This window comes from Eretmochelys imbricata, chromosome 4 (genome assembly GCF_965152235.1).
Source record: "Eretmochelys imbricata isolate rEreImb1 chromosome 4, rEreImb1.hap1, whole genome shotgun sequence".
Classification (NCBI taxonomy): Eukaryota; Metazoa; Chordata; order Testudines; family Cheloniidae; genus Eretmochelys; species Eretmochelys imbricata.
Genome location: NC_135575.1, coordinates 130,056,242 through 130,200,420, shown reverse-complemented (window position 1 = coordinate 130,200,420; position 144,179 = coordinate 130,056,242). Strand labels below are relative to the sequence as shown.

The 144,179-nt window shown below is 41.0% G+C and overlaps 1 protein-coding gene across 13 annotated transcripts; it reads right to left on the bottom strand.

Annotated features, from left to right (window-relative positions):
• Positions 1 to 49,671: 49,671 nt before the first annotated feature.
• On the bottom strand, positions 49,672 to 137,325 carry CTBP1 (C-terminal binding protein 1). Of its 13 annotated transcripts, none has more exons than XM_077815968.1 (12): positions 137,122 to 137,325; positions 135,756 to 135,841; positions 116,985 to 117,152; positions 105,508 to 105,598; positions 99,264 to 99,418; positions 85,259 to 85,403; positions 78,015 to 78,221; positions 70,472 to 70,686; positions 62,540 to 62,670; positions 60,135 to 60,262; positions 57,057 to 57,174; positions 49,672 to 50,737 (listed from the first exon to the last, which is right to left on the bottom strand). In XM_077815968.1, exons 4-12 carry the CDS (start codon positions 105,539 to 105,541, stop codon positions 50,551 to 50,553), a joined length of 1,320 nt encoding a protein of 439 aa, XP_077672094.1. In that variant the 5' UTR covers positions 105,542 to 105,598; positions 116,985 to 117,152; positions 135,756 to 135,841; positions 137,122 to 137,325; the 3' UTR covers positions 49,672 to 50,550. The 13 variants fall into 13 exon arrangements, with proteins under 13 accessions (XP_077672094.1, XP_077672098.1, XP_077672095.1 ...); XM_077815972.1 differs by lacking the exon at positions 116,985 to 117,152 and adding an exon at positions 103,771 to 103,987 and having other exon boundaries at positions 137,122 to 137,171; XM_077815969.1 differs by lacking the exon at positions 137,122 to 137,325 and adding an exon at positions 118,881 to 119,006 and having other exon boundaries at positions 135,756 to 135,829.
• Positions 137,326 to 144,179: the final 6,854 nt, after the last annotated feature.

The following is a 144,179-nucleotide window of genomic DNA, read 5'->3' as shown; positions in this document are numbered from 1 at the left end:
TATAGCAGTTTATGCTTCAAGCTCTGGAAGTCCCTGGTTCAATGTCCAGTGTGTGGGCTGTGAGTGCAGCTCTCCTGCTTTGATGCCTAGCATCCCTCTGGGTTTGGTCTGTGCTGAGCAACAAGTGATATATTTAGAGATGGGCCCAAACTGCAAAATTCAGAGCTAGATCTTAAACTAGCAAATCGGGGGGAATTTGGTCTTGGGTATTGATGGAGCCCTCTCTCGAAATACATTTATTATAACAGATAAAGCAGGATCTTGTTTGAATAGACAGGAAATTAAGAGTTAAGGTTGAAGCTCTAGTCCCTGATTGCCATTAAAAGAAAACAGGTTGCATGGTGAAAGAAAGAGAATTTCAGCCTCCATGTAGCAATGTCCTTCAAAAGCTTCTTTATACAATTATTTCTGTGCAGAATTTTGGCATTAATTTAAAGCAAAAATCATTCACAAATTGTTATAAAATAGCCATATTATGGGAACAGACAGATTGTAATGACTCATTCAGAACACACTGTTATAACCATACATTCAGACATTCAATGCCTGAGACAAATTGTGGCTTGGGGGTTTACAGAGGCATCCTGACAGCGATGGCAGCAGATTACAAAATTCATCCTTTAGACATCAAATGCCCAATTTCCAACATCATCATCATCATCATCAGGCATGCTTTGAACAACAAAGGAGGAGTTGCTGTACATCATTTTTCATTGCTTGATAGATGGAGAATGATATGGTAAGGCATATTGCAACTGAACGCATTGATCTCTAAAGTCATTCGTAAACAAAACATCATGTTAAACAACCAGGGTGGCAGTTATTGCGTGAGAGCAGGGAGCTCGCTAAATCTTTGCATCCATGCACATTATTGGTCTTTGCATGGATGTGTGCATATGTTTCAGTGAAGACATGGATACACAGGGTATGTGCATAAGTGTGTGCTTATGCAACAGGAGTGCATGTAATATCTCCATGATAAAGCCATGGAAGTGTTGAAGGAATTGCTGACACCAGCGTGTTGAAATTAACCAGATCCTACAGTCCTAGCTCTGTCTTGACTCAGGTAATTGAGTATTTTAGAAAACGTAACACAGGGGTCGGCAACCTTTGGCATGCGGCCCATCAGGATAATGCACTGGCAGGCCACGAGACATTTTGTTTACATTGATCATCCACAGGCATGGCCCTGCCCAGCTCCTAGTGGCCGCGGTTCACCGTTCCCAGCCAATGACAGCTGCGGGAAGTGGCGTGGGTCGCAGGGATGTGCTGGCCACCACTTTCCACAGCTCCCATTGGCCAGGAATGGTGAACTGCAGCCACTGGGAGCTGCAGGGGGCCATGCCTGCAGATGGTCAACGTAAACAAAATGTCTCGTGGCCGCCAGCAGATTACTCTGACAGGCTGTGTGCTGAAGGTTGCCGACCCCTGAGGCAACATATTGAGTAAAGCAAACTAGAATAGTAATTTAAAATGAGACAGAGTTAAAAGGTTCATTGGGGAGAGGAGATTTAACAACAAAATAAACGAAAATGAAGACAATAACCAACATTGTCAAGTTGTCTGAGGCAGGGAACATTTTTTTGTTCTATGTTTATAAAGTGCCTAGCACAATGGGATCCAGGGCCATTCCTGATCAGCTCCTAGGCGCTTCGGTAACACAAATAATAAAGGGCTAAACTGTAGCTGTGACACAAGTATTGAGCAAGGAGCAGTGTCTAGCAGCACTGTCCCAGGAGCAGATTTACAGAGTGGGGAGTAATAGCTCAGCAGAAGCTGCTGCTCTCCCTCTCTCCCTGCCACCTATGATACGCATAGCCAGCCCAAAGCAGTGAAGGGGCGCCAGGCACCACCTTTAATTTCCTGGACAGGTGCATTGGCGGAGCCTAAATCTGCTCCAACATGGAAGACGTTTATAACAGATTCGAAATAATTCACACACAAAAGGAAGAAAATGAAACATAAAAGCAGCAAACACAGTGTCCGTACAAGACAGACCCAAACATGCATGAATGGATTAAATGAACAAGAAGGTAACAATTTAAGGAATTAAAATCATCTACTTCGAAGAACTCCCAAAGCATAAGAATGTTCATAACTGAAAACTCTAAATAATGTTAATGAGCTCTACCTCCCTGAAAGATATTACATTTTGTAATTTGAATTGAAAAAATACATTTACACTTATTTTAGAAACTAACTGGTGACAAAACAGGGCAGACAGTTAAATAGAAGCAATACTTGAACGTAAAGGTGGGTTCCCCTGTCCTGCATGTGTTTAATTTATTGCAATGGAACAAAACTGCTTCATTTTAAACAGAGCTGGTGAGATCTGCGCAGACTTGATACTGACTATTAAGGCCCTGAGTCTGTAATTGGATTGTCTGTTTGAACCCTCACACCAGTACGAAGCCCCAGTGACTCCAATGGGATTCTATACAGATAGGAGGCTTTGCCAACACTGATCTGATAGCAAGGTTAAGAGCTAAAATGTTTGAGAAAAGAAGACTTTTAATGGTTCATGAATTAATTATTTAAAAAGTTCCAACTTCATAACAAGAAAAGGGGTACTTGTGGCACCTTAGAGACTAACAAATTTATTTGAGTATAAGCTTTCATGAGCTACAGCTCACTTCATCGGATGCATCTGATGAAGTGAGCTGTAGCTCACGAAAGGTTATACTCAAATAAATTTGTTAGTCTCTAAGGTGCCACAAGTACCCCTTTTCTTTTTGCAAATACAGACCAACACGGCTGCTACTCTGAAACTTCATAACAGAAAACCAAAAAATGACACATGCTTTCACTGTGAATGCACAATTAATGGTTCCAAGAGCACTTTGGTTAGCAGCAAACAAGCAGCTGACTCACAATAAAGTGGATGTGTAAGGTGGCAAATATACTAGAATGCCCGACAGAGGACAGAGCACTTAACAGCATTGCCCTAGTTCCCATTATTTAGTCCAAACTTTGCTAACTGCTGCTGAAAATAAATCTGAAGTACTGTAGTTACAAAGGCAGCTGAAAGCTCCTTACACTTCCTTCTGGGTATCTCTATAGACAGTTATACGTAATCCAAACTAAGCGTTCATACTCCATCTCTACATAACTGCAAGGGTCAGCAAAGATACAAACTATTTTTCAGCAGATGCTGCCTCCCTTCAACTGAGAAACACCTTATTCCCACCAAAACATGGCAGAATCCGGCCCTTATAGATTACAGAATGCCTGTAAATTACTCAAGACAGAAATGACATGGAAACCATAAGTGAGACTGGAATGATTTGCTTCATCTGAATAACGGTTAAAACAATATTACAGGTTTATCTCATTAGCAGGTAGATGCTAATTCTCTGACACTTCTACATGACAGTTGAGATGTTTCTGAGAGGTATAGGCCCAGTTTTCCCAGGTGATTAGTGATTTTGGATGGCCCATTGACATAACTTTAAAATGGTGGGATTTCTAAGATGGTGAGTGCTCGGCATTTTCTGAAATTCAAATCCCTTTAAAGTATGTCAACAGGGGCACCCAAAATCACGAGTCACTTTTAAAAGCCATTGCTAGTAACTTTTATGGCTGCATAGGAGCTAGAGTTAAAGAAACAGATATGTAGGTCACAAAAATTCAAACATGGCAGTGACCGCTCTGCAGCACGAACAATGCTCAGTGTGTATTTCGGTATGTGCAGGGAAAACGGCGTGCTAACCAAAGAAGTGCAAACAGAGGTCACATTCTTAACACAGGCATTTGGATTTTTGAATAATTGCAAAGGGCAGCCAGGTAAGTTTCAACTGAGAAAGTCTGAACCCTCTACACAACTGTGGGCGTGAAAGTTCCAGATGAAACTGGACTTTTCTGAACTTCCATCTGAATTCTCCGGGGGGAGAGGGCAGCGGGGGAAATGACAAGAAGATTATTGTGATTGTGGCTTCCTGATGCTGCTCTGCTTGGCCTCACTACAAATTAAGGTTGCTAAGGGCAACTTTAACTTATACCACTAGCATAATATACCACTAGTCTGCAGAAGAGAAGAATGAGGGGGGATTTGATAGCTGCTTTCAACTACCTGAGAGGTAGTTCCAGAGAGGATGGTTCTAGACTATTCTCAGTGGTGGAAGAGGACAGGACAAGGAGTAATGGTCTCAAGTTGCAGTGGGGGAGGTTCAGGTTGGATATTAGGAAAAACTTTTTCACTAGGAGGGTGGGGAAACACTGGAATGCGTTACCTAGGGAGGTGGTAGAATCTCCTTCCTTAGAAGTTTTTAAGGTCAGGCTTGACAAAGCCCTGGCTGGGATGATTTAATTGAGTATGGGTCCTGCTTTGAGCAGGGGGTTGGACTAGATGACCTCCTGAGGTCCCTTCCAACCATGATATTCTATGATTCTATGATTCATAAATGTTCCTGGGTGTTACACGAGGTAAGACCTAAGCATTGTGAAGCAACTCGTTCACCACATACCCTCCCTTTAACATGCACCACCGACATCTCCTTTGATCCACCTACTGTCTCTCCTTATGCTGGGCAGTGCAGCCCCAGTGGAAAAGGCAGGCAGGTGATGACACAGGCATAGAAGCATAGCCACTTTCTTGTGCTTTACGGCAGGTGGAGATTCCCCCTACACAGGGGAAATTCTCCGGGGGGTTCTCTGCTGGTTTGAATTCTTTTTGCCCTGGTTATGCAGTGCCAGGGGAACTGAGCGGACCCAAGAATACAGCCCTTTGTGTTGTATACATGCCTGACTCTTTCAGAATGGCTGGAGGTGTCAAGGGGGAACTGACAGCGTGAAAAGTGAGCCACCAGATCTACTACCCCTCATACTGGTTATCCAGAAAACATTTACCTGTTCACACCCATAGTTCAACAAGAATACCCCATCCCTGTGTCGGGCAGGTATATGTATTGCCTGAGGGAAGGAACAGGATGAAGTCATTGATTATGTGACTGATGTGAACGCTACAATTGCTGTACATACTTATCTACTTCAACACCGCAAAAACAGAGAGCTTAGCAGAAAGTAGCCTTGTTGGCAGACACTTTTGATGCACCAGCAGTTACAGATTTCCCACACAGGCAAGTAATTAGGGTGAGGAAGACAGCATCACAGGAAAGTGGTTTTATATGCTACAGATTAAGACTCTGACTGAAAGGTTTAGTTGATAGGAATATGTCTGTGTGGGGCGGGGGGAAAGGAACGCAGGTGACAGCACTGAGAAAGTTCTCTCAGTTTCAAAGTATAACCCAAAAGCAGTGTTCGATCACAGCCTACCTGTGCTGGCTGCCCCTGTCAGCCATGGTGTAGATATACCCTCACTTTGTACAGATGACAGACCAGGAGTAAAATTTTCAAGAGAACCTAAGTCATTTATGAACCTAAGCCCCATTCTCCAAAGCGGTAACTACAGCCCTTTGTGTTTTATACATGCCTGAGTAGTTATCAGTGGTTCATAGTCATGCTGGAAGGGCCTCAGTTCTGGGTCCAGTTCTGTTCAATATCTTCATCAATGATTTAGATAATGGCATAGAGAGAACACTTATAAGGTTGGCAGATGATACCAAGCTGGGCGGGGTTGCAAGTGCTTTGGAGGATAGGATTAAAATTTGAAACGATCTGGACAAACTGGAGAAATGGTCTGAAGTAAATAGGATGAAATTTAATAAGGACAAATGCAAAGTACTCCACTTAGGAAGGAACAATCAGTTGCACACATAGAAGATGGGAAATGACTGCCTAGGAAGGAGTACTGCAGAAAGGGATCTGGGGATCATAGTGGACCACAAGCTAAATATGAGTCAACAGTGTAACACTGTTGCAAAAAAAACCAAACATCATTCTGAGATGTATTAGGAGGAATGTTGTAAGCAAGACAAGAAGTAATTCTACTCCATGCTGATTAGGCCTCAACTGGAGTATTGTGTCCTGTTCTGGGCACCACATTTCAGGAAAGATGTGGACAAATTGGAGAACGTCCAGAGAAAATCAACAAAAATGATTAAATGTCTAGAAAACATGACCTATAAGGGAAGATTGAAAAAATTAGGTTTGTTTAGTCTGGGAAAGAGAAGATTGAGAGGGGACATGGTAACAGTTTTCAAGTACGTAAAAAGTTGTTACAAGAAGGAGGGAGAAGAATTGCTCTTCTTAACCTCTGAGGATAGGGCAAGAAGCAATGGGCTTATTGCAGCGAGGCAGGTTTAGGTTGGACATTAGGAAAAAATTCCTATCAGAGTGGTGAAGCACTGGAATAAATTGCCTACAGAGGTTGTGGAATCTCCATCACTGGAGATTTTTAAGAGCAGGTTAGACAAATACAGTACCTGTCATGAATGGTCTAGATAATACTTAGTCCTGCCATGAGTGCAGGGGACTGGACTAGATGACCTCTCAAGGTCTCTTTCAGTAGAACCTGGGAATGAGCGACAGGGAAAGGATCACTTGATGATTACCTGTTCTGTTCATTCCCTCTGGGGCACCTGGCATTGACCACTGTCGGAAGACAGGATACTGAGCTGGAAGGACCTTTGGTCTGACCCAGTATGGCTGTTCTTATGACTCAGGAACTTTGGAACCTGAATCACACAATCTCCTAAGGACCTCAGTAACTTATGAAAAAAGCACTTAGGCTCCTTAGCGGCATGGGGTGGGGTGTGTATAAACTGTGATAACAGGATCCAAAGGAAGAAATATCAGGATGCACAGCAGGACTGGTTCTGACAGGCTCTGAAACATGTGGGAATGAGGGCCATGGGAGTCCCTCCTTCGACTTCTGTGATGCTGAGTCAGGAAGCTGAGCAGTACATGACCTGAGGGAGACGGAAGAGACCTCCACCATGACTGCTCCACTGCCACCAAGCCAGTCAAGACTTTTTAGAGCTGTTTAGGGGCTTATAAATGTGCTGGGACTCCCAGTATGATACTTGATGTTGGATTGGGAGGGCAGAGTCATTTCCTCTCTTGCTTTCTGTGCGGCTACACTAAACATGGCACCTCCAGGGCCTTTCAGCAACCATTGCCTGGATGCTGCTGCGGCTGCGGCCCTCTTTATTTTTCCCTGATGGATTACACCGATTGTACCTAATAATGCAGCTTAGAATTCAGTTAATTGGCCAGCCCAGTTTGAAACTGTTCCAAATGTTTACACAGCTCTATTTTACATTTTCTGTTCATGTGTGGAAGTTTTTCAGCTGCAGTGTTCTTTTGTGCTGGGAAATCTCAAGATGTTTTCCGCTGTATCAGTTTCTCTCTCAGACCACTTGGAAACTACCCATTTGCATGATGGCATAATGTGTGTGTTAGAACATCTGGCCAATCTTTAGCTTGGCAGACTAAGAAGGTTACCAGAGATCACTCACAAACCAGGTCACTGCTACAGCACACCTGCTAGCCAGCTGCAGCTTCTCTTTCTGAGCTGTCGCACACAGAACATATCTCCTGAGTGCAAAGGGAAATCTCTCCCGCACTCAGTACAACCACAAAATCAATATATATATAAAAAAAAATCTCAAACACATACTGAATTCCACTCCCACATATCCCTGAAATTCATTTATTTTGACTCATTATTTTAATCTTATGCTTGAAGAGTAAATGGCAGGATGTTGAGGTGGAAATTAAAGCCAGAGACGCCTGTAGCACGAAGCATTTTCCAGTGCTTTCTCCGCAGACAGCACCTTTTGCCTGAACCCAGAGCTATGGTGTACCAATATTTCATTGTTTCTGTAGCCCACTCCTCAGTGTATTATGCTGTGCCTGATCCAGGAGGCTATGCCTCTGCTGTGGCTCCCAGATAAGGGATTTAGTTTTGGCTCTAGAGTAGTGGTCTCCAAACTTTTTACGCCCAAGATCACTTTTTTAATCTAAGGGCAACCCAGGATCTACCCCGCCCCTTCCCTGAGGCCCCGCCCCTTCCCCAAAGCCCCACCCCGCTCACTCCATCCTCGCCTCTCCCCCACCCTCACTTTCACCAGGCTGGGACAGGGGTTTGGGGTTTGGGAGGGAATGCGGGCTCTGGGGTGGGGCCGAAGGGTTCACAGTGGGGGTGGGGGCTCTGGTCTGAGCCTGGGGCAGAGGGTTGGGGTGCAGGAGGGGGTACAGGGTGCTGGCTCTGGGCTGGGGAAGGGGGTTGGGGTGCTTGCTCTGGGAGGGGGGTCAGGGCTGGGGGTTGGGGTGCAGGCTCCCACCAGGCAGCACTTACCTCTGGTGGCTCCCGGTCAGCGGCGGACACAGCGAGGCTAAGGCAGGCTCCCTGCCTACTCCAGCCCCACACCACTCCCAGAAGGAGCCAATGAGCCCCTGCGGCCCCTGAGGGGGAACGGGGGGCACGTGGATGTGTGCACTGCCTCTTTCTGCAAGCACCACCCCCCGCTGCTCTCCCAGCCAATGGGAGCTGCAGGGGCGGTGCTTGCAGGCAGGACCAGCGCATGGAGGGAGACCCCTGACCTCCCTTCCCCAGGAGTGGCATAGGGCCAGGGTTAGCAGGGAGTCTGCCTTAGCGGCAGCCACACTACACTACACACTGCACTACCGGTTGATGACCACTGCTCTAGAGGCTCAAGCTTTCGCTGTGAAGTTTCCCAGGTTCAATCCTCAGGGATGGCCAGCACAGCAGCTGTTACACTTCCAGTGCAGACACATGAGTATTCAAAAGAAAACCAAACTTATTTTTTAAAATTACAAAATAATATTCTAAACATCCATGCAGTACCAATCAGCAAACTAAAACACTGACCCATCAGATGGATCTGCAGAAGAAACAGTCCTGAAATGGTCCATCTAAGCTTCTTCTTAAGGAAAAGAGCAGGTACAGGGCCTAGGTTCAAAGCAAAAAGCACAAAACAGAACAAATACCGACTGAATAGGTTGCATTCTTTGTAGTATGTCCACACAGGGATTAAAAAACGCAGCTGGCCTGGGTCAGCTGACTTGGGCTTGCAGGGCTTGGGCTTCAAGACTGAAACATTGCTGTGTAGACATTCAGGCTTGGTCTGGACCCTCTCAGGTTCCCCAAACATTTACACAGTGATTCTTCAACTCTGGAGCCCGAGCCCTGCGAGCCAGTCAGCTGAACCAGACAAGCCATGGCCATGCTGCAGGTCTTTTGTCCCTGTTTAGACGTACCTTAAGGCTCTAGTATCAGAATACCCTGATGTAGGCCTGCAGCAATGTGTCTACCATCACCACTAAAATATCCTTCTAACTCCTGGGGCCAAACAGAGATCTTGGTATAAGCAGATGCTTGTACAGAAAGAGAAGGGATGGTACGGTAATTAGGATGCTAGCCTAGGAGTTGGGAAAACAAGTTCATTTCCATGCTGTGTGACAGATTTCCAATGTGACCTTGGGCAAGTCACTTCGTCTCTCTAGATCTCATTCACCATCTGTAAAATGAGGTGTAACCAAGCCTGTGTGAGTCACAATGGAGAATACCAAATTCAGGACAAACTGCTGAGAAATAGGGCAGCTAAACCCCAAAAACTGGAGGTTATTCTCCCATGAGATATACCAAACTAGCAACAAAAGTAAACTCCTGTTTCACCACACTGGCTAACAAGAAGTCATACAAGTGCTTTCCTGTGGCATTCCAGTCCTTATATTATCACCGAAAACACTAGACTTAGAGATGTGTGGTTCTTTAAAACCAATCTCTTCAAATAAAAGGTTCTTCTGATCCCAAAAGACCAGCCACACCCAGGTCAATATATAACTCAGATCTTACCCAAAAATCATGCTGATGCCAATCCTTTAGTATCTAAAATATAAAGGTTTATTTATAGAAAGAAAGAAAGAAAGAAAGAAAGAAAGAAAGAAAGAAAGAAAGAAAGAAAGAAAGAAAGAAAGAAAGAAAGAAAGAAAGAAAGAAAGAAAGAAAGAAGTTAAAACTGGTTAAAAGAATCAAATACATACAATAAATGCAAAATTCTTGGTTCAGGCTTGTAGCAATGATGGAATAAACTGCTGGCTTATGTCAAGTCTCTGACTGCTTCTAAATCATTGGAAGGACCTCAGTACCTTTGGTTAGAATGCTCCCATTATTATAATCCATAGTCCAGAGGTCTGAACAGGAAAGAGGCTGGGGCAGAAAGGAGGCAAAATGGAGGTGTTTCCAGGGCCTTTTATACTTCTGCCACGTGGCGGGAATCCCGTTGTTCTTACAGTGGAAGAGATGGTGGTTGGAGTCACATGGACAAGTCATATGTCCATGCATGATTTCACCTAGTCACAGCAGGAAATTCCATTAGGTGGACATAGGCATCTCCCATGGTCCATTGTCAGTTAAATGTTCTTTTGATGGGCCACTCAATTTGAATAGTCCCTCCAAGATGTGCTGGCTAGCTGCCTTGTGGGCATTACCCCAGGAGCAAACATTTGAAATCCAGGTATAGAGCCAATACTCATAACTTCAAATACAAAAATGATACCTGTGTACAAATAGCAAAATCATATTCAGCAAATCATAACCTTTCCACAGACACCTTACTTGACAATCTTTGTTCAAGATTTGATGCAAATATATAACAGTGGTTTCAACAATGATCTATATGGTCATATTTTAATCAGATAATGTCACATGGGGATAATAGCATTTCCTTATCTCACAGTGGTGCTGTGAAGTTAAATATATTAAAAGATTGTGAGGTGCTCAGATGCTATAGAGGGCATATAAGTACCTAAGGGAGGATAGACACAGGGTTTCCTCCCATTTAACTGTGATAAATTTTATTTTTCTGTGTTTTATATATAGAAATTCTAGACTTATTTCTATTAGGGAAGCTCAGAAGTCCTAGCATTTGGGAATCAGGAAATTCTGGTTTCCAAACTAGTGACATTTGGGGAATTTTTAAATTCAAGTTTGGAAAAAGGCAGGGCATTGAACACAATGAAATGCAGATAACACTTACTTTACATTCAACATTCTGTATGAACATTAACTAATCAATCATATGATTAATCAGTCATGCAAATACAATGCAAAGCTGTGTATAATTTGAGGAACCTCTAGTGAGCTGGAGAGTAAGAAAAATGACACAGTCACAGTCAGGTACTTCAGGCTACTTACACCTTGATCCTGAAATTGGTCCTACAGGCTCCACATGAGCCCTTGGGTTTGCACAGATCCAGTTAAGAGAATGAAGGCTATTACTTCACTGCCTTGCAGACTGTTTTTGTTTTAATACCCGTATTAAAGGGCGTCAGCAGGGTCCGTTGGACAGAGCATCAGCCCGAGTCCAAAAACCTGGGTGTGATTCCTGGTGTTGCTCTTGACTTCTTGTGTGACATTAGGCAAATCATTTAGCATCTGTGTCATCTGTGAAATGCATAAAGGTAATTAGCCCACTCTTCATAAAGCACTTTGAGATCTGCAGATGAAGTGTGCCGTACATACTAAACGTTATTGTCAAGGTTCCTCCCCCACTCTGAACTCTAGGATACAGATGTGGGGACCTGCATGAAAACCTCCTAAGCTTACTTTTACCAGCTTAGGTTAAAACTTCCCCAAGGTACAAATTAATTTTATCTTTTGTCCTTGGAATAACCACTGCCACCACCAAACTCTAACTGGGTTTACTGGGAAACGTAGTTTGGACACGACTTTCCCCCCAAAATCCTCCCAACCCTTGCACCCCACTTCCTGGGAAAGGTTTGGTAAAAATCCTCACCAATTTGCATAGGTGACCACAGACCCAAACCCTTGGATCTGAGAACAATGAAAAAGCATTCAGTTTTCTTACAAGAAGACTTTTAATAGAAATAGAAGTAAATAGGAGTAAAGGAATCACCCCTGTAAAATCAGGATGGTAGGTACCTTACAGGGTAATTAGATTCAAAACATAGAGAATCCCTCTAGGCAAAACCTTAAGTTACAAAAAAGACACACAGACAGAAATAGTCATTCTATTCAGCACAATTCTTTTCTCAGCCATTTAAAGAAATCATAATCTAACGCATACCTAGCTAGATTACTTACTAAAAGTTCTAAAACTCCATTCCTGATCTATCCCCGGCAAAGCAGCACACCGACAGAGAGACACAGACCCTTTGTTTCTCTCCCTCCTCCCAGCTTTTGAAAGTATCTTGTCTCCTCATTGGTCATTTTGGTCAGGTGCCAGCGTGGTTACCTTTAGCTTCTTAACCCTTTACAGGTGAGAGGATTTTTCCTCTGGCCAGGAGGGATTTTAAAGGGGTTTACCCTTCCCTTTATATTTATGACAGTTATATCTGGAAATCCTGTTTGAGTAAAAATTCTGAGTAACTGCAAAAAGGGAGAAACTCTAGGACTCCAAGCAAACAGAGGACAATTGGAACTTACCTCTTGAGAAGGTTTCCAGCAAATGCAGAGGATCAATTCTGCAACCTTTCTTCAGCCAGCGTTGGTTGCCCCACAGGTGTGTTGGTATGTGGACTCCAAAGGGAAACACAAGAGCTGGACTGAGCAGGATCAGTGTTTAATTGCACTTGACTTGGTAATTCCATGAAAAATCTAGACAAAAAGCCAAAGTTGACTGATTTCAAAATATTTTAAGCAGCAAAACTCCTTAGTTCTAGACAGCTTAGAAATTCATTGGGGCATTATTTGAGCAAAACAAGATATCAGTGCAGTTTGAAAGCTGGGACAACTTAATTGACAGGTGATAATATTGCTTTTTGGAAAAAGCAAGAGAATATAGAAAATGTTGTGAAATTCTGTAACCATACTGGGTGACAAGAAATCATATAAAGACACTGACAGTTATGGGAATTTGAGAGAACAGTTTACTTTTTTGTAAGGCCTTTTAACTGTGGCTGGGGGAAAACAAAACATCCCTAAAACGGATTTGGTAGCTATAGGTGCTACAAGCCAGACACAGCTCTGGTATTATCAACTCTAAGCCATAGCAGAAGAACGTCATGAAGATCAATGGACTTAAAGATACGTTACTCAGGCTGAGTTACTAGTATCAGCATAAAGAAAAGGAGTACTTGTGGCACCTTAGAGACTAACCAGCAAGACTTCTTTTCTTTTTGCGAATACAGACTAACACGGCTGTTACTCTGAAATAGTATCAGCATGTTGTTTTCATAAATTACATTGCACAAACAACTCATCCCAACATTAAGTTTTAGCTTTGAGCTGCTAATTTAAAAAAAAAAAAAAATTTCCATCCCACTCCATTGGTGAATTCCAATGTTTCAAAATTTATTTTCATCATCAGGATGGAAAGTTCCAAATTTTTTTGTCTTGGTAATGTTGAAATTGTGGGGTTTTTTTTTTGCTTGATTCAGCATTTATCTGTATCTCCCTGAGGTGCCATGGTAAGCCCTCTGTGATCAAGTGCCTGGGATAGACCACACAGATAATGCCACATTCAGGGCAGATTGCAAGAAACAGGGCAGACAATCCCCAGAGCTGGTGGTTTACTTTATACTTAGATTCACCATCAGTAACAAAAGAGCCTGTGCAGTACCACACTAGTTAACCGGAAGCCAAACACAGTCCCCTTTAGTCATTTCAGCCCTTGGCTCCATCCAGCCAATCCAATCTAGTGTAGTGAGAGGTTATTGAAAACCTATTTCATCTAATGTGAGGTTCTTTCTAATACCAAAGGATCAGACAGATATCCTCAGGTCAATATGAATCTCAGGTCTTACTCAAATATCACTCTGTCAGCCAATCTGTAGTAAATAACTAAACACTTATTATTAAAAGAAAAGAAGAGAGTTATAAATGGTTAATAGATCATATGCATACAAATGATTGCAAGTCCTTATGTCAGGTTTGTAGCAGTGATGGGATAGACTGCTGGCTTGTAAAGTCTCTTTGGTAACTCCCCAAAGATTGGAAGGTCCTCGGTCCATAGTTCAAGATGCTCCTTTTAGCTTTAAATCCACAGTCCAGAGAATTAGAGTAGGAAAGAGGCAACAAGGAATGTTTCAGGTGTCTCTTTATACCCTCTGCCATGTGCATGGAAATTTACTATCCCAAACAAAGCTCAAGTTACTGACCCAAGATGGAGTCTAGGGTCACATGAGCATATCACATGCCCTTACATGTTTTGCTGAATCATAGGGGGTGACCATTGGCTCCTGGCTGTCTGAGGCAGCCTCAGGAAGAGCTATCTGGACCGGATGAGTTTCTTCAATGGCCCATTGTGTGAGTGGAGTGCCCTTGAGAGGCCATCAACACGTAGCTGTCTAGCCTTAATGTAAATTTTATCGGAGGGGATGTCACCCAGGAACAAACATGTTGAAGATACAAGTACCTAGCCAATATTCATAACTTCACATACAAAGATGATATGTTGATTTAACCAGGATAATCTTACTTGGTTGATTGTAACCTTTCCATCCACACCTTACCGTGATACACTTTGTACAAGATTTATGGTAATTGTATAATGGTGACAATGATATAAATGGTTATCTTTACTCATACAGCATCACACCCTCATTCTCCTATAAGGGCCTGGCTCCCTAGTTGGACTACATCTCTTTTATATCATGGTGGTTCAACTAGAAGGGAGATTGTGGTGCATCCTGGGAGATGTAGTCCATGCAGGGAACTTGCCCATAAAGGAGGAAACAGAATGAGGCACCCAAACTGTGTCTCCCTTTAAGCAGCTCAACTGTTCAGGAAGACACAGATTATGGCTAAACTGATCCAAAACAAAATGTTGTAATTCAGGTCAGCCCAACTGAAATGAAATATTTTGTTTTGATTTTACTGATGGAAAATTTATGTTTTTATTTTTGCAAAAATCTCAATTTTTCAGTAGAAATTATTGATTTTATAGAAACTGCATTTTCCAACAAAATGCATTTCAGCAGTAAATTCCTGACAAATTCTGCTGCTTTTTTTTTTTATGTTATTCCTGTATGTATCAGCCTTGGTTTCAGGATATAGGCCATATATTCTCTTGGGCCCAGACCAACATACAGAAAACATAAAATCCAATTTTTCTCCAACTTCACTAATATTTCTATTGAATTCTGAGCTTACAGGCCTGCCAGTACTGAACTGATCCAGGGCCTCTGCTAATGTGCCCATAAGAATAGAGTTAGGTATCAGATGAACAAGTTACTGCATATTTGTAAGCCAAGAATGACTATGTCATCTGTAAACATTATATGCCCCAGTTAAATTAAACCAGCTAAGTATTTATAACTTTTAAAAAGATAAATATTTAGTTTAGTATTTTATCTGTTTTGGTGGCTGTTCATGTGGCAGGGAATGGGAATGTTTCAAACTAGAATGTAGAAGAGCATTAAGGTCCTCTGCTGTTTGCTCTTTGAGACTGTTGGATTAAGAGCATTAAAAAAAAAAAACCCACCTGAATACCATATTTCTTCCAATTATTTTGTAACAGAGGCCTTTAATCCCTTGTTTGCACCTTTCTACGTAGATTTAAATATACAAATATATAGAAAAATCAATGCCTATTTAGTGTGTTGTGTTTTACTCTTATAGTTGTATTTCATTGTTAGAATTAGAATAAAATAGATAGTGAAATTGTAAATGGATCTACTATAACTCACAGGACATATCTGTATGAAGGATTTCTGTTTCCACACAATAGAGTATTGATTAGAAGTTGCATTTACATGACAAAACCTTGTGCAGATGTCAGCTCATAACACTGAGGCCATTCAGCCTCCTCTAGCTCTAACCGGGCACTGACAGCAGTGCCGTCAGCATGCCTATGACCCAACAGGCAGAGTTATCCTCACCACTTGCCTTGACTCACTGAGACCTATGCTCAGTTTCTCTGAAAACACTAGCCAGTAACTAAGCTCAGATACCAAACGCCAGGTTCTCAGTCCAATCTCAGTGAAAATAAAGAAGTGACTATTGCCAATTTTGTAGAAATAAAGTGTACAGTCAGGTAGTTAAACACCCCCTTTAGGGTCTTGAGAATACCACTGCAGAAAGCATCACTACGTGCTGGTGATTCATTAGCAAGATGTAAGGCAGCGGGCAAACAGAGCTGAAGGAAACAGAACTTGATTCAACATGCTGAGACTCTAGTGTTTGTACAGTGATGGCCTGGCCCCAGGTTACGTCCCTCAGCCTGTGGAGCCGTACCAAACTCGGGCCTTCCCTGAAACCTGACCCTCTTTCTCCATTTCCACGCGTCATATTACAGCTAACAGCTTGAAGTTACAGACTGATACAAGGTTACTTAGATGTACAAACTGGCGGAGCTTCGGCTGGTTTCTCTGCCTCCAGTCAGAGCAGGGTGACCAGTCCCTTTCAAACAACTAGTGCAGTCCCCACTCTTTGCTTATGTAACCCTTCTGCCAGGTGGAGCCGGGAGCAACCAGGGCCAAGTCCAATATCTAGGGGTTCCTTTCCAACAATACAACACAGAACCGGCTTGAGCCCCCACCCAGTAGCCTGGGAAATTTACACACACTCCTGGGTGCCTCTGAGAGGCAATACTTCCCCACTCACAAGCACAGGGTCTGAGTGTAGAAAAGAAACTTTTAAGGAAAGGAGGAATATCACAAAACATTACTTAGGAAAAATGTCACAAGCAGGATTCATAATCATAAAACTATGAACAGGGCACCCACCCCAGTGTGTGTGGGGCAGTGCCTTCTGCCTCATGTTCCTGAGTTCCACAAACAGCTCCTTTTCTGTGTCCTTCTCTGCTTCCTCATCATACAGCGGTTGTCCTTGGTTTGTTAGGACCCAGGGTTCAGAGTTGCATCTGTGTGAGATCACCTCCCACCCGGGGAAGGAGGCTTGCTCTGCTATCTGCACACTTGCTCTGGCTGGCTGCCCTGCCAGCCGTGGTTCCTCTCCACTGGCTGCCCCGCCAGCCGCTCGTTCTGCTCACCACCTCACCAGCTGCTCGTTTGCCGGACTGTCAGTCATGTTCTCCTGCCACCTGCCTCTCTGCGGTGGACTCTGCACATCAGTCTCTTAGTGAATTTCAGCTTTTTGCAGACTCAGTAGAAACACTGCCCCAACACAAATAGTTTCAGTTCTCATTTGAGCACTTTAACATAGTAAACGGCTCCCAATGAAGCCTATTTAGCTCTGTCTTTGAACAGTGTGGAGGAACAGACCAGGGACCACTAGGGAGAGACCACACCTCCTGGCTGGGACACCTGTCCCCATCCCTCTTACTTTTACAGGGGTCTGGCATTCAAGCCCCTGACTTAGTGAGTTCCTTTCAGCTGAGGGTGACCCCCTCAACTGGGACAAGCTCAGCACAGTTCTGCTGACCTTTAGTCATAAAATGAAGATAACATTTCACTACCCCTGTGTTCAATATTAAAAAAATTATATAATGCACAGGTTTAAGAAAAGAGAGTGTCTGTACATCTGGGTATAGTCCTTAGATTATCCACAAATACAAAGTTTGTCTTTAAAGTCATAAGATACATATAGTGCATAATCAGCAATAATTAAAGTGATTTGTAACCCAACACCAGCCAAAGCTGATCACTTGGAGCTACCCAACTCCTGTCTGCTTGATACCTACGCAGAGTAGGTATGTTCATGTAAATACAGTTTGCTCCTAAAGCCTCTCCCCCTCCTGAGCTAGCTGTCAGGGGATAGTTCATTCAGACCCTCCTTATAGTTATAAACCACTTCTCCCATTTATGAACAGATGTCTGCCTTTACACAGGGTGGCTACTGCCTTGGTGTAATTCCCTATTCAATTTCTGACACTTCTTTGTATTGTTTATGAATCAAAACAGCACCCTGAGTCAGGCTGTGCTTAGCCTGTTAACCAGGCAGTTCCGGGTGGGTGCTACCTTGCTTACAAACACCAACAGTTCATTACTTAGTCCAGAGAATATGCCAGGAGCATTCACATGTGCACCAGCTGTATGGGCACTGCACGGTCCTCGTGCCATTGAACACTGTGCCTCGTGTGTCCATCACGTGTCTTCGTAAAACACGTCCGTGTTCTGCCATGGGAGACTGTCAATTAATATGAACACTGTGATACCCCTGCTGCCTGCACTCATGAACGCAGCTTTGGTGCTCACTGGGGTCTCACGTGGGACTTCGACAGGACGTGTCCGGCACAATCACTGTGCTGCTCAGGTGACAGAATGGCACTGGTACCATTCACTGCTCTCTGCAGAGGATTTTTTGTTTAATACCAATAAATATGTGCTACTGCCAATCAGCCAGAAATCTCAGTCACTGTGCACTCCTACAACCAGGCTGAGCACCCAGAAGGCCCCTGGTCTCTTCCCAGAACTACTGGCATGTACCAGGCCCTTTCCAGCACTATGTATGGAGGGGAAACAACTCTCTTCACCCAGGACAGGTGCTAAGACAGTTACCCCAGAGTCCTTCAAAGTGAGAATTCAGGTTTCTTCTTGTCAAAGTCCTCCAGAGTAGGTAAACCCAACTAAACAATGCCCAAATGCAAGGCCAAGCTTAGACCTTTGCATCTCGGGACATTCCCCTCAAAACTGTAGAATGTTCTCTGACTTTCTCTGTCCTGAGCTGATTGGCTGTTTGCTCCAACCCTCCCCCCCGTCCTTCAGTCTCTTAACCCCAACTTCCCTCCACACCTGCCCATCTGACCATCTTCTCTGCTGCCGTGACCTCCTCAGCCCCTTCCCTCCACTTTTCATTTAGTGATCCCCTCTTATGCAACACCCCCCCCCCCCGCAAGAAGTTGTGGAACTAAAGTGATGTTTGCTGCTAGCCCATTGTTCATTCTGCTTGCATGTTCTGTCCCTACCCCTATGCTGTCTTCATCTTTTATACTGTCTCATTGTTTCCTTGTCTCCTCCATCTGTCTATATCTATCTGTTGTTTCTTGTCTTAGATTGTAAGCTTCTGGGGCCGGAGACTGTGTGTTTTGTGTTGTACAGCACCTACCACCACAGGGTCCTGGTCCATGACTGCTGGGCGCTATGATACCACAAAGAATAATAATAAAACTCCATTTATCTTAACTAAAATTAGAGTTCTGGCATGTGACATAAAAGAAAAATCACAACACAAGTGATAAATATATCTGATCACTTACTATTACCAAAATGCACTAGATAGGCACAAAACATAGGTTACAAAGTACAGCTATATCACTTATAGCATAACTAAACTATAGCTGAACAAAGCTAGAATTGCTCAGTCTAAAGGTGGACAGACATCTTAGATTTTCAGAATCTCTGAAAGTCTAGAGCAAGAGAAACCTTGGTAAATGAAAATAGTTTTCCTTCGATGTGGTAATAAAAAGGTCAGTCATATTTCATTATGGTATGACATCATTGTTCTCAATTATCAGTAATACAAAGCTTTTCTTCTTGTTGCACCACTACATTTAACTTTCCATGTAACACAGGCCCCAATCCTGCAATGCTTTACACACACTTAATTTTACTCATGTCAGGAGTCCTACTGACTTCAGCAGGGCTTCTCAAGTGTGGGAAGACATGCACATGCATTACCCATGGCAGCATCTGGGCCATATGATTTTTGGCTGGCTTATTACTTCTCTTCCTGTTGCCATTTTTTCAATAATATTGATTTGCATTTAATACAAATATTTTCCCCACACCCACCAAAGAATCCCAGTAAAGGAAAGCCACCAGTTCACATAACATCATACAAGAGAGACGAGGTGGATGAGAGAATATCTTTTGTTGGACCAACTGTTGGTGAGAGAGAGACAAACTGCAGGTCTGAAGAACTCTGTGTAAGCTCAAAAGCCTGTCTCTCTCACCAACAGAAGTTGGTGCAATGAAAGATATTACCTCACCCACCATGTGTCTCTAATATCCTTGGACCAACACTGCTACAACACTACATACACAAAATTACTCTAACTTTTCACATTCTCCCAAAACCCTTTTTTGAGGTAACATTCCTTTACCATAACAAATGGCAGTACTATTATTCTTTTGTGGGCTGTTATACACCATAATTTAAAGACTATTCTATAAACCCACGGAGATTTCTATGCCAGGTCAAATTCACCTATCCCAGGATGCACAGTGAACTTCCCTCACTATCTATCAGGGGTGATATAGTATGAGAACAACAATATGAATGTAACTGGGGATTAAAAAAAAATTAATTCTACTGGACATTGAACATTTGGATAAACAAGGGCTGGGAATCTGGAGAGTTTATGCAAAGGAAATCTCTCTCCTGAAGAGTCTGTAAACTCTGCAGACATAAATTATGATGAACTTCAGTGCATTTAACATTTTTTTCCATAGATAACTTGAGACACTCAAGTTAAACTCTAGGGACCAGATTGAACCTTCATCAAACCAAGAGTTTTGATTAACTAGGGTCTGGATAAACATAGTTCTCTTGCAGTGGCATGGTTGTTGCCTACATGAATTAGGGTAGCTTTCTATCTTCCTACCCATGCCTGATTTACACTACAAATGAAGATTATTCTTGAAAATATCCCCAGGAATTACTTTTGTGAGAGTCAAACAGCTCCATGTTAGAACACTTGATTCAAATCCAAAACATCTGCACAAAATTGGAGGATTCCGTTTCAGCCCTGGATGTCTCAGATTTGGGTTTACACTCACCTCAAATTTTAAACAACAACAAAATCTTCAAGCATCTCTAGGTAACCACAAGTTATTGGGTACAATGCAGGAGCTGCAGTGTGAAATTTTGTGTCCTGCGTTATGCAGGAAGTCATAATTGTCCTTCTGGCCTTAAAAATCTATGAATCCCTGGCACCAAGGAGATGCAGCCTGAAAGGGCAGCAGCAAGTTAAACCTCCATCAGACCATGCCCTATAATATTTTCATGAATGTTGCTGTTCAAACAAGCCAAAATGGAAAATGAAGTATAGAAGCACTACTGTATAAATGAGACACCATTAGACAATGCTGAAAATAAAACAAAACATCAAACCTGTGAGCTCCTTAGCTAAGGGAGTAAGTACGTGGAATGCAAGAGACCTAAGGTTGTGCCTAGACTTCTTTTTAAACAGGCTGGAAATCCCACAATGCAAGTTCCAAATAAATGAGTGGGTTTATCATATTTGGATCTGAAAAAGTACCGTTCACTCGTGACTCCTCACTTCCAGACTATTTTAGGTACGCGGTGTGGAACCAAATGCATATGCAGATTGCTAGGTGCTGTGCCATTTTAAGCATTTTGTCAAACAGTAGTGTTGCGTAGGCTAAGCTGTTAAAGAAAGCCATCCAATATATACTGTGGTGGAGTAAGAAAAACAACTTGGTGTAGTAGGTGTTTTAAATTAGGTTCTCAATGTCTATTCAGTAGATGTGTCCCCAAAATATAAAACTTTCCAAAATCATATCACTCTGGGACATTAAATTATATTTACGAAAGGTCAATATGACCCCAGGCCAGATAGACTCTATCTTAGACTTTTGATGGTGGTGACAGAGTACATAGGTAGGGGAACCTTTAACAATCCTCTCGCAAACTAGGATTCCAGAGCTTCAACATCCTCCCGCACATAACAAAGGAAACCACCAGAGGCAGGTTATATTTAGATGTAGACTAATACAAACATTGCCTACATCTATGAGTGCATTTATGTTCTAAAATAATAATTAATCACACTTTAATATCATATGGTCAACAACAGGAAGCATTAATGGATAAGGCTGCATGTTAGTCATGGGTCTTTTTAGTAAAAGTCACAGACAGGTCACAGGCAGTAAACAAAAATTCATGGCCCGTATCCTGTCCAGGACTTTTACTATATACCCCTAATTAAAACTTGGGTGGGAGGGCCGTGTGTGCTCTTGGGGGGTGCTCTGGGGGTGCTGTGGGTGCTGGCAGTGGGGAGGGCAGCGGCATGTGGCCCGGGATCCCTGCTGGTGCTGGGGGAGAGGGGCTGGTAGGGCTGGCAAGTGCTCTCTACCTGGCTCCGCATGTCCCTTCAGCTCCTAGGCAGTGAAGGGGCCAGGGGGCTCCACGCGCTGTTCCCACCACAAGAGCTGGCTGTGGTGGCAGGGCCTGCGGGCAGTGCACGGAGCCTCCTGGCCCCTCCGCCTAGGCTAGGAGCTGTAGGGCCATGCCAGTGGGAACCAGGGAGCCCCCCACCCTGAGATAAGTGCCCCCCCCGCACCTCGCAACCCCCTGTCTCTAGCCCTGAGCCAGCACAGGGCGCTGCAGAAGTCACAGAGGGCACAGAAAGTCACGGAATCCGTGACTTCTGTGACAGACTCACAGCCTTATTAATGGATGATACACAAATTTAATAACTGCCATGTGCCACAATACAGAGCTCAGACTCAAAAGCTAATCCTCAAGCAATTACCCACTCAACACACAAAACCATAAAACCCTTCACAGCCAACCTATCCTATGTACAGAGATCTGAACAAAGAAATGGGTCTTAAATCCTGCCTTAAAGTCAGCAACCTCAGGCATAGGCTGAATGACAAGGAAAGTGAGTTCAAGTCAAGGAGACTTTACCAGGAATGTCCTCTCTCATTCCACCTGCAGAGGTCAAATTTAGGGACTATTAACAGAAGCTATCTGAACTGTTGGGTGCACACATTGGGAGAGACTGTCTCTCAAGGTATGTCTTCATGGAAGAATTAACTTGAGTGACCAGTATCCAGGTTAGCCTTTTTGGTTTTGCAGTGTGGTTACTCACAACCGGACCTCGAGTTACTGTGTCCTCACTGATGCTCATGTGTTGCTGGAACTCCATACCCTATGGTTCTTTATACTGTAGTAAGAGGAGAGATTCTATTATTCTTTTCCATTGATTTGGGGAAGAATTTGCCCATCCTTCTGAGCACACAGAGAGAGAACTGTGGGAAAACATTGGAGACTTATCAGCACTGGAGTGATTTAACCTGTATCCTCTCTGAAACATAAGCAGTTCACCAGCCCAACTGAAAGTGACACCTGGACTGTAACCCCTACCCCAAAGGGGAGAGGGGTGTGTGTTTGTGTGTGCGTGCACGCATGCGCACCAGCCAAGACCCACACTGTATAAGATGCATTTCAAAGCAAATGAGAAGCCAGTTTAACATTCCGAAAACGTGTATGGTTTTCTCACCTGAGTTAGAGAAAAATGAAGTACCTGGTTCTCTGCTAGCTGATGTTCCACGGCAGACTTCAAATGGAGCCTCAAGTGGAACTCATTGCAGTGGCCCAATTGTGATCTTCATCTGTCAGCGAACCTCAGCAAAAGGTGAGACTCAGAGGCTGAGATGATGCACTTATAAGAAAGGCAGCTCCATTATTACTCACGGACACAACTCAGTCCCCAATCTGACTGCACATGCTCTGAAAGGGTTTCCTTAGAAGGATCCTTGAGAACAAGTGGGCATAGAGAACAAAGGTGAGGTCTACATCTGAGTGTAATGATCATAACCCACCGGCCAGAGGTGGATGGAAGAGGAAGTATCAGGCAACCGGGAAGAGAATGGTTTAGCTTAGTGGCCAGAGCAGGCACCAGGAACCACGTGTTGGAATCAGGGACCAGAGCCATGGGTCAAGAACTAGAGCAAGCAGGGCAGCAGGCAATGAGGGGTTCAAGGCAGGGGCAGGACAGAGGCAAGGATGGGTGACAGGGAGGAGCAGCAGGACCAAGGTAACGCAGGAACAGTCATAGGGGTGGGCATGAGCACTGAGCAGCCAGTGAGCTGCTGTTGGCCTAAATGGCTGGCCTCCTGGCCCCTCCAGTCAATCAGGTGGGATGACCAACCAGGCAGCCTGCTGCAGGCCAGCTGTACTGATGAGGCTGCCTGGAGGCTAGGCCCTTATTCCTGACAGAAAGCTCTTGGCTACCACTACTTCATAATCTTCTGGGCATAGGTCCAAAATAAGCTATGGATTGCAAACCTCTGTGACAAAGGACTAGCACAAACCTCCAGTCATTGCAAACTCCTCAGAGTCTTCTCCCTACCCACCATCATCTCCTGGGTCAGTTAGCTTCAGCTACTTCCCCATACCCAGCTCCCATCTCATTCCATTCTTGACAGACAAGTATTTCAATATAAACACTATCATGGGACCATCGCCAACACCACACAATTAAATCAAACCCCGTAGGCTGTTGTACTGGGATTCATTCTAACAATCAACTGCACTCTGTTGCCAACCATGCAGACAAGGAAAAGCTGGATGGCTCCACAAATAGGACACCTAATACATCCATTGGGGCAGCAGCCTTGTCTTCCTATGTGTGAACTATCCAGTGCTCCCTTGCGTCCAGCTACTTAAGTGTGTAGAGGGTTAATTCCATTGAATAACACTGACTTCCTTAAAAAGAAACTGCCTTCCTGTAGGCCAGGCAAACTCTTTAGTTGCTTGGATTGTGAACAATACATAGTGGCTCTAGTAGTCCTAAAAAATGACCTATTGCCCATGAGACTGGAACACATAGTAATGGCCAATCTTGACAAATATGCATGCCATGTTCCACGTCATGATATGGTGGTAAAGACCTCACAGTCTTGTCTTCACTGATGTTCCCAGTGGTGCAGCTGAACCAGCGTTAACACTAGAAGGAATTTGACATTAAAGTTTCCTTGTATAGACAAGGCCTTGGAGTGTTGCTATTGACTTCAAAAGAAGAAGGATTTAGTCCACCAGTTGGATCATATTAATGTTCTGGTACTGCAAAGGAATGCATCCAGCTACTTCATCTGCTAATGGCTGATGCCCTTTGTAGGCTAGGAGCCTAGGCAGCGTAGTTCCATTTTGCATGACAAATTGGTTTGTTTCTACAGAACTATATTTATAAACTATCAGAACCAGCGCCTTCTTCGGTTATATCATGTCTGACTTTAAATCCTCTAGCAATTCCTAAGAGATTTGCTTTGCCATGGTAGCTATTGGACAGGGGACTGAAATTCCTATTGCACTGACTCTGCTCTGGGCACCGCTGCAAAGCAAATTCATTTAAGCAGGCCTAGTGGTAATTCAAGGTTGAAAGAGAAATCAGTCACCTGTAAACATCTCACGCTGCTACTTCTCTGAATTTTGGGTTGTGGGTATGTGTGTACATGCGCACACAACTGTCTTGTTAAACTCTTAGGTAACTACAGTATACTGTATATATCTTTATATGTCAACACACAACCATATTTTCTTCTTTCAAAATTCTTTGCCTTTGAAATACACTTTCTTGTGATATTTGGAACAGCATCTGATGCCAGCAAAAAGGCTACAGTGTGAAATTTCTATGGACTTGCCAAATGCGAACTAACTTCCTGCCAGGAAAAGTTCTAGGAAAGTAAATTTTTGACAATGTGATCAGCTGCTGTTAATGCTCAGTTCTAATTTCTAATATTTCTGTCAAGTGCAACAGGTTTATGTTAATTTTACTATGTCATGTCAGATATACATACCTTGCCTATGACATTCCTCCTTTGAAGAATCCTGCATGATACTGATTTATTTTAACCTCTGTTCTGTGATATATTTTTATTTCAATATTTGGCATGTTTGTATGGAGAAAGAATTGCCTATCGGTTTATGAGCATGGAACACCCACTAAAATATTAATTTGAAAAGTTACAATGTGTATTTTATTGGTCTGTTTAGTTAAGTGTCAAATACCATTGTTTTCCTCTTTGTAGGCATATAATTTTTTGCCTAGTTTAATAAAACCATTTATATTCATCTTTAGCGATTCCACTGTCATTTTTCCTTCCTCAGCAAAGTGTATAATACAAACACTTTCATTGTCGGTTTGATCTATACTATTTACCCGGATCTATTTATCATTATGATGCATCACTATATTATAAAGCATTCAGGCACATTTATCAACACGACTAAGCTTCTGCCATGTAAGTTTGCTCAAGGGAAATAAAGCAACAACAAATATTTTAATGCAGCTCACTTAACAGTGCAAATAATTATAATTACAAAATCCTTAAGTGTGCTTCCTCCATAAGTGGCACTTTTTGCTTAAAATTGCTTTCACAAATGTTGTCAAATTAATACTTCCAATTAATGCAGCCTCCTTGTCTTAATAGAAAAAAACTAAGTTCTCCTATTTCTTAATGTTTTCACCTGGATAATCTCGAGAACATTAGGGCCTTATTTGTGAACTCATTGCTATACTATTGCTAATAACACACTCTATAAAAAGGACTTGTTTATAAATAGCTTATATAGGGTTATCATCATCATCATCATAACATTAATTCAAGTCCTGTGGCGATGGGCATGGCGAAGCGACAGGTGGAGATGATCACTGGCAGTCATAGCCACAATCTTGCATGTAGGCGGCCTTGGGACTAGTAGCCATTCAGCTCCATCCCGGGGCAGCGGAGAAGTTCGGCAGCATCCTAGGCAACCGAGCAGCCCTTTTTAGGGTAGCACTGCTCACCCTTTTTAATGGAAGGGGCTAGAATAGGTGCCCTAAACATTGCCTGCCCCATACTATCTGGCCCGACTACCACAACTGGCAGATCGTCCTTCAGCGGTCAAAAAATAATAATGAAGAAAAGACTCACCCTAGGAGCATGGAACGTCCGCACCTTTATGGACAGAGGTGATGCACAAAGGGCTGAGAGAAGAACAGCTTTTGTCTCCAGAGAACTTGCCTGCTATAACATTGATATTGCAGCAGTGAGTGAGACTAGGTTGGCAAGAGAAGTTTCCATCAGTGAGCTAGAAGGAAATTACACTTACTTTTGGAAAGGAAAAGCAGCGGATGAAGACAGGATCCATTGAGTTGGATTTGCCATAAGAACATCACTCCTGAAACTACTTCCTGACCTCCCTGTTGGCCTGAATGAAGGCCTCATGAAACTTTGATTTCCCCTGAATCCTTTACGGCATGTGTCAAGGTTCCTTCCCCACTCTCAACTCTAGAGTACAGATGTGGGGACTTGCATGAAAGACCCCCTAAGCTTATTCTTACCAGCTTAGGTTAAAAACCTCCCCAAAGTACAAACCTTGCCTTGTCCTTGAACAGTATGCTGCCACCACCAAGAGTTTTAAACAAAGAACAGGGAAAGAGCCCACTTGGAGATGTCTTCCCCCAAAATATCCTCCCCAAGCCCTTTACCCCCTTTCCTGGGGAAAGCTTGATAATAATCCTCACCAATTGGTACAGGTGAACACAGACGCAAACCCTTGTATCTTAAGAACAATGAAAAATCAATCAGGTTCTTAAAAGAAGAATTTTAATTAAAGAAAAGGTAAAAGAATCACCTCTGTAAAATCAGGATGGTAAATACCTTACAGGGTAATCAGATTCAAAACACAGAGACTCCCTCTAGGCAAAACCTTAATTTACAAAAAGACACAAAAACAGGAATATACATTCCCTCCAGCACAGCTTATTTTACAAGCCATTAAACAAAAGAAAATCTAACACATTTTCTAGCTAGATTACTTACTAACTGTACAGGAGTTGTAAAGCTTGCATTCTTGATCTGTTCCCGGCAAAAGCAGCACGCAGACAGCCCAAACCCTTTGTTCCCCGACCCCCTCCAGATTTGAAAGTATCTTGTCCCCTCATTGGTCATTTTGGGTCAGGTGCCAGCAAGGTTACCTTAGCTTCTTAACCCTTTACAGGTGAAAGGGTTTTGCCTCTGGCCAGGAGGGATTTTATAACACTGAATACAGAAAGGTGGTTACCCTTCCCTTTATATTTATGACAGCATGTCACTCTCATCTATGCCTAAGCACCTACACTGACCAGCACAGAGGAAAACAAGGAGCAGTTCTACTCTGACCTGGACTCCATCATCAGATCAACCCCTGCATATGACAAACTCATCCTGCTGGAAGACTTTAACACTAGAGTTGGTAGAGACAGCAGTGACTGGAGGGGTGTGATAGGATGACATGGAGTGAGAAAGATGAACAGTAATGGACTCCTCTTGGGTAAATGTACAGAACACAGTCTGTTCATCACGAACACTATCTTTAGGCAAAATGATAAATATTAACCAACATGGATGCACCCATGGTGCAGACAATGGCCCTGATAGACTATGTTATTACCCGCCAATGAGACATCTGCGATGTCAGAATTACCAGAGCCATACGTGGTGCAGAATGCTGGACAGACTACAGATTGGTAAGAGCAATGCTGAACCTACATATAATCCCTTCACAGTGCAAGCGTCCAAAATTTAATAGAACAGCCTTCAACATAGCTAAGCTCAAGCATGCCAACTATCAGGTGCAGTTTCAGCAGTCACTTGATGACATGCTTTTTTCCTGCCCACCAACCACTGGCAACCACCAAAAAAAAAGGGAACGAGTTTAAACATGTGATTATTGACACAGCTAAATCAGTGCTGGGGACAAAGAAAAGGGTACACCAGGATTGGTTCGATGAGAACAATGAGGACATCTCCAAACTCTTAAGTGACAAGCAGAAAGCATTTGTTGAATGGCAGAATGAATTCACTTCCATCTCAAAGAAAGATGGGTTTAAGTATCTACAGAGTAAGGCCCAGTCTGAACTAAGGAGAATGCAGGATGAGTGGTGGGAGAGGAAAGCTGCAGAAGTCCAGCATTACGCAGATACAAACAATGCAAAGATGTTCTTTGACTCTCTCAAAGCAGTCTACAGACCATCTAAATCGGGCACAGCTCCCTTGAAGTCGGCGATGGCACAACCCTCATCGAAAACAAGGAGGGAATTGTACAGAAATGGGCTGAACACTTCAGTCGTCTACGCAATAGACCATCCACAGTCAATCAGCATGTCCTTGACCATTTACCTGAGAAACCCATCAAAGAGGATCTCAATCTCTCTCCATCGGTTGAGGAAGTTATAAAAGCCATCAAACAACTCTGGAAAAGCATCTGGAAAGGATGGTATCCCAGCAGAATTGTATAAAGGAGCAGGCCCAAGGGCTATCGAGGTGTTTCATGCCATTCTGAGTAGCATTTAGGAGAAAGAAGAAATGCCACAAGACTTCAAAGATGCTATTATTGTATCACTGTTCAAAAACAAAGACGGTAAAGCTGACTGTGGAAACTACAGAGGCATTGCTTTCCTCTGTACAGCAGGCAAAAATACTAGCTCGCATTCTTCTGAACAGACTCATTGCAAACATAGCTGAGGAAAATCTGCCAGAAGTGCAGTGTGGTTTCAGACCAGGTCGTAGCACTATGGACATGATCTTTGCTGTAAGACAGGTCCAGGAAAAATGTTTAGAGCAGAACATAGACCTGTATGCAGTTTTCATCGATTTGACCAAAGCTTTTGATATGATCAACAGAGCGGGTCTATGGGCTATTCTACATAAACTGGGCTGCCCAAGAAGGTTCATACAAATCATCTGTCTGTTCCATGACCACATGACAGTGCAAGTACTCTCCAGTGGTGACTTTTCTGATGCATTTGAAATCTCGAGTGAAGTGAAGCAAGGCTGCGTATTTGCTCCAGTGCTGTTCAACTTGTTCTTTGCTTGTGTCCTCAGCCATGCAACAAGGTACTTGGATCAGGCGATATACATCCGCTACCAACTCAATGGCTTCCTCTTTGATCTTCGAAGACTCAATGCTAAGACCAAAACACTGGAGAGACTTCTCATCAAGGCACTTTTTGCAGATGACTGTGCCTTGATGGCTCATAGACAAGGCAACCTTCAGGTCATCATAGACCGATTTTCTGAAGCATCCCAGTTCTTTGGCCTCACCATCGTCTTGGGAAGGCAGAGGTCTTGTTCCAGCCAGCACCTCATTCCAATGCCGCAGTGCCAGCCATCTTCATTCAAGGCATACAGTTGAAAAATGTGGATCAGTTCAAGTATTTGGGCAGTACCATCTGAAGTGACTGTTCCCTTGATAAGGAAATCTCCTCCAGAATTAGTAAAGCCAGCCAGACCCTTGGCCAACTTCGAACAAAAGTTCTTAACCAACACAACATCATTCTCTCCACCAAATTGAAGATCTACAATGCAGTGGTTCTAACATCTCTCCTGTATGGGTCTGAGATGTGGACTCTTTATAGACATCACATTAAACAGCTTGAGCAATTTCACATGCGCTCCCTCCGCTCAATAATGAGCATTCGCTGGCAGGACAGTGTGACCAGTATTAAGGTCCTTGAGAGAGCAAACACAACCAGCATTGAGGAAATGTTATTGAGAGCACAACTTAGGTGGACTGGGTATGTCATCAGAATGGAAGACCACTGTCTCCCAAAACAGATCTTGTATGGGGAGCTGAGTCAGAGCAAAAAGAAAAAAGGGTCATCTGTATAAACTCTTCAAGATAATTGAAGAGTGGTCTCCAGTGGGCTGGCATCAATCCCAAAGAACTTGAGCAAATGGCTCAGAACAGGACTCACTGGTGGTCTCTGACAAGATCAGCATGTGACAAGTTTGAGCAGGATTGATTAAATTATCTCCAGGCTGCACATGAAAGGTGCCACAGAGCTGCATCATCAAACAACATAGATACAGACTTTCCCATGCCCTCAGTGCAGCTGATTCTGTGCATCAGGATTTGGACTGTGGCGTCATATGCGTAGCCGTATATAAGAACTGCAACAATACTGTCATCGTCAGCGATGGACTACCAACATATAGGGTTAATAGACCATTAATAGTGGTTATAAGCATGTTAAGGTATAAGTAGTAGACCAGATGGCTATAAGCACATCAGAAGAAAGTGTTAGAGATGGTTATAGATAACCTATTGGACTCAGGAACAACTTACAATTGATTCATCTGTTATGAATGTATAAACTTTACACCTTTATACTGTGCCCTTCATATAAAGGGTGACCACTAGTTCATGATGGTACAATACTATTTACATTCCCATAGCCTACTGATCTTTGAAAGAAAGACAAATAAGATGTTCTAGTGTAATTTCTGCACTAGCCTCCTTAATATGTTTTTAAATCCTTGGACAATCCGTTACTGCCTCAATGGTAACTTGCATTTCTATTGTTTCCCCAAGATCCAGCCGTAAGAGTTGGGACTGGGACCTTGGCTAACTTGTAACATGTGCGGATGCAAGATGTGATCCAGAAAGATATTCTTTGAGATGAGACTGGGAGTCCTTTCATCCAATCTGCCACCACCACGAATAGTCGGTTCAACTTCCTGAATGGTTTTGTGTGCTCGATGTAGAATGCTAGTACTCTCCGAACATCCAGTGAGTGCAGCCTCTGCTCTTGGGTACTGGTGTGAGGCTTAGGACAGAAGACAGGTAGAAAAATGTCTTGACCAGTGTGGAATTGTGACACTACTTTGGGAAGGAAGGATGGGTGAGGCCTGAGCTACACCTTGTCCATGTGAAAGACTGTGTAGCGGGGGCCAGAGGTCAGAGACTTTAATTCAGACACCCGCCTGGCTGATGTGATTGCTACCAGGAAGGACATCTTCCACGACAAATAGAACGGGGAGCAAGTCACCAGCAGTTCAAAAAGAGGCCCCATGAGCCTGGAGAGGACCAGGTTGAGGTCCCATGTGGGAACCGGTTGCCTAATCTGTGGATATAGGCATTCCAAGCCCTTGAGGAAATGTCCTACCATGCAGTTAGTGAATACAGAGCATGCAGACATTCCTGGGTGGAAGGCTGAGACAGCAGCAAGGTGCACTGTAATGGATGCTGCAGTTGGCCCTGCTGTTTCAGATGCAGAAGCTACTCTGGGATGAGTGGTATAGACACCTGGAGTGGAGGTGTGTGTTGCTGGGCACACCAGCAAGTGAATCTCTTCCACTTGGCGAGATAAGTAGCCCTGGTGGATGGTTTCCTGCTGCTGAGTAGAACCTCCCTTACCAGCTCCAAACATAGGAGCTCCATAGGGTTTAACCATGAAGCTTTCAAGCCATGAGGTGGAGTGACTGGAGGTCTGGGTGATGGAGGCGATCGTCGTCCTGAGTGATCAGATTGGGGCAGAGTGGTAGCATGATCGGAGCGTCAACTGACAGCTCCAAAAGTGTGGTGTACCAGTGTTGACGGGGCTACACTTGGGCCAGCAGAATCACGTCCGCTTTGTCCCTCCAGATCGTGAGCAGCACCTTGTATATGAGTGGGCCGAGTGGGAAAGTATACATGAGACCGTCTCCCCAAGGTAGCAGAAACTCATCTGTGATTGAACCCGGACTGTGTTTCTGGAAGGAGCAGAACGCTGGGCACTTCTTGTTGCTCCCGGTGGTGAACAGGTTGACCTGGGGAAATCCCCACCTTTGGAAGATGGGATGAAGAACATCAGGGCGGACAGACCATTCGCAGTTGCAGAACGATCTGCTGAGGTGATCCACTAACTCGTTCTGCACTCTTGGGAGATAGGACGCCTCCAGGTGAATGGAGTGGGCTATGCAGAACTCCCATAGTTGGAGGGCTTCTCAACATGGGGGGGAAAAATGAGCTCCACCCTGTGTGTTGATGTAGAATACAGCAGTGGTGCGTCCATCATCACTGCCACGCTTTGGCTTTGTAGTCAGGACTGGAAAGTTTGGCATGCCAGTCTCACTGCTCTGAGCTCCCTGATATTGATGCGAAGGGAGAGCTCGTCCTGCAACCACAGGCCCTGTGTTCGGAGATCTCCCAGATGTGATCCCCAACCCAGATGATGTGTCCATTATTAGGGACAAAGAGGGCATAGGCTGTTGAAGGCGACACCTGCGCATACCATTTGAGGGTTGAGCCACCACTGTAGGGTCTCGAATATGTGCCCTTGCACCGTCACTACCAAGTCTAGCCTGTCCCGCCCCGGTCGGTATATCTGGGTGAGTCACCCTTGAAGGGGTCTGAGCCTCATTCTGGCATGCCTGACGACATACGTGCAGGCCGCCATGTGCCCCAGGAGACTCAGGCATCCCCTTGCAGTAGTGGTCAGGTACTGCCTGAGGCTTTGAATTATGTCTGTCATGGCCTGGAAATGGGTCTCTGGCAGGAACGCCCTTGCCTGTACCAAGTCCAGCTCCACTCTGATGAATTTTATTCTTTGGATCGGTGATAAGGTTGAATTGTTGAGGAGGAGTCCCAATCTCTGGAAAGTGGACCTGACCAATCATTCATGAGACTCTACCTGCTCCTTGGGACAGCCCCTGAGCAGCCAGTCGTCTATGTTTGGGTATACCTGCACCTGCCTCCTCTGGAGGAAGGCTGCTACGACTGACATGCACTTGGTGAATACTTCGGGGACTGTTGACAGACCAAATGGGAGGACCATGAACTGATAATGTTTGTGGTTGAGCGCAAACCGGAGAAAATGTCTGTGCACAGGTAGAATGGCTATGTGAAGGTACACATCTTTCATGTCAAGGGCAGCATACCAGTCTCCTGGATCCAAGGAAGGGATAATAGTGCCCAAGGAGACCATGAAGAACTTCAACTTCACCATGAACTGGTTGAGTCCTCACAGGTCTAAAATGGGTCTGAGACCCCCTTTTGCCTTAGGAATTAGGAAGTAATGGAAGTAGAAACCCTTGCCCCTTAGCTCCTGAGGCACCTCCTCCACTGCTCCTATGGTGTGGAGCAATTGCACCTTCTGGATAAGATGTTGCTCATGAGAAGGGTCCTGAAGAGGGACGGGGAAGGGAGGTGGGAGGGAGGGGAGGAGCAGAATTGGAGAGAGTATGCCACTTCTACCGTGCAAAGAACCCAGTGGTCTGATGTTATTTGGGCCCCATGGTAGAAGTGGGATAAACGATTCAGAAAACATGGCTAAGGATCCGGTGGTGTGACAGGTGCGCCGTCCTCAGGCGCATCTTCAAAAGGCCAGTTTAGAGCCTGAAGAAAGCTTAGACTGGCCATGACCTTGCTCCGAAGGGGGATTGGAAGGTTCCGTCTGCCGTTCCTGCCCCTTCGTCTATAAAAATCCTGCCTCCGCCGATTGTGGTTGGGGCTTAAAGTACTTGCATTGGGTTGCTGGCGTATGCATTCCCAATGACTTCATGGTCGCCCCGCAGTTTTTCAAGCTGTGCAGCTTGGAGTTTGTCTCCTCCAAGAAGAGCCCCATGCCCTCGAAGGGAAGATCCTGCAGGGTTTGCTGCACTTCTGGGGTTGCCCGGATGCTTGAAGCCATGATGTTCTCCTCATAGCTATGTCTGAGGAGAGACTACCAGCGGCCGAATCCACCGAATCTAGGGATGCCTGTAGAGAGACTGCGCTACCTCCTTCCCTTCCTCTATGATGGTGGAGAATTCAGCCCTAGAGTCTGCAGGTATCAGATCTTTGAACTTCAACATGGAGGACCATGAATTGAAGTTATACCTACTGAGGATAGCTTGCTGGTTAGCTATCCTCAGTTGCAGGCCCCCCCGCCCCCAGAGGCACAGACCTTTCTACTGAATAGGTCCATCCCTTTTGCATCCTTAGGTTTGGGGGCTGGTCCTTGCTGTCCCTGACACACTTTCTTGTTAACCGCCAACATGACCAGAGAGCATGGCTGCAAGTGTGAGAATAAATATTCATACCCCTTGGAAGGGACAAAGTATTTGCACTCCACACCCCTGGCCGTCAGCGGAATTGAGACTGGGGTCTGCCATAGGGTCTTTATATTGTTTTGAACTGTTTTGATCAAAGGCTGAGCTATCCATGATGGACCTTCGGGAGAGAGAATATCCACCATGGGGTCCTTGGCCTCGACCACATCCTCCGCTTGCAACCCCATGTTGCGGGCAATCTGCCTAAGGAGGTCCTGATGTGCCCTACGGTCAATCAGAGGAGGGCCCAAAGCTGACGCCCTTGTCACAGCTTCATCAGGGAGGAGAACAAGGTGGACAGAGGGGGTACCAGGCCCTCCTGCTTGACCTCCTCTTGGTCAGTGCACGCTCCTGTGGCGGTTACAGCCTCGGGGGCTGTAGCCTGACTCTGCAGCTGGTCCCGTGTCGGGGTCGCCTCTACCGTGACTGGAGCCTGAAGGGGAGGTTGGGACAGAGTGGCCTCGGATCCCTGAGGCGTAGGCCTGTCCCTAGGACAGTGGCATGGCTGGTGTTCTGAGGCTACCAATCTCAACATCCTTGAAAAGGTACCAAGGGCCTGATGTGTCCAAAAGGGGGTCCAAAAGGGCCACTGCACCAGGGCCTGCCACTGTCACCTCTTGGACCTAGGTCGACTGTGCCTAGAGTAGGACGAGTCAGCATCAGACTCCGAGGAAGTGGATCCCAATTGCGAGGACCACGGTGGCAACAAGGGCCCATGCACCGACAACCGTACTGTGATGAGGCGGGAGACCGGTGCCTGGACGATCTCACTGGGGACCAGTGCCTGGGATCCAGCGATGGGGACCGGTAGTGGGTGGTCGGTGGTGGCAATCGAGGATGAAGACCTGTGCCATGGGTCGATGCCAGTCTTCTGACGTCACCACGGGTTGGTGCCCGTCCTCTGTTGGCGCAGGGGATCGGTGCCGGTCTGGCCTCAGTGTCAGGGATGGGGAGCGTCACATCACTGGAGGTGCTCTCGTGGGGCTTGGTGCTAGGGAGCGGTGCTGCGACAAAGGCAACCGAGACCTGTGCCAGGTATGGTGCCGAGCCAAGGACTGCAAGCGACGCATCATAGTGGCCTTGCCCCTAGATGGTACCGGGTGTTATCAGAACCTGAGGCTTGTCCCTGAGAACCGGGGACTTGCAGCCGTCATCTTGATGAGGTCTCTGGCGCCTTCAAAAGTGTCCGCAGTGGAGGGTGCTCTAACACCTCCACCTGGCACTGCCCTGCCAGACTTGACGGTCCCCTGTGGGGCACGAATGTCAATGGCACCAACTTGTATAGACTTGGCACTGGGTCCTTTCTGGGGTGCACCCATGAATCCCCTGATGGTCCAGCAGATATCAGGGCCAGCAAATGCCCTCTTTCAGCCTTCTTGTGTCTCTTGTGTGGCATTGGGGAAGTCGAGCAGTGCCGGGCTGCTATCCCTGGGTGTGATGCTGGGGAGTGCAGAGAGTCTCTTGCAGGAGAGTCCTTCCTTGGCACCATGTCGTGTATGGATGCCGGAGCACTCTGTACAGATGTGTCTGGTGCCGGGTTCTGGTGGTCCGCAGCTGGCTGTGGGCAGAGAGTGGAGTCCATTAAAAGTTGTTTTAGTTGGAAATCACGCTCCTTTTTGGTTCTTGGCTGAAAAGCCCTGCAGATTTTGCACCTTTCCGTTTGGTGTGCTCCCCCCAGACAGTTTAAACAAGAAATGTGGGGGGTCACTGATGGGCATAGGTTTATTACAAGCACTGCAAGGCTTAAAGCCTTTGGCTCACAGCATGCCCTGGAGCCCGAGGGGCGTTAGGGATTGGGGGGAGACCCCGCACGCAACCTACTATCTAACTAACTATAACACTTACTGGAAACTGTAATGACTAACCGAAGAATGCTAAGGGAGCACTTGCTGAGCAAGTGAGCATTGTTCCAACGACCATCATGGACAGGAAGAAGGAACTGAAGGGGGGGGTCAGGTCGGCAGGGTCATATATTGAGTGCCATGAAGGCGTCACTCCAGGGGGCTCCACAGCTGACCCGACGGGAGCTGCTAAGAGAAAACTTTCCAATGACCGTGCACGCACACCTGATGGGAATCAACGTTAATAAGCACTCAAAGAAGAACCACTCCCTTCCCAAGAGAAACCCCAGCGATGGAAGAAGTATTGAATGTGTTATTGAAAGCCACTCTGGATACTGTCCCGAGGGTCTGAGTTTCATGTTTCAGAGCTTGGTGAAAGAGAGGGAGAGGTGTGTGTCTGAGAAAAGTGCAGCAGTTGGATGTGAGCCACCTGGCCTAGGGCCTTTAGCAGGATATCACATGCAGTGCAGCCCCAATCTTTCTCTGTTGTTCTCCTTATGATGCCTGAGGTCAGCAAAGCCTCACCTAGTTCACAGGAGAGCAGAGGAAGGCCATGAGCAGAGGGAGTGGATAGGTGAGAATGAGGAGAGGGGGCAGGCTAGGCCATACTCACTGAAGCAAAGGCAGTTCAGTAAGGGAGAGCCAATCAACAGGTCTGCCGCTGCTGCCACCGCTGAGAGGCGAGGAGGAGGAAAATTAGAAATTTCAGTTGAGGTCCCCTTGAAGCTTTTAGAAAAGAGAAATGTTTCTCCGCCTGCTATTATGGACATACGGGGTAATATTATTTAACTCTGAGGACACAGCACGTGTTTTCTACATGTTGTATTCTCTGGTTGCACTGATGAATATTCACCACCGCAGCAATGTAGTATTTTAAACAGTTTTGAATCAGTGAGGACAGCTTCCACTAAACCTTTTATGGATCATCCATTTCCATAGCCGTGGTTCCTCAAACAGACAGAGTCATCCGTTCAAATACCTTTTTCTTTCTGCAGCTTTGCAGAAGGCTGAACCCCAACCTACTGGGTATGGATTTGGCCACGGTGATCCATGCATTTGCGAGCAGTGGGATATAGTCAATATTGCAGTGCACTGGACTTAGAAAAACATATAATGATTGGCCCAAGCCACCTGAGGGCCCGCTTGACTCTCCAAACACTCTTGACCTCCCTCTCTGTTACATTCCTCTCGAACTACAGAATGGTGGCAAGGCTTCCTCTGCAACTGGCCCAGGATTGTAGAACTAACCGCTGAGACAGATCAGACCGGCCATGGATCACAGCACGTTCAAAATGGAATGTGACACTTACCTCTTTGGCTTCATGCCACAATCTTTTATAAAGAAAAGGACTCCTCCAGATGCATGGAAGAGAAGGAAACAGTGATCTGTACATGTAGAACTGGTACAATTTTTTAAGCATTCAAGACAAGGGATCTCTCTCATTTCATTTGGTTTTTAATTTGGTTTTGCAGACAGGACACCGGACTGGCACTCAGGAGACCAAAATTCTGTTTGGGCTCTGCACTGACCTTCTCTCTGACACTGGGCTGGTCATTTCACCTCTCTGTGCCTCAGTTTACCTCAGACCATTTATCTGTCTTGTTGTCTTAAACTGTAATATGTTCAGAGCAGAGCCTGTCTCTCATTATTTGTTTGTATAGCACCTAGCACAATCTTGGTTGGGGGCCAGTAAACACTACTATAATACAAGTAAACAACAATAAAAGATCATTTTTGGAAAGAGCAAGCAAGTAAACTTTGTGATTGGGCTGATAAGTTTTAATGACAATCTCACAAGGCTCCCCTAATAAATCTTTTCTCTCTCTAACTTCTATCTATCCCTTTATACAAAGAAGCTGAATTCCCACAATGAAATAATCTTAACAAGATTTTAACTCCCAGATATCTGAATGGCTGATATGTAATTAGAAATGAGAACATTCAGAGATATTCTAACTCCATATACTTTGTTGGCAGTACCTAAATATGCCATGGCATCTTGTAAAACTACTCTTTATGGGGTAGCATAAACAGAGTTATAGACCCATTACTGTTAATTGATTGTCACTAGTTATAGTTATAGTTTTACACAAAGTGTCTGTTTTGCCACCTAGTGGTTGCTATTGAGAAATTAATTTTGTTTGTACCTCCATCATTCCACTTCTGGACACAGACAAACACAGATAACCTGCTAAATCTGTAAGATTTTGGAGATAAGTAAAACATGAAACAGAAGTACACTCAATGAGCAGCAATTAGAGAAAAAATTACAGTTAAAACTAACTATAAAATTTAACATACGCTGCACTTAAACACAGCACAGAAGTCCCTATAAGAAGCATTTGCATCCTTACCAGTGTTAGCAGATCAGAGCCTGAATACAGCCACAGGTTAAAACAGTCGCTAATCTCAAAGGTGGGAATTTTAGAAAGCAAGGATTCAGCATTCTGAATTTGTACCTGTTCTAACTAGCAAAGAGCTGCCTGAAAAAGAGTTTAGATCATGCCTCATAGTGAAGCCAAAGTTTTGGGGCTGCATTCAGCTCTGGTTTGGGAGATTCAGATTTCAGAGTCTGGTTTCAATGAACACGAGCATGCATAGCTTGATGCACCAAGAGTAAGAAACCAAGCGTAAGCTTTCTCCGGTTTGTTACTTTTTAGCATATTTAGGGTGTCAGACTTACAACAACATTGACTGACATCTCCTGCCATAGAAGTGCAATGGAAACACAAGCTTTCTTTCCTACTACTGACCTCAGCATTGAGAGATGGGTGCCCAATTGTGGTGATGTGGACACCTGTCTACTAAGAGATGGGCAGAAAATAGTTTCCCATAAACAAGTTGTTCAGAGATGTTGCATGAGGACTTCAGGGTTTCTCAATGGCAAGGCTCTAAAATACTGTCCCTTTAAACCTCTACACATCCAGCTGAGAAGCAGCTAGTCCAAACCCCTGCCAGAGCAACAAAATGTTCAGGTATAGTCCAAAATCCCAAAGAATCAACCTATTCTCTGGGCTCAACCCTTTCGTGGGGTTCCACACTACTTTTCTCCATCTCTAGTATCAAGCACTCTCCTGCCAACCAGTCTGCCTGAGCTCTAGTCTTTGGTGCTTTAGCCCTTCACAGGAGCCAGCCTACCAATCTGTTCCCTGTAGCTTCTTCACCAGCCTAAACACTCTAGTTATAAGGCTCAGGTGTCTGTTGAGTTATCACCTGTATTTTGTTTTTAATGTAGTCCCACCCCCTCTGACCACCCAAGTGAAGAAAAAGTCCCCCCCACCGCCATTACCCCATCACATGAGAGTAATTATTTATCCTAGGTGGCTGTTCTCTAGCATTTGGAATTTTTGGTAATAGATATTGGGGTATTTTCAAATGTGCTAGGTGATTTAGGCATCTAAGTCCCATTTTCATAAGTGCCGGAGTCATTTAGCAGTCTTTGTCCCATTGATTTCCAATGAGTCTTAGGCCCTTAGTGCCAAATTTTTAAAGGCATCTATAAGGCAGATAGGTGCCAAGCAGGATTTTCAAAAGCACCTATAACAGGGTAGGTGCCTAATTTCCATTGGTTTCATTGAATGTCCCACTGAAATGGGAACTTAGGCTCCTAAGATCAGTAATGGCTGAAAGTTACCCTCAAACGGCTATTCAGTGAACTATGTGAAGAAAGATATTGGTGTCAGTCTAGACCTTAATTTACAGCTGTTGACATCTCAAACACATAACAAATAGTTGTTAACAACCGGTACCTTTGCTGACCGTTGATCGAATCCCTCCGGGTCAGGAATGAAACCTGGTTGGGATCAGAGCAGCGTAGGAAATCTTGCACCACTGCCACCAGAGCTGGACATAATATACGGAGATAGTTCTTCAGTCTCTAATGATGGTTAAATACAGCTCCTGAACACAAGTGAAGTCTTCATTTAAAAGAGAATGACTGTATTGGCATTATAAACACATTTTATTTCAGGTAGCCTGTAAAAACTCAGTGTGGGGGATGCATGCAGCAATCCAGAGTGGACACAACAGGTCTCCCTTACAGAGGTTCTTATTTTTTCTGTGGGGCTGGACCCCTGTCTACCACATTAGTTACTTGTTACAAAGGTGTGCCTCTATATATTGGATTTACAGGTGGTGAATTAGTCTAAAAGCCAAAGTGTGTGGAGCAATGTCTTTTTTCTTTTTATATCCCTGTACTCCCTCACCCTGTGCCTCCTACAGCCTGGATGGGATTCAGTGACCAAAATGATTGGTCTGTAGAAAAAAGGCAACTCCCCAAACCTTGAATGCTGGTTCTCTATTTTTTTAGGTTACCTTTAAATCTATGCTCCCATAGATACATTTAAAAATATATAATTTTTGCAGTTTTCCTGCCTTGGTTTCTCGAGCTGAGGTTTGTCCGGTTAGTATTTTCCAACCACCTTTTGTCCTTTTCAGATTGAATTTGAAAGACTAGGACAGATAAGTAGTTACAAACGTTTTGTAAGTACCATAAATTTTCAAGGGCTTGGCCTACTCAAAGAATAATCTACATTGTCCTGGAAGTGTTTCAGTGGATTGCCTTGCATTATCTAAACCATATTTTACTTTGTATAGTATCCTTGATGTGCGGTGTCACAAATCGCTTTACAGAGAGAGCATCAGCAGAAACCTAAAGGCAAAGTTTCAGAGTAGCAGCCATGTTAGTCTGTATCAGCAAAAAGAAAAGCAGGACTTGTGGCACCTTAAAGACTAACAAATTTCTTTGAGCATAAGCTTCCGTGAGCTACAGCTCACTTCATCGGATGAATGCATCTGATGAAGTGAGCTGTAGCTCATGAAAGCTTATGCTCAAATAAATTTGTTAGTCTCGAAGGTGCCACAAGTCCTGCTTTTCTTTCTAAAAGCAAAGAAAGTTTCAGAGATTAAAGAGACAAAGTTCTACAAGGAGGGTTTGGGGGAGAAAGTTCCACAGTGATATGGGTGATTCCAAACTCACAAGAGGCTGGATGTGTGATCAGCGTGTTAGAGTGCAGAGAGCTCAGGGGGAGTTGTAAACCGGATCAATACTGAATTGGATTTAGAGATTGACACTCAACAATGAACATGATCTGTATGAATACTTTTCAATGAAAGTGAGTATTCTGATTGTAGCATTCCAGGTCTCCGGAAAATCAGGGAGAAATTATTTCAGAATAGTATGAGAGAGAGAATTGTAATAGCTGAGGCACAAAGTGATTGAAGAGAGGTGCGGTAGGGTTAAGATAAGGATGAATTCTTTTAAGAGTGCAGGGGTAGTGATAGGCAGATGCATAATCAAGGAAGATATGAGTAAGAAAAAGACTGAGGTCTAGGATAAAGCCACTACTTCTGGTACTTAAGCACATGCTGAAGTGCTTAACAGGATCAGGGCCAAAGTGATAATGGAGCCAGTCATAAGATTAAAGAGGGCTTTTTACCAAGTTTTTGAAGCTTGCATGACTTTGCAGGAAGTTCTGGTTAGCTGAGGAAATAACAGTCAATACAGTCTTGTAGGTAGGAGATATAGATAACAACAAAAGAATCAGGAGAGATAAATTATATGATTTTGTTTGCATGTGAATAACCACAGTTAAAGCTAGATTCCAGATGAGAAGAAGGCCAAAACAAAAAAAATATAAAGCGGAAAGAACACAGTGCATTTGGGAAAGAAACAAAAAAGGAAAACAAGATGGAGTGTTGCCTTGATTACAGTGTGTAAGTACATTCACTGTGAGAAAATATTCAAGACTGACGGCCTTTTGGAGAGGCAGATTTTAGTCATAGACAAGTTATTGGGCTCAATACAATCGTAAATGGGTGAAATGCAATGGCTTATGATATGCAGGTCAGACCAGATGATCTGATAGTCCCTTCTGGCCTTAACATTATATGAAAAATACCCTGTGCTAGAAGGCTTTTCAAATTAGCAGAGAAAGGCCAAACAAGAACCTATAGCTGAAAGCTGAAGCTAGACAAATTTAAAATTGGATGGAGGGCATATATTTTTAAGTCAGGGCAAGTACCACTGGAATAAACTACAACGGGAAGTGGTGGATTCTTCATCTCTTGAGGTCATCAAATCAAGAGAGGATGCCTTTCTGGGAGATATGCTTCAGTCAAATACAAGTTATTAGGTTCAGTGGAGGAGTAATTGGGTGAAATTCAATGGCCTATGTTATACAGGAGGTCAGGCTTCATTATTTAATAATTAGCTCCCTTCTGACTTTAAAATCTGTGACTGAATCTATGAATCAGCAAGAGAGGTAGGAGTTGGCTGAATAGAAGAGATGACTGGCAGTGCCATCTTTTAACTCAAGAAAAAGAGAGTGAGAGTACTGAAATATCTATCATTAAACATGAGAAGATCGTTGCCAGAGGTAAGAAATAAGCTGTTAAGCTCTCAGAGCTGGGGCGTCCCCGAGGTGTGAAAAGCACGCTTGATTCATTCAAGGTGGGAATGCTGGATCAGAAATTAACAGAAGAACACTTCCTCCAAAACTTTGTTGAGGAAATGAAGCCCTGAAGTTGGTTATTATAGCCAGCCCTCATTTTTACACAGCAGGGTGTTTAGACTGTTTGCTCTGTAGCTACTGATGTTTGTAAAATAAATTTGTATTTTGTATTCTGTAAAGAACAGGAAATAACTAATTCAAAGATTTAAAAAAGCTAAAACTTAGGACGCTTGAGGGCCTCTAGCTCACAGATAATTTACAATTCAACAAGCTAAAGTAATACATATTCGTATAAAAGAACTGAGCATTTAAAGAATGGAAAAGGAAAGTCTTACACACTGCATGCATCAGTGGATTTGCTTAGGCTCTGATCCTGAAAACGCCTTCTGCACAAGTTCAATTTTAAACGTAGAATCACAGAACTGGAAGGGACCTCGAGAGAACATCTAGACCAGTCCCCTGCACTCATGGCAGGACTAAGTATTATCTAGACCATCCCGGACAGGTCTGTCTAACCTGCTCTTAAAAATCTCCAATGATGCAGATTCCACAACCTCCCTAGGCAATTTATTCCAGAGCTTAACCACTCTGACAGTTAGGAAGTTTTTCCTAATGTCCAACTTAAACCACCCTTGCTGCAATTTAAGCCCATTGTTTCTTGTCCTAGCCTCAGAGGCTAAAAAGAACAATTCTTTCCCTCCTCCTTGTAACAACCTTTTATGTACTTGAAAACCATTATCACGTCCCGCCTCAGTCTTCTCTTCTCCAAACTAAACAAATCCAATTTTCTCAATCTTTCCTCATAGGTCATGTTTTCTAGACCTTTAATCATTTTTGTTGATCTTCTCTGGACTTTCTCCAATTTGTCCACATCTTTCCTGAAATGGGACACCCAGAACTGGACACAAAACTCGAGTTGAGGCCTAATCAGCGCTGAGTAGAGCAGAAGAATTACTTCTCATGTCCTGCCTACAAACACTCCTGCGAATACATCCAGAATGATGTTTGCTTTTTTTGCAACAGTGTTACACTGTTGAATCATATTTAGCTTGTGATCCACTATGACCCTTCAGCAGTATTTCTTCCTAGGAAGTCATTTCTCATTTTGTATGCGTGCAACTGATTGTTCCTTCCTAAGTGGAATACTTTGCATTCGTCCTTATTGAATTTCATCTGATTTACTTCAGACCATTTCTCCACATCATTTTGAATTTTAAACCTGTCCTCTAAAGCACTTGCAACCCCTCCCAGCTTGGTACTGTCCGCAAACTTTATAAGTATACTCTCTATACCATTAACTAAATCACTGAGTATTTCCATTAAAGTCAATGGATAACATACATACTTGCTGTCAAGCACATGAATATTTGCAAATCTGGGACTTAATTTCTCCCTGCCGTGGATTAACTGTGTGCTCTAAACAAACTCTTTCCCCTGCTCTATATATTGTTGCCTTCATTTCCCTTTTGTTGGTCTATTTACTGATTCATGGGGGAAAAAAAATAACATTACTGGTCTAAAGCCGCATCCGAACGCATGGCCAATGGAGGTGTAAGATAGGCAGGGGCGCCTCTACCAATTTTGCCGCCCAAGCAGCTGCCGCTGAATTGCCACCCTGGGACACGGTCTGCCACCCCATTCTGAAAGCCGCCCCAAGCACCTGCTTGGAAAGCTGGTGCCTGGAGCTGGCCCTGAAGATAGGGGCAAGTCTTGATATCCCAAGGCCATCACCCTGACTGGGCCTGTCTGTGATTTAGTGCCCCCAAAAGTTATATATTTACTTTACTTTCATATATGTCAAAGCAACACTTGGAGATTTACAAAGGTTATTCCTGAGCATAAACTACTGGATTCTAAAACCAAAATCCTACTCACATCATAAGGCCCTGTGTGATTTTCTGCAAGTTCCTGGCCAAGAGATGAGTTGGAATTGTCTGTACCGCAGTAGCTTGCAGTATTACCTCTGTGCTTTCTTGTTATTGCCACGGTAAACAGTCTCAGTGAAATCCTGGCCCCACTGAATTCAAAAACTCCCATTGACTTCAATGGGACCAGGATTTCACTTTCTGACTTTTGATTTTCTCTAATCAACATTCTGGATAGTTCTCTGAAAACATCCACTCAATGTGCAGCAGCAGCCAAAAAAGTGAACAGAATGTTGGGAATCATTAAGAAAGGGATAGATAATAAGACAGAAAATATCATATTGCCTCTATATAAATCCATGGTATGCCCACATCTTGAAAACTGTTTGCAGATGTGGTTGCCCACCTCAAAAAAGACATATTGGAATTGGAAAAGGTTCAGAAAAGGGCAACAAAAATGATTAGGGGTATGGAACAGCTGCCATGAGGAGAGATGAACAAGACTGGGACTTTTCAGCTTGGAAAGGAGATGACTAAAGGGAGATATGATAGAGGTCTACAAAATCTTGACTGATGTAGAGAAAGTGGATAAGGAAGTGTTATTTACTCCCTCTCATAACACAAGAATTAGGGGTCATCAAATGAAATTAATAGGCAGCAGGTTTAAGAGAAACAAAGGGAAGTATTTTTTCCACACAACGCACAGTCAACCTGTGGAACTCCTTGCCAGAGGATGTTGTGAAGGCCAAGACTATAAAAAGGCTCATATAAGAACTAGGTAAGTTCACGGAGGATAGGTGCATCAATGGTTATTAGCCAGGATGGGCAGAGATAGTGTCAGAAGCTGGGAATGGGCAACAGGGGCGGGATCACTTGATGATTACCTGTTCTGTTCATTCCCTCTGCGGCACCTGGCATTGGCCACGGTTGGAAGACAGGATGCTGAGCTAGATAGACCTCTGGTCTGACCCAGAATGGCCGTTCTTATGTTGTTACACGTTTGCGGAGAATAAGGCTCCATGAATAAAATAGATATGGCTTAGAAAAATTACTTTTAAGATTTGCTTCCCACTATTCTGAGTTTGCTTCTTGCAGTAGCTAAAAATAAAACCATACAAGATAAGATGCCGATTGGAAGGCATGAGATGCACTGTCCTAGGGATGGGGGTTCCACAACCACCACTCCGAAGAGGTGGAGGCGGGTGGTGGTTGTCGGGGACTCTCTCCTCAGGGGGACTGAGTCATCTATCTGCTGCCCCGACGGGGAAAACCAAGAAGTCTGCTGCTTTCCAGAAGCTAGGATTCATGATGTGACGGAGAGACTGCCGAGACTCATCAAGCCCTTGGATCGCTACCCCTTCCTGCTTCTCCACGTGTGCACCAATGATACTGCCAAGAATGACCTTGAGCGGATCACTGCGGACTATGTGGCTTTGGGAAGAAGGATAAAAGAGTTTGAGGCGCAAGTGGTGTTTTCGTCTATCCTCCCCATGGAAGGAAAAGGCCTGGGTAGAGACCGTCGAATCGTGGAAGTCAACAAATGGCTATGCGGGTGGTGTCGGAGAGAAGGCTTTGGATTCTTTGACCATGGGATGGTGTTCCAAGAAGGAGAAGTGCGAGGCAGAGACGGGCTCCACCTAACGAAAAGAGGGAAGAGCATTTTCGCAAGCAGGCTGGCTAACCTAGTGAGGAGGGCTTTAAACTAGGTTCCCGGGGGAAGGAGACGAAAGCGCTGAGGTAAGGGGGGGAAGTGGGATGCCGGGAGGAAGCACGAGCAGGTGCGCGTGAGAGGGGAGGGCTCCTGCCTCATACTGAGAAAGAGGGACAATCAGCGAGTTATCTCAAGTCCCTATACACAAATGCAAGAAGCCTGGGAAACAAGCAGGGAGAACTGGAAGTCCTAGCACAGTCAAGGAATTATGATGTGATTGGAATAACAGAGACTTGGTGGGATAACTCACATGACTGGAGTACTGTCATGGATGGATATAAACTGTTCAGGAAGGACAGGCAGGGCAGAAAAGGTGGGGGAGTTGCATTGTATGTAAGAGAGCAGTATGACTGCTCAGAGCTCCGGTATGAAACTGCAGAAAAACCTGAGTGTCTCTGGATTAAGTTTAGAAGTGTGAGCAACAAGGAGTCTGCTACAGATCAGCGGACCAGGGGGATGAGGTGGACGAGGCTTTCTTCCGGCAATTAACGGAAGTTACTAGATTGCAGGCCCTGGTTCTCATGGGAGACTTCAATCACCCTGATATCTGCTGGGAGAGCAATACAGCAGTGCACAGACAATCCAGGAAGTTTTTGGAAAGTGTAGGTGACAATTTCCTGGTGCAAGTGCTGGAGGAACCAACTAGGGGCAGAGCTCTTCTTGACCTGCTGCTCACAAACCGGGAAGAATTAGCAGGGGAAGCAAAAGTGGATGGGAACCTGGGAGGCAGTGATCATGAGATGGTCGAGTTCAGGATCCTGACACAGGGAAGAAAGGAGAGCAGCAGAATACAGACCCTGGACTTCAGAAAAGCAGACTTTGACAACCTCAGGGAACTGATGGGCAAGATCCCCTGGGAGAATAACATGAGGGGGAAAGGAGTCCAGGAGAGCTGGCTGTATTTTAAAGAATCCTTATTGAGGTTACAGGGACAAACCATCCCAATGCGTAGAAAGAAGAGTAAATATGGCAGGCGACCAGCTTGGCTTAACAGTGAAATCCTTGCTGATCTTAAACACAAAAAAGAAGCTTACAAGAAGTGGAAGATTGGACAAATGACCAGGGAAGACTATAAAAATATTGCTCGGGCATGCAGGAGTGAAATCAGGAAGGCCAAATCACACCTGGAAGTGTAGCTAGCAAGAGATGTTAAGAGTAACAAGAAGGGTTTCTTCAGGTATGTTAGCAACAAGAAGAAAATCAAGGAAAGTGTGGGCCCCTTACTGAATGAGGGAGGCAACCTAGTGACAGAGGATGTGGAAAAAGCTAATGTACTCAATGCTTTTTTCGCTTGTCTTCACGAACAAGGTCAGCTCCCAGACTACTGCACTGGGCAGCACAGCATGGGGAGGAGGTGACCAGCCCTCTGTGAAGAAGTGGTTCGGGACTATTTAGAAAAGCTGGACGAGCACAAGTCCATGGGGCTGGATGCGCTGCATCCGAGAGTACTAAAAGAGTTGGCGGATGTGATTGCAGAGCCATTCGCCATTTTCTTTGAAAACTCATGGTGATCGGGGGAGGTCCCGGACAACTGGAAAAAGGCTATGTAGTGCCCATCTTTAAAAAAGGGAAGGAAGAGGATCCAGGGAAGTACAGGCTAGTCAGCCTCACCTCAGTCCCTGGAAAAATCATGGAGCAGGTCCTCAAGGAATCAATTCTAAAGCACTTAGAGGAGAGGAAAGTGATCAGGAACAGTTAGCATGGATTCACCAAGTGCAAGTCATGCCTGACGAATCTAATTGCCTTCTATGATGAGATAACTGGCTCTGTGGATGAGGGGAAAGCAGTGGATGTGTTGTTCCTTGACTTCAGCACAGCTTTTGACTCGGTCTCCCACAGTATTCTTGCCAGCAAGTTAAAGAAGTATGGGCTGGATGAATGGACAATAAGGTGGATAGAAAGCTGGCTAGATTGTCGGGCTCAACGGGTAGTGATCAATGGCTCCATGTCTAGTTGGCACCCGGTATCAAGTGGAGTCGGTCCTGGGGCGGTTTTGTTCAATATCTTCATAAATGATCTGGAGGATGGTGTGGACTGCACCCTCAGCAAGTTTGCAGATGACACTAAACCGGGAGGAGAGATAGATATGCTGGTGGGTAGGGATAGGACACAGAGGGACCTAGACAAATTGGAGGATTGGGCCAAAAGAAATCTGATGAGGTTCAACAAGGACAAGTGCAGAGTCCTGCACTTAGGACGGAAGAATCCCATGCACCGCTACAGACTAGGGGCCGAATGGCTAGGCAACCGTTCTGCAGAAAAGGACCTAAGGGTTACAGTGGATGAGAAGCTGGATATGAGTCAACGGTGTGCAATTGTTGCCAAGAAGACCAATGGCATTTTAGGATGTATAAGTAGGGGCATTACCAGCAGATCGAGGGACGTGATCGTTCCCCTCTATTCGACATTGGTGAGGCCTCATCTGGAGTACTGTGTCCAGTTTTGGGCCCCACACTACAAGAATGATGTGGAAAAATTGGAAAACGTCCAGCGGAGCACAACAAAAATGATTAGGGGACTGGAACACATGACTTATGAGGAGAGGCTGAAGGAACTGGGATTGTTTAGTCTGCGGAAGAGAAGAACGAGGGGGGGATTTGATAGCTGCTTTCAACTACCTGAAAGTGGGTTCCAAAGAGGATGGCTCTAGACTGTTCTCAGTGGTAGCGGATGACAGAACGAGGAGTAATGGTCTCAAGTTGCAATGGGGGAGGTTTAGGTTGGATATTAGGAAAAACTTTTTCACTAGGAGGGTGGTGAAACACTGGAATGCGTTACCTAGGGAGGTGGTGGAATCTCCTTCCTTAGATATTTTTAAGGTCAGGCTTGAGAAAGCCCTGGCTGGGATGATTTAATTGGGGATGGGTCCTGCTTTGAGCAGGGGGTTGGACTAGATGACCTCCTGAGGCCCCTTCCAGCCCTGATATTCTATTCTATGATTCTAAGAGGACACCTGAAAACAATATTGAAATAAATGCCAAGTGGCTCCACCCGAAATCCAACATACTTTAAAACGGTTCTGCAGTTTTGAAGGAAGTATCGTCAGGGTTTTCAATATAATTTTGCCACGCCACACCTCTCCGTGATCATAAAGTAAAATAAACCAAACAACACACCGTGTTTATGTAGAACTTCCACAAAAGAAGTTTATTATTTTGTTACTGTTGTGCCCCCTCTGCTGTCTCCACAGCATAATAAATATTGTTACCATACTGTAGCTGATGATGCTGGTGCACAAAATGAGGAAGTAAATCAAAAGCTATCTTAATTTCAAACTTCATTAGAAACACAGGATAAAGATCAACATTTATGAAATGGAAAAGGGAAAAATGGTATGGAAAGAGTTTTTATTTTTCAAGCTTCCAAGAGCGTTTTACAAACAACGGAGAGCAAAGTAAAGCTAGAAATGAAATACTTGACAGCATCCTTTTAAAAATTACATCTAAGAAAGCTAATAAAAGTTGAATAAACAAACAGATACTAGAAATAAAAATTTTTACACATATGATATTTGTCTGGGATTTTTATTTCTTTAAAATAATTCATACAAATGGTTACAGTCACAAACATGATTTTAACCAAAAATATTGCTAGCCTACCACATTACCGGGAAGGAATCAATGTAGGCAATGAAATGCTGCTACTTTTCAGTAGTCTAGTGCCTTTTTCGCAAACCACCAATAATATATACTTTAACTGGTGACAAAAAGCACAATGCTTGTTTATACAAAACCTTTTTTTTTTCCTCAAAATCTCTTTGCAATGTTGACTTCATTTTGAAATAAGGGAATTCATGCCAAAATAAGGAAAAACTGTTTTTTCTTTTGTTTACTAAATCATTCTAAAAAATAAGACAAGCAGGTAGAAAAAACAATGCACTGTGTGGCGTAGAAAGAAAAATGGGAAAAATTCATTGTCCTGAGAAGTTTGCCAACTGCCTCATTTTTGGGCATGTTTTAACATATAAAAGAAAGGATTTTAATCTCAAAATTGGTTTGTTGAATGTCTCCCTTATGTGTTTTTTCCTTGTTGACAGCTAAGCAAAACAAACCCTTTTTAATGTTCTAAAAACTGTACACAGACAAGTACATTCATGATATAATTAACTACTAACTTCTTTTGCTTAACAAAGAACCCATAGGACACAGAAACAGTGAATCAGTCCACTGGACAGGGACAAACTACAATTTATATGGAGGAAAAAACGTTTCCGAATCTTCTTTTCGTCTCCCACCTTTTCCTTTTATACTGTATATTGGACCAGTTTCTAAAACAATTATTGTCTCCTCCTGTAAGTTCATGGTTTTGCCTTTATTCAAAATCCAGATTTTTTCCACACACTTTCTGAAGTTGAAATCTCCAATGTTGGGAATGCTGTTTTCTTAGGCTACAATTGGTCACTTGGGTGGTCTCTATCAGCTTCTGGTTTGACTGTTTGGCCGGGGGAAGGAGCATGTGGTGGATGGGCTACAGCAGGAAGGCCGTGTGATAAAGACATGGGGTTAGGAACTATTCCTTCTACTGCCGTAGGTATGCCAGCTGGAGCCACGCTTACAACACCTGGGGGATACCTGCTAAGAGAGGAAAATGAGAACAATTAAAACTCAGAGATGGCTGACGGCAAAGCCCACCTGGCCCAGGAATTGTGCCATCTTCAAGGAGAATGGCAAAGATTTTTGTTTTGTGTATGTAAAGCTCAAGATGACTGCACCATATACAGGTGTTGTTAATTAAGGTAATCAACACTTTACTTTAACCAGATTAGAAATGGAAATTTGATAATTCCTTCATATTCCTGGCTTGCTGGTTCATCTGACAGCATGAGTGACAACATATATATCAAAAACATGAACTGAAAGAGCCATTCCACTCTAAAATTATGATCCTGATCCTTCACAGTCACTGGGAGTCTTACAATTGACTTCACTGGGTGCAATGTTGGACCCTATCTCCTTATTTTCCTTTCCTCTTGGCTTTTCTGAATTTCTCCTGTGGGACTGAAGCATACCAAAGGATTCTTTGTAAAGTTTTGAAATCAGTTGAATGGGTTTCAAGATCATGTGAATCTGAAACAATGTCTTTTCTTTTAAAACAAACATACAAACTTAGTCAACTAGGACTGTGTCATAAAACACAGTGGAGTATCTTAGTCCATGAGTAGTCTCATTTAAACCAATGGGACTACTCATGGAGTAAGGTTCTATTCAGTCTAAGGGTGGCAAAATTGAGCCCTAAAAACTTGATTTGGTTTTTGAACTTCAAACTTGCTATAGACCTTCAGCATGTGGGAAGGAATGGGGAGGTCACAAACAAAGAACTGTGTTTGTGTTTTGTTACTTTTCCTGGGCAAGCATCATGGTTAAATATTGTAGGGGTTTACAAGAGAATAACATTTTCAATCTGGTTTTATAGTGGCCGTGATATTATCAGGGCACCAAAAATGGCAAATCGGCAGCTCATGGTCTCTAGATTCTGTGCAGCTGACATTTCAACAACAGCTATGTGTGTCTATCCTCTTTTGTGAGGTTACCAATTTTTTTTTAATCTTCAGCCAAATGCCTCCAATTCACCTTCAGGGGTTCTCATACCAGCCACTTATTGTATCCTATAATTCTCTCTCCCACTCCAATCATAAAAACATGCAATTGTCTTTTGTTGTCCTCAACTGGCATTGTGTTTACCCAAGGGCCTTAATGAGGGTGTTTATTTTAAAAGTAGCAGTGTAATCTGCTGGCCTATTACTCATTTAGACTAAATGGCAGGAATTACAGTTGAAGCCTATTGAAACTTTTCTAAATATCAGGGTGGAATTTGGCTGGAATGGCCAGCAAACTCAGAGGAGAGGAAGCAGTATGGAAGCAGCTTTTCTACTTCATCACCTAAATCCCACGGAAGATTCACATCACAAACACCATACAACTAGAGCTCTGAATGGCTTTTGGGGAAGACATGGCAGGCCAGGAAGTTATCTGTTGGCCTGCTCACTTTGGTGGAGGCTCCCATAGATGTTAATGCTGTTCCTGCTGTTTGGATATCTGTTGATTTAGAGGATCATACCATCTGTAGGCCAACAAATTTAATTCCTCATCCCCCACCCACACGCAACAGAGTACCTACCATGGAACTCTGCAAGTGTTAATTTATAGAGTGCTTCTCTGCCCCTCCAGAGAGTTTATTCCAGACTGAATTGGCAACTGAAAGTAGTTAGTTCCTACTTTCAGTACTTCAATTTGAATCTTATCAAATTTACTTCAATGCCTATGAATACCTTACAACAGGGCACTGTTTTATTTATTCATATTTAATTTTGAAAAGGGTTTATTCAATAGTGTTTTGTACAAAAATTAAAATACATATCATGAGAGGACAATAATTCTCAAATTAAAAGACACTCCCAACATAGCAGCCCTTGCAACAAAGATTCTCCAGCTTCCAACATCAACCCCTCACCATCTGCCCATTCCTGAAATACTCATGGAAATACACTGTGCTGTCCATGTGCCCACACGGTCAACAAATTTGGGCTCTGACAAATCAGGAAGGGAGCAAATTCCAAAATTGTGTTCTCTTCATAGAGAATTTCCTTCCAGACAGCATCTCCCATTTAAACCATACAGGTTCTAGGTCAGGAGTCTCTACTAATCACAGCTTTGTTATGAACTGGGTCTGTTTCAAACTCTGTGGAGAAAATCATGCATTGCCTGCAGAATGATATCAGTGTTTGCACAGTAATCCCAATTAATACGAGTAATGAACTATCTTGTGATCCAAATTCTGACCTTCAACCCCTCTTAGCAGAAAAATGTTTCCTATAAATCTAACATCCAAGAGTCATACAATTACTCTTTTGTCCTGAATCTAAACTGGGCGTTATATCAACCAGAATACTGATAACATGTCTCTTTGCTGATGCCGCACTAATACTGCTCCTGTACTCCCAATTTATTTTGCCATGAACTTTTGGAAAATTCTGTCTCGTTATTTTCCCTAATTCAACTATAACAGTGTTATTCCAACCTTTTAATCAATCTTACCTTTAAACACATGTCATGTAAATTCAGCAATCATTTTATATATGCACCTGGCATTTGCAGCCCCGTTGCTTCACTGTTTCATTCTCTCTTACACTGTTAATAAGCTGATGAATTCTATCCAGAGTCTTACAGTCCCTCTCTCCCAACACTTCATCTCTGGCATCAATAATCCAAAAAACAAGCCAGGTAATTGTGTCATAAACTAATCTAATTGCCCCAGCAGAACCAAGACATAGCTGATCTCATCTTTGTCAAGCTGCTCCTCTCCCCTCCGCCCCCATAGAACTTTATAACAAAATCTCTAACCTTCTGACCTGGGATTAACAATCAACTGTTTACCCATTTTCAATTTAATCCACTTTATTATTATTATTTACATTGTAGTAGTGCCCAGAGGCCCCAGCCCCACTGGGCTAGGTGCTGTACAAACACATGACAAGAGAATGTCTCCATCCCAAAGTGTTTATAATTTAAGTAAAGATTTACTCTTCCAGGCAGAGTGTGTGAATCACTCTTTAAATACTCTTTAACATGCTATTCATTGTATAATTTATTCCAGTACAGGTAACAACAATAATATCTAAAGTATGGTTATGCTATTCTTGTCTGTATCTGTTTGAAGGCAGAAGACATTTCAATATCTGTAAACTGCATAATCTCTGTGTCTACTGTGGGTCACGTCAATGTATCTGGCTGTATCTTGCACTTTGTGTCACAGTAAACAGAGGTGTATTATTTAATAAGTAGTCCAATAATGAATATACAACAATAATACACCGCAGTGCATGCCTCTACTTCACCTAAGAATTAAGACTATTACATATAGGTTGGTTGCTTTCCATTTCTCTTACATAATTCATCAAACTTCTCAGGTACATCATTAATCTTTGCTTCTGGAACAGTAACTACAGTCCTCTTTGCCTGACCTTCTTAACAGACCAGCTATCCATGTTTAGCATACAATAAATGAGAGATTTCTTTTCTGCAGGATATTATGATTTTCAAAAGGCATTTGATCTGGATTATGTTCAGCTGGTAATTGCTGAACGTTCTTCTTTGCTTGTAACAACAACGTATTTGATTCACTTAGGAGTTCTATCCCTTATCACTATTCAAATAACGATATTTCCAGGATTAAATGTTCTTGTTAGTTTTAGTCTACCAAAAGGCATTTTATACATATTTGCATTTTATACATATAGATGATCATCCACATTCTTATCCATATGGTTTTTAGCACATCTGAAAAATCATACTCCTAGTGAGAGAGACTGCACAACTCAACTGACTGAATGAAAGTCTCATACTGGAAACAGAAGATAAGACAGAAATACTTGTTTCAAACCATCAATTTAACTTTTGTGCTAAAAGCAGAATGGAATTTAACACTAGCAAGTACTGTTATTTAAATTAATTCTTTCATAAAGCCTCAGCTTCAAATCCATATGTTTTTGTATCACCACAACCAATATGGCAATTGTTCCCATTGGCATTTCTTAAAGACTACCCTACATTGGTTTGTACAGATACAATTTATCAAGTTATTTCAGAAATCTTCCTCCAAATTAAGAAATTGTACAGTACATTCTTTTCAGTCACTCAGTAGTATTGCCCTCCCTACTGAATTTAGAAAATCTTAACTAAATGCAAAAGCTGTTTGTATTTATGGAAATATTACAAATTTTCATAGATTCATAGATACTAAGGTCAGAAGGGACCATTATGATCATCTAGTCTGACCACCTGCACAACACAGGCCATAGAATCTCACCCACCCACTCCTGTGAAAAACCTCTCACCTATGTCTGAGCTACTGAAGTCCTCAAATCGTGGTTTAAAGACTTCAAGGAGCAGAGAATCCTCCAGCAAGTGACCCGTGCCCCGTGCTACAGAGGAAGGCGAAAAACCTCTAGGGCCTCTTCCAATCTGCCCTGGAGGAAAATTCCTTCCTGACCCCAAATATGGCGATCAGCTAAACCCTGAGCATATGGGCAAGATTCACCAGCCAGATACTACAGAAAGTTCTTTCCTGGGTAACTCAGATCCCACTCCATCTAACATCCCATCACAGGCCATTAGGCCTTTTTACCATGAATATTTAAAGATCAATTAATTACCAAAATCATGTTATCCCATGTTTTCCTTTGAAACTGGCAAATGAAGTTGTGAAATGTTTTAAACTTTTACTATGCTTTTGAAAAAAAATGAATGCATGAACTCGCTATTTTCCTATTCCTAAAAATATTCTTGATACAGTTGGTTTTGGTTACACTTCTGTACTTATATTACTCCAATTAAATACATATTAAAGCTCTGGTCCTGTAAAGTCTTATGCATGTGTTTAACTATCCTCTAAACAGAATTATTCTGTGCATAACTTTCCTATGCTTAACCTTCTGTTGCGGCCAGTAAAAATAGCTTTATTCTTTGATATGTTTTGTTGTTTTACTTAGAGCAATAGATAGGCACATTTAACAAAAATAAATAAATTACAAATTGTTCTGATTTGTATGTATATATCACGATTTTGATCAAGACAAAGTTAATATTTTCCTTGAAGCACAGAATACTTGCCAATATATAGATGATGACATTGGACCCTGAGGCCTGGATCCTGAAAGGTATTTAGGCACCTAGCTCCCATGGATTTCAAATACCTATATATCTTTCAGGACATGGGCCTGTCAGCCCAAAGCTACATTCTGATTGGCCACTTGGATCTTTCTGATAATGTTACAACTGTGCTTCACCCAGTGCACAACTAGGGCTTCAACACTGACACACACAGAGACATACACATACAACGTCCCTTCACTCATTATGAGTGAGGGGAAATGCTGATAGGAAGGGCAAAGAAAATAAACAGCCCTTGGAGCATGTGGGAGGAAAGGAACCTGGGGAAGATAAGGAAAAAAGTGAAGGACTGAAGAAGAATTATGACAGTTTTGAACTGTCCCCTCCCTCAAGATATTGCTTTTCAGCAGCAGTTTTGTGGCCTTGTAAACCACTTTAACTCAATTCATAGTGTAAAATCTCAGCTGGGAGCTGCAAGACTGGGCATCTGCTTTTTATAAGAGTAAATGGCTTGAAATTGGCTTGGAGCCATGAACAGCCACTGTTAAGGCATCAGCAGATAAAGAGATGGGAAAAAAGCAGTCAAAACAGTCCCAGGAACTTACAGAAGAGATAAAATAAGCAAAAAATAGAGAAATTCAAAATAGTAGTGAAATAATATTTATAAACTTCTGCCTATTTTATCTTATCAATGTACTATGAACTACTATTTACAGTGGGAGGATAAAATGACTAGTTCCAAAAATGCTTTGTAAAGAACATTTAAAAAAGAAATGAAATGTACAATTAAGACGATACTTTCTCCATATACATTTATAACAGCAAAGAGCTACTCCAGAAAGTGCATTGGTGTGCTTTTTGTACATATCTTAGGGGGTTAAAAGCAACTAAGATGTGTACCAATAGCTTACTAATGTAACCCCGCTGTGGCTTCCAGCCATATTATTACCTTCGGCAAAATGAACATTAGCTTCCACTGAACTGATTGCAGCCAGTCAGGACTGCTTCCCTTGCACATACAATCTGCACTGTTCCAAACACTGGCATTGGTGCCTTCCGAAGAGGTAATGAATAGAAGCATACTGACTTATTACATCACTGATTTCAGTCAATCATAATCATGTATGTCGCAATTATATAGTAATAAAACTCTATATATACAGGCCAAATCCAACAATAATTTCACAAATTCCTTTTATTAAATGGTGGCTCTTTCTTTCCTTTAAGCTGGAATAGTTGTCTCTGAGATAAAGAGCTATTTCTTTTTCTACTTAAGTATCCTTACCTGTACGCAGCACCATTAAGCTCTGGATGAACTACTCCTGGATCCATGCTGGCCCAGTGTGTAGCTGCAGTCAAATGATCTTTGTTAACACAGTTTTTCAGGCTGTCTGGAATACGACCTAGAGAGTGGATATGAAATACAACATGGAATAAAACATGGATATATCATGTATACTAAATAATAAAGTTTAAGTATACTATATTGTATAAATAATAACATATATTATAAATCTCTGTCTCATTTTTGTTTACTCTCTCCCACATCCAGCCTCTTCCTAAATCCTGTCACTGATTTACCTGTGTCATCTCTAAAGTCCATCTTCCCAAATTGCAAAAACCTGTATCCATACTCTGGCTGTCCTTCAGCTCCAACACTGCAGTCTTCTCCTCTCAGTCTCTGACCTTTTCTTCCTGCATTCTGTTTCAGTAACAGCAAACACACACTTCTGAAAAACTGGGATGAAATCATACTTCCACTGCAGTCAATGGGAATTTTGCCATGGACTTGAATGGAACCAGAATTTCACCCCAGACTCTTATTTGCCCTCTTCCTTACTCAAATTCCTCCTTAAATATCCACTGCACATTTTCACCTCAGTCGCCAAGTATTTCCTACATTTCTAAAGGTAAATTTAAATACATCTGATGATTGCTCTCTCTCTAACCATTTCCTTCAGTATATTTGCTTAGATTTCATGCAGCCTTCAAGTTACAGCTCTTCAGCTTTTTACAGCCAGATGCAACATGAACCGAAGAAAATGGAAAGACTCTCAAATGATTTCAATGGGTGCTGAATCAGTCTTGAATGTCAGTTTTTGGGATGATCTTGGTTCCCTACTGTAAAATAGATTATAATAATCCCACTCCCATTGAAGTAAATGATTGTATTTCCATTGACTTTAATGGGATCTGGACTGGATCCTGTGTCTATTTTTGGCACCTATCCTGCAAGCATCTTCCTTCTTGGGAAATCTGAGACAAAGGGTTCATTTAATTTCATATATTGATCTTTTCAAATCACTATATTAGCCTTGCTGCCATTTAGACACCCCACCAGTCCCCCTTGCTAACATTTATTTTGCACTTTTGTTTATTTTAAATGTATTTTGCAATCTTCTTTCAACTTGTGACTTTTACTTTTCTGTGTCACACTCCCTTTTTTCAGAGTGGATCTATATTCATGTTCTGTAGGCTTTAGGTTTTTCCTTACCTGTGCTTCTTCCTTTGTACTTTTTTCTACAGCACAACCACACTGGTATTTTTATTTATTTTTAAAATTTGAATGTGTTTCTCTTCCAATGGCATGCGTATTACTGAGACATGCAGTCATTTATTATGTGTCTTTTTCCAACTATTCTCTTTCTCTCTGTTCCTCCCAGGGCTTTCATCTACTCAATTTCACTCCACACTTTCTATATCTTTTCTACACTTGTTCTGCTGAAATCCAATGTCTTCTCAATACCCTAATGTTGACTTCACTTTAATCTTGCTACAAATCACGTGCAAAAGGTTAAAGTGACAACAGCTTCAATATAAATCAATGCTTTCTAACTTTGATATCACAACCGTCCTGTTCCAGAGCCTTTCCTGTGCACATTTGTGTGTGGGCTATTGCAGAACTTTTAATATGTGGACCACCTGTTCCTCTGTAGAGCTAACTGATTCATATCCCATACCCCTGACCTAAGAACGACTCCCACCACCAATGCTGCCTCACTGATTGGCCATCCTAGAAATGCAAGGTGGTTTGCACATCCTATCCCAGAGATCAAGAATGTAACTCTTGTGCAAAAAATCCAACCTCCATTAATTTATGGCGCTAGAATCCCTGCCAGCAGAGTTTCCTGAATTGTACAGCAATGTGTAGCACTCAACCACAGTGCAAGTGAAATAGATAGGTCTTAAGTCTGCAGAGCACTCAATCCGAACTGCACAGAGAAAAAAATGACCAAATTCTAAAGAACTGACAATAGCGATTAGTGAAACATTTTCCAGCACACAGAATGCCACCTTTCATTTTGGACTCTATGGGATTCAAATCGAAACCAAGTTGCCCAAACTTCTCCTTATTTTATTAAAAACAACAAGGAGTCTGGCGGCACCTCAAAGACTAACAGATTTATTTGGGCATAAGCTTTCGTGGTTAAAAAACCACTTCTTCAGATGCATGGAGTGAAAATTACAGAGCAGGTCTAATTTTCACTCCATGCATCTGAAGAAGTGGTTTTTTAACCACGAAAGCTTATGCCCAAATAAATCTGTTAGTCTTTGAGGTGCCACCAGACTCCTTGTTGTTTTTATGGATACATACTAACACGGCTACCCCTTGATACTTATTGTATTAATATTTTGTATTGAAGACTTCACAGATTTTTCCTATATAAACAGTTAACCTTTATATGGTTTGCTGTGACACTGGAGTTATTAGAAACTCAGAGTTGAAGTGATTTTTTATCCTTGAAAATTACCCCTTCAGATGTTGAAATGCAAGATGCATTTAAATACAAACTTGGATGAATTTTGGAAGGTAGAGAGAAGCCAAGAGAGAACAGAACAAAAGAAACAGCACCAATGATGATGAGTGTCAGGGGACATGTAAGAAAGTCTACAAAAGGGTGGCTTCAGACCTAAAGCAAAAGCCATGGAAAAGGTCAGTAGACACACCTCCAGCAAGAAAAAGAGGGTGAGATTTTGGTCACAGGGGTACACTCTAAATCATTTGGAAAAATAATTAGTACTGTCAATTAACGGCAGTTAACTCAACCGATTAACTCAAAACAAATTAATTCAATTAAAAAATTAATCGCAACAATTTTTTTAATTGACCACCCTGAAAATAATTACGTCCTGTCTCATTACTTTTGTTTATCACTGCAAAGTACCAAAATAATTAGTAGCGGTGGGTACAGAGTTGGTGGGTATCGGCTGGTCTATTTACCTCTTCAAGCTGGAAGTTGGGGGGTTAAGAAAACCCAGTTTGGCCCATCTCAACTTCTAATACTCCAACAAAGAGAAGAATCGATATATTTGTTCAATCAAGAAAACGTTCAGTGAAGGAACAAGTACGAAAAGTTAGTACCTGTGATAGCCCTACGGATCTCTCGTGCTGCTTCTTCCCGCATCTCAATTGAAGCTTGTTCACTGTACCAGGCAGCATGTGGGGTGCAGATCAGGTTTGGTGCATCCTTCAGTGGACCCTGACTAAAGCTAAATGAAATTTTAAAACAAGATCAAATGACAAAAAAAAAGAATACGTTGGGGGGGGGGGGAGGGGGAATGAGGGGATTTTTGCATATCTTTAGAATTAACAGCTACAACCACAGGATGAACTGTACCAATATTTTTGGGTGGATTTGTTTTTAAATTTCACAGTTAATTTGATGTATTTCTAGTTGTGTAAATAAGTAACAATTATTCTCCTTGGACTCAAGGGGTGGAATAAAAGAGAAAGCAGCACTAGATTCTGACCAGTGCACCTATTTCTAATCACTGCCACTCACAATCAGATCGAGAAAAAGATACGGTGAGCCCAATCCCAACATCTGTTCAAGAAACGACTCCATTTGGATCCATTATGACAAAATTTATCATCATTTTTACACCCCTAACAAAGCTTTGTTTCTTTAAAGAGACACTGTTAGCTTGAAATCTAGTCAATTAAAAAAAAAAAGAGTTAAAATTAGTTCCAGGTAATACACTTGCCTGCATCCCCCTGACAATTTTTCCTATTGCACATTTTCCTGTTTTTAATTGGTTTCTCTTTCCTGTTGCAGTGTGAAAAACCCACCTAACAATACTAGAGATGGACTAACTGACCGACTGACTATCCAGGGGAAGCAATGAAACCAACTATATACAAAGTGCTGTCAAATGTACAAACTAAAACTGAGAAAATAGTGACACTTTCCCCCTCCAATTTCTTTCAGTTATAATAATCTTGAAGTGTTACTTGCAAGAAGAGGAGAGAAAATATTTTTAGACAGAAGTCTGCTCTCAGAGTTGGCAGCAATTCTTAAAGCGACAGACTTCATCTCTAGTTTTAAATACCTGCCAAAACTTTCTCCAATACAATATTTGCACAACAACGGTTAGTCTCTATGGACTAAATGCTGTCCTCAGACAACACACACTGAAGCCCAAGGAAACTATGACCCTGATCTTGCACTTAAATCTATGTTGATGGACCCTTGACCTACAGGGACTCCCCACTCTAGTCAATGGGACTTCTTGTGGGTGCAAGGATTTGCTTGTGCAGATCTGATGGCAGGAGTGGGGATATCTGAAAGCAGAATTTTGCCCCCTGGATATTAGACTGTGGTTTTGCTCACAGTATTGCTCTGTTGTAATGGTTACACTTAGAAGTAAACAAATGCAGGGCCAGAATAAGGATTTTTTTTTTTGATGTGGCATCCTGTATACTACAGATGCAAAAACTCTACAGGGAAGGACCCTTTTTATCACTATTTTTAAAAGGGTTATCTCAGATGATCTCTCAGACATCCGATGAGCGGAAAATCACAAAACAGATGTCTCTATAACCGATCCTCAATTCCTGAATCTGTTCCTCTTCAAGTTATGAGGATTGTAGCAGTTTAAACCATCTAATAAGAAATGCAGGCTTCTTCCTGCCCGCACCCAGCAACTGCATGATTGTCAGTTCCTAGGTTTAATCCATTGCAAACCACTCCCAAACTCAGAGGTCAGGCTCAGGACTCATGGAAAGACTGTAATGGTGTTTTCTGTGTTTAAATCATACCACCAAAGCTATTAACTGGAGACACTGGTACATTTGTGGCTGCAACTGTGGACTACCTCATGGTATTCAGCAAACTAAACATAGTGTCACCAGCTCTGCTAATGGCATCAAAAATATCTGGACTCTGGTCATCTTTCTCAATTCCACAAACTTGCCTGCTTATAATTCTCAGGTACCCAGTAGAGAGAATCTGGGTGATGGATACAGAATCTATGCAATGAGGTGGGAGGGTCACACCCATACAGCTTCATAAAAGGATAGTTTTTCCCAAAAAATCTCAACTCCCCCCACCTTACTGAAAAGTACTTATACCACCACTAACTTTCCTCTGGCAGGGAGAGCTGGCCAGGGCTTCACCCTATCAATGACAGGAGAGGAGTGTGTTCTTTTCCAGGCCATGAGGCACAAAGCCATGCCCAGCATTTGAACTTGGGTTCTTGGGGCAGGGCAGTGCACTTCACTACTGAATTACCCCCATGACATTTTTTTAAATCTTGTATTTAACTTTTTTTTCTGCTCCCTCCTGACTGTGTACAAAAGCTCCATCTGCATTTGCATTAATCCAGAGCTGCACAGATGCATATTGCTTTACTAAGGAGGATTCAACTGCTAGGTGGAAGGAACGCTTCTTTGCTTCATTGTTGTTGGATGCATCATGCACTAATACTTAAAAATAAGAAAGCGAACAAAATATAAAAAAAGAAAAAAGAAAAAAAAAGGAAAAGCACCTGAATGGTTCTGACTCATGTACATCTAAGGCTGCCCCTCGTATCCTTCCTTCCTTCAGGGCCTGTGCAAGTGCTTTTTCGTCTACTAACCCACCTCGAGCTGTGTTGACCAGGAAAGCCCCTTGTCTCATCTAGGGAAAGTTAAAAACAAGGATGATGAAATAAAAATAAATGAAATAAAATCGTTGTGGCATTATTATTTACTCAAAGGAAGCATCCATTACAACAAAGGCTATTCAACTGGATTAACCTATCACCAGTTGTCTTCCCTTTTGGAAAGTACCACAAAATTTGATGCTTCAAATGTAAAACAATATTTCACAGCACTTATAACGTTTTGTTTCTTATAAGTAGGGTGTCTTGTAACAGAACCAATGCTTTACACACTGTGCAGTACACGATCAGAAGAGGTAAACATGCATATGAAGCTGACAGATTATTATTATTTTTTTTATTTCACTGTGAAATTGTATGAGACGGAAGCTATTGCACATTGCTAACCAAAATCACATGTTGTGGTTTTTAAACTTTAATGCAAATGAAACGCTAAATGGATCTTTTAGAAAACTCAATGATTTTGTATCTTCCAAGACCTTTTGCTTTAGTTAACAAGATGTAGAAGATTTATACTTTATTTACTGCTGATACTTAAACTCACTTCCCCCTCCTCATGAGACTTTTCAAATCAAGACCCAGGAAATTCTCGTTTTATTCAATTAGAAGGCATTGGAATGGTATTGGCTGGGAATATTGTGAGCTTTGGCAAGAGTCTGTGCACTGCGTTGCTCAGATTAGCCTTATGGTCCTCCACACTCAGCTTCAGCTACAAGACTTCATGCCATAATGTAATCGCAACATGAACACAAAATGGAGATTTAAATTAGAAAGATGATAGTCTAGAATGAAGGTGGAAATAAAGACTTCAGGGTCTCACGTCAATCAGCACCAGTATTTAAGCATCCATAGCATGTTTCCCATACGTAGGCCCCGACCCTGCAAACATTACTCCTGGGGGAATTCTGTGCCAAAATGTTAAAAATTCTGCACCAAAACATTTAAAATTCTGCGCACAATATTTTAAATTCTGTAAAATGCTGCATGTTTTATTTGTCAAAATATACAATATAATCATGCTGGTTTCAATTATTTTGGTAATTTCTTTAAACTATAATACAATGGATGGAGAATGGGAGTGGGGAGCATTAGAGGAAATCTCCAAATCCCTTCTGACAGTAATGTAGCTAGGTTTGACCCTTTATTTCTAGTTATTAGTCAACAAATATATGCAGCCATATGCTCAATGTTACATCATAGGCAACTGAAGAGCAAGTGAGGGCTGAGGAATCAAACTAACAATTTATATTGGGTACTGACCATCTCCAAAAACGTCAGCAGCAAACAGTTCATGAAGCACTTTTTGATCAGAAATTTTTTCAGTCCAAAAATTTAGACCAGTTCTAATCACTAAAGCACCATAAGCATTTATGAGGCCATACTGTCCTTTACACCACTCTGGCAATGTAAAGGAGCCTTAAAACATTTACACCTGTTTTATATTCCTGGGGGGAATTCACTAAGAACAGTGGGAACAATTCACTAAGCATTCTGCTCTGCCTGAGGGGGACAGAGCTTGCACCACAACTGCCTCCTCAGAACCCCCCCAAAATCCTGCCCTTCCACACCAAGCATGCTACAATAGCAAGCGAGAGGGACAGAGTGTCTCTTTCCATCTCACATGCATGACTGCCCAGCCCCGCCAGGCTTCCCACCCCGGCGGTGATTTATGTCTCTACCGGCTGCTCCAGGTGCCAGAACTGACCTGCCTGCACTGACCGAGAGCGGCGTATGACCGCTTTGTTTCCCCATCAGAAGTCATTTTTCTGTGGGAAGCAAAGAAATCTGCATGGCACACGAATTCTGCACGTGCGAAGTGACACAGAATTCCCTCCAGGAGTAATACATTCCCATGCATCAAACTGAGCATCTGTAGAAGTGTTTGCAGGATAGGGGTCATAAATAAAGATGGGTGCCCAAGTCCCCATCTTGATCTGATCCCATCATCTCAAAAACAACAACACAATTTTTGAATAGTGAATGAACTCTAACAACTTATTCTAAATGGGAAAAGGATTTTTACAGGATCATCAGTCGCTCTTTTGCAACTAACGCCTTGGCTAGAAATGCCAAACTGATGCACACTAGGAGTATTTAAAGGAAAAAGTGCAAGGAAAGGAATCTCCTCAAAGTCGTTTGGTAGGATGGTGGGAAACAAAACTAAGATTTACACATATCTGATAAGATCATAACAGAATTCATGTACTATATTGGCCAACCCACTCGCTCTAACCATGGTCTGACCCCTCTCACCTGCAGATTTTTAGCCCTGCCGGGGGACATCTATGGATTCCAGGGAAGCATACGTGTGCACTGCCCAATTCAGCACTCACATAAGTGACAGGACGTATTGGCCTTAAGTATCGTGTAGAACATTTATATATCCTCTGAAGAGCTTGGAAATTTTAATCATAGTGGATACTGCTCAAATCCATTTTCCATCCACAAAAACCTGCCTTGACTTTTCATCTCCAGTGCTATTTATACAGCTGTAAAGCTAGTAGTAGGATAAATCAAAACCAAACAGAATGTGGATGTATAACTGTATTCTAGAGGGAGTGAGCTACGTGAGTCACAGTCAACTGCAACGGTAGTTGCATATTAGGAATGACTCTTTTTTACTACTCTAAATTAATCCTGTGTAACTGCTATTATTATACAAGAGATATTGCCATAAATAAAATGTCTCCTTTACGAATTTGTAATGTGATGAACAGGTAAAGATGATTTCTGCTTCAGAAAAAGAGCAATGAGCACTCATTGCCCTGGACTCAGTTTACTTGAGCTACATAGGAGATGGAAGGCCAAATGTGCTGGCTGGGCAATACATCAAATAATTTAGAGGATAAGTCAGCCTAACAAGGAAAGAGAGGCTCCTTCCTAAACTTTTCAAAGAGGTTCAAGGACATTCAGTTTAAAAGATCCATTAACAAGCAGTTCAGGTTGTGACCTTCCCCTTTGTGTATATATAAATGAGACCTTTTCATTACATTAACACATAACACTGGATAATGTGGCATATTTTATCATTGAAGACATATAGACCAACTATGGCATATGTAGGTATAAAAATGATGGCTAATTTGATAATTTATATACATAAAAATTAAGTCAATTAGATAATGATGGAATATACCATTAGACTATAAACCATTAGAAGACACTGAAGGGTTAACCCTTTTTCATAAATTAAGCAAAGAATTTATATTTTGCAATTTATTTGAGCATAAGCTTTCGTGAGCTACAGCTCACTTCATCGGATGCATTCAGTGGAAAATACAGTGAGGAGATTTATATACACACAGAACATGAAAAAATGGGTGTTATCATACACATCGTAAGGAGAGTGATCACTTAAGATGAGCTATTACCAGCAGGAGAGTTGGGGAGGAAGGCGGGGGGAGAAAACCTTTTGTAGTGATAATCAAGGTGGGCCATTTCCAGCAGGTAACAGGAACGTCCAGCTATCTTCGAGACACCACTGACTTCCTGAGGAAACTACAATCCATCGGTGATCTTCCTGAAAACACCATCCTGGCCACTATGGATGTAGAAGCCCTCTACACCAACATTCCACACAAAGATGGACTACAAGCCATAAGGAACAGTATCCCCGATAATGTCATGGCAAACTTGGTGGCTGAACTTTGTGACTTTGTCCTCACCCATAACTATTTCACATTTGGGGACAATGTATACTTCAAATCATCGGCACTGCTATGGGTACCCGCATGGCCCCACAATATGCCAACATTTTTATGGCTGACTTAGAACAATGCTTCCTCAGCTCTCGTCCCCTAACGCCCCTACTCTACTTGCGCTATATTGATGACATCTTCATCATCTGGACCCATGAAAAAGAAGCCCTTGAGGAATTCCACCATGATTTCAACAATTTCCATCCCACCATCAACCTCAGCCTGGACCAGTCCACGCAAGAGATCCACTTCCTGGACACTACGGTGCTAATAAGCGATGGTCACATAAACACCACCCTATACCGGAAACCTACTGACTGCTATTCCTACCTACATGCCTCCAGCTTTCACCCAGACCACACCACACGATCCATCGTCTACAGCCAAGCTCTACGATACAACCGCATTTGCTCCAACCCCTCAGACAGAGACAAACACCTACAAGATCTCTATCAAGCATTCTTACAATACCCACCTGCTGAGGTGAACAAACAAATTCACAGAGCCAGAAGAGTACCCAGAAGTCACCTACCACAGGACAGGCCCAGCAAAGAAAATAACAGAACGTCACTAGCCATCACCTTCAGCCCCCAACTAAAACCTCTCCAATGCATCGTCAAGGATCTATAACCTATCCTGAAGGACGACCCATCGCTCTCACAAATCTTGGGAGACAGGCCAGTCCTTGCCTACAGAGAGCCCCCCAACCTGAAGCAAATACTCTCCAGCAACCACACACCACATAACAGAACCACTAACCCAGGAACCTATCTCTGCAACAAAGCCCGTTGCCAACTGTGTCCACATATCTATTCAGGGGACACCATCCTAGGACCTAATCACATCAGCCACACTATCAGAGGCTCGTTCACCTGCACATCTACCAATGTGATATATGCCATCATGTGCCAGCAATGCTCCTCTGCCATGTACATTGGTCAAACTCGACAGTCTCTACGTAAAAGAATAAACAGACACAAATCAGATGTCAAGAATTGTAACATTCATAAACCAGTCGGAGAACACTTCAATCTCTCTGGTCACTCGATTACAGACCTAAAGGTCGCAATATTACAACAAAAAGACTTCAAAAACAGACTCCAACGAGAGACTATTGAATTGGAATTAATTTGCAAATTGGATACAATTAACTTAGGCTTGAATAGAGACTGGGAGTGGATGTGTCATTACACAAAGTAAAAGTATTTCCCCATGTTTATTTCTCCCCCACTGTTCCTCAGACGTTCCTGTTAACTGCTGGAAATGGCCCACCTTGATTATCACTACAAAAAGGTCCCCCCCCCACGCTCTCCTGCTCGTAATAGCTCATCTTAAGTGATCACTCTCCTTATACTCTCCTTACAGTGTGTATGATAACACCCATTTTTTCATGTTCTGTGCGTATATAAATCTCCTCACTGTATTTTCCACTGAATGCATCCAATGAAGTGAGCTGTAGCTCACGAAAGCTTATGCTCAAATAAATTGGTTAGTCTCTAAGATGCCACTAGTACTCCTTTTCTTTTTACAAATACAGACGAACACGGCTGCTACTCTGAAATTTATATTTTGTCACAATAAAGCCAGCTAGTAGCATTGTAACTATGCCCTGGTCTACGCTGGGGGGAGGGGGAGGTGAAATCGATCTAAGTTACGCAACTTCAGCTACATGAATAACGTAGCTGAAGTCGAAATACTTAGACCTACTCACTGCGGTGTCTTCCCTATGGTGAGTCAACTGCTGCCATTCCCCCGTTGACTCTGCCTGTGCCTCTCGCGGCGGTGGAGTACAGAAGTCGCTGGGAGAGCGTTCGGGGGTTGACTAAGTTAGACTAGACACGATAAATCAATCCCCCCTGAATCGATTGCTGCCCGCCGATCTGGCGGGTAGTATAGACATACCCTATGTAAATATTAATAGTATCTCCAAATAATTATACTAATGACAACATTATTTTAAACAGTCATCAAATGTTAATGAAAATATAATAAAAATGGATGAACAACATGTTGTAGCCATGTTAGTGGATATTAGGAAAGACAAAGTGGGTGAGGTAATATCTTTTATTGGACCAACTTCTGTTGGAGAGAGACAAGCTTTCGAGCTCACACAAAGCTCTTATTCAGGTCTAAGAAAAGCTCATCATGAGAGTGTGGGATGGGCGTCCAGTGCAGGTACTCTACAAGCTCAAAAGCCTGTCTGTCTCTCACCAACCGAAGTTGGTCCAATAAAAAAAGATATTCCCTCACTCACCTTGCCGCTGAAGAACATATTGTCTAAAATATGATAGGGACTGGAGTTCCTGTGAATTTGCTATATGAATAACAGCTATATTTAATATAAATATTATATAAAGTGAATTTTATATGTTATTACGAATATTTTGTTTTTCAATTTACCTAATACTTTTATGAATTTATACCATATCAGCTGTTAAAGCAAAGACTGTATAACATAATGTATTCATACTCTTTATCCAAACTTCCATTTTATTTGAAGTAACGCATATCTAATATTTTATTACAATTTCTATTTTCTCAATAGAGAGTAATAAATAACAATATAAATGCATTTGATAAAATGCCATTTAAATGACATACTTTCTTATTTAATTTTAATGTGTAGATATCATTCAGCTTTAATTTTTGCTTATGTCTTTTGTTTCTGTACACAACAGACCAGGCAGGTTTTCAAAGTACATACAACTTCTATATCTCAACACTAATAAGTCCTATTTACAAAATACGTATGTTGGACCCAATCTCACAATTCACTGGAACGCTGGAGCACTGCTGAGCCTATGTGAAGTCCAAGTGATTTCAGTGGAGCTCCATGTGGGTGCAGATCACTTGCCTCCACAATGCTTCTTAACACACTGAGACTTTTCTGCTCAGTATTATATGATAACGTAATGAAAGAGTAATCATAATGTACATGAGTGTAGTAGAAGAACCTATACTGAACAGAACAAAAGTCTAGAACAAAGACGTGACAGAGGACAGCTTTCTTTGCTCCCTTCACACTGCATTTCCTAGCTTTTGAGAGAGTTTTAAACTCAGATGATCTTGTACTTGGATTTTTCTACATACAGCCAATTGTCCAATTAAAGTATCCATTATTACATCTCATTAACATGAAGGCATGATCGATCCTATGAGATGTCGAGCATCCTCAACTCATATTGAAATCCCAGTGAAGTCCATGGGCATAGCAGGTATTGGGTATTTCTCAGAAGCTGACCAATCATCATCTTAATTCAGTAGAGATATCTTCCATAGAACTTTTGTGTGGTATCAAATAAATTAATACAATAAATGTATATAGAGCATCAACAATGCAAAATGAACATACATGATTTCTTAGTTCAATTTACCATTTTTACTTATATAATTGCCACACTCATACATTTAAAAAAGCTACACCTTTTAATATACATTATATATACATACCAAGGTTTGAGGCAGCAAATAAATACTGAATGCAAAAACCAAAATGTTTACCTTCTGAATTTCTCCAAAAAGGAACAATTGCTTCAGTTCTACACTTGAATATGTTTTAAGTATTTAGTAATTTTAGAATGCTTCATCTCAAGACCAAATCCATTTTATATATTATTTTCCCCAAATAACCTACTACTGTAGTGTAAGCAATTATCAGGGAAACATTCTGCAACCATTAGGAATTAACACAAGAGGTCGCCAGTTAGTCATGATCCTTAAGTTAGGGATACAGAAACTCAAACTGTAATTGAAGTATAAAAGTGAAGTGCAACTTTTGTTACCAATATAAAGAGGATGTATGTACCTGAAGATACAACAGAAGTGCTTTTAAGTAAATGTCAATGAACCAAGCAACTACATCTGATCAGTGTTCAGCATAACACACTATTTCAACAAAAGAGAAATTAGCAAGTAAAATGAATAAAAAATAACACTGTATAAGATATCATCTATTTCTTAACTAGTTATTAACCTGCTTAACAAATAGTGAAATAGCAGATGGAAGAGAAAATTAATACAGATCTGAATTTGCATGTTTACACAGAGAAACTCTACAGTTTGCAGAAAGTCAGTAATTATAAAACTACACCCAGCCTGTAGGGTACATTTGGATGGTTACCTGTTTAATGGTGAAGTCATTAATAAGATGATGATTGTGTTCATTCAAGTTGCAGTGCAGGGTTACACAGTCACTGTGAAATAGCAGGTCCTGTAAAGTGCTCACCCGCTGCAGTCCAAGAGCACGTTCAATGCCATCTGAGAGGTATGGGTCATAAAAAAGAACACTAAAGCCAAAGGCCTTTGCACGTAGTGCGACTGCTTGCCCAACCCGTCCTAGAATGACACAGACATACAACAAGAGAGAATGTTTCTGGTAGAAAGTGGCATATTTGTGTAATTATTGTTACAAAACATGTACGTGGTGCTGAAAACTTACATGCGATTTTACAGAACATAGGAAAGAGACATCCCATGTCCCATTAGAAATTCTCATTACATAGCTTTATATTTAAGGGTTGGTTTATGCCATCCCTGACCAAAACAAAGCAACAAGACTGCTCCATAAAATATAAACAAAATGGCAAGCTGTAATGCCAAAAGGTGGATTGTATGAGACCTATGGTAACCTGGGTCTGCTCAACAGGTGGCACTATTTGCTGGACGTGCTGACGACAAATCACTGATGTTCCGGACTGTTCCCTGCGGTGTAGTTGTTGCCACGCCAGTCCCAGGTATATGAGAGAGACAAGGTGGGTGAGGTAATACCTGAAGAAGAGCTCTATGTAGCTCAAAACCTTCTCTCTCTCACCAACGGAAGATGGTCCAATAAAAGATATTACCTCACTCACCTTATCCCTGCGAAGTACTCGTTTTTCTCCATGTCTGCACAGTCAGCTCGAATAAAAGGTTGTTAAGTGAATGTTTGCAATTTCAGTTAATACGAAATAATTTCTTTAAAGTTCCCTCTCTGCCTGAATTTATGACACACTACACAGCAAGCTGTGAGAACATGATTATTTCAAAAACAGGTCAATATTCAAAACATTCAAATTCTTGCAATTGCTATTAGCAGATGAGTCTACCCTCCCAACTTGTTTTCAGTTTATGCAGTCTTTAAAATGCTTTCAGCTCACCTGCCCTGCCCCCGCCCCCATCCCCATGTGCACTTTCTGAGATGGTACTTTCCACTTTTACATCCTTCTTGATGATGGACTCATTCTGTAATGCCTACAAGAAACCTGCCATAGGTCTTCTGTTTGTTCATTGTCCATATAGCTAAACCATAAACAAAGGGGCTCCATCATAACATGCACTACTCCTGTTGAGTAGCTGCAGTGATAATCTTGTACTGCGTAGTGTCTAGAGGCAACACTGTGGTAGGCACTGTACACCCATCTATAATGAAAAGACAGTCCCTAGCCTAAAATAAACTCATAATCTAAGTAGTACAATCTACCTTATTGCCTTAGTTCTTCCTCATTTACCCTTTCTTACTCTTATTACTTCCTTAAGTCATGTTTTAAATTGGTTTAAGGAAAGGATCCCACCTTGCATGTGTACTGGGAGGTCCTTATCTCACTTATTATAACACACAGATAAGTAATACTAAATCAAGGTCACGGGACTGGCATGTTCTGTGTGAAGAGAGTTTGGGAATACAAATGTTTTGAAGAAATACAACTATTTGTACGGTACTGTACTTTACATTCAGCTATCATGTTGAGAATTTGAGACATAAGGATATTTCAGAAGTATCAGAATCACTAGACTCACCAGGAAAGCAAATGCTCAGTCTTAAAAATATCAACGGAAAGTTTTGTTTTGTAACATCTGTGTCTATTCAAAATGCAACAGAAGAAGATGGAAAGACATGGGATTTTCCTAACCGTGTTTTAAGGGATTTCCCAATGTTCTTCAGTTGCTTTTTGAATAAACACAAGAAGCCACAAAAAGAGGTTTCTTCTTGACCATCTAACCTGAACACAGTAATTCTGGAGTGTCTGGTGATGGATACACTTAGAATATTGAGCAGTCAGTCAATATAACTGGTACTGTTTGCTATTCCCTTGGGACTTCTATTAAGACACAGTCTTCAAAACATATTGAAATAAAAGACTGTGTATACTAGTTGTTTACTTTTGAGGATCTGTTTATAATGCTTAATATGCAGCAAGGGAGATTTAGGTTGGATATTAGGAAAAACTTTCTAACTATAAGGGCAATTCACCTCTGGAATAGGTTTCCAAGGGAGGTTGTGAAATCACAATCACTGGAGGCTTTTCAGAACAGGTTGGACAAACACCAGTCAGCAATGATCTAGGTTTACTTGTTCCTGCCACAGCACAAGGAGCTTGGCTTGATGACTTCTTGAGGTCCCTTCCAGCCCTACATTTCTAGGATTCTATGAAAATCAGAAATATAGCAAACTTCTAGTGTAATTAAAATATTTTTCAAGATTTGGGACCTATATAGCTCAGTGTACATAATTTGTGAACAATAATTTCACAAAGAATAAAGTGTATTACATGTGCGATCTTCCTGTACCTCTCACCTTCGGAATACATTATGGGTGGGTCTATTAGAATGGACTGACCAGTTTAAAACTGAAACCTTGGTTGTAATCAACAGAATGTTGGTGTGTAGACTAATATATTAGAGCCTTCAAATGCATGTGTGGAACCTCCCACTGAAATCACCGGGAGCCACGTGTATGTGTTTGAGGGAAGAAACTGGCCAATGATGATTTAACGGGAGAAAAGTTTGCTGTAACTGATGGTCCAGATTTAACCATAATCTCTGTACATGGAACAGACTGCATCATGAATCGGCCACGAGTTTAAGAACGTAAGAGCAGCCATACTGGGTCAGACCAATGATCCATCTAGCCCAGTATTCTGTCTTCTGACAATGTCCACTGCCAAATGCTTCAGAGGAAAGTAATAGAACAGGGTAATTATCAAGTGATCCATCCCATCCGATCCATCCCTAACTTCTGGCAGCCAGAGGTTTAGAGACACCCAGAGCATGGGGTTGTGTCCCGACCATCTTGACTAATAGTGATTGATAGACCTATACTCCATGATCTTATCAAATTCTTTTTCTGAACCCAGTTACAATTTTGGCCTTCAAAACATTCCATGACAAAGAGTTCCACAAGTTGACTGTGCGTTGTGTGAAGAAGTACTTCCTTTTTTTTTTTTTAAACCTGTTGCCTATTAATTTCCTTGGCTTTACTTTTGAAATTACTGTCAAACAACACAGCACAACTCTACAGCCTGTGACAGCTTTCCTTTCTATCCTGAAAATGTTTCTAATAAATAAATCTAATTTAAGGAAATTACCACAAGGATTAGTTACTAACGAAATGTTGATGTACATTTTGAACAAAACGATAAGTGCAGACAGCATGGGCAACATTCTGTTCCCCCGGCCCTTGTTCACCTCTCTTAAGTATAAGGGGCTAGCAAGAGTGTTATTGAGGGGTATGGTATTTGCAGTATGCAGATAATACTAACTGTATATTGCCACCTTGTCTGACATGGGCAATGCAACTCAGAACCTCAGACAACATCTAGCTGAGACTGGGGCACTGGTGAAAGCAAGCTGTCTGAAGCTGAATCCAGACAAGACCAAGAGGATGATGGAAAGCAGGAAACAGCCACTGGTAATATCATCCCCTTTGACTGAGGGAGTGCATCTGCTGCTGGTCACCAGGGTTTGCAACTAAGGGGTGATTTCCCAGTTACTGTTAAATGATAATTGTAGCAGTAACCAGATTGGCTTTCTATTAATCCAAGTACTTCTATGCTCATCTTCAGGAATACCTAAACACTTTTACCATCTGCAGCTGGCCAGGAAGTTGTGGCCTATTCTTTCAGATACAAGCCTGGCTACTATTATCCATGCCTTTGTCACCTCAAGATTAGACTATTTTAACATATTCTATATGGGACTACATCTTAAAACCATTCAGAGACTGAAGCTGATGCAGAATGTAACAGCTCACTTGGGATATCGCATGCGCACACACACAATAATATAGTGTATATTATATGACACTATATATGACTTTACTCTAGAATCTGTAATGATTGCCAGTTGGTCTCTGGGTAAAGAAATAAGGTAACACAGAAAGCTTGGAATAATATGGTATTATTTATGTAGCATTCAAAAGATGCTACACACTTTCTAATGATACAGAGAAACAAAAATCCAGGCCTGAGAAAATTACAGTCTGAACAAACAAGCAGATGAGAGATGGGATGCAAGAGAAGCAAGTGATTGAGCAAAACAGTTTCAGAGTAGCAGCCGTGTTAGTCTGTATTCACAAACAGAAAAGGAGTACTCGTGGCACCTTAGAGACTAACCAATTTATCTGAGCATAAGCTTTCGTGAGCTACAGCTCACTTCATCCGGATGCATTCAGTGGAAAATACAGTGGGGAGATTTATATACATAGAGAACATGAAACAATGGGTGTTACCCTACACACTGTAACCAGAGTGATCATTTAAGGTGAGCTATTACCAGCAGGAGAGTGGGGAAGGGGAGAAGGGGAGGGAGAATGGACACAAATCAGACGTCAAGAATTATAACGTTCAAAAACCAGTCGGAGAACACTTCAATCTCTCTGGTCACTCGATTACAGACCAAAAAGTGGCAATACTTCAACAAAAAAACTTCAAAAACAGACTCCAACGAGAGACTGCTGAATTGGAATTAATTTAAACTGGATACAGTTAACTTAGGCTTGAATAGAGACTGGGAGTGGATGGGTCATTACACAAAGTAAAACTATTTCCCCATGTTTATTCCCCCCCCCACCCACTATTCCTCAGACTTCTTGTCAACTGCTGGAAATGGCCCACCTTGATCATCACTACAAAAGGTTTTTTCCCCGCCCCCGCTCTCCTGCTGGTAATAGCTCACCTTAAGTGATCACTCTGGTTACAGTGTGTATGGTTACACCCATTGTTTCATGTTCTCTATGTATATAAATCTCCCCACTGTATTTTTCACTGAATGCATCCAATGAAGTGAGCTGTAGCTCACAAAAGCTTATGCTCAAATAAATTGGTTAGTCTCTAAGGTGCCACAAGTACTCCTTTTCTTTGAGCAAAACAGTGTTGATCAGTGAACTTTTTGCTTGTTTTACTTCTCTCATTCTCATTATTACTACAAGCTGAGGAAGGGTGGAGACTGGTTATTAGGCCTTGGGGAAGAAGCGACTTTAAAAGAGGGACATGAAGAATGAGCAGCAGGAGGCTCAGCAAACCAAGTGAGAGTGGAGGTGTCAGAAGTAGGGAATTTGTATGAAAGAAGGCATAGAGAAAAGAGAGTGGGTGAAGGAAATGAAAAGGCCAGTGAGTGATGCAGCTTGGCTAGACCAAAGGGTGTGGAAGTGATTAGTTAGGGCTTTGGAAGGACTGACTATGTGGAGAGCCAAAAGAAGGAGCTAGTCTTAAGAGTTCTTTGGAAGTGAGAATAAGGGGGGGCATTTCTTGTGAAGAAGGCAAGAAGAAGTCAGTGAAAGGATGTTAAGAGACCCCAGACATGGTTAATGTGGCAGACACATTGTATTATCCATAAAGGACAACTTTAGAATGACTGAAGGTTGAGCTAAGATGATGATAGTGGAAATATATTGCAGTGGTTGAGGTCAGGGATGAATATGGACAAAAGTGGCAAAGACTTTTGGAGGTGTAGAGAGAAACTTCAGCAGGATTTAGCAATGGCATCAAGGTGACATGGAAGTAGGAGAAGTTGGGACTACTTTATTTTACATGCACAGCATTTTCTATAGCAGCCTTTCATGATTCAGCAGTTGTGATGTCAACACATTTCAGTAATAAACTGAAACAAAACCAAAGATGAGACAAAATCAACTAGGACTGGAACTGACAGCTATGAAAAGTGGCATCTTCTGCAGAACACAGGCTACCCTAAGGCCAATATGCTGGTGAACAAGATTGCAAATATATTTTAATCTAAAATTAGAGACAGATCACTCTTTCATAGAAATGTAGGGCTGGAAGGAACCTTGGCAGGTCATCAAATCCAGACTCTGCGTTGAGGTAGGACCAAGTAAACTTAGACCATCCCTTGCAGGTGTTTGTCCAACTTGTTTTTTTTAACCCCAATTATGAGGATTCCACAACCTCCTTTGGAAGCCTATTCAAGAACTTAACTATCCTTATAGTTAGAAAGATTTTCTTAATATTTAACCTAAATCTACTTTGCAGCAGATTAAGTCACTTACTTCTTGTCCTACCGTCAGTGGACATGGAGAACATAATCAGCGTTCTCTTTATAAAAGCCTGCAACATATTTGAAGACTTATCAGGTCCCGCCTCAATTTTCTTTTCTCAAGACTAAACACACCCTGTTTTTTTAAATCTTTCCTCACAAGTCAGGTTTCCTAAACCTTTTATCATTTTGTTGCTCTCCTCTCCGCAGTTTGTCCACATCCTTCCTAAAGTGTGGTACCCAGAACGGGACACAGTACTCCACCTGGGGCCTCACCAGTGCCAAGCGGAGCAGGATAATTCCTCCCATGTCTTACATACGATGTTTCTGTTAATACCCCTGAATGATATTAGCCTTTGTCGCAACTGCATCACATTGTTGACTCAAATTCAATTTGTGATCTACTAGAACCCCCAGATCCCTTTTCAGCAGTATTACACCTAGCCAGTTATTCCCCATTTTGTAGCTGCATATTTAATTTTTCCTTCCTCGGTGTAGTACTCTGCACTTGTCTTCGATGAATTTCACCTTGTTGATTTCAGACCAATTTTCTAATTTGTCAAGGTCACTTTGAATCCTAATCCTGTCCTCCAAAGACCTTGCAACCCCTCCGAACTTTGTGTCATTTGCTCATTGTGTCATTTTTATACGCATACTCTGCACTCCATTATCCAATTCACTAATGAAAATATTTTATGAATCTTGAGGGACCCTTTCTGGTACGTTAAAAACAACAGTAGGAGGGAGAAACATGGGAAAAGCAGAAATGATGAAATAAGCATTGAACAGCAAGTTAAATAGGATTATGCAATGTAAAACAGCACCAAATAAGGCTAATCTGATATTGGACTAATTAGTCAAGGGCCTCTATGATGGAACAGGGAAGTGATACTCCCTCTTTATATGATTCTGCAGCACCTGTGTGTCTGATTCTCAGAAACACACAGGTAGAGAAATTCAGGGTAGAACAACAACAAAATTAGATAAGTTGTTGGATGGACTGACTGGGTAGAAATATTAAGCGATGATTTAGGAAGGGGAACAAAGTAACTACCTATAAATATTTGAGAGTTATAAACACCAAGGATGGAGAAGTACTATTCACCATGATACAATGGAGTGTAATTAGAAGTAATGGGATGAAATTAAGAAGAGAAAGATTAAAACTATCAGGAGAAAACTATTAGATTTTGAAGTAGTCTTCTAAGGTAAATAGAGAAAGCCCCATCAGTTGGGGACATTTGTATTTAGCATGGGTATTGCTTATTCAGCATACAAGCTTGGACAAAGCAAATATGATCTAAGCACGGCAGGGGATGGCTTCCATGACTCTTCTTTTCCATTTTCAATTTCCATAATTCTATCACAGTGGGTAAAAAAACTGAAAACCAATTGTCTACTCAGAGTCAACATACCTAATCCAATAATGCCCAAGGTCTCCCCTCTAATCCTGGCAGCTCCAGAAGCAACTTCCCGAATCTGCTCAACACTCTGTACTCTTGTGCCTTCTCGCAAGGCCTGGTGAAGCCAGGTGGTTCGCCTGTAAAGGTTCAGGATGTGGCACATTGTAGAATCTGCTGTCTCTTCTACTGATGCAGCTGGCACATTACATACTGCGATTCCTGAAAGAAAAAGAAGATTATACATTTACTGAATATGTCACACACTCTTTTTTCCCCTCACTCAAAAGTCACCCTAGAAGTTAACGAGTAAATTATTCTAGAGTCAAGGATATTGTAGATTTAATTTTACAATCCACAGATATTTTCACATGCTGTTTGTATAAACATCAGAGTTCATGGCTTGAATGACAGTGGCAGGACTTCAATATGTTTTAAACTTCACAGGAGTAATGCACGAAAAAAATTCCAAAAGGAAAGTTACAGAAGAGATATTGTCTGGTAGTTCAGGCCCCAAAACCACTATTAATAGAAACATATTTATGACATTTCAAAAGTTTTCACAAAAACAAAAATTCTTTGAATGTAAACATCTCTGTGCAAACAGTGGAGCATCTGGCTAATGCATGCCAGAACGCAAGTGCAGCTTTGTAATCTATTTCCATTATCAAAGCTATTTGTTAAATGTATGATTTTTAATATTTTTTTTTAAGGAGGCTAGTTAAATGGAAATTAAAAGGAACAGTTCCAAAAGTGAAATGCTTGCAAGCTGCAGGGAAACTTTGTAAAAACACCATAATAGAAGCTCAACTAAATGAACACCCCAAATTAAAAGATTGCAAGGGGACTAAAAAAACTGCCACCATGGATAAACAACAGAGTAAATGAAGTGATCAGAGGCAAAAAGACATCCTTTAAAATGGGAACTGAAATTCTACTGAGGAAAATAGAAGGAAGCATAAACCTCTGGCAAGTCAAGTGTAGAAGTATAATTAGGCAGGGCAAAAAACAATTTGAAGAGCAACTATCCAAAGACTCAAAAACTAACAGCAATTTTTTTTTAAAGCACAACAGAAGCAGGAATCTTGCCAATGAATCAATGGGACCACTGGATGATCAAGGTGTTAAAGGAGCACTCAAAGTAAATATGGCCGTTGCGGAGAAGCTAAATGAATTCTTTGCATTAGTCTTCACTGCAGAGGATGTGAGGAAGATTTCCACACCTGAGCCATTCATTTTAGGTGACAAATCTGAGGAACTGTCCCAGACTGAGGTGTCATTAGAGGTGGTTTTGGAACAAATTGATAAATTAAACAGCAATAAGTCACCAGGACCAGACGATATTCACCCAAGAGTTTTGAAGGAACTCAAATACGAAACTATTAACTAACTAACTGTGGTATGTAAATCAGCTTCTGTACCAGATGACTGGAGGATATCTAATGTGACACCAATTTTTTTAAAAAGGCTCCAGAAGCAATCCTGGCAATTACAGGCTGGTAAGTCTAACTTCAGTACCTTGCAAATTGGTTGACTCTATATTGTAAACAACAGAATTATCGGACAAATAGATGAGCACGATTTCCTGGGGAAAAGTCAACATGGCTTTTGTAACGGGAAATCACATCTCACCGATTTATAAAAATTCTTTGAGGGTATCAACAAACATGTGGACAAAGGTGATCCAGTTGATATAGTGTACTTGGACTTTCAGAAAGCTTTTGACATGGTCCCTCATCAAAGGCTTTTAAGCAAAGTAAGCTGTCATGGGATAAGAGGGAAGATCTTCTCAAGGGTCAGTAACTGGTTAAAAAAAAAAAGGTAGGAAAAAAGGGAGAAATACATGTTCAGTTTTCGGAATGGAGAGAGAGGTAAATAGTGGTGTCCCCCAGGGATCTGTACTGAGACCAGTGATGTTCAATATATTCATCAATGAGCTGGAAAAAGGGGTAAACAGTGAGGTAGCAAAATTTGCAGACAATAAAAACTACTCAAGCAAGTTAAGTCCAAAGCAGACTGCAAAGAGTTACAAATGGATCTCACAAAACTGGGTGACTGGTAACAAAATGGCAGAAGAAATTCAGTGTTGATAAATGCAAAATAATGCATATTGGAAAACATAATCCCAACTATACATAGAAAATGATAGGGTCTAATTTAGCTGACCCTAAAAAAAAAAAAAAAAAAAAAAGATTTTTGAGTCATTGTGGATAGTTTTCTGAAAACGTCCTCTCAATAGGTGGTGGCAGTCCAAAAAAGCTAACAGAATGTTAGGAACCATTAGGAAAAGGATAGATAAAACAGAAAATATCACAATACCACTATATAAATCCATGGTATGCCCAAACTTGGAATACTTCATGCAGTTTTATGAGGAGAGATTAAAAAGACTGGGACTTTTCAACTTGGACAAGAGACAACTAAGATGGGCTATGATAGAGGCCTATAAAGTTGTGAACGGTGAGGAGAAAGCAAATAAGGAAATGCTATTTATTCCTTCACATAACAAAAATGAGGGGTCAACCCATGAAATTAGTAGGCAGCAGGTTTAAAACAAACAAAAGGAAGTACTTCTTCACACAACGCACAATCAACCTGTGAACTCATTGCTAGTGGATGTTGTGAACGCCAAAACTATAATGGGGTTCAAAAAAGAATTAGATACATTCATGGAGGATAAGTGCATTAACAGCTATTTGCCACGTTGGTCACAGATGCAACCCCATGCTCTGGGCGTCCCTAGCCTCTCATTGCCAGAAGCTGGGAATGGGTGACAGGGGATGGATCATCTGATGATTACCTGTTCTGTTCATTCCCTCTGGGGCACCTCGTAGTGCCCACTGTTGGAAGACAGGATATTGGGCTAGGTGGACCATTGGTCTGACCCATTATGACCATTCTTATGTTCTTTTCATACTGAGAAATCCATACTAAGGCCTGATATTACAAATAGTTATGCCCATGAGTAGTCTCATTAAGCTCAATGGGACTAATTCACGTATTAGTGTATGGAAAACCAGGACAATATGTTTATTTATGGCTTCTCAATATATTTTTGCTGGAGATATTTTATTAGCTATATAATGTGCTCTGTGTTTATATTAGCCAAGGCAAAGTCAAGACTTGTGCCTTGCACTGGCAACAAAAGAAGTGAGGTTTGTGCTGGTTCTTAGAGTTAAACCGCATTAGTTAGAATCATAGAAGGTTAGGGTTGGAAGAGACCTCAGGTGGTCATCTAGTCCAACCCCCTGCTCAAAGCAGGACCAACCCCTACTAAATCATCCCAGCCAGGGCTTTGTCAAGCCCTTTTATACAAGAAAGCTCTGTTTATATAAACTAATGATGATCTCAAACTGTTTTCGAAATATTAGTGAACGCTCGCCAGGCCCCCCTGGGGCAGGTATGATTATATCCACTTCATACATGGGTAAAGTAAGAGAGAGCTTAAAAATGGCTTGCTCAAGATTGCACAACTAGTCAGTAGAATTGCTGTGAACAGAAACAGAAGCCCTGACCCGCAGCCCCCAAGCTAACCAGTAAAGACACACCCTACCTAAATCTTCATATTGAGGTGTTGAGTCTGCTCCTACAAGGTGTTTGAAGATAATAGGAGTTTATGGTGCTAAGCACCTGACAATAGCTGGTCTGTAGTGAGCAAGGCATGGAGGCAAGAAGGTGAGAGAAAGTAATAGAGAAAATCGTGCTGACTTCAACAGAAGTTGGATTGGGCACCAGAGATTGAATCCAAAATCTTTGTAGTGAATGGCAGTTATTCCCAAAAATGGAATAGACCCCAGGTGAGTTGGCTTTGCCACTATGGACACGTTTGCCACCTTGCAGTAGTTTTCTGAACAATAATTTCCTTGCAGTACTCAATATATGCTTCACTGTTAAGAAAACCCTTTTTACTGAAATAACCCTAGCGAATGTTGTTGTTGTTTACTTTAAAAAGCTTTTGTCCTGCTTAAATGTTGCCTCTTCTCAGTTCCATGTACTGTCTGCTCCCTCTCTATTTACCAGCTCTGACTCCTGACAAAGTTTGTGTTCAGACTGCTGATGATTCCTGTCATACCTTTTAATGGAGATGAATATGTACTTTTTTCTTCATCAACTAGTAGGGCATTTTTCACTGTGGATATTTGTACATAAATAAAAATTAAATAAGCTGCTTCAGCTAACAAAGGAGGCAGCTGACCATTCACTTTGGCCTGAGAGAATAACGACAACCTAGCTTTAATATTATGAACTTCACATCTTATGAAGCAAGAGAGACAGAACAGTATTCTCTTCAATAATAGGAACAATGTCAGTAATTTGATAAATTATCATCTCAAACCTATTTATCTACAGTGTGAATCCAAATTTCTTTATTCTGCTGGCTTGCACCTTTATTGACTTTTGAGATCAATAAAAAAATCGATATAGGGAGGCTGCATAACTATTTTTCTTTGCTGTGCGGAATCATCTGCTGAGTCACTGCTCTTAGATTTACTAAGATAAAACAGCTTCCTTTGCTGGCATATCATTCTTGGCATCCTATTAGCATGAACTGTAGTATGAATCCCAACATTGTAAAAGAAAAAAGAAAGAGGCAAAATGAGTATCCTTGTTTAACTGGAGGGTAAAATTATGTTAAACCTATCATATTAAATGGCTGTATTTGGTTATACAAGAAAAAAGTGCCATTTTCATAGAACAAAAATACAAATTGCATGGGACAATATTAAAAGTCATAAACACATATTTTAATTCCCAGCATCTACCAAACGCTGCTTTCTACAGAGTTAGAAATGTTTCATTACATGTCTGGAGAAAGAAACAAGGAATTTCCACTCACCTTGCAGCTTGCTGGAGCTTTTCTTGCTCATCGTATAGTTGTCCCTAGAAGACTGTAGGGAGAAGGGTCACGTAACCTTTCACCTACGTTCTAGAGCTTCTTTATCCCTTCTCCCACCTCTAAATAGTTTACTACATATAGGCAGCTGAAATAAGGAGCTTGCCCTGCGGGGTTATCCACTTGCAGCAGCAGCAGGAGGACAAGAACAAGGAGAAAGTGGACAAGCACAAGACTTACCATAGAGGGAAAAGGGTATGGCCTTCCCACTTACTGAGAAAACAGCACTATATTATTAGGGAGGGAGGGGGGCAGAATAGCTTCTGTGATTTCTTCCACACACCTTTTCCCCCCCACTGATCTCAGTGGTCTGGTCTACACACACACACACACCCTTAGAGAGCCCAAGAATAGTTGGCTTCACCCAAAGCCCCAGCCCTATTTGCCTTCTATAGGCTCATTCCTACCTCCCTGATTACATCCTCATCTCTCAGGTTTTTCTCAGCACATAAGCAGCAACTCACAAGTTTGTGGAAAAAGTCAGATTTTCAGGTTTTTGCATGGGAAATTCCTGGTTCCACATTTTTTGTGAAATACACATCAACCAAAAATGACAGCATGAAAAGAATGCAGCTGTAACCATATCTACAAAAATATTTTCTTCTAAAGTGAAAAAATTCTCATGTGATTTTCACTAAGTAGGCTTCTGATAAAATACCTGGCTTCTTCTGAATATTGTTGCTACTACCACAAAACCTACTTCCACAGCACATTTCATCAGCAGATGAAAGTGTTTTACAAACAATAATTAACTCTCACATCACCTCTATCTATGAGGTATGTATTATTTATACCAGTTCTGCAGAGGGGAAACTGAGTGACAGGTAGGTTAAGTGATTTTGCAAGTAATGGTAAGTCAGTGGTTGAATCCCAGTCACTAGCTCTAGCCAGATGGAGCTTAAAAATAAAATCAGACTTTCAACTTTCATCCAGATTTTACTAACTAAAAAGCAAAACTGACAGTTATTTCATTGGGAGGGGACAATTTTATTCATTAAAGATAGGCAAGGATCAATACTTTGGATCCTAATTGTCCAGCTTAAATGAGTCTAATCAAAGCCTCAGACTTGAACGCTCAGAAATGTTGCCATTTACCATTTAGATCTGAATCAAAACGTTCCCAAAGTCTGGGATGTTCAAGTTTGGACAGCTATGAGGTAGGTTTGAGTTGTGAACTTGTAACCCAGCAAGGATACCTGCCTGTATGTACAGATCATATTCTTGCCTGGAGTCCCATTTGCTTCAGTAGGATTTTGCACAAGTGGAACCTTCTGCAGGACTGGGTCTTAATTCTGAGACCAGAGTTAGGGTTTGGACCTGGTATTTTGCTTCAGGCCCACCTCTATGATGTAAGTTTACAAATGAACATGTCTGCGTTCATCACAATGAATGTGTCTAACCTTATTAACGTAAACTGGAGTTCAAGGTATGCACCAAAGGGAGAACAGCCCCCTAAACATCTTCAGATCTAACCTGCTCCTGAGGCATTTGTCACACTAGAAAAAAATCTATTTTAACTAACGTGTAAAAAATAGAAGCTAAGGAAACTGGTGTTGGGTGACTCACCCTTATTTACTAATAAACAACTCAGTACTACAACCACTCACTACTTCAGTGGGACGGACACTGCAATAAGTACTACACTAGGTAGTAAATGTTTGCAGGACTTAGTCAAAAGTGACAGGAAGAAAATCTTCAGGTAATTTGTTCCCAGTTTATTCAGAAAAACTGAAGAAATAAACTGGAACCTTGTACTTTGAGAATACAGCTTTGTTTTTGACTGTTGTGAAGCAAACAACAGTTCAAACCAGATTGCAGCTTTTGAATAATAGGAGAGTGAAGATCCTCTCCCCAAAATTCTCCAGCGGTTTAGTTTATTTTTCATGTAATTACAATTGATTCTTTGATAAAACTGATATGCCTGATTTGTCTACCAGGAAAAGCTTCTGAACTAGATCTTACAGTCCAAACACAGGTGCTAGGTCTATTTGTTTATTTTCAAAACAAAATAGTATGCCATAATACTGACAGAATTATACACTGTAACTGGATTACAGTCTGTAGCAATTTAAATAAACAGACAGAAAGTCTCCTGTTTACTGTTTTAAAAAAAGTCTGCTCTTAGTCTTGAAATGTTTCTTGAATGGACAGACTGCCATACTGTCACAAATCCATTATCAGTTAATTAACTAATGTTAATATCACCATAATGATTTTTGAACACTCTGATGAGAAAATGATACAGTTTATATATTATGTTAGCACAAATTATACAGCAAATGTTGATGCAAAGACTTAGATGCTATCACATTTCTGGAGGCAACTATAACATGTTCAAATAAAACAGCGTCTTTAATAATCATACCTAAATCCCCAGCAGATTTGATGTCAATGTTATCAAAACCACTGCCAATTCGGACAATTATTCGAAGTGCTTTGAATTTCTCCAGGTCTTCTCGTGTTAAAGTGATAGTGTGATACATCAGTGCACCCACTGCTTCATTTAGTACCTAGAATTTAAAAAAAAATAAAAAAAAAGAACAAACCTTGCTTTATGTAATCTGATTTTTTCCCCTTTTCATTGCATTTGGGTTTCATCATGTATTAAAATTTTGCAGGTCTGAAGGACTCTGTAATAATTACAAAAAATCATTTTTAAAAACTTTTCTCCAAATATTTTCAAGCATCTTGGTAAGCCATGTCTTTTTTCACTATAAAATTCAGAGAACAAAACACAGGCCTGATCCTGCAAAAGGATATGCTCATTAGGAGTCCTTGTGATTTTGATGGTACAAATACTTTCAGGATCGCAAATCAATACATGCGCACAGTTTAAAGCCTCGAAGGCACAGGTTGGACACCACTGCATTATATCTGGGCCAGTTCAGGCTACTGAATGGCACTTGGAAGAGATTGGCTGGGGGGCTGGGAAACAGTTTGAGACATTTTTTATGGAACATGTGGCCCTTTGTTTAAAACAGTGGTCTCTGTGTGTGTGTGCACATATTTATTTATCAGCCACATGGTAGTAGCATCAATGAAACAAATAGGTGTGCAAGTGACTAATCTTTTTATATTTTATTTTTTAAAGTTCAGGACTCTCCTAGAGCTACGGACGACTTGGCAGGATGGTGCTCTCCAGTTACTGTATATTATTTCACACTAACTTACTTTCTTGATGATGTTAGAACTCTATGCACCTAGTATACCATATGATTAAAATAAACCATTAAAAATCATGGTTAAGGAGGAAAATATTGAGCTCTCAAAAAGCAAACTGGAGAACTCCATATTTAGACAAAGAACTCCTGTGCTAATGTAAGTTATTAAAACTATTCCTGGTTGTTGGATTTCACCTGAATAAAGCTCATATGAAGTGCATTACAAACCGTATTGTTATTAATGGAAAAAGACTACTTACTAAGGAAGGCTCTTATGCTTTGAAAATACATGTAGAAAATACATTTAATGAAGGAGCTCACACATTACTGAAGTTACTTACATTCATATAAAGAAGGCTAAAAGGTTGCAAATTGCACTAAAAATGAAGACATGGTTTTTCTACTTTTATATATAAAATATGCAAAAGATGAAATTATAATACAAAATAAATACAGAAGGCTTTAACAAAAAAACAAAAACAACATTTAGAAAAATCAAACATGCTGCATACAGCTGACTAACTTAACTAGAGCATGTCTGCTAACATATCTGTAAAGTACCATTGGGACTATGGTGATTAGTGCCTTAGAAATAGATTAGTATAGCACAGCATACTATAGTATAAAGTATGTTCTGACTGTTTTTCAGCATTTCCTGTAAAGAGGTTTGTGTATGCTGTAATGTTCAGCTAAAGACAATGAAGCTTATTCTAGGTACCGTAACATGCAGCACTAATAGTCAAAGACAAGCTGATGTAATTTTATTACAAAACCATCAGCTAGTGTCAATTTCAGTAAGATATATAAGATAGAAAACTGGAATTTCACATCAGCTCAAATGTGGCAGTATTTTCTCACTCTTGCTCTCTAACATGGGCTTTTTTTTTTTTTACTCCGTAAACTAGAAATGTATAAAAATAGCACAGTTCCAGAAATGAAAGTGAATAAAAAAAAATGAAATGGCTCAAATGGTACCAATTAAGTATATGTCCATCTGCAGTCATTCTTGCGTCCACCAGATATTTTATCCTGCCACTGTGCTTTTTCTAATAAAAGGTCAGCATAGGACCTTCTGTTACCTGGCCTCTATTATAAGTCAGTATCTATTTATTTATTTCCCTTTCGTGGCTGACAAACCAATTTACGTCCATTAGATGCTGTAGCAAACTGCCTGCTTCAAAGTCATTGGGACATTCCTCTTTGCTCTGGCTCATACAGTTTGCTATCGGAACTGGGCAGCCAGGTCTTTCAGCTCCTCCTACTTTTCCCCACAATGACTGCACCAGTTTCAAAATGTGTTAAGTCCTCACAGGCCTTAACAGATTCTGTGCCACAGATGTGGTGGACATTTATGTTTTACAGAGCTTTTCAAATATTAACTTGAGTGCTGACTACGTAAGGCTACAATTCCTCTTAGTTTTCCTAATTATTTGTAGTTATATTTTAGCATTGAACTATCACAGCCATTCTGGGTATCATCAGCTGTTCACCACCATAAGAGCTTTAGTTTGTAATTTTTTGGGGGGTGATAACTCTTAATGCTTCCCATTTATACAAAAAGCGAACAGTCTTAGCATAATGTGCTAAAAGCCTCAAATAACCAGGTTGGAAGCAGCACTCAGGACGTAACATAAACTTCAACCCTTATTTTTCTTTTTCTGGTGATCATATATTGCTGGATTCTGTTCAGACACCTGATTCAAACCTCATTTTAGTCAGCAGAAAGATTCCCATTGGCTTCAATGGGCTTTGGATCAGACCCAGCGTACAGAGAATACAGTCAGCAAGGGCTCAGCAGCACCCCCACATGGAGCTGGTCTGCAGCTGTAGCAGAAAGTCACCCTCTGACTCTCTAGCCCTTAAAGGGGCACACACCTTTTCCAGAAAACAGCCCCCACCCACCACTTAATGTGCGGTGAGGTCACTCTGCTGGCCATTACAGTTGCTTTACATGATTTAAAGGAGGTATTCTTTAAAGGAGCAGAAACAGGGTATGTGTGTGTGTGGGGGGGGGGGGAGGGGTGTTTGGGGCTCCTATGACTGGTGCGGCAGGGAGCCAACACCACCCTTTATATTCCCCCTTAATCCTCATCCCCCTTAACTGGGGGAGGGAGGCAGGGAAGGGGGATAGGTTCTTCAGGTTGGCTGGGGACCAAGATGGGAAAGTGGGATAGCTGGCAGAAGCCCTTTGGGCGTCTATTGAAATGATTATGGAGTTACCTGCACTGTACACTTTTATCTGCTGGGTACTTCCAGATATTTAAGAATAAAGTTGCGACCTAATTAAACCACATCCAGTGTCTGGACAATGGTTCAATAGCTCTGAATAAAATTAACATTCCAAAAACTATCAAGAAGCACTACCCATGCAAGCAGGACCTGATCAATCACCAGAAAAACCTGTTAGTTCGTGTTGCCTTTTTATGGTTTCAGTTTTCTAATAAAAAACTAACATCTGAATGTTGATCTCAAATATAGATCTCTGCAGTGTCTTTCACTGCCAATAATGCACCTGCCCAATGATATAACTTTATGCTGTAAGGATCCAAACTAATGCTCACTGACTTCTGTTGATTAGTGGCACTAACTCAGGCCCTAAAAACTGTGACACTTAATGCAAACTATATGCACGTGTATACACCCCTCACAACACACATTATGTTATATATAACATTAAAAGAAAACCTGCCTTTATGCTCTCATGTTTACAATATAGTAAAGACTTAAACTTTCTGTTTCTATGGCAGCTTTTTTTTAAAAACAAAAAACCACCAAAACACTTTGCCTAAATTAAACCACTACTTCAATCCCAGAACTACTTGACAGTACATGCAACTGCTTTATCACTGTAGTCAATCTTAGATCAGTCTCTTAGTACACTTTTCCCTTCGTACATTTTCTCGTGTTTAAAATAAAGAAAAAAAAGCCCTCAGTTTTTAAGGAAAGTTCTTTTCAGACTACATAGTTTCTATGCATGGATTCACTTGTGTTTTCTATTAATAAATCTAGAATTATTTAACATTTAAACTCAATCTATTAGAAATGCAAGCTGGATTGAAACCATCTTCACTGGAAGATTCATTATGCCATGAATGTCACTGACAGTAACATATCAACACAATGAGCATGGTCTTAAAAATATTTAAAAAAACAAGCAGAGATGCAAAAAAGAGAAATCATCATAATAATCACCAGCATTTTTGAAGCACTAGTGATCCATCGCTAGTATGGTACTGAAAGGAGCAGTGAGATGCTTGCTGATAACTAACTATATTACAGACTCCAAGCTGTCTGCAAGATTGATATACTGCTTCTTGGGCATGGCAGCACTTTAAGAGTTTTGACTTTTTACACTGGCAGCCTGCCCTGATGCACAGTGTTTCACAAGATCTGCAATGTTAGCACATGTAAATGTGACTGTGGCTGGAATTTAGGGGTGACTTGCTGTTGGGATACACCACCTAACACCTTTTTGTCTAATCTGACTAGATTTACTAAACTTTTCTATAATTGTTAAAAATCTTTCATTAGGGGCCTGAGCCAAAGCCCAACTAAGTTAATTCAAAGGCTCTCATGAACTTCAGTGGGCTTTGGATCAGATCCAAGCTGAAAATTCACCCAGCAATATTGGGGAAGATCCCCAATACTGTACAGCAAAAAGGCTGACTCCAAGCCTTCCCTGTGGGTTGGAGGGTGGTTTCCAACACTCTAAGCTATTTTCTCACCCTTAAGGTGCCAAAAGGCTCATTTCCCCTTGAGGGACTAACACAAAACTTTTAAACACGTCATGTTTCAAAATAAATCCACTCTTCCTTCTCCATTTTTAAAAATCATTATGCTTTCCTTGTTTGCTAATTTCTAAAGTATTTATGGCTCAAAGAAGGGCCAGCTACCACTCAGCTCATATTCTTCTAGTTTCTAATCCTGCAGTAAAATTATACTACAGTATCTGTGATATTAAAGTAAACAACAATGATGTTACAAATGCAAGATTATGGCTTCAAAAAGAAGAAGCTAGCGGTGGAGTAAAATGCTTTTATTCATACACAAATATAAGATAAAGAGCATATCAAAGAAAAATCATGGAGCAGGTACTCAAGAAATACATTTTGAAGCACTTGGAGGAAAGGAAGGTGATCAGGAACAGTCAACATGGATTCACCAAGAGCAAGTCATGCCTGACCAACCTGATTGCCTTCTATGATGAGATAACTAATGGCTCTGTGAATGTGGGGAAAGCAGTGGCATGATATATCTTGACTTTACCAAAGCTTTTGATACAGTCTCCCAAAGTATTCTTGTTAAAGAAGTATGGATTGGATGAATGGACTATAAGGTGGACAGAAAGCTGGCTAGATTGTCAGGATCAACAGCTCTATGTCTAGTTGGCAGTCGGTATCAAGTGGAGTGCCCCAGGGGTCGGTCCTAGGGCTGGTTTTGTTCAACATCTTCATTAATGATCTTGATGATGGGATGGATTTCACCCTCTGAAAGTTCATGTATGGCACCAAGGAGGGCTGGGGGGTGTGGGGGGAGAGAGACGAAGTAGATACCCTGGAGGGTAGGGATAGGGTCCAGATTTGACCTAGACAAATTGGAGGATTGGGTCAAAAGAAATCTGATGAGGTTCAACAAGGAAAAGTGAAGAGTTCTGTACTTAGGACGGAAGAATCCCATGCAGCGCTACAGGCTGGGGACCGACTGGCTAAGCGGCAGTTCTGCGGAAAAGGGCCTGGGAAGTACATTGGATAAGAAGCTGGATATGAGTCAACAGTGTGCCCTTGTTGCCAAGAAGGCTAACTGCATATCTGGGCTGCATTAGTAGGAGCATTGCCAGCAGATTGAGGGAAGTGATTATTCCCCTCTATTCAGCACTGGTGAGGTCACACCTAGAGTTCTGCATCCAGTTTTGGGCCTTCCACTACAGAAAGGATGTGGACAAATTGGAGAGAGTCCAGCGGAGGCCAAAGAAAATGATCGGTGGGTGGGGGGTGGAGGACATGACTTATGAGGAGAGGCTGAGGGAACTGGGCTTATTTAGTCTGCAAAAGAGAAGAGTGAGGGGAGATTTGATAGCAGCCTTCAACTACCTGAAGGGGGTTCCAAAGGAGATGGAGCTCGGCTGTTCTCAGTGGTTGCAGATGACAGAAAAAGGAGCAATAGTCTCAAGTTGCAGTGGGGGAGGTCTAGATTGGATATTAGTAAAAATTATTTCACTAGGAGGAGGAAGCAGCACTGGAATGGGTTACTTAGGGAGGTGGTAGAATCTCCATCTTTAGAGGTTTTTAAGGCCTAGCTTGACAAAGCCCTGGCTAGGATGATTTAGTTTGCGTTGGTCCTGCTTTGAGCAGGAGATTGGACTAGATGACCTCCTGAGGTCTCCACCAACCCTAGTCTTCTATGATTCTTTGACACAGTAGAATAATATTCACATCTATTTTTTATTGTATATTTTTGAAATGTTTGCTCCACAATGAAAACTCTCCTTTAGGATAATTTTAGCTCAACTTATAATAAGAAACCTTGTTTTTTAAAATTTCTACATTGAAAACAATCATTACATATTTCTGAGTCCTATAAAAATGGAATTCAACTGAATGTTAACCTTTTAAACTTCTTGAGCTTTTACATTAAACCAGAAATATGGAAATGTAACATTTTTTGTAAGTGACTTTATTTTGTGCTTTTGGCTGGAGCAATGAGATGCAACAGTTGCTTTCCAATTGAATTCAGTAGGATTTTGATGCTTGGATTGTATGCTACGTGACATAATAAAAGTCTCCTTTCCAAGAGAGCATACAACTCTTTTTAACTTTATTGTGAATTATGTGCATACATTATAAGGAAAATCAGAGGCGATTTGGTTATTTAATTTTCAGCACAGCAGTCCACTTAGTCAAAAAATCCAATATTTAGTAGCCTATCTAGGTAGCAAGACATATGATAATGCATAGTTAAAAGAAAGTGAGGAAGTGTATGCAGTTTGAACTGAACCCTGAACCCCAGTCCAGAATATAAACTTTGTTCTGACAATGTGATAAATCAGTCCTTATTGCTGCCCTCCCACCTTCCCTTCTGTGGCCTGAAAATTTGTGGGGATGACTTAATTTCCTTCTCTTTTTGCTTGGCCTAGATTGTTTTTCTAGTTTCATATCTTACATGCTCTGAGGGCTTCCGTTTGGCACTACAAAAAGCACTCTGAGCTGTAAACTGTAACACAGTGATTGGGAAGCCCAAAAAGAGTAAAAAGTTAAGTTCAGGGAGTTCTAGGCACCACAAAAGCACTAGGGATCTGTTTGACTCTGTAATTCTTTTAACGGGTACACAAGACACATTGTGAAAGTAGATGGTAAAAGATGACTCAGAAGTGTCATGTATGCCACAAAAGGGATATTAACGGCAAACAGAACTGAATGGGAAGGGGGATCTTGGAATTGGGAGAGAAGCGACAGGTTGCAGGTCTATAGAACAGGCTGGAAGGACGGTGCACTGCAACAATGAAGGAAGAGGATATTGCATGAGCCTGGAACATAAGAATGTGAGCAATGTAGCCTTTTGCATATGGAAGAAGAGACGGGAGACAAGGGAAGAATGCTGAATGGCTCAAATAGGAGAGAGGGAAGCTCAGAGATTCAGGTAATGTTCTGAAAGAATCTTTGGATGTTTGGATAACCAAACCCAAAGTATTTTAAGTTAACCCACCACAAATTATATTCAGTGAAATCCCCTACTCCAGGGACGGAGAAAAACTGGCAGTTTAATGGAGGAGATTGTGGTCGAATACAGGTAGAGCAGCGTTATATTTTGTACCTTTGGGAACACTTTGGGATGATTTCATGAGAGCAGAGACCACCTAAAAAGCATATTTCACTGCATAAAGAAATTAGACAGTTACTATGAATAAGAGCAATGCAAGTTGTTACAGATTTGTTTAATGAGCAATTGCTTAAAATCATTTTTACATCTGAGTGTGACTGAACTGAGTCTCCCCAACTGGATGCAAGGACTCTAGGTCCCAGTTATCACACATTCCATATTACTTGGTTTGAATAAAACACTGCCTTTGGCAAAAACATGCTGCTTAACTCCACACAGTCATTGTTTAGACAAGACTTTGTTCTCTATACTGGTAAGAAAACTCAACATTTACAATAACACGCAACTCAGAAATCAATGTTTAAACATGCTGACTGCCTGTCTTCCCAGCAGTAGTGATCCATGATGGTTAGTGAACATGGGGTAAAAAACTGAAACAGAAAATTCCGGTGTGCTGTTCTGTCATATATATTAACAATCTCTGAACAAACGTAATGAGTTTTCTAACCGCACATTGCAGTTGATGCTTTAAAAAAAGCCTTGGGACATGATCAGTAAATATGGAATATTTTCCAGGAGGTGTGAAGCCCCCACTACTTCACTATCCTACTGGTCCTCTCAGGCCTGCCAACAGCAATTGCAGGCCCCAGGGCCAGGGCCATCCCTAGGGGGGTGCGAGGCCCAGGGCGGAAGTGACGTATTCTTGGGGCCCAGAGAGGTCACCCTGATTCGCCTTACCCTAGGGACGGCTCTGCCCAGGGCAGAACAATCAATGGGCCCCCTAGAAAGGTCTGCCTGACATTTGGGCGGTTCTGCGCCTGTGCTGGCTGGTGCCCAGGGAGCTGCTGCTGGCTGCACTGCTGGGTGCACTCTTCGGGCACAGCCAGGGCTTCTACATGCCCGCCCAGCTGCTTTCGCTGCCGCCAGTACTGCCCCGCACGCACTTAGGAGTCTTGCAGCCTGCCTGGGCAATTTAAAAGGGCCAGGACTCCCAGCCGCCGCTGCTGCTGCCGCAGTACCAGCAGCCAGGAGCCCTGGGCCTTTTTAAATCACCCAGGTCCGTGGGCAGTTGCCCCATTTGTTCCCGTCCCGTCCCATCGGCAGCCCTGTGTCCTCCAAAGTAGCAACCTGGGGGGTTTGTGGCCCAGCATTTTGAACATGAGATGAAGTATCAGGAATGCAGAGTTCTAATACCAGCTCATACACCAATTATTGCGGTCTTGAACAAGGCACTTAAATTCTGTACTTTAGCTTTGTTATCTGTAAAATGGGAATGAAAATTCTTAGATTATGTAAAGTGATCTGCTCAAGAGAAGAACTACAGAAGAATTATTTTCAATCATTACTGTTGAAAACTACTAGATTTGAAACTTTTTTTCTGGTTTGAGAGGTTTTTCCTATATTAGTATATGGGGAACAACAGGAAAATGGGTAAAGACTGGTAATGTTTACCCACTGTTTATTATTAACATCCCAAATACTGGCTCTCCTCCAATTCTGTTGCTCCTCCCTCACTATCTGCTCTAAAATCTTTCCCTCATATATTACACCTCTAATCTTCACCCTGCTCTCATAGCAGACCTTTGTGTCTTTCAAAAAACCAAGAAATATATGAAACAGAAATTCTGTTTTTATTGAAAGAAATGCTTTTTTGAGATCAGTAATTTACTCCCTTTTCCTTAGGTTTCTATCATCTCTCCCTCTTTCTTCCTTTCCTCCATACCCTGAAATGGTCTGATGTAAATACTTGTTTAGCATAAGGGTATGGTAGATGACAGATGTGAAAAAATACATATTTTGAATAACAGAATAATTTAGTGGTGCAGAGTGACAGTTGTTAGTATGCCCAGAAATCTGAATTTAAAGCGTGAAACAATTATTGAACTGTTCAGCAAATCACCTGGTAATTTTCTTTATTTTAAGCCTTTGTTTTTTTAAAATGGAAATACTGAAATACTGTGTTACATTAAGATATAAACTTCATATGTAACATTAACTCCATCCTAATATTGTGTTGTGTGTGAATTTAGTTTTTAAACATTTTGAGAGAAATATTTTTTGCTTGTAAAGCATCACAGCACATTATTAAATAATAATAGTAATAATATGGATACTGTTAGAGTATGACCCTGAGAGGTGTTGAGCTCCCTCCTGTCCCACTGAAGACAATGGAAATAAAGGATGGTCAGCACCACACAGTACTGGGCTCTTAATAAGTGATACAGTTAATTTCAGTGTTCCTGTAGGCAGCAACAAATTGGGATTTGTTACATAAATTCATTCTGTGATCCTGAATACTAGAAAACTCAAAATGTGAACTTTGACCTTTCCATCAGAGGTCACCAAAAGGTCAACAGTCTTCATCAGATTTCAGTCATTGAAGTGCCCTTTTCAAGCTATATTTTGAAACAAGTGCCCCTTTCAGCTACAATTTTGAACTTCTGAATGCTCATTCTGGCTGAACCATGGATTAGAACAAACACATTTGATATTTCTCTGAAACGTCATCAGTCTAACAATTTATACAAATTATATTAATTTCTTCCCTGGGGTGTTTTTGTTGGGTAGGAGACTTCCAATTTGGAGAAATTAAGGGCATTTATAGGTCAATGATTCTATTGATTGGATTTTAGTTAAGAAATCATTTGAAGGTACGAGGACTGCAGGTGCCAACATAAACAACCATGTCCAACTGAAGGGTGGACTGCTGTTATCTAGAAAAAAATGAAGTCTAAACAATAGTTATGTTCTTTGCCCATAACATCTCCTCCTAGCTCCCTATCAATTGGATCCAGCTATTACCCCTATTAACTTCCTATGAAGATGGCTTAAGGTAGGACACAAAAATGAGGAGTTTAGAACTTTTTAAGGACAATTTAAAATAAATTTAAAGCAATATGCATTTCTTTGTGTTTTAAATGTGGATGTACATAAAAATAGGAAACCCTCAAACTTGGTCAAGTTAATATATATTTTAAATTAAGAAATGGCCTTATGCGCGTCACAATTAATCTCTTAGATCCTTAAAAATTAAATAAAATTTAAAAATGTAAATGCATTTTAAATATTTATGATGTTGTTTTATTCTTCTGCATTTCTCTCAAATCATCCAAAGAAGTCAGAATGGTAAATCTCATATTTGTTTCTAGTAGTTTCCAGTCAATTACACTTTTAGGTTCTCATGTACTTGCACCGTGTTGAAATGTCTGAGTTGCAAACACTACATGGAAATATTTATTTGTTTCAATGGGAAGTAAAAAGAATCATGACATCATTTCTGTTTGTCTTAGGGTTTTGTAAAATGTGATTATTGTTGAAAAAAGCTTATCACAAAACCTAAATTTTGGGACATATTTAAGTTGATATTATCCCATTTCTTCCAAAACATCATTGATTCTGCATAAGGAGAGAGAGAGAGAGAGAGAGAGAGAGAGAGAGAGAGAGAGAGAGAGAGAGTGAGTGTACACTAAGGGCCTAATCCAATGACCACTCAAGTAAATAGAAAAACTCCCGTTGATTTTAATGGGCATTGGTCAGGACTAAAAATTCATCAGCTCGGACCCTTGACTTATAATTTATAATCTTTTATTAAAAGATAACTCCTCCAAAAGTATACTATTTTTTTTTAAAGCGGCTTCTACTCTGTGGGAAATCAACTGCATATTGAAGAAAGGACATTCAGAAAAATGAAATGGGGTCTCCTTTTTAGAATGAGGAATTTATTTCTCTTTCTTCACTACATATTAAGATTCCTTTATATCTTAAAATAAATAAATAAATAAATAAAAATCAAAAATCAATGGGAACTGAGTCAGAGGAACTAAGACAACACTGATAGTGCAGGAAAACAATATTTAAGATAATTCTTGATAATGATTCTGACAACAGTGGACTACGGTACAATGACTTTTAAAAGCAAGACAGGAAGTCCAAGAATCCACAACAGAGAGGAACTATTTATAGAACTTGAGGAGTATGTAGCCATTCCTCTGTTGAACATTTCCATAAGGAAAAAAAGAACATTTCCCATAAACATGATAAGAATGAGGAATACAAGTCTGTACTGTTGATAAGACATAAAAAATCCTTTAGACTTCTCTTTATATAGTTGCAAAACAGCTAGTCCACTATGTTTAAGGATATCATCAAGCTTTCCTTTATAAATTCTAATTTTCAAGAGAGTTTAAAACAACAAAAATCATTTTTTGAATAGAAATCTGATTGCCAAAGAAATAATGAACACAACAGTTGGTTGATTTGATTATACCAGAAAGGCACTGCATAAAATAGAAGTCATTCACTTAATAACTGAAAGGAAACTATTATTGTTTGTACTTTCAAGAGCTGTCTTTAATATATAGCCATCTGAGGGAGGATTAGGTCTTTCCGACATAAAAATGCTTGCCTTTTAAAGGTTTATCAGTGCTATATTTTGTAAGAATGTGGAGCAAATAAAGTTAATAGTTCAGTTATGGTTTCAGTTTCTATCTAACATTTGAAAAAAGAGCCATGAACTGTCACATGCCTAAGTATTACAATAATTGGACAGGGACAAGACCAATAATATATTTGCAGAGGCACAAGAACATTAGCTCAATTCAATACACAGACTAAATCCCTAACATTTGGGACATATTCAGCTCTGTATTCACATAGCTCCATCTGCATCAGGAAGCTCACTGCAGCAGACACAGAAACACTTGTTTAACTGCACCTACCTGGCCTGTCCATCAAGTTAGCATGTGAGCCTGCACTAGCCTGCCATTATACCTCCTTCTGATCTTCTGGGAGCAAGGAGGGAAGACATCCTTGTGGGGTGAATCCCCGTTTCCCCATCTAGTTCTCCTCTGCTACCATGCTCATTGTACATGGTACCGATTTTTGGTAGCTGGAAGATAAGGTTTCCTTAGTTCCCAAGTTGGCAATATGGGTCATATGAGGCCCTGGTCTGTTAGTGAGGAGCAAGAGCAGCAGGGTTTTCCCCATCCTATTGCTCCTGAAATATGGGAGTGAGGTGTTCTCCTCCCCTAGAAAATGCAAGGGAGCTTGGGTGGGGAGCAGACCTTACCATGACACCAGTCCCCCAACAGGGAATACAGGCATACAAGCCAGCTGACAGCCCTAGATAACTGTCTCTTAACAAACCTGGAAGGCCTCCCCTCCCCAGGCTGTTTCACAGGTTCTTGAACTTTTGGGGGAGTCCAGTGAAATGGCTGATAGGAATGCCTCAATCGGAATAGCAGCTTATTCACCCAACCCCAATACTAATGAACCTTTTGCTAAAATTTGTTTCAGCAATTATTTACTGCAGTTTAAGTTCTCAGTGCATGAGGCACCCACTCAAAGCCTGAGGAACCTATGGCTGAGAGGGCAATCTTTATTGCTTTGTAAGTTCTCAGTTTAAATGCTATCATACTAATATTTACAATATACATACTGTTTCTCAGCTACTGTAATTCTCTCTATGAATGAAATTCTACTACACCTCTACCCAGACATAATGCGGTCCTCAGGAGCCAAAAAATCTTACTGCGTTATAGGTGAAACCGTGTTATATCGGGGTAGAGGGATTAGAGTATACAAAGAAATAATGTGCTTCGAAATTTTACGAGGAAAGATATTTTTATTCCTTTAGGATAAAAATGTTTGTAAACTTGCAAACTAAATCATTTTTGTTAGTAGGGGCAGAGGGTCTCATGCGGGGGCACGGGAGGGAGGCAGGAGCTGCGCGAAGCAGCGGCTGCAGCAAAACCGCCCAGCCCGGTGGAGGGGCCAGGGAGCGGGAAGCGCGGAGCTGGGGCCGGGGCTGCAGCACGGACCTGCTCCCTCCGGTCACAGGCACCCAGGCTGGGGCATTAACTCCCAGCCATGAGCCCCCCCGCCACAGCCCCGCCGCGCTGCCCCTGCATGTCTGAATCGACCCCTGTTCCCCTTCCCCCTGTGGCCCCATTATCCAACCCCTCTGCCCCGGCCCGGCACCCTTACTTAACACGCTGCTCAGAGCAGCGTGTGGGAGCCAGACACGCTGAGGCACTGATCCACCGGAGCGCGCAGCCCCACCCCCCAGAGCACTGCTTTACCGCATTATATCCGAATTCGCATTATATCAGATCACATTATATTGGGGTAGAGGTGTATATGTAGTGGATGAACACAAGGCCAATGTCCCATCTAAGGCAAGGTGCCCAGGGCTATATTTCACTGTGTTTGAATAAAGGTATTATTCTCTGTTTCCCCTCTATATGAAGTTTGCCTAATTCCTGACCAATTTGGGTATCTTTTCAACTGTTAACCAAAATATTGTCACTTACATAATAATGTACATGTTCTCTTGTAACTGTAAAAATGCTTATATTATGCTTGCCAACCAGGAGTGTGATTGAAATGTTTTACCTTTTCATGAATTTCTTGTGTGGACTGAGCATCACAAAATGCCACCGTGGCTACATCCTTCAGAATAGGCATTTCTACTGTACAATCCCTGCCATCCAGCAAAGCTACCAAAGGGCGTGGGTGCATGGGCCCATTCATGATCGGAGGTCGAATGCCTACAATGAAATAGAGAAACAGTATTATTTATAAATCGAGAACACCCATTTTTCAAAAACAAATTAAAGTTAACCTCTATATTTGTATGATAGCAAAGAAACATTTCAAGAGTTAAAAGCCAGTAAATTAGGAACCGACTTGTTCTCAGCAGCAAACAATAAAAACAAGAAAATGCTGGGAAGCAGACACTTGACAGGTTTGCGTTGCTACATTCTGAAGCAATCGAGTAAAGTACTAGAGCAGCCTCAAGATCCTAGGCCCTGAACTGCAAAAGACTGAAAACAACAAGGAAATAGTACAGTCATTTGCTAAAGACAGGACCTCACTGCACTACTGAGTAGCATCTGTACAAAGCTTGGGTCAGGTGTCACTCTGACAGGATTTCACCAACTCTGAAATCTCAAAATAGCGCAACAAAAATATTCTGCAGGCAGGTGACAGTGAAATTTATAGAACAACGTAACATGCATTCAGTACACTGAGCATTCAGTTTATGATTACAGATAATGATCTGCCGAGACTGAAATCACACTGAGAAATAATTAATGCAATCCTGTGTGATTTGCTGAAGAGCCAGTGTAAAAGTTCATAATGCTGACCTAAAGAGTTCTCTTTTAAAATTTATGAATTTCGTAAAATTCTTCTTTGAGCTTTGTCAAAATTGATGCATCAGTACTTGGTTTTTTCCCTAAAAACAAAACCAATAGCAGCACTTAGGAACAACAGTATGATAACAAAGAAATATACATATTGAGTGGTGGGGAAAAGAATGAATTAAGGATGCAGGCTTTATTTTCAAGATTCCAAGATGCTAGAAATGAAAAAAATATTTAAGAAACATCATGAAAATACTTTGAGTATCTTTTTAATGGCATAGAAATTATAAGTACGCAAACCTAATTGAGGAAAGATTCCTGTAAACTTCAATAATATTAAATCATTACATTTATAGGAAAATGACTCTCTCAAAGAGACAATGAAAAATGAATACAAGAGGTAGGGAATACTGTAGTCTTTTCCACTACAGTACATACAGTTTGAACTACTGCGAGAGAAGCAGTCTTGAAATTCCTCATGTATCCATTATAATTTCTATACATGTGTTGTAGTATGAATTTTATATGCTTCGCATTTGCTAAACAATTAGTCTTAAAGCTAATGCAAGAGAGCAAGGGGGGATGAGGGTCCCTGCCCCCTGCACAGGTTCCTTGTTTCATGGGGCAGAGCGTGGGGGGCTGAGCAGCCTCTGTGGGACTGCTACTCAGTCTACTGTGCAGGTGGGTGGAGAACAGGGGAAGCCCTGACTATCCCGTGGAAAGTTGCCGGCCAAAAGAACCGAGTTGCTGTGGAGGGGGATCTACCACGGGCCCATACTAATAGTGAATTACTTCCCCACTAGAGCTGAAGTGCGGGGGAGTGGGAGTGGGGGAACCATTAAACAAATGGTGACTCAAAGTCACAATTCATTCTCTGGTCTGTTCCTGGGGCAGCGCGGCTACTTGTTGCTCCTTACTCGGCAGATTGTAAATATACAGTCTAGCCCTACAGTATGATTTCATATTTAAGCCATTTACTTGCTCAAAGAGTATTTTGGTGAAAAAAAGTATTAAAGTCAGCAAAATTTAAATCCGCTTAATACTCTTTCCAATTATTCCTATATTCATGCTTTTTCAGATGGCACAAAATCCCTTGAGAGGCATCTAGAAATAACTCTTGGCTTCATTTTAAATATTACTAGATAATTTTGTCCTATTTTCAAAAGCAAACAGCAGCAGGATCTCTCAAGCTTAAAGCAGGAGGGCAATGGATTTTACAAACCCCTTCGTATCTGGTCGCCGCCTAAATCTGTTTGGCCCCATTGCCTTCCCAACAGACTGGTCATGCCAATGGAGTGATATGATTACATGGCCGTCCAACATCTTGACAGATGAAAGAACGTGTGACAAAGTTGGTCTGATAGTGGTGCTTAGTGATGGCATGGGAAAAGAAAATGGAGTAGCAATGGCACTCTGTGGATGAGATGCTCATGAAAACCCTTCTCTCTCAAGAAAGGACCAAGCATATCAATTTTCATTATCAATTACAGTGGGTCTCCTCCTTGGTAAGACAGCAGGCTTCTATTTAGTGATATTTCTGGCACACACCACCAAGAATTTCAGTGCTCATTTCAATATACATATACTTGGATCAGCTTCAAAAATTAAGTATGATAGAAACAAAACGTAGAGCTTTTCTTTTTGGCTCTTCTTGAATCATGTATCTAGGATAGCCTAATAGTCATTTGCACCATCCACAAAGGACCATGCGTTATCCTTGACATTGGTAGTATTTTCTTATAAATACATCATACACTAGTGCATGACACAGAACGTATAACTTAACGAATATATAACTTAACACCAGAAATTTACTTCCACTACCCTGACAACTACTGATCCTTTTCAATGGGAACTTCACTGAAAGCCCCCACTGTAAATTCACCTGGAACTTTGCCATGCTTTCAAAGTAAAGTAAATTACAGAATCCCTGCTGGTATCCTGATATGTAACCCAAAGTGCAATAAAGTACAATTACACTTTGAAAATGAACTGTAAAAATAGTAATTGTGGGATTCCAGGTTTATTGCCTTTCTTATCAACTGGTCACATAACAAGTAAAAGATGTTTTTTTCTAACCACCAGTCCAGCAAACCTAGCCTGGGTCTGAGACACAAATTGGATTCTTTTTTGGCTCATGCCTCATCACCAGTAATAAAGATACTTGCAACCGGAACTTTGGACCAAAACTACAGATGATGAACAAGCCAATATATATAACTCAGAGGAGCCCTCAAAAGTATGTCTCTCTCACCAACAGAAACTGGCCCAATAAAAGATATTATCCCATCCACCTTGTCTCTCTAATAGTTTTGCAACACTAACATGAAAGTAACAAAATTTATTTTTGTCAGTAGGACAGCAGATATGACTCTGAATAAACACAGAGTGCAGAATGGTTGAATAAGAAAATGCCATTTTTACAATCACTTTCCAGACAAAGCCCATCTTAAGAGTTCACAAAATACTGAACTGCTAACTCAATAGAAAACCACTTTTTAAAACAGGGATTCCTCCAAAAGGGGATCACTAAAAAATACACAAGGCCTGGTTCTGTTTTCATTTATGTCAGTGTAACAACATGGATTGTAACTGAGTTACACCTGACAGGTTTCAGAGTGGTATTCAGTATCAGCAAAAAGAACGAGGAGTACTTGTGGCACCTTAGAGACTAACAAATTTATTTGAGCATAAGCTTTCGTAGGCTAAAGCCCACTTCATTGGAGGCATGCAGTGGAAAATACAGTAGGAAGATATGTATATACATACACATACACAGAGAACATGAAAACTTGGGTGTTGCCATACCCACTATAACGAGAGTGATCAGTTAAGGTGAGCTATTATCAGCAGGAGAAAAAAAAACCTTTTGTAGTGCGCCTCTTTAACATTGGCATAAGTGATGTATCAGACTCAGGCCCAAGATATAAAAGGAAAGGTACCAAAATTACGAAGTACACTTCTACTCTACAGAACTTCAGATTGGGTGTAGCCAGTAGTCCTCTCAGAATTTAAGCCTAACCAATGACTTTGACCATGAACACCCAGCTAATCCTTTGTTTGCCAAAGTGCTCCCTAAACTTCAGGCTAGATTTCCTGTTGCACAACTTCTCAGCATAAATACCATATAACTGAACTACAGATTAACTCAACACTTAAGTGAATTTACAGTAATTTCATCTTAATGGCAGTAACCATTTGAAGTTTACATTTGACAAACATGGTTTCACTATGAATCAGAGTCTTCTGAACAAGAAACCATTTCTTCCACCATTTGGGTGCATTCTGTCTATATCTTATCTAGAAATGTCATGGTGTGCCATGTGTCTGGTCTTTGCAGCAAGCCCTCAGAGTGGCAGGATAAAGAAATGTGTAATCAAGAGCAATATTTTCCACGCTTGTACTAAAATAAAACATGCAACCTAATGCCAAAAAAAGAATAACTTTAATGTGGATAAAATGGGATTTTTCAACCACAAATACTAACTCAGATTTAAGAGCCAATTTTGCTTGGTTGGCTTTTGCAGGTATATGGTATATCATAGAATCATAGAATATCAGGGTTGGAAGGGACCTCAGGAGGTCATCTAGTCCAACCCCCAGCTCAAAGCAGGACCAATCCCCAACTAAATCATAATATAGGTAGAAGAAGAACTTTCAAACCATCTACCCCAGATCACAGCAGCTTCACAATGTATGATCAAAAAAAAATCTCAGTTTATCCTAACTCCAAACTTTCAGGAACCCCTACCAACCTGACATTTTTTAATCTGAGCTTGATTTCCAGGATCATGAATTCGATTTCTCAATGCTTTACAATCTTCAGTATTCTCAGGGAAAATAGCATCCTGTCACTTGATCCTCATTTCCATGTCTTTAACTTTTCTTGCAGTCTCCTGTAATCTTGAACCAAAGCTTTTAAACTTCTTATCCACTGCAACCTCTGTAGCCTGGATCGTGTTCAAATTTTTACTAAAAATTAAACACAAAAAATACATTAAAATAACATTAAGGGTCTGACTCATACGCACAAAAGCGAGGAAATTCAAAGTTGAAGCTTCTCACGGCATCCTTACTTTTCCCCCTTTCACTGCTAGTTTTCCACCACACCTGCAGTGCGCTGCCATCATCCATTAACATTCCACTGAAATCAATGGAATGTTAAGACATACATGGAACATCCAGCAGCACAGCAGGGGCACGCACTGTAAATGGACATACCTGGAATGTTCAGAGCAGCCATGTGATAAACTTTTTGCCTAGGTGTTGTAGGGTTCTGAGGACAGTTTGTGATCTCCTGTACCATACGGTGCTGGAAAAGCCAGACACATTACTGTGCATTAAAGATGGAGTGAGAAGACTTAACTCTGAATCTGCTGGTTTTGGTGGTATAAGTCAGGCCCTTAATGTTATCTAAATGTATTTAAGAAAAAAATCTTCTGCTAACAGCTCTAAATTCAACAGGCCTCATTCCAGCAATCACTGACACAAGTCTGTCTTGTCAATACATAAAATCATTAAGGCCAAAGTTTCAGCACCACTACAAGGCAATTGTGTCAACAACTGTTCATGTTTTACTGAAATAAAAGATAAATAATACGACAGTACAATACGCATACACATGCACAGTAGCTACACATGTGAAGAGTAACTATTACATATGGACACATAACAGTGCCTTTCAGAACTGAATATTAGGATGATTATTAAAAAAAACCAAAACACACATTTAAATCTAGTGTGAAACCAGTTTTCAGTTACAGAATCAGACACAGGGTGAACCTAATACACAAGCAATGTGAGTGATTGCTTGGGTCTTCACACAGACTTGGGGATTAATGCCTGATCACCCGCTCTGGCACTAAGTTTGGAGAGGAAGGCATCTCATGCCCAATTCCCCTCATTCCTCTAGTAGTTGTGCCCTACAAATCATCCATCCAGCCCTTACATGAATCCACAGCATTTATTTTTCTTATTCTCTGGTAACTTAACAAAAGGATAAGCCACCTAAAATTTGTTAAACAAAAATCCCAACACACACACACACCATCGTTCCTGAACTAAGACCTTGTACACCAATTTTCAACTAGGGCTTTTTGGTGAAATAAAATGAAAGGTAGACGTAAATGCTGATGCTAAAATGAAAAATTCTCTGGGTCCTTAACAGACCATCTGTATTTTAGTCACTGATACTTTATTTTAAGCACTTTCTCAGCAACTATCACATAAGAAAAGACTAAGTAAAGTAGTCAGATTACACAAATAAAGGGAGACGTCTAATCAGGCTATCATTTGCAGCCATTCATTGATGTTTAAAAACAACATAGAAGAAATAGAAGAAAAACAGCTATTAAGATTAACAATATTATTTTTACATTTGTCTGCCATTGCTTAACGTAACACTACAAGAATCATTAATTTTTGTCAAATAAAGCATCGATGTTAAAATGAAAGGGACACTGTCAGGTTTGTAGGCCTGAAATTTGACCTACCTTTCATTTTCTTATATCTGTTTGCAAAGTCCATGTAATTCTTTAAATGTGTTTTTCTTTTTTCAAAACAAATGCTTCAATTCTCTTTTTTCTGAAAAATATATCAATGCCAAAAAGCACAACACTCATGAGTAACCCTATAACAACAAACCAGAATGCAAGTGAAAAGGGGGGCGGGGAGGGCACTGGGAAGGAGTTTTTTCATTTTCAAGCGTCCGGGGGATATGATGAATAAGTATGTAAAATAATTATTTTATTATGAAAACTCCCTTGATAACGTCCTTTTAAAAGAATGTTTCCTATTACACTTGTCTTTTAAAATGGCAAAGTGGTTTTAATTTTAAAACAATAAAACACAAACTATTGAACTCCCTCCTCCCCCGCATTCAATTAATGGTAGTGTGGTGTTCTTTAACTAAGACATGCTGGGCAGCCAGGTAACTCATGAGCTTGTATCTGTAACCTGTGCAGGTAGTTCTCTATTTCCTTTGGTTTCATCTCACCTTTTTTTCATCTAAATTGTAAATTCTTAAGCGTAGGGAATGTGTCTCTCTTTTTTTTTTTTAAAACATCTAGAAGACTTTTGGGCATTATACTAATAAAACCTTGGTAACATCATTACTTTCTTTAATTAATCTAAAACAAACAAAAATACATCTTATAATATGACTACAAAGTTGTCATAAATTAGGTTTGCTAATACGCCATTAGTCTTAAAATTAGTAGAAAAATACCAAATTTTACAATACTCATTTGTGGTCTTGCAAGACTAACTTGTAGGAAAATTAGAAATTTTGGAATTTATTTTGGGGCCACATCACTATGTGTTTGTAGGACATGTTCTTACATGATCCTGTTGCGTTCTGGTAAACCAAATTCTGAGAAGAGGTAAATGGCAATGTACTTACAAATTACATATTGCCTGTAAACTGGTCAAAGAACTGGCTGTAAGAAAGGAAGAGGCAAAGTAGACTACCATGCACCATATGGATATTCAGGGATATGTAAAGTGCATGGAATTTACATACCATGAAATCATGGCCCAGTTGAAATTAATTGCAAAACTCCCATTGATTTTAGAGGGGCCAGGATTCCACGCTAAGGGGCAAGAAAGGAGATTTATCAAGGAAATTAGCAAACAGAAATACATAAGAGGAGGCAGTAGTGAGCCCCACAAATTTCCACTAGCTGGCAGATGAACTCTTCATTTCATTTCACTGGAAGTTCGGAGAAGTAACTGGTATATAGGGACATAAGGGTCAGATACGAAGCTTACTGAAATTGACGGAAAGAATTCCATTCACTTCAATGGAGTTTGGGTCCACCCCTAGAAATGCAGATGCAGCAAAGTACTTAAGCACTTGCTTCACTTTAATCATGTGAGTAAGTCCCCCTAAGCCAATGGGGCTACTCATATGCTTAATGTAAAACACATGCTGAAGTGCTTTGATGGAGCAGCGCCTAGGTCAGGAGTGACAGTGATCTATGGGTATGAATGCACTCTGCTTTCTGTTTACCAAATTTGGGTAAAAATCAAGTAATTTTTTAAAAAACATAACAGACCTAAAAGGTGTGGTTTCTGGATCAGCGCTCACCTGATGATGTAGGACAAGTTTGTGTGACTGCTTTGTACATCCTCTTGTTAATTGTTTTGCCTGATACACACCCCATTCCTTCTCATTGGTATGTATATTACATTCATTTTCCACACCCAATGAATGTCACATTGGTGCAAATTACATTACTTTACCACTTACATCCAATATATGGCCAATGCCACCAAAATGTATGTCACTGCAATATTTGGCCCAGTGATTTCCACAGGATTGAGATTCACACACACCACAGCTGGATTTTGCCAGTGAGAGGAAGTTCCACCAGCACTCAGTCAGGCAGTGTTATACCAGACAGATGCAAAGGATATAATGACTGGACACTATGTGACTGACTACACGATACATTTTTCCTGTTGGACAAATCCAAACAAGACGACTCAGTGGTCCTTCTTAAATAGACAATATTTCCACACAGTTACCAGACAACAGTGGCTGTGTCACTATGGACACAAAGTCTTCAGGCAAACTTGTCACAGGGTATAAAAAAAAAATAATTCCCTCAACTGCTCAACATATTTTGCAGCCCATAAGCAGAACTAATGGTTATGTAAATAGGAACAAAATAATGGCCTGACAAAATATTCTGTTCATTAAACATTTACTTCAAACAGCCACATGAAATCTGGGCTGGCACCACTTTCACATCTGTCACCAAAATTCACACATGTTAATGTCTCTGTGCTAGGTACGCTATGATGATATGCCCAATGTTAACTAGAGCTTTTCAAAACAAACCTTGAAACAATATGAATCACACCTTTGTACTGTCAAATTAATGAATGGCGATAACACAATGTGTGACCGAAGAGAATGTTTTAATTGTATATCACGATGAAATAACCCAACACACTCAGAAACAATTACATGAAAGAGACCGTATCAAAAATAGTAATAAAAGCACAGTAAACCAGCTAACTATAGTGTACGCTGAGTGCCAACATTCTGGAACCGCCATTTTGAGATGACAGGAACTTAAAAGCAGGCCTCATAAAAGCAAAACTATTTCAAGGACAGAGCTTTTCATGGACATGCAGGTTCAATGCCAATGCACAGTAAAGACTTTGTTAGGTTTTATCACTGACGTGAAAAGAGAAGGAAGGAAGAGAAGGACATTAGAGACTTTTGATATTTGTTATTTTGAGAGGTTGGATATTTGCAATAATGGCACGAATACGGTATTCAATTCGTGAAACTGAAGCTTTCTACATTTGTGGCCATTGTCTCACTAAACTATAGATTCATAGACCGCAAGGCCAGAAGGGATCATTGTGATCACCTAATCCAGGGGTCTCAAACACGTGGCCCACGGAGTTATTTGCTGCGGCCTGCCAAGCTCCCCGCGCCCCCCTCCTCCTGGAGTTATTTCCTGCGGCTGCCAAGCTCCCCTCACACGCCACCCCCTCTCCCCCCCTAGCACACCGTGTCCCTGCTACTCTGCCTACCTCCAGGCTCTTAGGGCTTTCCAGGAGGGAGGGGGGAGCCGCGCGCCCAGGGGAGGCGGCGGAGAAGAGGTGGGGCGGGGGTGGGGATTTGGTTGGAATAGGGGCATGGAGCGGGCAGAGTTGGGGTGGGGACTTTGGGGAAGGGGTGGAGTGGGGTGGGGCCGGGCTTTTGTATCTTTATATGAAAAGGTGTCAGTGATGCGGCCCTTGGGCCAATGTACTAGTCCTCATGTGGCCCTCGTGGTGATTTGAGTTTGAGATCCCTGACCTAGTCTGACCTCCTGCATAATGCAGGCAATGGAATTTCCCCTAGAACTAGCAACATGTCTACTCTACAACTGGAGCTTTTACTTCCTTAAACCCCCAAAAAACATTCCAATCAACCTGATGGAAAAGCTAGAGACTTATGAAATCACTTTCTGTTCCAAAGTCACAACCAAGTTTCCTATGTACATTACATGGGTCCCACCTCCTTTCTCTCTTCATGCTTTGACTTAATAAACTATTAAGATCTAGAGCAGGGGTTCTCAAACTGGTGGTCGGGACCCCTCAAGGGGTCACGAGGTTATTACACGGGGGGGGGGGGGTCACAAGCGGTCAGCCTCCATCCCGAAGCTTTGCCTCCAGCGTTTATAATGGTATTAAATATATAAAAAAGTGTTTTTAATTTATAAGAGGGGTCATAGTCAAAGGCTTGCTATGTGAAAGGCATCACCAGTACAAAAGTTTGTGACCCACTGATCCAGAGGAAGACAGAAAAACAAGTTGCCTGTTCATTTTAATAATTATTAGGGCTGTCAAGCGATTAAAAAAAATTAATTGCGAATAATCGCACTGTTAAACAATAATAGAATACCATTTATTTAAATATTTTTGGATGTTTTATACATTTTCAAAATATATCAATTTCAATTACAACACAGAATACAAAGTGTACAGTGCTCGCTTTATATTTATTTTTGATTACAAATATTTGCACAGTAAAAAAACAAAAGAAATAGTATTTTTCAATCCACAATGCAAATACTGTAGTGCAATCTCTTTATCATGAAAGTTGAACTTAAAAAATGTAGAATTATGTACCAAAAACTCACTACATTCAAAAATAAAACAATGTAAAATTTTACAGCCTGCAAGTCCACTCAGTCCTACTTCTTGTTCAGCCAATCGCTCAGACAAACAAGTCTGTTTACATTTGCAGGAGATAATTCTGCACACTTCTTGTTTACGTCACCTGAAAGTAAAAACAGGTGTTCTCATGGCACTTTTGTAGCTGGCGTTGTAAGGTATTTACGTGCCAGAGGCGCTAACGATTCATATGTCCCTTTGTTCTTCAATCACCATGCCAGGGGACACATGTCCATGCTGATGAGGGGTTCTGCTCAATAATAATCCAATGCAGCTTTCTTTTTTGGTGGTTTGGGTTCTGTAGTTTCCGCATCAGAGTATTGCTTTTTTAAGACTTCTGAGTGCATGCTCCACACCTCATGCCTCTCAGATTTTGGAAGGCACTTCAGATTCTTAAACCTTGGGTCGAGTGCGGTAGTTATCTTTAGAAATCTCACATTGGTACCTTCTTTGCGTTTTCTCAAATCTGCAGTGAAAGTGTTCTCAACAACTTCTGCTGAGTCATCATCCAAGACTGCTATAACATGAAATATATGGCAGAATGCGGTTAAAACAGAGCAGGGGACGTATAATTCTCCCCAAAGGAATTCAGTCACAAATTTAATTAACGTTTGGTTTTTTTAACGAGCATCAGCATGGAAGCATGTCCTCTGGAATGGTGGCCGAAGCATGAAGGGGCATACGAATGTTTAGCGTATCTGGAACTTAAACACCTTACAATGCCAGCTACAAAAGTGTCATGCAAATGCCTGTTCTCACTTTCTGGTGACACTGTAAATAAGAAGAGGGCAGCATTATCTCCCGTAAACGTAAACAAACTTGTTTGTCTTAGTGATTGGCTGAACAAGAAGCAGGACTGAGTGGACTTGTGGGCTCTGACGTTTTACATGGTTTTTGAGTTTTGAGTAACAAAAAAAATTCTAATTTGTAAGTTGCACTTTCATGACAAATAGATTGCATTACAGTACTTGTACAAGGTGAACTGAAAAATATTTGTTTATAAATATTTGCACTGTAAAAATTATCAAAAATAATATACACTGATTTCAGTTACAACACAGAATACAATATATATGAAAATGTAGAAAAATATCCATAATATTTAATAAATTTCAATTGGTGTTCTATTGTTTAATAGTGCGATTAATCACAATGCATTTTTTTAAATCATGATTAATGCTTCTGTTAATTGCAGTTAATTCATGCGATTAATCGACAGCCCTAATTATTATTATTATTTGCTGATTGTTAATTGCAGTGCGCGCTCAATTCTGCGCAAGTCCCAAATATCAAGACAGAAGAACCTGCCCTAGAGAATTTACAATCTAGAAGACAGAGGAGCAGACTTCAATGGAGCTATGATAATTTACATCAGCTGAGGATTTGCTACTAAAAGGTAAGATGCACTGGAAGACTCAGAAAAAGAGATCGCTTTTGATTACAGTATTTCATCTCCCTACTTCAGTCTATTTGTCTTTTAATTTAAGTTTCTGGGTCTGGTGGAAGGAGTGGGTCTTTGTACAAGTCAGCTGGTGAAACTAGTTTTACAGATTAGTTGCAAACACTATTCCAAGATGAAGTCAGATTGTTTGCCTCCTTCCACGTGGTTTTTAATTTTAGGGCCACACTGGAGCTGGACATGCACTGCTGTATATAGAATGGGAGAAGCAAAAGAGTGCCAGGAACCCTTCATTTGCATCTCTATACAGAGGCCATTGCAGTGCTTTACTTGAGCATGGATAGAATAGTGCAACTACTAGCCATTTCAAAACTTGGGAGTGCAGCGAGGGCAGGATCATGTCTCTGACTGACCAGAAGAGGCTGGCTGGACACAGATCATAGAATATCAGGGTTGGAAGGGACCTCAGGAGGTCATCTAGTCCAACCCCCTGCTCAAAGCAGGACCAATCCCCAACTAAATCATCCCAGCCAGGGCTTTGTCAAGCCTGACTGTAAAAACCTCTAAGGAAGGAGATTCCACCACCTCCCTAGATAACCCATTCCAGTGTTTCACTACCCTCCTACTGAAAAAGTTTTTCCTAATATCCAACCTAAACCTCCCCCACTGCAACTTGAGACCATTACTCCTTGTTCTGTCCTGTGCTACCACTGAGAACAGTTGAGCTCCATCCTCTTTGGAACCCCCTTGAGCCAGATGGTCTAGCCAGCTTTCTATCCACCTTATAGTCCATTCATCCAGCCCATACTTTTTTAACTTGCTGGCAAGAATACTGTGGGAGACTGTCAAAAGCTTTGCTAAAGTCAAGGAACAACATGTCCACCACTTTCCCCTCATCCACAGAGCCAGTTATCTAATCATAGAAGGCAATTAGCTTAATCAGACATGACTTGCCCTTGGTGAATCCATGCGGTCTGTTCCTGATCACTTTCCTCTCCTCTAAGTGCTTCAAAATTGATTCCTTGAGATGAAAGGAGGAAATGCATATTGCTTCCTACCTAAAGGTGGTGGAGCTGGTCTGGCAGAGTATAATCCCAGGGAGTTCTAGGAGGAATTCTGGCTAAAGTCTGACAAATTTCTTACTTGCGACACGAGCTGCAGGATGGCTCTGCAACACCCACTCCTGCAAGGGCTGTGGCTTAAGTCACAATCTTGTTTATAACTAGCAGGAAACGGGGCTGATACAGATGCATAGCAATGAAATAATTAACAGTCAAAGGGCTTTAAATTTGGTCTTTATTTTCTCTGTAGTCATGGTCACTTTCCAATTACTGATGAGTTTAAGTGTCCCAAAATAAAGAATTCAACAAGAACACCATGCCGCATGACCCAGAGACATCCCTGAGAAGCACCAAAATGTAAGCACTGTATCCCTTGTATGAAGCTATTGCCACTTTCCTGTAAGATGAATACCTCTGCAGTAGGCTCAGAAATTGCATATTATATATATTAGAAACCCTTTATTTTAAAATATGATGTTTTTTTAGAGGACATGGTGGGAAGTGCACTTTCAGATGGTGGCACTAAGGGAAGTGGGCGTAACTTTCTTTTTCAAAGGTTAGGGAACTCCTACTGACATGAACAAGAAAAACAATCTGCTTCAACAACAGTACTAAGAGCAAAATGATTAGCTCTCCTAGTCGTTCCAACAACAATCTATATTATGCCAAGATATATATCAAGGCACTTTACCAAAGGAGTACTGGATGTATCCTCAGTCTCAGAAGCAGAGCCTTTCACCTCTAGGAATGTGGTTCAAATCTGACCCAGGCTGGAGAAGCATGGCTGAGTTTCTCTAAGAAGTGAGAAGAGCTGGTGGTCTCAGTCTAGCTCTTAATGGCAACTGCCCATATCGCAAAACAAACAAGTAGCACTGTCCTCTACCACAGTGATCCTCAACCAGGGGTCCAGGGATCCCTGGGGGGGGCCTGCGAGCAGGTTTCAGGGGGTCCACCAAGCAGGGACAGTATTAGACTCACTGGGGCCCAAGCCAGAAACCTGAAGTCCTACCATATGGGGCTGACACCCGAACCCTTACACCTGGGACTGGCATCGAGGCCTGGGCAACTTAGCTTCCTAGGGGCCCCCGTGACATGAGGCCCCAGGCAATTGCACTGCTTGCTACCCCCGAATGCCAGTGCTGGTTGTTGCGACACAGGTGAGCCTTGGGAGTTTTTTTATAGCATGGGGGGGGGGGGGGGGCTCAGAAAGAAAAAGGTTGAGAACCCCTGCTCTATCACACCATCATAATTAGCACCCATTGCTGGCAATTGATGAAGACTGGGTGGTCATGTAAAGTGAATTCAGGATGCAACATACTCAGGAACCTTTGTCTTTTGATTTGTCAGTAAAACACCATATAAACTTGAACAACTGTGCAAATGAACAGAAAATAATAAACCTTTCCCTCCCTCTAAAGGTTATTCCCTCCAGAAGAGAAGTAAGGTATACAACACAGGGAAGTTTTCATTACCACTGCCTGGGCTGCAGGTATTTTGTGGATAGAAGATGTCAGTTTATAGGGCTGTCAACCCAGCAGCTTCCATGAGAACTAATTACACAGAATATTTTAAAGACACCACTGAAGAGGCACGACAACATTTCACAATCCCATCTATAATGATGATTATTCTCCTTTGTGCTTCTCTCTGTGTATATTAGGTATTGGACAGGGATGCTGTATCAGGCAGGGTAATCAAGGTGGGGACAAACATCAAAGGCTACTCCACCCCTCATCCCAAACACGAAAAGCAATTTCTACAGCAGCACACCTGTACTTTGACCTAGAACGTTAAGAGACACTCCTTGTTTTTCTTATCAAAAATGTTGAGAATAAACAAATATGGGGCTTTACCACACCAAATCAGTTTTACAATGTTGAGGGTTTTTCTTTTAAGATTAGCTGAATACGCTGAAAAATAAAACTGAACTCTTTTTACATTTTGCACACTTAACTCTCGTCAATGTCTTTAAAATGTCACTTCTTAAGATTTTGTTTTTAGGAAAGCTTTCGTTGTGATTCATCTCCCCTTCAGCTAAATTCACACAGCTATTTGTGGCAGCAATCCTTCCAGTGAAAAAAATAATGACTCTTTTTTAGGGATGGGAGAAGGGAAGAGAAATAAAAATCTCTCCCCAAAGATTTACAACTAAAACTCTGAAAAATCCCCAGGCATTTAAAAAGATCACTGTCATTAGAAACCTCCACTCAATACAGTATTAAGGTTTCTGTAAATGAGGACAATAAACTCTCTCAAATTACACTGCATTATGCTCTTCTGCATGCCAAAGCAACTCCATCAACACTGATCCAGTACAAGGGGCTCTTTAAAGCTCCTTTAATCCCCCGCCCCGGAAGACAGTGACCTCTTTGACAGTGACAGTGACAGTGACCTCTTTGCTCTTCTCTGTTAATAGTTGATGATTATCACAAATCAGAGGATAGCTCAGTCTTTTAAAAAAATAAATCTAAGAATATGAAGGATAAAGGAATCAAAGACTCATCTTCCATCCAATATATTCTGTAGGCTAACTCATGCTAGCTGAGCTAAATCTTCAGTAAACAGAATTTTTTTAAGAGATGTTCATTCTGAAGGTAAGCAAACAGGATGTATAAAAATGACTAGTTCACTGAGACTGGGCCAGCAACAACAGTGTAACAGCCAAATAAAACAGGCAGTTTACGGCAACAGTTTGGTTTAGATTACCAAATTACATTTAATCACAATATAATAAATCATACCATGATGTGAGATAAATGTTCTAGTGAGTTTTTCTTCACATGCAATTTAGAGTTTCAGTTATGAAGGGGCTGGTCCCAGCACCAGAGTTAAAGTTGTGTTGAAAGTACAGAGAAAGTGGGGACCTATTCCCATGATTTGATGAGAGAAGCCAAACATTTCCTTCTCACACATACCACTTTCTAAAGGGTTCTAGATGTGATTTTTGTGAATGTTTTAAGCGTTTCCACTGAATTGGTTAAAAGTCGGAAGTATTAAAAAATTATCTAATTTTGAATTTTTTTTCACTGGCTTTTTGATGTTTCTTGTAGTTCTTGATGTTCTCACATAGTTGAAAATGGTTAAAACTTAGAAACTTCCCTAATGGGACTAGTCACATGAGTAAAATTACTCTGTATGAAGGATAGGGGCCATGTAGTGTAAGCTTTTTAGGCCACAGATATTTACTTATTTCTGTGAAGTGCCTAAGACGTTTCTTAGTGTTTAAAAACCCAACAACAGTCTGGGAAAATCATGGAAAATGTGTTACCGAGGGCTTGTCTATAAAGTGGGATAATCCGCTCTACTGGGGTGTGATTTCTAAAAAACAATCAGCATGTTGCACATCCCTTGGTCTGTGCAGAACTTGCTGGTGCGTGCTAAAGGTTACCTAGTGTGCTTTAACATAGCACTAGTTCACACAGCACTACATTAAAGTGCACCTGCAGAGTTTACATAGACCCATTAATGCACATTACCCCACCAGGTAGACAAGCCCTGATTCTACTAAAATCAATTACAACAAAAGATCCATTTCTGGACAATGTGAACAATAAGCCTTTTCCCTTTCTATATCCTGCATTGCTTGTTAAGTTAAAGTTACAGCTACAATACTATATATTCTTGTTTTTGAGCCAGAAATCGGTTGTATTTTAACCCTGCTGGAACATGAAAACTGTCTAATTTGATTCAGAAACAATTTTGGAAAACAAATCCAAGACTACAATCCCTAACAAATAGAAGTTAAACTCTCAGTCAGCAGTATCATTCTGACATCTTCCCGTCATTTTTTATCTTAAAAAAAAAAAAAAATTATTATAGCCTTTGTGTCCACCAATCTGCAGACAAACACTTAGGAAATCTGCCTACAGCATACACGTGCGTCATATAAATGTCATCTCCCCCTCTCTAATTGAAACTTCTTCCTCCTCAGTGACAGCCTAAAACTTCTGCAGCATTAGAAAGGTTATGAAAAACAGAGGGCAGACAAAGCCTGACCTTAGTAACCTCCCTTCAAAATAAAGATTAGATTGGGTAGTAACTAGGTAGGATGCTAGAGTGATGTTACTAATTTCTTCCCAGTAGTAGCAAAAAAAGCATTTTCCAAAGAAAGAAATTGTAATTGGTCTTCTGCTGTATGCCTACATCACATGCTCCTCTGAAGCCAAGAACAAAATGTGGGGTAAGCAGGAAAAAACAACGATTAAGTACTCCAAAAGTTGCATACAAAAAAATAAAATTGGCCACTGCATTTCCAAAAAACCAAATTGCTAGTGCATGTACTCAAAAAAGTTTGGAATCTTTTGGTTATCTTCCAAAGGTAACCAAAACATCACCAATTTAATGGAAATCAAATCAAATCAGACTATTTGATACATATTTTTTAGTACTCAAAAAGAGCCAGGGCATCAAGGAAATTTTGGACAGCAAATGCAGCAGTTTCCCTCCCCTTGAAATCTCAGGAAAAAGGGAAGGGGGAAAAAAGGCCACTTGGTTGGCCAACACAAGTGAATAATTTTCAGAAAATCCCCCCAAACCAGATTATTACCATCTTCTATAACAAACAAGAAGATGGTGAGGATAACCCTGCTGGTGAGGCCCAGAAGGAAGAGCAACAGATCTTCATCACTAATTTAATTTTCCATATCACTTTGGAAGTTCAGCCTACGATTAACTCTGAGAGAACAACTGAAATGTAACTGAATCAGCTAAGGTGTTTTCATGGTGGCACTTTACAAAGAAGGAAAGGGAAAAAACTCTAAAGTAAGTTAGTACGGCAGCTTTCTAGCATTAGCTGCATGCAATGGTTTTATGCTTACTATTAGGTATTTACCTTTAGTTTGAGACAACAAAATCCCTCTTCACCCCAGAGTAAACTCTGAGCCAGTTTTACCTCCTGTAGTGTTTTCCCCGTGGACTTTGACCAGATAGATTAACCTTTAAATTCTTTATGTCCCAAACAACTTAGATACGGGTGAAGAGCTATTACCCATCCTTTAACCTGTAGGGTAAAAACAAAAGAATCTTTGAGAATACCTATGGACCACCTTTCTCAAGAGAAATTTTTACATCTGTAGAGTGACTCAGAGGAGAAGACGCTCATTTAACTAGGAAGTAGTAAAGGAACTGAGATGAGGGGACACAGAATTTACAGTGGATAACCTTGATAATGTGGTAGTATTGTCCAGTTGCTAAATGTTTCTGGAAGCATATTTCACTTCACTGTTCTTATCCCTTTGAAGCACCAGTTAATCTTACCCAGGATTAGCAGTTTTGGTTGTGATAACGGATATAATGTATTGTGAATACTAATCCTTTTTGGCCTCTCTCCACTAAGCTATTTCTCATTGCTAGAGTAGCAATCACTTTGGAATGGAAGGCTTCCACTGATATTCCATTCACTGAATGCACTTTCAAGTCCTGGAAGCTCATCATAATAAAAAATGATATCTTTTATGCAAATTATGAACAGGGCAACTCCTCATTCAACGTATCCAGCACTTGTGCCTAGAGCAGGAGCGGGCAAACTTTTTGGCCTGAGGACCACATCGGGTTTTGGAAATTGTATGGAGGGCCGGTTAGGGGAGGGGGCTGTAGCCCGGGCCCCACCCCCTGCTCCCTGACCGCCCCCAGAAGCCCCGCCCTGACTGCCCCACGCTGCCCCATCCAACCCCTCCTCTCATTCCTGACAGCCCGCCCCTCTCCCCCCCGGGACCCTTGCCCCATCCAACCACCCCTCCTCTCTGTCCCCCGACTGCCCCTTGCCGCCCCATCCAACCCCCCCACTCCTGATGGCCCCCCGGAACTCCTGCCCCATCCAACCACCCCTCCTCTCTGTCCCCCGACTGCCCCTTGCCGCCCCATCCAACCCCCCCTCACTCCTGATGGCCCCCCGGGACTCCTGCCCCATCCAACCACCCCTCCTCTCTGTCCCCTGACTGACCCCAGAACCCCTGCCCCTGACTGCTCCCCACCGCCCCATCCAATCCCCCCTCCTTCCTGACTGCCCCCCCACGACTCCTGCCCCCATTCAACCCCCCTGTTCCCTGCCCTCTGAGTGCCCCCCATCCACCCCCCCGCTCCCTGCCCCCTTACTGCGCTGCCTGGAGCACTGGTGGCTGGTGGCGTTACAGCTCCACCGCCCGGCTGGAGCCAGCCACGCCACCGCGCAGCACAGAGCACCGGGTCAAGCCGGGCTCTGCAGCTGCGCTGCCCCAGGAGCTCGCTGCCTTGCCACCCAGAGCATTGCACCGGCGGCGCAGTGAGCTGAGGCTGCAGAGGAGGGAAAACAGCCGAGGGCAAGCCTCCCGGGCCAGTAGCTCAGGAGGGTGCCGTGGGCCAAATGTGGCCCGCAGGGCGTAGTTTGCCCACCTTTGGCCTAGAGGCCAACCAGGACAGGGACCCATTCTGCTAGGTACTTTACAAACATAGAGAAAAGTACAGTCCTGGCCCTAATACAATCTAAAATATACGGAATATCCCAAACCTACAGAAGCCAGTAGACTTCACAAATTTCCCCCCTTAATAGCATAATCTCTTTTCTGATAACTTTAATATTACTTTTTATATTTGTTTTGACACATCTGTTCTCTGGGCAGCCTCCAGAGTTCTGTTATAAACAATGCTATGTGATGTGAATCTTTCACCACATACTGACATTTAACTTACTTAAAAAAGATTAAAAATGGAACTAAAGAATAAAAAGAACAACTTCTGAGTCAAAAGTTACCTGTAGGACAAGGTGGTTGGTGGCTTAGTTCTATCAGGATCGATCCTGTAGTCACTGCAGTCCATGGGAACGTTCTTATGGATATCAATGAATGCAGGATCAGACCCTGTCTTTCAGATCTAGGTACTTGGGTTCAAAGAAACAGGGCAACTAAGTAACATGTAACATTATTTTGGTGATTTTATCCTAATCTTTGGTAGGCATCTGCCCACATCATAAAATTACAACAGACTTGACATGACTGGCAGCTGTTGCTCAAAAGAAGTCCAGAAATATAAGGTGTATTTCTCATCAGACCTGAAGTGCATTTGGGAGAATTTTGTGGGTAAAACTTGTACAGATCTTGCTTGAACTATGTATACATAGTGTATCATTCCCTCCCTTTCACAAGCATTAAATCAACTGGAATATATTTAAATACATATTTTTAAATAAATAAAACATACAGCAGAGACTCCTGGATTTATAATTTGATGACATATTCATGGAATCTACTTTTGTAAATATATGTCCAAAGCCATGCTGAATATAGTTACATCCATGCAAGAGGTACACTACAGAACGATGACGTCAAGATTCCTTCAGCACTTCAAATTCACTCCTTCATAGTCTTACCCCCAAAGAAGTGGACGCTCCGCCACTAGAGCAAACTTAAATACAAAGGAAGCACTAGAAAACGTACTGTATTATTTGGTGAGTACTGACGCTACATGTTGTTCTAGAAAGAACATAAAGAAAGACAAAGCTCCTACCTCACGGAGTTTACATTCCTGCACTAAGATAGGAAGAAACTAGACAATGTGATCGCTTTTCCATCTCTAATTTCTAAGAGTTAGAGCTAAACAGAGGTTCCAGCCGAGTGCCACCTTTGCAGGAACACCAGCAAGATACTTCCAAGGGTGGAGGGAGGGAAGTAATTTACAGCAACCAAAAAAGGGGTGCATCTTACCTGACCCCGTATCCAGCTAGCTCCACTGGCCAGAGCATTGTGAGGAGAAGGGTGGAGCCATGTCCCTGACTGCTTCTCACTCTTTTCTGCATGCCCACCTGAGACTTGCTCACAGGGAGGAAGGGGGAGGAGGAAGAAAGGGGGAGCAGTGGTTTGCAATGCCAATCTCACGAGATGCAGTCAGTCACAGAGGAAGTTGCAAGACCTAACTTCTTTCACAGTCACATTAGCGCTAGTGAAAAATCTAGTTTGTAAAATGCTGTGACCAAGAAAAAGAAGGGGGAAAGGTTCTTCCAAGTTTCTTCTGTGACTTCTGTCTTTTAGCTCTAGCAAAGCCAGTTTCAAAGATCTTTATGGAAGGCTCAGAAAGGTCTCAGAAGAAAGGTCTAGTATGAAACAAACTAGTATTTTTATTCGGATGCTACTGGGTCCTAAATAGCCCATATTCCTTTCAAGTTATTTAAACGGAAACATTAAAACAGGTAACCTGGGGATTTTTTTCTCTATTGTTTTTCTGAATAAACAAGTGTAATGATATGAGGGGAGGGGGATATGGCTAGGCAGAAATGAACCACTTGGTTGTAGGGTAATACCACGAAACTAGTAAAAAAAATAAATATGGATATAAATAAAGAGTAATAATCATACACAGTGCAAACTTACAGTACTTTTATTGCAATCTGCCAAAATTCTAGACAGACATATCATGTGTTAACAAACTGGACTGAATAGCATGAAATTCAATTTACACTAATCAGCAAAACAGGAGGAGAGAATGAAATAAGTGGGACACGTGCATTTTATTTTATAATACAATAATGCTCCTAAGTCAGATCACCTGATTAGTTATTACATGTGTAAAGCTAAGTGGAATATCTATATTATCCTTCAAATGTATTCATTTTCTGATCATTCAATGAGTGACCTTTATGGACCTGTCACTCAAATTACTCACTTGAAAGTTGAAATGGAGTGGGCCAGTGTGAATTCTTATTCTAAGAAGCCTATGCAATTCTTCAGCCAGTGACTCTCATACATTAGAATGAGGCTAAATTTCACCATAAGGAAAATATGTTTAACTCCACTGAAGGCAACAGAGTTGCACCTGGCTGAATTTGTACCTAGACGTTCATAAGACCTACCTCTAAAACAATGCCAATTCAAACAAAATTCATGAATGGCTTTTTGTCCAGCTTAATCTTAACAATCTTTAGATATGAATAAACAAATATCACTGATGTATCACTTTCTGCAGACAAGTGACACCAAAAATGCCATTCCAGACAACTTAAAGTTAAGTGGAAGGAAGCAAACTGGGTATCACTCACTATTGGACATAATGTAAATAGTCTGACGATTTCAGGAAACAGTGATCATCGTTACATTTGCAAGAGGAATGAACTATTCCTTATTTTCTCCAGTTCCCTGATTGTCTGATGGTGAAATCTATTTGTTTTTCCTGAGAAGCAGACGCTGAAATGTTCCACAGTCAAGTCAGAAAAGACACTGCTACAGTAATCATCACAAAAAGCCTGTCACACAAGTTTGCTAATGGCCATAAATAAGATATTTTTGGGAACAGCCGTTTATTTTGCCAAGAACCTAGAAGCCTATTTGGTACAAAAAAACAATCGTGATCATGGTAACATATTGTCGCCTCAATGAAGTGTCTCTGCGTAGGATCCAGTAACTCTTCACTAGAAAGGAGAAGTTCTTTTTTTAAGCCAAAAATATAGGGACGGTTAACATCAGTAATAACAAATTAATTCATTAATAATAAATAATTTCATTAACTAGGTACTAATTTTCAGTGCAGTATCTCTGCATAACTAGGAAGCTCCATTTGCTTTCTGGGTTTAAACTAATTAAAGGGAAAAAACCCTACCCACACATCCTTCCAGTTAGTTATTCATATTAATTGTTTTATACTGTACACTAATTAATACAGTAATCAACACTCTGAAGAGTATTAACCTCTAATATTTTAGTCTTTTAAAACAAATATGATAATTTTCAAGAACAGAGGGAAAGGTAATTTTATATAGCACTGGAGAGTATGCATACATTAACAATGGGGAAATGATGAAGAATATAAAGGGCTTCCATTTTCACATTCAAAAAATAAACAAGTAACTACATAGACAGTAAAAGGAAAACACCTATAAAAGAATCATAGAATATCAGGGTTGGAAGGGACCTCAGGTCATCTAGTCCAACCCCCTGCTCAAAGCAGGACCAATCCCCAATTTTTGCCCCAGATCCCAAATGGCCCCCTCAAGGACTGAACTCACAACCCTGGGTTTAGCAGGCCAATGCTCAAACCACTGAGCTATCCCTCCCCCCAGAGCACCACAACAAACTTTTTCCGTGCCATTGGAGCACAGAAATGTATAGAAGTCAAGAAAAAGTAGCCTGGAAGTAACCTGCTTTTATTATAAAAAGATAGATAGATAGATCGATCATACACACACACACACGTGTGTGTGTGATCTATCTATCTATCTATATAATGCTCGTGATTCATACCTATTTTACAGTAACAGAAGAGGACTTGACTACAATGCAATTTAAGGCATGTGTGGTATATGACTAATGGCACTTTGCCATTAAAGTACTTTTAAAAGTTGCCATTTTCTAATACAAAGGAAAATATTATATTGAACAGCTAAACTAAAAAAGGACTGAAGATTAACATTGATTGGACTTATTCTTACTGAGAGTTTTTACTTGCTAGACATGCAAGAATAAAATTGTTATTCAGCGCTCACAAAAATACCACACCCTACATGTGTTATTCATTGAGATTTTAATTTTTCTACCTCACATACGGCCTTACTTTCCTCCCTTATTTATGTTGAGAAGTACCTTACTCTGCAAATACTCAATAGGGTAACTCACTACGTTGGTACTGTGACAGGGTCGGGCCAGATGGCTATAGGAGAGTAACAGAAGGCAGATATATTAGCCCCAGCCTAAGTAGGTCCCTTTTCCCTGGGTAAGGTAACAGGGAAGGTTCCAGAACAATCAGGAACCTTCTGGAGACAATTAAGACAGGCTGATTAGAACACCTGCAGCCAATCAAGAAGCTGCTAGAATCAATTAAGGCAGGCTAATCAGGGCACCTGGGTTTTAAAAAGGAGCTCACTTCAGTTTGTGGTGTGTGTGTGTGTGTGTGTGAGAAGCTGGGAGCAAGAGGCGCTAGGAGCTGAGAGTGAGAACGTGGACTGTTGGAGAACTGAGGTGTACAAGCATTATCAGACACCAGGAGGAAGGTCCTATGGTGAGGATAAAGAAGGTGTTGGGAGGAGGCCATAGGGAAGTAGCCCAGGGAGTTGTAGCTGTCGCACAGCTGTTCCAGGAGGCACTCTAGACAGCTGCATTCCACAGGGCCCTGGGGTGGAACCCGGAGTAGAGGGTGGGCCCGGGTTCCCCCCAAACCTCTCAACTCCTGGTCAGACACAGGAGTCGTTGACCTGGACTGTGAATTCAGAAAAACGGCCAAGGTGAGGGCTGCCGTGAAGCTCCAAGGTGAGCAAATCTGCCAATAAGCGCAAGACCCAGCAAGGTAGAGCAGGAACTTTGTCACAGTACTCTACTGAGTAAGTGTAGCAAAATTAGGCCTGCTGTGAGTTGTCTAGAAATTATTAAATGACAAAACTGTAGCATTTCAAAGCCACAGCTTTTCTCTGTTACCCAAAGTAAGGAAGAGAGAATGTTAAAAAATTATAGTTAAGATGTGGAATTACAAAATTATTTTATGTAGATGGATTAATAGGTTTTCAGTTTGTATGTTGGTGAAAAAGCACGACCACTTGGTGTGTTACAAGAAAAAAAATTGTAATCTAAAAGTTCATTAATAATTTAAAAGCACAGAACAGTGTACCTAAACTAACTGTGGTTATTTTAAATAATGTTAAATGGAAATGAATGACAAAGATCTAAGACAAAGCAAATTTCATGGTAATATTGACATTTATAAGCAATATAGACAGAAGATTCAAATGTTTGGTCTTTACAGCCCAGAGAAATAAATAAATAAAAACCACCAAGTAAAAGATCCATAAAACTTGTATTATAAATTAACACAAAATAAAGACAAAATATTAAAATTTGTCTCTTCTTGCCCTCTTAATTTCTTTTCTCAAGAAAACAGCATAATAACTGCTTTTTTCCTCTATTTAGTTCTTGAGAACATATTAAAAGACATTACATTGAAAACTGGAGGAAAATTACAGTCGCAGAAGTGGCAGCTGGGATTTCCCGACATTCACTACTAATGCATTTTGCATGTATTTGTATTTTATTTTTATGTCTGAATTTTGCATGAATATTAAATGTCAGAAAATTCCAAGTGCCGGCACTAATTCAAAGCAGGTTACTATAAACACACTCAAATGAACATATTGTGTGTGTAGACGCATTAAAATATATATACATACACACACACCCCTATTGCAGACAAGAATTCAAAGTTTATATAAAATGTATTCTTCGATCCATTTACTACTTTAATCCATGCACATCAATAGATAGAAGGCATTAATTACAGCACAGAGTCTGTACTACCCCAAAATGCATACTTCATGAAAGATCTGGGAGATTACAAATGGACTTTTTGACCCTGGTAATTTAGAACGTTGTAGAATTGTATTAGCCAATGACATTTTCTTGTTTTCCCCTTATCAGCAACAGGTCTAAAAATATTTTCATGAAAAGAGTTAGACGTTTTGGACAATGTGACAAAGACCTGATCCCAAGATGACAGGAGTCTTTCTATTAACCTCAGTGGGCTTTAGATCAGGCCCTAGATGACCAATCCATACTGTAGATTCACAACTTAGTGTGTTTGAAATGCACTGTAAGCCATTTTCCTTTCAATCTTTGACTGTAAGGACAGTCCATAACCAACTAATCAAACTCCACTGAGGGCTTTGAGGCACCTGAAAAATGACAATTTAATTTGGGAGGTGACTTCACCCCTACAGCTTGGTTCTGTCATTACGAATACTACTGTGAGGTGGTACACAGCACTCCCTATAAAATCAGCAATTTGCTATCTAGGGCCCTGATTTTGCAAAGACCTCCACACATACTCAATCGTATACATTCTGAGCAGTGCTACTAAAGTGAATCGGACTACTCACATGGGTAAAACTAAGCATAAGCGTAAGTCTTTGCAGAATCAGAGCCCAAAATTGTATCCATTTGTGCAGTATTATTCCAAGAGTTCAATGTGAAATGGAAAAAGGAACAACTTTGTTTCTGATTTCCTATTAAACATTAATATTTTTAAAGTGAATCTAATACTTGAGATAGATTTGATTTTCCAGCACTGTTATTTAGTGCAGAACGGGGACAGCACAGGCAGCAACGAATTAAGCCTCTACACGCTTCCTTGCCAAAATGTCTCCGCTGTGCTCTGAAAGGACCGCTTGTGCCAGGTAAGTGAGGTGTAAAGGTAGTTCAGCTTCTCAGCAATCTCTTCCCTGAGATTACAACAGTAGATTCCCTCGTTGACAAAGGCACCTATCTACTTGGCTTTTGACTGACAGCACTCGCCAATTCATATCACACTGTACTTCAAACACTCGATAGATGATTTTGTTTTTTCACTCAGTATCACTTTGGGCAGGATCTGAACCACTGACCTAGACATAAAAAGTTCCATAATATTTACATATAAATACCACATACTAAAGAAATAAAACGTCAACTGTGCAGTAACTGGGAAGGCAAACACCACAATTATACGTTCAGCAATAGTTCTAAAACAGCCTTGATAGTAGAATCTATTTGTATAACTGAAAGAAAGAATGTTGGCCAGCAAACGGACAATATTACACAGAAAAGGTATTGTGGAAGCTCTCACTTTCTACTGACCAACATCCAAATGAAGACAGAAAGAACTGCAGGTGCAATTGGAGTTTCTGGTATTCTCCAATTATTTGCACTACAATTTCAGCATTAGGTATACACTGAACATTTTATTTGGGACTTGAACCATTTGTTTATGGCACAGAGATCACCGGACGACCAAGTGTGCTGTATTAAAATGAATTAAATGGTCTCAAGCTATTACCGAAAAGACAATCTGGAAAATCTGACAATCTGAGTAGTAAACAACATTCAAAAGAGAGTCTTCTTGATTGCAGCTACCAGATACTGTGCCATGACACGGATCTGATAAAGGGTGTGACAAAAAAGCTCCTGATGTTTTTCTCTGTGTTCTGTCATGCGATCAATGAGGGGGAATTGTGTCCTGTTACAGATCCGATTCCTAAATTGGCCTTCATGTGTCCCTCTGCAGGAAGCAAAGCACAGGAGGAAGCCAGACGCAGGAGCTGTGTGGAATGGAGAAGATCCTAAAACTAAATCCTCTTCCCCCTATTAGACAGAAGCTATTTCTCCAGCCATTTTCCATTTGGTAAGTAAAGAGAGCTACTGTATCCGTAACAGTCATCTCAAAGTCTTGAAAGCTCATACAATGTGCAAACTCACACTACAAGAAATTATGTTCCCTCCTTTCCTCCCAGAGTTCAACTGTTAAGTAAAATTAGCATGTCTCCAGTCCAAATTTTTGCCTCTCAGCAGGCTTAAGAGTACTCACAACTAGCAAAACATGGTTGTAGTGCAGTCTGGTAACTTTTGGTTCCCTTGCATATTTGTCCTTGCAGCTTAATTGATGAGGTTCTACTTCTTGGTTTGAACATAAAGATCTTACCACCAAAATTTAAAGAGATGGCACTATAATGGTAGAAAGCACGTTTTCAGTTTGCCTTTGTGTGTGTATATATTATTTTGAACTGAATGTTCCGTCCTCTCTAGGGCATAACTATTTGGTCAGACCACAGCCTCACTTTTTGCAAACTGTATTTATTTTATATTAATTTAGATTTAAAAACAGTCATATGCAGGCTCTGAGCACAAAAAACAAATTGCAATTCGTCATCCCCTCTACTAAGCAGCAGTTCTAAATACAATCATCCTCAATTCGTTTGCCAACACTACCATTTCTCCCATCTTTCATCAATGGCAGGCCAAAAGAAAACAAAAAGAAGAGCCATGAAGCATTCCATCTTATTATCCGCCTTCAAATCCCTCCTCAAAACTATCTTTAGCCACAATACCTACAAAAAACTTGACAACGGTTAGGCTGCTGGTGTACTGTCACCAATATTGTCTCAATTTTCCTTGTACTCCTCCATCTGCCTGTATCCATCTCTGTCTTTTGGCTCATCATAGATTGTAAGCTCATTCGGGCAGGGACTGTCCTTTTGTTCAGTGTTTGTACAGCTCCTAGCACAATGCTGTCTGGTCCATGACTAGGGCTCCTAGGGGATATGGTAACACAAATAAATAAATAATTCCCTGAAAGTCAGCAAATGTGGCTATTTCAGACGTGGTGTGAGAGATATTCCAGAACCCCAGAGCTCACACAGAGAATACCCTGACAGCTTTGTACTGTACCCAGGGGAATCTAACACCACCACCACTGATGTCAATTGTGACAGCATATCACAGCATGACAGCATATCATGTTTCAGTTAGACTGGGCAGGTCATGTGTTGAGGGTGGATGACACCATGCCAAAGCAGTTGCTATATGGTGAACTGAAAGTGAGCAACCATATCTGAGGCAGCCAAAAGAAGTGCTTCAGGGCCACCCTGAAGCACAACCTGAAGCATGCAACATTGATGATGACAACTGGGAGTCATCAGGAACAAACAGATCATGCTGGTGAGAAACAGTCAACAATGGGGTTACTCAGCTCGAGATTAATCACCATATGGATCCTGAGGCACAGAGGCAGAGTTGTAAACAGTGGCAGATTCAGTGGGCACGGGCTGTAATCCCTTCCTCGATATCAAGCTACATATGGGCTCAATGCAGAAAGGACTGTCACTCATGCCTCGGCCTACTTAGACACAATTATATTCACAAGACATAATACTGTCGTCAATTTTATCTTCAGTCACAAAGGACAACAATAACCAAATCACGAAGAGGCAGTCTCAGGTAGCCCAAACCCAAGAAACTGAAGGCCTGATTTTGGTTGAGGGGAGAGAGGGGCGCATAAGTTATTCAGTAAAAAAAAGTCGGGAAGTAATTACCTTAGGTCTTGTCTACACAAGAAAGATGCACCAGTTAAACAAAATATGTTAATTTTATTTTACTTACTTACTTATTTGCAACCTCCTGTATGGGTATGCTTACTCTGGTTTCAGAGCGGTTGATTTTGGTTTAGCTTAGACTGATTCCTAATCAATTTAAGGTAAACTGATTTAAGTCTGGTTTAAACTGAAATAAGAGAGTCAAAACAGGGGTTTGCACTGGATTAACTAAATCAGTTTGAAATCATACCTTTAGTTAAATAGGTGCAACCTTCTCATGCACACAAGGCCTTAGACCTGGGCTGAGCTGCCACAACACTGAATAGAGCTACTCATTTACTGATCACAGAAGAATAATCAAGACTTAATATTGGATTTGAAAATACTTTCCAAATGTACATTTGAGAAGAAATCAATTACGCTAACTTTAAAGTCTTATTTCTGGATAAAAAATTAATCCCAAAAGAACCAAAGTATACTTAAGCTATACTAGCAGAGGTAGTGGTACAGATTTTGCTAATACTGTACAAAAACTTTACATTATCCACGATACAGACAAAAGCTTTCTTTTATGTGCTTCTTTCTTCCTTCTTTCCATTTAGTGAACACAAAAGAATATTGTCCCCCTTCCAACAAACAAAACACCACTTTTCCTAACAGAGCCATACAGCTCAGAGTGTTCAGAAACAGACAGATTAAGAGGCTTAAAGCAGGCCAAGAGAGACGACACTCACGACGTTATTAAACCAAAAGTGAAGCTGTATGATGTTCACGGTATTTTAGGCACTAATCCTTTCCAGCTGCCCATTTACAATGCACTGTAATATTTATATTATTTGTTCAGGTCTTTAAGACACCCAGACCAGTGGTTTAGGTGTCTCTATATCATTCCAAATTCTATATCTGAATGAGGTAGCCAGTGCCTCAGTAGTGGGCCAAATTCATCCCTGGTGTAATTTCAACAAAATCAGTGTGTCACACCTGGGATAACTTAGCATGTCTGATCCTGTGCAGTGCTGAATGTCCTCAATTCTCAGTGACTTCACTGGGAGTGGAAGGCACTCAGCTTCTCACAGGATCAGGTTTAAAGTCTGCTAGGAAAGGTGAAGACGTGACTGCTCTTCACTGTCTCACCAAGGCCAATACCCAGGCTTATCAAGCAGCTCTGTCAACTGAATGGACATAGCAAGCAGCTAGGGTGCACATCTTGGACGGCTGCAAGATGATCATATGATGGGTGTGTGTGTGTGTGAGACACACTGATGTAGAAGAAGAAAAGATAATATTTATTGAAAGGAACTCCACCTGGATATAAGGGGCTCAAACATGCACCCCTTGAACAAAGAGATGGTGAGAGAGAGTCTGGTCAGAGGACTAACAAGGATAAACAACATGCACTACCAACAGTGAACAGCAGCCTATTACAAAAGTTTCAAAAATTTTCAATACTGTGGGAAACTAAAACTCCCCTGCAGTACCCTCGTCATAGCTAATTTGTGATTTCCTGTACTCACAGTACTAAATGCACAATAGAGCCTCTATTGTGAGCCTCCTCCCGCAAGCATTCAAAAAAGCAACACATTCTTTTTATCTAGACAGTGGAGTCTCATATACATTATGCTCTACCCAGCTAAAAGGTTATTTTCTTAGCTGTTGCTTTTGCACATAATAAAATCTGCCATCTAGTTGCATCACTTCAAAGACCCCACAGGACAAGCAGCAATGGTGTTTTAGGAGCCAAACTGCTGACTACGAAGCTCAGCAAGGGGAGGCTTAAGAAGCTACATAAATATTGGGAGAAGAACAGGAGAGGATTCTAATTGGAGAACTGTCCCAAAATTTAACACACTGAGATGAACTTCAAAACAGTAATGCCGCTGAGGGGGGTGAAGAATCAATGAGAGCCCCCTGATGGAACCAATGAACAAAAGTTACAGTAATATTAATTATGCATGTGCACAGAGGGGAGAATATGTCCTTTAGCATACAAGTTACCTAAAATATTAGAATCCTAGGCTTTGGGCCACCAGTTTTTGTAAAAACATTTTGAATACGAAATATTTTTTTTAAAGATATTAGATTACAGAATAATACTTTATGTTTCTGAAGAATCCCAAAAGTACATTACAAACAAACATACAAAATTGCTTCAAACACCACTAAAACATAGCTCGAGGAGTGGAACAGAGATCACTATAAAACAGTTTAGGACAGACAGTGAAGACTACCTTAAGGAGTAATTTTAGATTGGCAGAATATAATTGCCGGAGTTAGAATTTAGCCAGGGCTAACATGCCAAACAAAAAATGCCATGGGATCTTTGGCCAAAATCTTAATTTTATGTCTCATCAAGAAGGCATTTTGGTAAGAGGGAGAATGATGCAGCTAGCATATTCCAACCAGCACAGGAATGCACACATGCAACATCAGACTGCTGTCAACCAGTGAAATAATTTCTTTCAATCCTGCTCATTTTAGGAACAGGAAAAATCAACACGAGAACAGCTGTGATACACGTTAATGCTATTCAGCAAAGTACAAAAAGCACATGAAGATGTTTAGTAGACTACAAATGTGAAAATGCTCATTATCTGGGTGAAAATGAACAGTTTAACACATCTGGTACAACACATTAAAAAGAAAAAAAAAACATTTAAAGATCAGTTTAAGGGTTTGGTGACTGGCTTGTAGTTATCTCTACAAGCAGTTTTGTCCTGCATGACTCTGCAAAGATTAACGCTACGTACTGAACAAGGCCACACATCTAATGAAACATGACTCATTTGGTAACTCTGATGAAGTACTGTACACTACAGTTTCAGGTGGGAGACATTTTCTTTTTTCATTTTGAGATTGTTGCCCTGTGAACGTGTGAAGACACAAAGGTATTTTTATACCTCTCATATTACAAATATCGGGCCAATTCTGAAAGTTCATATTCAGGCAAAACTCCAATGGAAGCCAACAGGAATTTTGCTTGGGAACAGTGTGATTTCAAACAAAGTAAGGACATTTGGATTTGGACCAATAGCAACGCTGTCACTGGCTGCCGCCCCCAGCTGCACCCTGTGACTCTAATAGGAGTCACAGAAAGTGCAGTGCAAGGAAATGCTGCCTCAGGCAGCATTCACTTTCGGCAAATTCTCCTGTAGATCAGCCACAATCTGGCTGGAGAGCATACTTGAACATACTTTTTAGTGTAGCTCCTTCCTGGTTCATTTGCTCAAACTCTGGCTCACTCATAGGCCACAAAGACATTTTGCAAGAGTGAGGAAAAGTGGCTACATATAGCAGGGGATGGAAACTTCCTGCACAGCTGCTTCTCTCCTGGGCCTGGCCCCACCTGGCTTATTTTTTTACATTATCTTCCCTGCACCCCAGACAGTGTGTGCGGTGGTTACCAGATAGGCCACTGCTTGTTTGTTAAATGAACGAGGAGTACATGTGGCACCTTAGAGACTAACAAATTTATTTGGGCATAAACTTTCGTGGGCTAAAACCCACTTCATCAGCTGCATGCAGTGTAAAATACAGTAGGAAGATATATATTGTGCACAGCCTCTACATAAATGTGCAACGTGGGGAAGAGATTGCAAGCACCCTTTCTCCTTTGTGCCTGCTTCATATGGCTAGGCAGACTAGTGCTTACACTTAGGGAGCCCATGCAGTATTTGCATAACTGTTGATACGAACCTCTTCTAAAGGGGGGCCATGCCTGAGCTGGCCTAATGCAGAGGGTAATGGAAGGTGCACCTCTCTTTAAGTCAAGGGCAGAACAGTGACCATGCTCATATGGCAGTGTCCTAAATTAGGCTCAATGCCTCCACGAGCTCCTTCCAGAGTGGTGTACAACCATGCACCACCCCCCACAGGGCCAGATACAAATGCTACAGTTTGCCCAGAATCTTTAAATAAATATTGGGGCTCTTTAGGAAGCCTGTTACTGTACCATCCCACAATAACAAAACCTGTATTGTGAACAGGAACTGCGAATCCTGACTCAGTAAAGCAAGGAATTTTATTTCGTGCATTTCATATTTTCACATCAGAACCAACACATACAAGATATGAACAAATACTAATAAGTGACTAGTCTCAGAATGAATTCTGCGAGAGGCGCAGGGACAGAAAGCATGAACAACCTTCATTCCACACTTATGTAACTTTGCCAAGGGGGAATATAACAAATTTATTTGGGTACTGACAAGGGACACCCAGCCATTGACCTGTGCATATAGCTATTTTAAAAGAATACAATCCATTCCATAAAATATCTAACACCAAATACAATTACAGAACCACATGACTTAACTTATACTTAAACACTAAAAAAAACCAATCCCCATACCTCATGTATTACAGAAATAAAAGCTTCCTTTGAAAAAATTCAAGTTTAAAACCATTGTAAAGGTCAGTGCTCTCAGCCAATGTTAATCTCAGTCTAAATATTTTTGGTAAAAGAATAAGTACTGAATATTTAATTTGTTTTCTTTAGCTTTCCTCTATGTCTCATAGTCCTGGCAATCTTGCTTTTTACAAACTTCTGACCTTGATGCCTCACATCATAGTCACCATCTTCCTAGCTAAGGATGACTGGACTTAAGACTCCAAAGTCTACAGAGGAGAGGAGCCACAAGGGAACAAAGTAGATATTTCCATCTCCTTCTGAAGAGGCCTGATTGAGTACCCTTTATTTTATACTTGCTCAAAGCAACAAAATTTTCCTTGTTAAGTATCAGTAATGCACATCAAAATATGGGAAGTGTTATATACAAAATTAGAAAAACCCAATTATATCTATTAGCCACTACCTGGATAATTGCCAATTGGAATTAGACAGGAAACATGATGGCTACAGGTAAGATACGAAAAATGTTTTTTAAAGGAAACAAACGAGTTTATAGTTTTCGTCATAAATTATTGCTCTATTACAGCAAACAAATTTATGTTTCACACATCAAAAATAGTTAAACTTTTCATTTTACATAAATTCTTGGGAAACTGTGGTAGGTTTCTTATAAAAAGAGATTTATATAGATTTTCACTTCTTTACCTTGCTAGTTATCGTATTTCTTTACTAGAACAGTCACCTTTTTTGTAGATGCTACTTATTGTGGCAAAAACTTCATCACACCTAGGAAAAGGTCTTGATTCACATCCCTTTTTGGTCCAGTGGCACAAAGAGAGCTGAATCTGCCCCTCCAGAATACTCCATTTGCAGAGGCTAATTTAACACCTCTACGCAAATTCCCACCCTGACCAGGATGTATAGGGCAGGTTGGGGCAGGAGGGAGTATGGCCAAAGCACAGTTCACTCCAGCTATTCTCCGACAGTGTAATAGCTCATAGAGGACAGTCAGAAGGCAGTGCAAATTATTGGAGCCCTGAGGCTGTTTTAAATTGTGCTGGGGATTGGACAGGCCCCTGGCCAGGACCCGAATTAGGGAGGCTCGAAAGTGGTTTAACCAAATTAAGTGAAGTAAAGCAGTACCAAATATTCTGGCCTCCAAACTTTACAAACCCCTAAGCAAACTGTTAAACCTAGGGGCTCAGAACAAGCTCCAGCCCCCAACCTGCTCACAGTTTGAGATTTCCTTAGCTTTGCTTTCCATCAGATGCTGTCATCACAATGTTGTACATCACTTAAAGCCAGGAGAAACTCAAATGGTCATGGACTCCTAATCCACTCCCGTACATTAGTCACTCAAGAAGGTGGGATGAGAATATTTTGGAATGAAAAAAAATGTAGTTGAAAATATTACTGTTAGAACTTAAAAAAAAAAAAAACCAAAAAAAAACGCAACCCACAAACAATCTATAGAGTCCTAATGTTACTTTAAATTGCGAATTATGTTAGTAGGAGACAGTTTATATTTTTTATGTTTTGGCAATCTGAAAACGGCTTGTTTTATAATATGTAAAGAATTTCCGCTACACGTTTCTAGTGGGATTACACACAGAAATCAGCTTAAATTGCCATCTTCGTTTTTGAGTTGGTAAGAGAGGAGGATAATGAAAGTAACCATGAGTTTTTTCCTACCCCTCAGTAATGTATGCTCCAGACATCCTCATCTCTACAGTATGAATTTAGTTAATAGACTGGGCGCATGAGTGTATGGTAGGGAGATAAGGAGAAAGAGGTCTGTCCTATAATTTTTATCCTAACCTTACATTTTAGGCCATTTTTTATTCAATGTCACTCCATCCCAACTTTCTCATTAAATAAATAATTACAGGGGCCAGGTCGTTAGGCAGCCTTAGATGAAAACGCAGTGTTGCTATGGGATTTGAAAGCCTGACACACGCTGTAGCCCAGAGACTAAGAGTATCACCTCATCAATGTTCCCAGCTGGCCCAAGAAGCAAGAGCCCCTAATATTACTCTTGAATCTGGGTCTCTAGTTGTCATCCACCCAGAGTTCCTTACAGAAACACAGCTATTACAAACTAATAGTGGGTAAGAAAGACAAAATGGAAACTAGCAACTGTAGCCCAAAATATTCAGATGACTTTGAATGAACAGGGAATAGTGGTATTTTATAGAAGTAAATTAGAAGAAAGACAGACCAATTCTTGTGTGTCTTTTCTTAAATACAACTGAAGTCAATGTCTTACCATATGCTCACTGGTCATTCAAAATATCTAATTAACAACCTAATAATATTTCATTCCCTTAACAGCCATATAAACACACATTTTAGGAAAACACTGAAGTTTTCCCAAAGGGTACAATCCTGGCTAATTATCTAATTGCTGTAGATGTTCTTAGTTGACAGAGATGGATTGAAACCATGCTTAAGAATGTTGGAATGCATGATACAGTATCCATACGATAACACATTATGGTGGCAGCCTAATTCTAATCTCTTTAATGAGATTTTTGAGCTAAATACTGTGACTGCTGCGTTCACATTATAAATAAAACGATAACTCTAAGAAATACAGATTAGTATATTAAAGCATTCAGGCATTCTGAATAGGGAGTTGCGACAATTACTCTTTGATGGTGCAAAGACCAAAGTTTTAAAAAAAAAGGGTAAAAATCAAACCAACTGACATATGTAAGGACATTTTTGAATTTAATTTGTCACATTATTAACAACTCAGATATCATAGCCCATATGGCACGTCACACTCCCTATAAGAAACACATTTGCATGCACACTGAATGTTTGCATGCTGCAGTTTTCCCAATCTACATACCACAAGATTGAATTTAAAAATCCACAAAACGAAGTTTATTTCAAAATAATAGCTTCAGTACCTGAATTATATATTTAGTACTGTAGTTAACTGCAAAGAGGTAGCTCCTGTCTGGATGGCTAAAGTAACAAATTATATAATATTTAGATTATATTTTAAAACATCAAAAATACACTGGTGTAATTTTGTTGCCATAAGGAGGTCAATATAAAACAATAATATTACAAATAGCAAAATTAGGAGTTGGTGTTACTAATTTTACACAGATACTATGAGGAGGTTCATGATATGGCACAAATATGCCACTAAACTAGACCAAAAACACAGAACAAGCAGGTATATTGTGAAAACATTCTCTCTACCCGTGTAACTTTCTCAATATTAAGCTTATTTTACTCTACTTTTATTATTTACTAGGTAAGCGAAGGTATTCAGCAGATGCATTTAATGAGCTGATCCTTCCATCTAAAGCAGCAATGATTTATATATGTCTGATATTTATTAGTGTTTTCTGGTTCCTTTTCTGCAGGAATATAATAATGAGATTGAAGTATTAAAATACATGGACCTGACTGCTTGCAAAGGGACTAGAATGCTAAATAAACATACTTACATTTTCTGAGATCCAGGGAAAGGAATCTCTGTGATGCATTAGAATCACACACATACATCCCAAATACTGTAATTCGTTTTAATTCACTGAAAAAAAAGTACACATTCACTACAGTCCTATTAAGCCCCATTAATTTAAATGAGGCTAAATGGGTGATTGCCTCACGGCTGTTACACCAAGGACTAAAAGCAAACATTCTTCTTAATAAGGGCAAGAGTTGTTAAAATATACACTGAAATTCAATTATTTAATTTAAGCCACAACAGGTGAAATTTTTTAAAGTACGGCTGGTAATGTCGATGGCTACATACAGTCTACTTCACTATCAAGAGTGCAAAGGCAGCCATCTGATTTTAAAAATATTTTTAAAAAACCCAAAGACACATAATAGACAAATCTACACAGCAAATGAAGTTATTATTTTGGCTCTATAGCTTTCTCTTTGGGAATCACTCGCTATTCGATTCTATATTTTGTTGTTGCTGACTGAAGCAGCATATAACAGTTTTCAGATTAACAGAAACATTTTAAGCTGGCAGTTGAGCCAAATACTGTAACATCACCCCATGCGTATGAGCTGTCTTTACCCTCAACAGCAGCAGCAGCAATCCATAAATGCCTTTGCTAGCATTTTTTTAAAAAATAGGAACTCAAATTTGTGGAGGAAAGCCTTACCTCACAAATAAATAGCCTATCCCCACACATAGCAAAGTCATTTCAACATTCAGGCCTTAAACAGTTTTTTTTTTTTTTTTTTTTTTTAAACAGTAATAAAATGATTTTAACTTCCTGTTTACTGAAAAATTAGCACAGCTTTTTCTACATGGCATTTTACCTGCCTTTTACTGCAGCTAAAAGCCAAGACACTGTTTAATCCCTGAGCGGGTGTATGGGGAGAAAAAGAATTAAAATCATGGATATAAATTTAAGGCTATTTTAGTGCAGTCTTTTTTTTTCTTTTTTTCTTTTAAAGGGTGAAATGAATCAACAGCCAAGTTCGAGTCCCTGAACTAGGCTTCACCCGAGCTTGCTGTTTCCATTTTTTTTTTTATTATTATTTTTATTTAAATCTCTCTATTCCAGCAGTTACTAGGCAAAGTTGCTCGACAGACAATGTCTGGCCACCCGCACCTCTCATTACAAATAACCTTATAGTCTCTAACAAGTCTAGATTAAAAAAAAAAAAAAAAAAAACCAACAAACCCAAACCACTCTCACACACACAAAGCGAGCAGGCAGCGAAGGGAGGGGAGGGGGAGGGGAGGGGAAGAAGCAGAGCGAGCCTTTATGTCCACACAGGCATCGATGTCTCTTTAAAGCAAGCTCACAGAGGAAATCGGAACAAAATAGACAGTGAAATCGTTACCTAGTGGCAAGCCCTTGTTTAGTAAATGAGAACTTCCCATTGAGATAGCTGTCCAGTCTCTCTACAAAGAGAACTTCAGTCCAGTATCACCACACACAAATATCCTAAGCATATGGCGGCTACTTCTAGTTCCCCCCGAAGTAACACACAGACACACACACAGACACAGACACACACACACACAGCCCCAGCGCTGCTGTCTCTGAAAGTGGGAGAGGCGCTGCAGGCGGAGCTTAGGTCAGACGAAGCTAATCTCTTGTTTCCAAGCTGGGAAGTGCAATCAAAAGGAAACGGACGGGAGGCAGAAAGCAAAAATAGCTCAGGGCTGCGGCCCCTCTGTCAATTTTCAAAACAAAAGCAATTGGGGAAACACGTTTTTCACAGTTGCTTATTAGCAACAGAAAGGGGGGGGGACACACACGCATTGAGAACCTGGAATTACTTTTATAGCGCAGTAAAACGGAGTTATTTAGATATATTTTAGCAGCTGAGCTGTTTGAAAAGTTTCACAGTGTAACTATATGATGTGTTTTCTCTTTAGACCAGGGGTTCTCAAACTGGGGGTCGGGACCCCGCAGGAGGTCGCAAGGTTATTACATGGGGGGGTCGCGAGCTGTCAGCCTCCACCCCAAACCCTGCTTTGCCTCCTGCATTTATAATGGTGTTAAATATAAAGTGTTTTTTAATTTACAAAGGGGGTCACACTCAGATGCTTCCTATGTGAAAGGGCTCACCAGTACAAAAGTTTGAGAACCACTGCTTTAGACCCACAGAACAAATTCTGATTAATGCCTTTTTATATTCTTGTATTTTATTATGCAATTTGGTTGACGATTTCCTCCCTCCCCTATACATGAAGGACAATTTTTAAAATAAATAATTTCTTATTTTCTAAGGGCCCCACACTAATGGCAAATAAGAAAAAATGTATCTTAGTTTATAGACCCCTTTCAGTGGCTCACACTGTAAATAATTGGGCCCGATTCTGCTTTCAATTACCTTGGGGGACGTCGACTGACTGAAATGGGAATCCACCAGTCTAAGTGAGGGCAGAATTAGAACAAAAGGTATCTTATGAGCCAAATCCTGCCATTCTTCACTATCAAGCATATTCCACTAATTCTAAAATGATCACCGCACTTTGTATGTCCCACCTCTGTGTCTGGTCCCGGGTCTGTTACAGCTGTCATCTGGAGATCCTGGCTCTTCAGACCAAGCTTTATGAATTTATTTTCATGCTGCCCTGGTGAGATGACGGACTACTGTCCCCATTTTACAGATGGGGAAGTGAGGTACAGAGAGATTAAAGTAAAAAGTATCCACTAACTTTAGTGCTCAATTTGAGACACCTGGCACCTCATTTTTCATGGTACTTAGCTTTATATAGCACTTTATATAACTCCCACCGAGTGCTCAGCCCTTCTGCAAATCAGACCCCAGGGTCTTAAATCAGACATCCAGAAAATTAAGAACACACGATTAGTGACTACCTGTGAAAAGTTTGGTTTAAGTAATTTGAGTGGTATCATATGGGAAATCATATGGCAAAGGCATGGATAGAATCCCAGTTCTCTAAAGCAGCATTCAACTACCTTGATCATGAGACCACCTTCATTTTTCTGTAGTCCCCTGCCTTCATTCACCACACACCTTCCAGCTTCCACAACAAATGAGGCAGGGGTTGACAGGCAACAGTGTCCTTCGCTATACAACACTGATTCAATCCAAGAGCAGGAGCTTCCTGAGAAATGAATGAGACAGCGGTCCTGTGGAAAAAAATACTATGTGATCCTGTAATTAAAGACTTTATTATAATGCATACATACATGGGGGCTGAATTAAGGCTGCACCGAATTTATCTGTTAAAATCTAAGAGGACTCTACTGATCATGTATGTAGTGCTGACACAAAGACCATCCCACCTGCCAAATTTCCTGCTACATAGCTTTCCAAATAAAAAGTTGTCGGAATTTTTTAACATTGGCAAAACAGAGAAACATTTTCCCTTACTCTTGTTCTCAGAAATGGCTGAACCATTTTCGCTGATTTTTTTTCTTTCAAAAATGCCTGAGGCAGACACCCAGCATGTAAAATTTCAGCCCAAATGGTTGAAATTTGCCAAAGTTGTAAGCAACTGAAAACAGGGTGTTATAATGAGAAGTGTCCGGGGACCTTAATAACAACAAGTGGGGCTACCAGCCCTGACTTCAATATTAATAATGATGATGACAGAAGTTAGTGGGGGCTATGCAGAGGCACAGGGCTTCTGGAAAGATTCTGGAGAATGCACATCTTCGAAGAGTCAATGCATTACCCCTGATGAAATAATCAAGCAGAAACTTCAGTAGCTGGAACTTGCAGAATTCCAGTTCTCAAATGAGGAAAAAACCCGCACACCTGATGAATTTGACTAGTGCCCTATACATCACATTACATCTATTACAACAACATAAAATTATGGAATATTTTCTCCAATATTTTGGGTCATAAATTAATCTACTGTATAAATTAGACAACATTTTTTCTATTTTAAATTTTCTTCCATTGTTAATTAAGTATTAAAGTTTCAAAAAAATGTAAAGGACTCCACTAATTTGCAGATACAATAATAAACTCAAAATTAAAACTGTCCAAAATATTCATCATGTCTTCCTTACCAGAAAGTTGCAATCAGGCAGAATTCATAATTAAAATATACCTAAGCAAGGAAAATGTTACCAATTAAATATTATTTTCTTCACCAAACAAGCTTAGGAGGAGGATGGAAAACTAAAGATTTTGTAAAGATCTACTGCCTGGCTGGGTCAGCTGACTTGCATAATGCAGTACACACTAAACTGTATGTGGAAGGGCTCTATGAAGAATATAATTAACTCGCATAATGGCCGTGCACTTGCAGGCCTAATCATTTACTTGGACCGGAGCTGTAACCATGGATTTATATTCATAAATAGCTACTACCTTTTCTGGAATCCTTTTCTTTTTCTGCATACAAGTCAGAGAGTAGAGTCTATTATTTTAATCATTTTACAAACTTTAATTACACTATCAATGTAGCTCGGATTTCAAAATGCTAAATGTTTCAGTCAAGAACCAATGCTAGAAATGGAAAGATTTTCTTTTAACAGAAAAGTCTGACAAATGAAAAGTGACCACCGTATCGTTTTCCAAAAATAAACCACCAGGTTTTTATTTGCAGTACATAGCACTGTAAACAGGCTTGAGAAACCAGTTTCTAGAGTACTGTATTTTTCTTTCCCTCTGACAAGCGTGCACGCACACACAAAAAACAGGTTGCAGATTTTACCAACTTAAAGTAACAATCTACATTTTAAGGGTATGGAAAGGAAGAGGAAAATGTGTCAGGATTTGATTGGATTAAAATATAACTTTACTTCTAGTACGTGTATGTGTGTCTGTAAAGACACACACTTGCAGTTTAGGGTCTGTTTCTGCTCCGACGGAAGTCTATGGCCAAGCTTCCATTGGCTTCAATGGAAGCAGGATCAGGCCATTAATTATCCAGGAACATTCAACTCAGATCCAGCCTCTGGGTTTCAGTGAGGAAAATCCATTCATTACAAGGAAGTGAGTTTGCTGTACATTTATCTCTGCCTGCTGTGTTATTCCATGTCAGCTGAATTAATCAAAGTTACTCCATCTCCTCCTATGCGATTTAATACTTTTCTGGGATGATCATTCTGATATCATTACTGCATCTTTAAACCTTAGGCTCCTGTGTGATTTAAAAATGCTACTGGGAAGGTGATAGACAAGATTATAGCCTTTTGTGACCACCTTCAATGCTTTGGAATGGTTTCATTGCACTGAGATGCCATGGTAATAGGTATATCAAAAGTACCTAACACAAATAGTCAGAAGTACCTATTAGATAGTTGTCATAGTAATTTATTGTACTTTGGTAATAATAACACAGCAAACCTGATGTCCAGATCATACTCCTATACACTCGGGGGGCTGGAAATTTTGTGTGGTTCCTTCCCAAGAAATTTCTTCTGTATTCTTTTGTCCCCAGGGGAAAAAAGTGGGGGTACAGCCTCCAAATGCTTTGGATCTCAGGAAACTGTTGGGAGCACAAGAGAAGCACCTAGGCTTCCATAGCAGGCCCAACTCCCTGGCCGTTTGGCTCTGCCCAGGCCCTGCTAGGTGACTCCTGTCTCAGGGCATTCTCCAGTAAGGAGAAGAGCTCTACTAACTTTCCTCCTGCAGCACTGGGGGCCAGTGAGAGCTGGGCAGAAATGGCTAAAATGCATTCTCCCAATCCCAGCTACGTCCCATTTGTCTATCAGTAGGGTACAATCTGGGCCTGAGTTATTCATGTGGGGCTTAAAAATATATTTCTAGTGGTTAGGTGTTTTATTGACATTTGTGCATGTTAATAAATGGCAGAATAATGAAAATACTGAAGCAAATATATATCAATTTACAGATATAATAAATTGCAACATAAAGATAATATATATTATTGTTGCATCACTAAAATTACAGCATGATTAATTAAGTATTATGCAACAATACAAGCAGGCATTGCCAGACAGGTGTATTTATCTGTTACAGGAGTCTCTATGATTGCCAATATGGGTATGAAGATAACGTGAGGAATAATTAATAGCACAATCAACATCAGAAGTAGAATTAGAATTCAATAATATTTTTACTAGGGAAACATGAGAAACAGATACAGCCAAGACCATTTTCTCAGTGGGGTTGCACAACTGGGCAAACGTTGTTCGAAAGTGGAACTGTTGTTTCAGGGAGGGGAGCGTGGTACAAAATATTATGACAAGGGGAGTGCTCTAAGTGAGGATAAGTTGGCATGAGGAACAGATGGAGTCTTCAATAACAGGAGGTTATTAATACTACAGTTTGGTATTCTCTACACTACCTCACGAAGGGACTCATATGCTTGCTCTTTTCTTCTTGTTTGTAGGCAGGCTAGCAAATAATACAGATTGTAAGTAATGCTGTAATTTTTTTCACAGAAAAAGTTGCCTTTTTATTTCATGAAGGAAAATTTCATATTTCACAGGAAAACACCAAGGACTAGATCCTCAGTTGGTGTAAATCAGCATAATTCCATTGGTTTCAATAGAGCTATGCTGAGTTAAACCTTTTGCGGAACCTAAATTTTGTAGACACATTTTAATGGCCAGTATCAAATAAAGAATAATGTACTAGAAAAGCATCATGATCTACCTGAAAAGAGAAACAAAGACACCTCACTCACCTTTTAAGTTATTAGAGCTTTACTTTATTAATAATCATGTTTTTTCTGAGGACTTGTGGGGAGAGAGGGTCAGATTCTTTTTTCCCCCTTTCTTTCTCTGGTTTGTTTGTTGTTTTGCAGCTGGAACAAGAAGCCAGTGTTTTCTTTTCTCTTCTCTCTTATACTGTTCTCAGTGGTCTGGTTGTAGGCTCCCTATGAGCAAAACCAGGAGCAGACCAGCTGACTCCAACTCAGGCTCCACATCTCCTACCTTGTATACGCTCACTGATCCTTCATAGAATCATAGAATATCAGGGTTGGAAGGGACCCCTGAAGGTCATCTAGTCCAACCCCCTGCTCGAAGCAGGACCAATTCCCAGTTAAATCACAGCCGTATCCCTCAGACTATAACCTGCACGTGCCCCGTATATGAGAAATGTCCACAAAATTTAACATTTTCTGTAAAATCTTTGATGATTATAGAAATAGTATTTTGCAGTAGTGAATTCTGATATGGTAGTCCTATGGCATTTATTCAATGGTAGCGCTATTTAACAACATATTTAACTATATTTCAATACTGAGAGGTGTTGGATTTTCCAGGTCACCAAAATCAGTTTCTTTGCTTCTTAAGAGTCAGCTTTTTTTGCACAGTGAGTGCATATGCTGTAGCGGAATAATATATTGTTTAAGAGAAGTATATCTGTTAAGAGTTGTATGTTTCAATTATGCACCAGACATTCGCAGGAATAGACCTAATCACAAGGGCATGACCTTGGGGCATTCACAAATTAGAATGCAGAAGTGTGCTTTCGCAGAAGGTAGCTGAATGAGGAAGTTTTATGTATTGTATTTTAGCAGTGATCCAACATATTCTGTGATTAATTTTAATGTGAAGAATGGGGTTCTACAATGTTCTTAGTTTTTGTGATGGGATTTATTTAGGGTGACCAGACAGCAAGTGTGAAAAATCGGGACAGGGGGTGGGGGCGGGGAATAGGAGTCTTTATAAGAAAAAGACCCCAAAATCAGGACTGTCCCTGTAAAATCGGGACATCTGGTCACCCTAGATTTATTTCAGATATTCCTGCCCCATGTTGACCTAACATGCAAACTTTCCTTATTCTACTGTGAGTATCAGTGCTGGGTATTTCACACAGGCCTCACTTTGCCTCACTAGAAAACTTGCACTGTTCAGATGAATTTTAATGTTTCAGTCATTTTAAGACTGTCACAAAATTTTGAAATCATGAAATTTACAATTTTTTATGATTCAAGCATCTCCCTAACAGTATTAATCTCAACATTGGAAAAAATGTCCTAATGCATAAAATCAGAAAGTAAAATAGGTTATTAATAAAAGTAAAACTGATTGGTCTATTTTCATTGGTCAAGCTGAGTGAAATGCAAAAAAGTAAGGTAACAGTATAAATGGTGAAGGTTAAAAATATAATTTCAATAATCAAAGATACTATATGCAATACAAATAGGACAATTTTTTAAACTTGTATGATTTTAATATGGCCATGTACTAAAAATTACACCCTGCCTCCCCACCAAAAAAAGCCAAAACTCTATTTTCTTCAGATTCCTTGATCTCTAACCTAAATGAATGGAATTTAATGGTTTTCAAGACCTTTCTTACAACACCAATAGGAAATTAGAAGCTGTCCCATGTAGATATTATGTGCTAACTCTAGTGACATCTAAAGAATAGAGGACAACTTCCTTTGAGAGGGAGAGTTTCTAACAGAAGGAAGTTAAGATTTTCTTGTTAACATGAAAGGGGAAGACCATTTGGGGGAGCAATTCCGGAATGGTTCTGAGGATG

Bases quoted from the DNA above. Each gene is read 5' to 3' on its own strand.
- CTBP1 (XM_077815962.1), bottom strand. From the start codon at position 136,471: ATGACTTTGCTATGTGTGGGGATAGGCTATTTATTTGTGAG. The intron at 85,404-99,263 runs GTAAAACATTTC...TTTAAATTCTAG, and splicing joins CACAAGAAATTCATGAAAAG to GTACTAAATGAAGCAGTGGG. The intron at 60,263-62,539 runs GTGCTTTTCCTT...AATTTCATTTAG, and splicing joins CATGAGTCAGAACCATTCAG to CTTTAGTCAGGGTCCACTGA.